Source organism: Ictidomys tridecemlineatus, chromosome 4 (genome assembly GCF_052094955.1).
Source record: "Ictidomys tridecemlineatus isolate mIctTri1 chromosome 4, mIctTri1.hap1, whole genome shotgun sequence".
Lineage (NCBI taxonomy): Eukaryota > Metazoa > Chordata > Mammalia > Rodentia > Sciuridae > Ictidomys > Ictidomys tridecemlineatus.
Window position 1 is genome coordinate 29,716,435 of NC_135480.1, and position 144,179 is coordinate 29,860,613.

General features: G+C 36.5%; 2 protein-coding genes across 6 annotated transcripts; one reads left to right on the forward strand and one right to left on the reverse strand.

Annotated features, from left to right (window-relative positions):
* Nucleotides 1-17,202: 17,202 nt before the first annotated feature.
* Nucleotides 17,203-85,501, reverse strand: Pdhx (pyruvate dehydrogenase complex component X). The gene is made up of 11 exons (XM_078046241.1): nucleotides 85,271-85,501; nucleotides 65,288-65,368; nucleotides 55,527-55,627; nucleotides 50,609-50,808; nucleotides 48,526-48,624; nucleotides 43,272-43,446; nucleotides 41,311-41,458; nucleotides 34,849-34,907; nucleotides 31,233-31,391; nucleotides 26,075-26,139; nucleotides 17,203-23,722 (listed from the first exon to the last, which is right to left on the reverse strand). Exons 1-11 carry the CDS (start codon nucleotides 85,428-85,430, stop codon nucleotides 23,464-23,466), a joined length of 1,506 nt encoding a protein of 501 aa, XP_077902367.1. The 5' UTR covers nucleotides 85,431-85,501; the 3' UTR covers nucleotides 17,203-23,463.
* Nucleotides 85,502-85,664: 163 nt separating this feature from the next.
* Nucleotides 85,665-108,483, forward strand: Apip (APAF1 interacting protein). Of its 5 annotated transcripts, none has more exons than XM_078046246.1 (7): nucleotides 85,665-85,854; nucleotides 97,784-97,884; nucleotides 102,186-102,234; nucleotides 104,131-104,248; nucleotides 104,558-104,693; nucleotides 107,431-107,598; nucleotides 108,163-108,483. In XM_078046246.1, exons 1-7 carry the CDS (start codon nucleotides 85,798-85,800, stop codon nucleotides 108,260-108,262), a joined length of 729 nt encoding a protein of 242 aa, XP_077902372.1. In that variant the 5' UTR covers nucleotides 85,665-85,797; the 3' UTR covers nucleotides 108,263-108,483. The 5 variants fall into 5 exon arrangements, with proteins under 5 accessions (XP_077902372.1, XP_077902369.1, XP_077902370.1 ...); XM_078046243.1 differs by lacking the exon at nucleotides 85,665-85,854 and adding an exon at nucleotides 100,849-100,934; XM_078046244.1 differs by lacking the exon at nucleotides 85,665-85,854 and having other exon boundaries at nucleotides 97,796-97,884; nucleotides 104,128-104,248.
* Nucleotides 108,484-144,179: the final 35,696 nt, after the last annotated feature.

Below are 144,179 nucleotides of genomic sequence, written 5' to 3' on the forward strand. Positions count from 1 at the left end.
GGCCACACATGGATGCTGAGATGTTCAAGTGTCTGATACAGCTGCAGTGGTCCTGATACTCCGAGAAATTTTCCCATCTTTTGAAATCTTTCATAAAACACATTGGCTCAGCACACCTGAAACTTCATGTGTTTAAATGAACACTCCCTGTGCTTCACACCTGAGTGCTGCACATCTATTCCACCTGTGTATCATGTTAGTATATGTATGCTCTGGTTTATAGTAAATTCTCATGTTATGGAATTGATATTTACTGAATATAGACCGTAAATAAAGAGTGATAAATAGCTAAGAGTTCTAAAAAACAGTGAAAGCAGTAGTCAATAGCCAATTGGCTTTATTACTAAAAGCACTTTGTAAACAGTTAAATGATGCCAGTGTATGTATGTACCACAGCTACTTGGTTCCCAAAATAGAAAATCAGTTTAGATATTTTCTGAAATTGGATTACTGTAATGCAATTCTTAGACCCAAGGAAAGCCTCAGGATTTCATCCTATCCAAAGTAAAACCCATTGACTTTATTTTGAATGCTGCCACACATTCAATTAAAATGTTTAACAATAATGATAAACTTATTTGCGTTTGCATTCATAATGTAAATAAATATTTTGGTGAAGCACACATCAAGTAAAAACAATGCTCTTTCTGAGAGAAAGAGCCTGTGGAGTATACTCAGAATTGGTTAGGTACACACAAAAGCCATCACATACAAAAACGCTACTATCGTCTCCAGTAAAAATAGAAGCAATAGTTGTCAAATTTTGAGAGAGGAGAGAGAGAGAGAGAGAGAGAGAGAGAGAGAGAGAGAGAGAGAGAGAGAGAGAACACCCCCCTAAACTACCAAACGTTTTTGACAAGGCTAATGCTGAATTTTGTAAAATCTTGGCATGATGATGAGGTTTATCTCTTTGTTGACCATAATCAATCCAATATTAAAACATTTTAAAGTTTCAAATTGTTTTCAATAAACCTAAGTGTCTTACAATGAATTGAATGTTTACTTACTCATTTAGTGACAAGTATTCTATAATTGATGGATTTTCATTTAAAATCAGTTGGAAATCTTTAAGGTAGTTTTCAATACATGGCAATCTCTAATGGGCAGCTTCTGAAGCTTTTGGAAAAATGCCACCAGTTGAAAAAAATTAAACAAACAAACAAACAAAAGCTTACAAATAAGCAAATGTTGAAATATATCAAGGGGAAGGTGAACCTAAACAAATAAAGGAATGATAACTCAAACAGTAAACAGTATAGGAGATTTGATCTGGAAACTTGGTAATTGAGTTTGGAGTATCTCAACATCTAGGAAAGCTGTTTGGATGGGAATTCTATTTGTAATTATTCTTTGCTGGAATGACATATAATTCAGAAGACCTATAATTTTTCAGCAACTAAATTTTGCAAAAGTTAAACAGAATAACAGAAAATATTTCTGGTAAATTTTATTTTTTAAAAAACACTTGTCCAAAAGATTTACTCTGAATGGAAGCTGAAAATAGTATTCATGAATTAGTTATTTAATTTAAAAATAGAACTGAAAATATCCTTCATCTAACATAAATTGCTTTGGATTTTACCATTATCACAGTATCTGTAAAACAGGATATTTTCTCAGTATTTTTTTGAGATTTTAATTATTTTAAACTATATATTTTTTGTCCAAAGAAAAGTCAACCCATGTCAAGAATTTCACATTCATTAATCATAAATTATAACTTTTTAAAGGTCTTGGGAATTTTATAAAAAGGACACAAAATAATTAAAATACACTGGAAAATAATATTCTTCAGAAATATTAGTGGCATAGTATTAGAGTTTAAAATGGCTGAGAATGAACAGGCAGAGCACAGAGAATTTTGAGGCAGTGAAACTGCTTTCTTTGAGTAGATACAAGTCATGGCGGATATGTGTCATTGTTCATTCGCCCACACCCATAGAATGTACAACGCCAAGAGAACCCTCGTGTACATTCTGGACTTGGGTGAAATGACACTCAATGCACATCGATCAATTGCAACAAACCCACCACTCTGAGATGGGATGTTGATAACAGAGAAGCCTGTGCAGAGATCAGAGGAGGGACCATGTGGGAAAATCTCTGTCCCTGACACTCTATCTTGCTGTGAACCTAAAAATGCACTAAAAAAAAAAAAAAAAAAAAAAATTAAAGCACAAAAACAAAGTTGCTAAAGGAACAATGACCTAATAAATTTATTTGCAGAAATGCAAGTCAGAAAATATTTATGATCAGTCAAGACATCACATTAGTAAAATATTATCATTTAAAAATAATTTTTTAAGTTGTAGTTGGACACAATACCTTTATTTTATTTATTTATTTTTATGTGGTGCTGAGGATAAATCTGGTGCCTCACCATGTGCTAGGTGAGCGCTCTACCGTTGAGCCCCAGCCCCAGCCGCTCATTTCTTATATTATCTAAAATTCTGACACCAAATTAACTTTCTAAGCTTGCTTTGCTACTTTTGTATCACAATTTCACATATTATGTTTTACAAGCAATAAAATACTTTTAAATGAAGAAATGCCTAAGAAACTAAAGAACAAGAGAAGTTGTTCTGATTGCTATTTTTAATAGTCATACAATCAGTATATAAACATTATAATTTTTTGCACCAATATACAAGGATATGTGTTGAGTTTATTAGAAATAATTTTTAGAAATATTTTAAAAGAATAATAGCTCTTAGTACTCCACCAATATAAAAAAACCTTTTTCGGTCAACAGATATTTCAGAAACATATAACAAATTATTTTATCACTCTTTTCTCCTCTCAGAAGTATGCTGTTAACCTATTTTTTAAGAATAGTCAAAAGAATCCTGTGTGTTCTGAAAACAGTGGAAAAAAAGGGGTCACACAATGTTTTGAGCATGAAAATTTGTGTGTGTGTTTTGGGGATCAAGCCCAGGGCCTCAGCATGCTAAGCACATGCTCTGCCACTAAGCTACACCCTTGACCCCAGTCACGCAATTTCCAAAGGGAGACGCTTGAACAGAGGCATCTCATTTAGAGTCCCCAGCATGTGAAAAAGTCAACTCTACTGACCCAGTTCCTTTGACTGTAAAAGGAAAGTTTGCAAAAGTGGATCCCATGCAGTAGTCTATGGAAATCACCTGGGAGCTTTTAACACTGAACCCAAATTTCTGAGTGAAACCCAGAGTCCTTATTTTGAAAGGCTCTCCAGAAGATTGATGGGGAACCCACGAGCCTACTGAACCAGGTGACTGCTAAACTCTCTTGGCGACTCTCTGACTCCACAAGCTCAGCTCTCTGGGGTGCTTTAGAGCTGGGGTCCAGCTCTCCTGCAGCACCTTCTCTGTGTGAGACTGCAGGCTGTGCTCCCCTGCGTGGTGAGAGGAGATGGTTTTTGTGGACTTACCTGTAGCCCTCTCTCTTTTCCTAATGAAGCTGCCACTCACCCAAGTCTTCCTTGGGGAGGAAAATGTGCCCAGATTTCTCGGCTGTAGAAGATGGAGAACTGTCTGGGACCTCCTGCCCACCATGGTGACCCCTCTCACAGGAAGTCCTGAGTTTCTCATTTGCAAAGTGAGGATCAAGCGTGAGACATTTCCATCACTAGGGACGGTCTGTTTGTAGCATGCAGATGTGTGTTCATTTTTCCCTCTTTCCCCAACCCTTAAACAGTTCTTGTACTTTTTCCTCCTGTTAAGCGAGGCTTTATGGGCTTGATCTAGAGAAGTATGAAAACACAGAAAAGGATAAAAGAAAATTAACTAGAAATTATCTAAAGTATCAACTTGAAGAAAAAATTAACAATCGAACACTTTGATATAACTCTTGTTTTTTTTTCTTAAAACAGAAGTGGAATTATATTGCATATACAGCTTTAATATCTTAAAAATTAATATTGTGAACCTCACCAAGGGGTGTTTCTTAAACTGTTCTATCTAGAACTACTTTTATTGGAGACTAAGATCTCAAAGTTGATTTTTTTTTTTTTTTTTTTTGGTCCTGGTGATTAAACCCAGGGGTGCTTGACCACTAAGCTACAACCCCAGTCATTTTAATTTTTATTTAGTTAGTTATTTAGTTTTGGTACCGGGGATTGAACTCAGGGGCACTCGACCACTGAACCATGTCCTCAGCTCTATTTTGTATTTTATTTAGAGTCAGGGTCTCACTGAGTGGCTTAGTGCCTCACCATTGCTGAGGCTGGCTTTGAACTAGTGATCCTCCTGCCTCAGCCTCCCGAGTTGCTGGGATCACAGATGTGCACCACCATGTCCAGCTTGTTTTTGTTTGTTTTGTTTTATTTTTACAGCAGAGGGAGAATTGAGATGTCTTATTAAAATATGCTGACTCCCATCATATGCCTTATTTATGTAAGCAGCTTCCCTAAAGTCAAGACTCCCCTCTAACAGGACACAGATATTTATGCCCCACAGCACACACATGGTTGAGATAAACATCTCTTTCTTCCTTCTGTGAGGCACACATGTCAAACTCTGGCTGAGATGTGTCAGCTGTCTTGAGGGGAAAGATGAGCACATGAAGTTTCACTGATACCTTTTCATGAACCCAGAGTCAAAACAAAGAGCAACCTTCCATGTCACATTGAACTTGGGAAGAAAGAGTAAATAAAATATACCCTGCTTTGAACAAAAGTTGGTTGGTTCCAGAAGACTCTTCTTGTAGCTAAAGATTGGCTTCAGGGTTCACTCAAAAACTGAATATCAGGTTTCCTAGGTTTGAGCATCTCCACTGCAACAACTCCAGCTCGGGAACACCAATATCATGTTGAAAAACAGCACACCTACAACCGGCATTGCACAAAAAAACAATTTTTTTTTTTTTGAGTGCACTGCTGGCTAATTGAGCTCAGTCATTAAATTGCAAGTGAGACACTGGGGAGAATATTTCCGAGGGCCACATAGCAACAGAACACAGAGAACTGGGTGATTTAATTATTTCTCACATTTCTCTTTCCTTTGTAGTTAACTAACAAACATTGCTTTCTTCACCTTATCTCTTTGTTGAGGTCATATCAGCAATTATCTTCCCTCCAGTTTATGTAAAACTACCTGAATTATTCATCACAGGAAAACTTTATCACCTTTCTTCCATATCCTATCACCCAAGAATAATCAGCAATGAATTATTTCAAACACACAGAAAGAGAAGTCAACAAAACCACCCAGAATTCTCAAAGGTTAACCTTCTACCATATGTGCTTAGTATATTTTTTAATAAAACTCTTGAGTCATGGCTGTGTATTCTTGTGTGCAGGTGTTTTCTATATTTCTCGGAGGTGTTTGCATATCTGTCAGCTGTCTGGTCTTTATTGTTCCAATATGGCCCCTCCGCAGGAGGGCATGAGACCAAGGGCTGATGTGGCTGTAGCATGGCTTTGAAGCCACAGATCTGAGTTCTAATCCCTGCCTACCTCGTGGGCAAATGTGGGCAAGTGTCTGAGCCTAGCTTCTCACTTACAAAGCGGGGATAACAATACCTACCTTATTGAGAGGCTGTGAACAAGCAGAGTAGACCTATCTCACACCTGGAGAGTGGTTTCTGTCAGAGCTCGGGTCTGTCTTACATGCGGAACAGCCCTCATAAAGCCTGGGTCCATCTCCCTGCAGAACTGTATGTGCTGGGAGCCAGTCACTCACCATCCAGAAAATGAATGACTCCTTATCTGTGGATTTACCAGCACATGCCGTTTTTCATCTGTGAGGCCAGATTGAGTGCAGTGAAATGGCAGTCTGCTTTTTTTTTTTTTTTTTAACATCTGGAGGTGACCTTTCTTCATGTCTCAGATTCCAAAAACACGATAGAATTTTACAGTTTTATAGCACTTTATGTAAAGTCAAATGAACCCATGAGATAAGAGAGCAGCGGGTCTTCACCATGAAGCAAGCCCCTTGATGAATGTGGACATTATTCCACTGCCTTCATTTCTGTGAGCATCTTCTCTTCCTATCCTTATGTCCTGTATTGTCATGAAAGCAAATTGCTTTTAAAAGATCACATTACCTCAGAGGTTCTCAACAGAGTCTGGGCTTCAAAACTCACCTGGGGTGTTGAACACACACACACACACACACACACACACACACACACACACACACAAGGTCCCATCCAGGACATTCTGAGACTCTTTGGGAGTGATGGAATGCACAGGATGAAGGTGGGAGGGGTTGATGGAGAGGAGGTTATGGATCCAGGGTTGAGAAGTGCTGGGTGAACCACTTGGAATGGTGTCTACCCAAAAGACAGTTGAAGATTTTAGAATTAATCAGGAAGTCACTGGAAAAAAAAAAATTCTTTTTTGCAGGCATGATGCTGCTATTCCAAGTTGTCTGCTGCAAATGATGTCTTCCATAGGAATGGAGCATAGGATGATCGGCTTAAGCACTTAGTAAATCAAAACACATGTCCATAACTGGAACCAGAGCGTGAGGACCATCTGACCGGATTCCACTGCAATGAGTCGTGTGACACCATGCTGAAGTAACTGTAAATAATCACCCAAAGAAAGCTACATGAAGGATAGCCAAGAAACAAAAAACCATCGGATTGAACTCAGTTTTATGAAGAATCGTATAATGTGCACACTCTATAGTTTTGTGAACAAACAGCACCAAATGTTAGGCACTGGACTCAGAGGACCTCAATACGAAGCCCACGCTTCCCTTGACCAGAGCTTCCGATTCTTTCCTTCCCTTCTTCATCCCCAGTCGCTATTTCCTCTTCAGGTGAGGGGCAGGGAGGAGCGTTTTGACTGATCTTCAAGCCACAATGCATCTAAAGCTGGAGACCTTTCAAAAATCTTGCTCCTCTTTATTTACTAGTTTCCATGGCAAGAGGAAAACAAAAGGCAACTGTGCTTAAAAGTAACAGCCATAAAAGGAGCCACAGAACTCAAAGCTGGGTCAAGTTACACCGCCCTGGGTGGACAATGCTGTGGACCTTTCCCCCATCCATGGGGTCGGGGGGACTCTTAGCTCTGCCTCTGCCAAGAGCCAAACTGAGACCAAGAATCTACTCTTAGAAGGTGCTAAATTTTGCATTTTCTTTTAGACTTCTGCTGCCATTAATTAGTTAGTTTCTCTTTCAGTTGGCCTCCAGGTATCAGACAGTGAAATCTCTGGGGTTTTCTGAGCCACATAATTCAAAGTAATCAGGAACCAGTGCAGGTCAGAATGCTGGCTGATGCCTTCTTTACCAAACAGGAAACTGGAATATGGGTCCCTGAGAGATTAAGCCGGTTCTATCCCCGAAGACAGAGTCAGCAGACACAATGCCCTAGACCCTCTCTGGTGTCTGTGGCGGGCAACTTTGGTGCTGGGTCCCCTCCCTCTGAGACATCAGGGACACCACCTTGAACTTGTAACATAGTCACATACTCCCCCAGGGCAGCCTTGGTCCTTACTCTGCTCACCTGTGACTTACATTCCAGAGTATCTTGGCCCCTGGATATAGCATTTCACTTTCCTTTTTCTGTAGATGCCCCAAGTACCAAGTGGTCAGTCTCCACAACTGCCAACCCCAAGACAGGATTTCCAGGATTAACCTCTGTTGGCTCTCCTCAGAAGACAGTGAAGAAATGGAGATAGAAAGAAATTTGAAAGCAGTCGTTTCTAATAATTTTTTTTTTTCCTAAGAGGGGAATTTCCCTCAGTGGATTTACTTTGAGCAAAAATGGTATCTGTGTTGGACTTCCCTCTGCTGGTATTTTTTCATTTAACTTTTTATAGTAGGTAGGTTTCCCCTCTACCTAAAAACCAAGGGGGAAACCCCAGTTCTTTGGTTTGCTCACATCCCACCATGATTCTTTAGGCTTTCCATTTTCATATCAAGCCTCATCTTCAGCTACCACATCTGGTTTGGAAGACAGTGGGGACAGGTCGATTAGGAGGTGCCCTGACCTCAAGGCAGGAGAACTCCCAGGTGCCTCGTCCCTACAGCCATAGGCTGTTTGACATGGTGGAAGGAAACACCACTTCTTTCCCAATCTGTCTGGGCTCAGTGAAATATAAAGAACAAATTGATTAGTTCACAAAATCTGGTAACTCTCTGTCCCCGAGAACCCAAGAGATAAGCAGTATGAGGTTATTTTCAGCCTTTAGGGGCATGAAGAGAAGTTCTTGATGTAACAAAAATAAAGGAATGAGGTCCCTGGTCCTTTGACCATCTAAAGTCAAGAGTTGCCACAAGAAAAGCTCAAACCTTTGGGATGGTTTTGTCCTAAGGATGGTGTTTAGTTCTTTTCTTCTTGTCAGGGCAGTTCATACTGTGTCTTGTCCCAGCCTTTGCACTGAGGTTAAATGACACTTCAATGAACTTTGACTGTCGTTTAAGGAGGCACCACAACTGGGGAAGGAGGGAAAAAGAGCAAGCAATACACACCTGTAATCCCAGAGACTTGGGAGGCTGAGGCAGGAGGATGGCAAGTTCGAGGCCAGCCTCGGGAATTCTGCAAGGACCTGTCTCAAGACAAAAAAAGATAAAAGGGCTAAAGGATATAACTCAGTGATAAAGTACCCCTGGGTTCAATCTCTAGTACCAAAAAAAAAAAAAAAAAAAAGCCATGATGCTTATTTTGACTAATAAGGACAGTCATGATTGGGGGGAAGGGATGGTAGGAATTTTGTACAGATAATTTTGTGAGACACATATTTTACACAGTATTTTACAGGTATCACTTTTATTGCCTGGGTGTCGAAACCAACCAACTTCTTTACTCTGCTGCTGTCACATTGAATGTATATGAGCCTTTTATTTTACCTTTTTATTTTTACATTTGTTTTAAGCTCCAGCTGATAAATCCATGCCCTGCTCCAAATCTCTCTCCCATTCTTCCTAGGCAGCCTCCTCAAATCACTATCCACCTATCACCTACCACCAAAGTCAAGTTCTATGGCCCTTGAAATATGGGAGCTCTCATTGATTTGCTCTCTAAAATTTTGCCCTCTGAGATTCTTCCCTTCTGAATTCATGCACTTAGAATTTGGTAAGATATAAACTACAACGTCTTCTATTTTATGTCCAGCCAGAAAGCCAAGCAAACCAGACTAGTTAATCTAGAAAAAGGCCAATGTAGTCTGATCATCTCATCGCCCAGAGAACCATGAACCTCTCAGAAAAGTTGCCACAGATGAGAGGGAGCCCATGTGCTAGTCTTGCTGGCTTCCTAATAGCCATAAGACTTTGAGAAAAGACTCTTTGCTCTGGACTTGAGTTTTCTTCTCTCCTGCATAAAAAATGAGAAGCTGGCTGGTTCATCAGCGCTGTCTCTTCCAGCTACGTGCTCTACGCTGCGAAGTTAAAGATCTGAGAACTTGTACTTGCCAAAGGGGCTTAAAAATATTAGTACCTAACACTTTAAGCACTTTATACGTATTAACTCATTTAATCCTCTTAATAGCCCTATGAGGTAAAAATTATAATTGTGACCCCTATATTTTTAAATGACAAAAAATAAGGCACGGAGAGGGAGAGAGACCTGTGTCTTACAGTATTGTGGAACTGAGGTGTGTGCTTTTAATCACCATGTGTATGGGAGGATAAGCAGATCGGAGGATTAAGCTCCCTTGACATTTGCATGCTTAGAAGGTAGAAAGGGAGTGTGAGAATCAGTTCATCTGTCAATCAACAGCATTTCAGAGAAGCAAAACCAGGGCTAGTGTGTGCCCTCTCTGCTTCTTGCTGGATTCTCTTGCATTATTTAGTTCTCAACATTACTATAGAAAGACACATGCACTTCATGGAAATGATATAAATTAGGATGCTTCTGGCAGTAAAGCCTAGACTCACAAAGACAAAACGATCAGCTTGGGATCTCTTTGCCACCTACTGACCCACCTGCCAATGTATTGAAATGGGAAATACTAAAATGCTATTGGATGAGAGACTAGAGGCCAGGCAGACAGAGTGACTCTTGAGACAAACTTGGAGACATAAGCTGTATTCAGGGGTCTTTCAAATAGCCACTGAGGTTCACTGCCTTATTCTGATCTCCAACATGAGACTCCTGGGAAGCAAGTGCCTTTCACTGAGCCTGACCGTAGCAGAGCAGGAGCTTTTCAGAAGGAAAGACAGCATGCTTAGGCATTTCAAAACAGGTGCACTAAGAACCCTCAAATCAAACAAGACTACTGGGAAAGTTACTCCTCAGTCTACTACTGCAGGAAGGCAGAATTAGAACTCGTAGTTCTGTTCTAAGTTCATTGATTCCAAGTTCTCTTCCTGATTCTTACATTCCATAAAAGAGCTTTACAAAATTATTCAATATCACTCAGTTCTTTTCCCTTCAGTTTTTTTCTCCCATCAGTAATCCTTTGGGAGCAGGGTGGAGTTGCTGGGTACAATGTCATATAATTGGTCCTCATATGACCCGCATACCTACAAGTGAACACCACCTTTTGGGGGAGAAGTCAACAAAACAGTACCTTTTGATAGGACTCTAGGTTGCTAGTGGTCCCTGATACATACTACCTGAAACTTGGAAAAAAAAATTCTATATATTGGTACTCTTCACCAAATGCTTCATGGCATATATGCTATTATTGTGCTGAATGAAATACATTTTTCCCCTTGAGCTGAAAGCACCCCCTATTAAGCTACAGATCTGTTGCTACTGTGCCATTGATTTACCCACTGTACTATGTAACCAAGGAGAGCTATGAATCATCTTTCCTAACCCTTCAGCTTGAAAAAACAAGATCATTTTTGATACAATCTCTTCTTTATCTAGATTTCTATGTGCTAAATCATGATGCATTCTGAGGGCATTATTTCTTACTGAAGACAGCCTGCCCTCAGTGTTTGTTTAATGATAATTTTTCTTTTGAGCTCTTCCTGTCTGCTTGCTCCCTTTCAATGCTTTGTATTCATAGCGATCCCTGAGTCACATGTGGTTAGATTTCTAGCCTTCAGAAATCACCGGCAGGAACATATTTTTCCGCCTTTCTTCTCTTCCATGGGTCACTAAACACTCTTAAAATTGATTTCTTTATGAGTGGAGCTCAGAGATAATCTTCCCATCTTCTTCTTATTCATTAATTTTCACGTCCAAGTAATGCCACAGATTTCATTCATACATATTTACTGTATGCTGGGGATCCGAGATGAAGAATCATGATGTGTTCTCAGAAGCTTACAGTATGGTGAATGAGATAAGAAAGGTCATGATTAAACAAAGTTGGAAGCGCTCTAAGGAAAAGTAAACAGGGCATTTGCAAATACGCAGAGCAGCGATTGACAGAATCTGGCAGATCCCAGAAAAACCCATTCAAGAGCCAAGAGGAGGTTATGCTTTGAGGTAGCAGTCATGGAGGGGATGCACCCAAAAAATGGATGGTTGATGTGGATGTAGCAAAGGGGCATCATTAAAGGGGAGGCTGGGAAGGGTGATGGTAAGAGCATGAAGGGCTTTGTCCCTTGAGCAAAGAAATTTGAACTTAATCTTAAAGTAGAAAGGTGTTACCAAAGGGGAGAGACACCAGAATTGTAATATAGCACAATATAGCAGGACAAAAATCCCTGCTAAATTCATAAAAGTTGGTATGATTTTGTGTGTTCACTTCATCTGACATTGCTTCTTGGTCCCAGTGACAGCATTCTAGTACAGTAGCACAGGGAGACCAGTCCAGGCTTAGTGCCAAATCCCAGAGCCAGTCTACCTTTCCTGAAGCTGCAGTGATGACCTTCTTTAAGTTCTTATAGAGCTTCTGGTCTGCAGGAGGTCAGAGAGGAGTGATCAACCTGGAACAGGATCTGTGCACGGGGTCATGACATGAGGGACCCAGAGAAAGAGAACAGTGCAAACGACCCTTAGGGAAGGAAACGTGTGAGGAGGCGACACACAAGTCACGACCAGTAGAGGAAGCAAGGGGGAGGGGTCGGAGAGGAACAAGGGATCAGAAATGCCAGCTGTTCCCTTTGTTCCATGGAAACATTGTTGCACAGAATATTACTGCCATTTCCAAGTTGGAGAAACTAAGGAACAAACAAATTTAATTGAATAAGGGAGAAAGAGAGGAGGTGGCACATTAATGAAATAAACAACTCCTTTGTTTCCAATCTCTTTTCCATGCCCAAGAGCAGCCAGTCTTATAAAGTCAGACATTTCTCCTTTGAAATCAGGCATTCTCTCAAGCAAGGTTTCAAATGGAAATGTCCTAAACCTCAAGTAATGCCCTAATCATCTCCTATTGTCACTTCGAACTGTAGCATGGCTCATGTGAACCTAAGTACTTAGCTCTCATTCTAGGACTTGGAACCTGCTCAAGCAAACAATTGCATTCCTAGTGATCCCTGAAAAATTCTTCTTATTTGTTCCTCTGGTCCTTGACCTGTTCATTTTTCATTAGAAATTTGGGGTCAAGTTAATAAATAAATATACTAGAATTTCCTGACTGCATGGTACCTTTGGTTTATCTGATTTCATGGCACATTTGCTTCCTGGTTTCTCAACAACCTGTAATCTTTTCCCTCACAAAAAAACGTGTATGATGGACTTTTCAGGCAAGTTTAAAACTTTCACTTAAGCTAAGGTGCTTGAGTGACTTTTTATTGGTGACTTCACTGGCTAGGATATATTACAGGGATTACCAAACCAGTTTCAAAATGACTGGCTCAGTCTTGTGTTGCCCAAGTGACTTTCAGCCCAGCCCCAAAAAAAAGTCTTCATGTTGTTAACTGTCCTGAACACACCCTCATGCTAGTGTATAACTCCTCAGTCCTTCCCTTTGGGTCACATTTCCTATTTTATAGTCGAAGTAAGTTGTGGATGCTGTACAATTAATATAGATTTAATGTAATATGTACAATTCTGCAAACACGCACTAATGAGGATTTTGTAAGTAACATTTAAAATTATCTGAGGAGGATTTTCAAAGAAACTTTCTATGAATCTGTTTATAATGCAAAAGCCCTTTGAAAAAAATAACATCTCTCCCTAAACCATGTGTAATAATATCATGTATCAATTTCACACAACTGTGGAGGTCACCATTGTTTTTTGTTCATTGAGCAAGCTCCACACCAACACAGGAGTCAACCATGCTTCGCCCTTAAGCTTTCCTAAATAATATTTTAAAATGTGGGCCACTGAGACAGAAACTTCCCCCATGAGTCAGTAAATAAGCCCAGCAAAAGATCTCATGGTTCCAACTAACTAGACCACAGCCTTTTATATTCAGTTCTGCTTTCTCAGTAGTCTCTGTGTCTAATTTCTAGTTAGGAACTGAGAAATTGGGTTAATTTCTACTTCCGTAAGACTAGCTAAGACATCTCATGTTAACAATGGTAGAAAAGCAGCAGAATCCCAGGACCTGGGTACTCTTTCCCACTTTCTCTCCTCCACCCCCAGACTCCATGAGGTCCTAAGGGAGTAGAGAACAAGACCAGGCAAAGAGACACTGTTAATGGGATCTTACCTCAAACCCTGATGAAGTGGGCCCTGGTGAGCTGGCCTGGGCCAAAGCACTCCATTTGCTAGAGGAATTGTTCCTAAATCCGGTTGCACATCCCAACCTCCTGGGAGATTTGTGTTTCTTTTTGCATTAGAGTTACAAGTTTTACCCAGATTTATCTGCAGGGGTGGGCCCTGGATTCTGTTTTAAAAACATGGGGTATTGGCATATGTCATGGTGCCCACCAGCTGTCTCCCAGTCTTAGGGAACCTCCAATCTAAGTTAAAAAGTTGTGATTTGCTGCAGCTGAATAGTACCAGCTTGTGGAGCCAATGGTTAAATTTTCAGGAATTTTGCAAGTGAGTTGCTAAACACAGCCATTACTAAATGCTGAATTTTATAAGCTTGCAAATAAAAATTCTATCCAAAACAAATACCCAAAGCTCATCACTTCCTAATCATCTACTATTATCCATGTTCTTGAGATTTTTGTCTTTCGAATCTTAATGGTGGAAATGATATGCAATGATGCACTAATCTGCATCTTTTCCCAATTGCTCATTCAGTGACACCACATGGATGCTTCAAATCAGAACGCTTTATAGCATGGAAACGAACCACCATAACAAATCAGGGCTTGATATTGTGATTGTCTCTAGACTTACAAAACTGATGGAGAAAATATAATAAAGTGTAAATAATAAGGATTAAATTTAAAATGTCATGTGTAAAAAAATTAAAAAAACAAGAAGTCATGTCTATTGCTGGTACATTGTAAGCAGAACAAAATTTGAGGAAATATTCTCCTAGTATTTGAAAATTATCTGATTCAGTAAGACAGTACTCTCTTCATTGACAAACAAGTAAAATTACATTTAAGTCCTTTTTGTTTCTGGTAGAAGAAAACATAACTTTCATGTTGGGCGTTACACTTATCAACTGCAACTCTGACTGAGCTACAGATACAAGAGTCTGTAAAAATTAGAGAGAGCATTCTGTGAGAATTACATTCATAAATTTAAAATAAGGAATATTGCATATTCTAGTATTTATCAATTATGTATCTTATTGTGAGTAAAGTTTATAGTAGACTTACATTTGGTTATACATACACATTTCTTCCTTGGAGAGCTGGTTGTTAAAACATTTCCAGCATACCACTGACTAAACCAAGAACAGAAACAGTGTGCTTCCTCCTTGGCTTCTATTCACCAGGTCTACACTCTTCAGTTTACCATTCTCATCAAGAAAAGTACAAAGGAGGGGTTGGGGGTTGTGGCTCAATGTGAGAGCACTCACTTTGCACGTGTGAGGCACTGGGTTCGATCCTCAGTACCATATAAAAATAAATAAAGGAATTGTGTCCAACTAAAAAAAAAAAAAAAGTACAAAGGATTATACAGTTACATCAAAAGGAAAAGAAATTGTCCTTAAGATCCAAAGCAGAGAATTTAATGGTCCTAATCAAGTCCTTGGTAAGACAGCTGCCTGGCCATACCTGCCAAGTGGAGAAAGAGTAAATCCTAACAGAGGGCACTCTTGGATCCAGAGCCTGCTAAGCACCTTCCCCTTGAGGAGTCCACATCAGATGCTGGCTTCTATGGGACAGGAGTTTGAATTTCCGGGCCAAATTTGGCACATAACAAAGAACATTTCTACCTTCCAGCAAATGAAGTACAGGTGAATACCACAGCTCCTTTCGCATTTATTTCAAAATCATCACCACTTGTGATTTGAAAATGTCTTCATACAGGTGAAGTAAAACACAATTAGCAAAGTACAGGAATTTCTAAAATCATGTTACCCAATAGTTTGGTAACTTTAAGCAAATTACAATAACCAACATTAAGTATTAAATGAGTTTTCTTCAGTGTGGGGGTGGGGGTGGGAGCAATGAAACCTTTTTTTTTTTTTTTTAATGGCAAGTCCTGTATTTAATCAAATTAGGTCACTGACTGTCCATGTTATTCTTAAATCCTTGTCCATGTGACTATTCAATTTTTTACATTCAGTAAAAAATATAGTTGGTGTTCCACATTTTTCATGACTATTTTTTTTTTCATTTTGTCTTATTCCACCCATCTTATCTTCTCCTTCATGATTTTTTTCCTTTAAGGTGTGGGGGGAGGGAAGCAAAAGTCCACCAAGCATCTCTTGTCATTATCTGACATGAGGCAGAAACCTTTGCTGAAAGGTCACCCTCCAATAAAAGGGAGTGAAATATTTCATTTATGTAAAAAAATCACAACTGTTCCAAGAGACTCTCTATGTAAATTACTATTCACAGTTGCAAAAAGTCAACATGCAGAAAGACTTCTCTAGCCTCCACACACGAGATGAGTCAATGTTCACTATTGACCCCAAATAAAAGGGAAACTGGCCTTAGAACATTTTACAAAATGCATGTTATGGGGTAGACTTCAACATTAACAGTGCCTTTACTTAACTGTATGTTCCTGAAAGCTAGGCACAGAACTGCTCCAAGGAGACTCCCTCAGTCCCTCTAAAAAAAAAAAAAAAAAAAAGGAGTGTTTGGTGAAGGTCTAACTGCTCCCGATGGCGTCCACTGAGGAGAGAGGAGAAATCCAATCAGCCGGGCACCCACAAAGTAGAAGCCTCGTGTCAACACTTAACCAACTAATACCTGTGGTATGATAATACATCCTGGGTGGAGTGCTATACTGGGTATGAAAGCATATCCAAGAAATTTAAAATCAACTTGAGAACCTACTAAACTCTGGTATCTACATAGAAGAAACAAGTATTTTTTGTGGTTAAAGACAGTTATTACGTTTCGTTTTAAAAATTTGCCAGACATTTCTTTTTCTGTAACTTATTATCCCAGAGGAAAATTTAAAAAACTCTTTGGTCATTACCCACTGGCTCTCTAAGTAAAATGCAGAGGTGGTGTTTTCCCATTTGACCCTTAATTATTAATCCACGTCAGCTTATCCCTTTCAGAAGGCTAAAGAAATACATCACTTATCAATATGAAAATCCAGAAGAAACTAAAATGTCAGATTTCTGTGTTTTCAGCCACAGATTTACTTCTATGATACGTATAATAACTATAGAAGATGCTACTGGGAAGCTTATCAAGATATTTCCACTATACCAAAACAGCAGTGTGTCCCCAGCTAATGAGTCCTGTTAATGTGCTAAACTCTATAATTTTCTGTTTGATCTTGGACAAGGTTGCGACAAGGGCTGTTGACTTAATAACACATGCAGAGTATTTGCAACAATGCTTGGAACACAGTAAGCCAGCTATTAGAACTGGATTATTCTATTTTCATGGGTAGCATACGAAGTTTGAAGGTTTGTAGACACTAATGAGAACTAAGTAATTGGGTAAGTGAAAAAATTATATAGAAGTCCTGTAATTTCCAAATAAAATGACATTTTGGGCACTTTTGTTTTTGATGAATCCAAACTTACTTTACCAGTTTTTCCATTTTTAAGACTTTTTTTTTTAAACAAAGTTATTCCTCTTGATATTTTCCAATGTTGCAATGGTTCATTCTAGAGAAGAAAAAAATATGCAAAACCCCTATACCCTATTGAATATTGCACTTCCATTTTGCCCAATTCATAAGCTCCTATAGCAAAGAACATTTTCTGAGTAGTAAAATGCAAAGCTCTTTTTGTCCAAGCAACTCCCTATATGAGCACATTTCCTTCTAATTAAAAATTTCTTATTGTAGTGATATGTACATGTACTGAGTCAAGGTCTTGGAAATAAACTGGGAGCCCCAAAATTCGGTTACTGAAATCAGAACAACAACAATAACAAAAATAGGATGGGAGTTGGTTTTAATAGCAATTTAAAAACATAGTTAAAAATGTTACCTTCTCTACATCTTGGGAGCAAATTTTTACCCCTTACACATCAGATAGAGCACTAATCTCTAGGGGATATAAAGAACTCAAAAAGCTAAACACTAGAAAAACAAATAACCCAATCAGTAAATGGGCCAAGGACATGAATAGACACTTCTCAAAAGAGGATATACAATCAATCAACAAATATATGAAAAAATGTTCATCATATCTAGCAATTAGAGAAATGCAAATCAAAACTACTCCAAGATACCATCTCACTCCAGTCAGAATGGCAGCTATTATGAAGACAAACAATAATGAGTGTTGGTGAGGATGTAGGGAAAAAGGTACAGTCATACATTGCTGGTGGGACTGCAAACTGGTGCAGCCAATATGGAAAGCAGTATAGAAAGATTCCTTGGAAAACTGGAAATGGAACCACCATTTAACCCAGCTATCCCTCTCCCAGCATACTACAGGGACACAGCCACATCAATGTTTATAGCAGCACAATTCACAATAGCTAAACTGTAGAACCAACCTAGTTGATGTTCAGTAAATGGACAAAGAAATTGTGGTATATATACACAATGGAATATTATTCAGCAATAAAAGAGAATAAAATCATGGCATTTGCAGGTAAATGGATGCAGTTGGAGAAGATAATGCTAAGTGAAGTTAGCCAATCCCCCCAAAAAACAAATGGCAAATGTTTTCTGATATAAGGTGACTGACTCATAGTGGGATAAGGAGAGGGAGTATAGGAAGAATAGAGGAAGTCTAGATAGAGCATAGAGGGGGAGGAGAAGGGAGGCCAGGGGGTTAGCAATGATGGTGGAATGTAATGGACATCATTATCCAAAGTCCATGTATGAAGACACAAATTGGTGTGAACATACTTTATATACAGAGATATAAAAAATTGTGTTCTGTATGTGTAATAAGAATTGTGATGCATTCCGCTATCATGTATTTAAAAAATAAAAGGAATTAAAAAATGTCACCTCCTCTGTGAAGTCTATTGTTGAAATGTATTCAGGTACATAAATATCCTTTATCTAATTTAGGCCGAGTGCAGTTAAGGGCTCTTAGCTATGTACAATAGGTGTTCACAACTGTTGAATGAATGTCTTTCAATATTTTATTTAAAAATAAATGTCTCTTCCAGCAAATGAGGTAATTTATTTGAAATGGAGTGACAATATTTTCTGAATACCTGAAACTGGACAGATTTCTACCCACAAAAGAGGTCTACCATGGTTTGCTATACAAAATGTCTTAACATTTCTTCTTATTCTAAATAATGAAATGTACACTTTACTTCTCATGTTCTGACAATCTCTTGTGCCAGTTATTAACTTAATTTCTTGAAGATTAAAAAATACCCTTTGAGGCCAGTTCTACTACAATAAAGACCATTTTAAAAAAACATTTCTCCTTTACAGCAAGCACACTATTCAGATTCCTCAGTGGAAGACACTGATAGTTCTGCTCATGCATAGCTGGTCAGCAGCTGTAGAACACCTAGTGATGATCTGGCCCTACTTTGAGTCCAGAATGGCAGCCTCAGTTGGCGTGATGATCACCTTCTCATGTCCCTAACATAGACACCATGTGTTCCAGACTCCCACCCTCAGTGGCATCCAAATTCCAGTACACTAGCTGAGGGTCCCTTGTGTCCTGGAGACTGGCTCCCTGTTTGCTTGGTGATCATGGACAAATCTGGCCTAGGCAACCCAATGAACTTCTCTGCCATCACCCATTGGTCCTGATTGAGAGGATGCTGACAGTTAATAGAAGCCTGGAATCTCTGAAATAAAAGATAAGTTAACTTTTAGCTTTAACTTGGACCAGATTCAAAACTATTTACAAAAGGTAAAATGTTCTATATATTTATTCTTACAGGCATTATAACACTCATTTTTTTTTTAGCTTCTATTTTTCTAAGCCTTCCATTAAAAGTATAAGGGGCTGGGGTTGTGGCTCAGTGATAGAGCACTTGCCTAGTATGTGTGAGGCACTGGGTTCGATTCCAGGCACTGCGTGTAAAATAAAATAAAGGACCACCGACAATTTAAAAAAAAATTAGAAAAAAAGAGTATGAGTCAAAGCACTTATCTTTAGCATTTCAGATTAATAGTAGTTGTTTATAATGAAAACAAAACCCCTTAGTACTTCTTATACACTTTCATTAGAAAGAGAAAGAAAATATGAAGGTGTGGTCATGTAATAAACATACTAGTGTTATCACTGAAGAACAAGACCTTCAGTAGAACCATCTCACCTGCAGTATCACAGTTCCGAAAGCTACATTTTGCAGCATGACAATTTGACCTTTTGTACCACAGAACTGAACTCAAACCCCTGTTGTGGAACCTGTGAGCTTTGGCCCTTTTGTGTAACCTCCAAGTATGTGTGTGTAATCTCTGACATTCTATGAAGGAGGTGTATCATTGCAAAACAGAATATACCTCCCACATAGAATGGAGGCAATTAAACAGGATAAGCTACCAGTACAATGACTCTTCCTAGTATCTTCATTTTATAGGTCAAAATACAGAAATAAGGTTTTTGCCAAGAGCACAGCAATTTATAGATAAAGCTGAAATTAAAATCCTCTTGATTTATGAGTATACAAACTTGGGAAGAAAAGAAAATCTTTAGATTTAAGTAAGTAGTTCTATTAGGAATGATGATAATTTATTACTATCCTGTAACTCCTGATACATAGCATTCCTTAGCAGGCTTATGATGAGGCAATGATATCAAGTATAACGTTAAAATTTACATAATCAAAGAAACAAAAAAAGCCGCTACTGAAAGAGGCTAATAGTTATATTTCAAAATGTATCTGTACACTATCTTATAATTTCAATTAAATGGTGCCTTCAATATTGTAATAGTAGAGAAATCATACTTTCCCTCTAGCCCTGTTTCCATCTTCCAACACCATTAGACACTAGAAAAAAAATTTAAAAACCCAACTATTTAAAATGACTTCATTGAAAAAACGATTGCTTTTTCTAATGACAAAAAGTTTAAATGTCAACTGAAATATCATCTGCTATACATAACTTATCAGCTTACTCTTTTTGATATTGGCAAATGTGAGCCAAGGGGAGCTGTGCTTTGGACAGGAAAGGACACCACTGCTGCTGTACTGTCTGATCAAATACACCCAGCCCATGTGTTCACAGCACACCACAGCATCCCTCTTTAAAGACACTGACCTATAGCAGATCTTAATCAGTGATTGCTTTCACTAGAGCAAAAACTTCTAGAAGATTCCTGCTGACCGGTGTCCTCTTCCCATTTTTACAAAAATTGCATATTAAGGCTGGATGAATCTTGAAAAAATTTTAACTCTGAATTGTTACTTCCTTCTTCAAAAATCCAAAGCTTCCCATTAAAAACATCATGTTTACATTAATGGCTAATTCTTACCCAGAGCACACTTGATTCTTTCATTTTGCTTTACCTGAGATAAAGCCCATCAGGATGCAATGTGCAATGAGGACACATTTTCCTTGGGAACTAAGATTTAAGTGCCATTTTAATTCTTCTTGCATATTCTCACTATAATATACATTAACTCACAGCACCACCTATCTGTCAATGAAATAGTAGAAAACAAGGTTTACTTCCCACATAATGGCCACATGGCTGGTCTATACAATTTATTGTGAAATTAAGTCCAAAGCTTAAAAAAGAAGATAATCTAAAAATAGAAGTTCCATTTGACATTTTATAAAATACCTTTCTAATGGTACATATAAATGTCTTGGTCATGTTTTAAGTAAAAGTCTGATCAGCAAGATTCATATGATTTTAATCTAGCACAAAACAATGAATAAAAAATATTAACTAGAAGTTGCAATTAGGGAGAAGCAGACTTATAAATCCCAATAATCACGGGTATTTTCATGCCTAAGTGTTAGCTGGAATGTGTGTGGCTTTTCCTTAGAAATATCTTAGTCATTTCCTGTTTAAATAGGAAACAAGGAAGACAGTTACAGCATTTCATTTTTCTATCTTTTCTGTGTTTTGTTTTTGTTTTTGCAGTGCCAGGAATTGAACCCAGGGCCTCATGGGTACTAAGCTAATGTTCTACCCCTGGGCTACATTCCCAGCCCTATCCTTGCTGTGTGATACCTATATTAGAACTAAATCAGTATAACGTGGAAGGGATTGCTGCTTCACGCACAGTCCAAATCAAGTACACATATTCCTTTCTCAAACCAGCATTATTCTTTGATGTTACACTGTAATCAAATTCTTTTTACTGGTTACATGAACAGACCAGCTGTGTTATCCACAAAGAATTAAAATGTCTTCACCTGACACCACATGTGTGTGCAGTTCACAATAGTTCTACAAGACAGGTTGAGGTGGGCATAACCACCCATCTCAACTACAGGGAAATGGTACACTCTGTTTATGGACATTAGTCCATGGAAAACAGAACTCCAAGTCAAAGATTATTTATGGCTGTTTCATGCTCTAATGCTCAAAACAACCGGGAAAAAAAATAATCCCTCCAAATAATTTCCGCAAAACTAACTCTGGAGCTGGGTGCAGTGGCACATGCCTGTAATTCCATTGACTCAGGAGGCTGACACAAGATGATTGCAAGGTCAAGGCCAGCCTCAGCAACTTGGCAAGACCTTGTCTCAATAAACGATCAGAAACACAAAAAGAGCTGGGGATGTGGCTCAGTGGTAAAGCACCCATAGCTCATATCCCCAGTACCAACAAAATGCCACACCAAACCAACGATGACAAAAAAACTGACCTTGAAAATAATGTAATTTATAAAAGTTATTTTGAAAATTGCATTTGGTTACAAATTTCAGAAAGTTAATATGACAAAAGTTTCAAAGACTATTTTTAAGAATGGCTATTAAAATTGAGTAACTAAATTAAGGATTCTCTTAGCAATTAATACACTGAGGCATTAATTATTTTAGAAGACTCTTCTGTTAGGTCTTAATAGTTCATCATGTCATACCTAATGTAACTTGTACCATACAGTCTTTCTTCTGGTGATTTATGCCAGCAGATACTAGTGGGAGCCTTTCTGTGACTGGTGAATTAAATTACCATTCATTACCATCCAATTTAAATACAGTTATCTCACCAGCATAGCAGAGCTGCTAAACCAGAGAAGCTCTTCTAACATGATAATGCATCTGTTCTTCTTGAGTATTCTCTTCTACTCTTTCCAAAGTTTTACATTCCTTATCAGCTACTTTTCTAATATTATACTATTTCAATTCCCCATTTCCTCCTGTAGAGTTCCTTTTAAAATGTTCCTGAGAACTTACTAGTCTACTTCAAGGTTTTACTTCTATGTCCTAATATTCAAAGTAAAATAGAAATTTTTATACTTTCTCACATTTTATTGCACAATACAAACTTGATTAAAATGTACTAAGAAACAACATTTATGTTTAAGTCAATATTAACTTAAAGTGTATGGTAGGAGACAACAATTCATTTAAATATATTTCAACTCAGCATGAAGGCAAGCATTTACTTATGAAAGTTTAAATGAAGAAAGGTCCTTCACTGAATCAACCAACTTTTTTAGTTTCTTTCTCCATTTTTGTGCCTTTTATCTTCTTAAAAGTTCAGTGTTACAGAAGTGAAAAATAAGACTGATAGAAACATATATGGCTAAAACACTTATGGCTTTATATACATCAAGAATTTAATAATGTTGCCACAACCCCTGATACAGTGTGATCCTTATTTATTTACTACTATGCAGAATAAACTTCTGTACATATTAAATTGTTCAAGTATATCTACATCAGTGTTTGTAAAAAAGAGGTCCCACTGCTAACTCAGCAGAAATCTCTTTGAAGATTACTTCCAACTCCAACACAACTAAGGCAGAATGTTATTTTCGAATGTACAACATATTGTACATTCTAAAATATCCCAACATGTTCAAATGAGCCAAACGTAAACTATGATTTTTTTAATCTAGTTTAATACCCCTTCTGTACAGCACCAGAGGTTAAAAATGGATCTGGCTAAGTAATGTTCTTTTTCCTTTATTAGGAACATTTTATCTCTACTTATTTCTACAACAATAAACCCAAATTGAAAATAAAGACAACTTGGATCAAATGTTTTCCCCTTAAATAAATAACATTTACTTTCTTTCATACTTAAATATTTAATTATTTTCTTGGTAACAACTATTCAATTAGCCTCTTGATTTAGAGGATTAGGCAAGCCGGATAGGATTCTCTAGGTTTGCTTTAAAACTTTCTAGAAACTTGGTAGCCAGTTCGTCATCGACCACTCGACTGTCACTTGACATTGTGACTGTTATGAGTTGGTGCTGCTGCAGTTTGGCATTCCCCTCTTCATCTTCAGTGAGCTTGAGGACAGGTCGGAATCTCCCAACAGCCAAAATGCAAGCCTGTGGAGGGTTGATCACTGCAGTGAATTCATCGATGCCGAACATCCCCAGGTTGGAAATACTAGAGAGGGAAAAGGCAATAGAAGGTGGTACGTATGCAGCCAAAATGTTTTCCTTGAAGCACCTTTTTTTATTTTACTAAAAAACAGTACCTGTGCTACTGAACCTTCTATCGAGTTATTCAAAGACTAAAGGATATGTATCAGCACGCATGTGAACATTATATCTATTATCAAACATTTAGCATTGAACTGGAGGTCCTAGGCAGTGAAATATGGCAAGAAAAAGAAAAGGTATAAATAATAGGAAAAAAAAGGAATCGCTATAACTTGATTATGTACATGGAAAATTGAAGGTTCTAAAGATAAAGTATTAATAAGTGAATTTAAGTCACTAGATAAAAACATCATAATTATATATGTTACAATGATTAGATAATGAAATTGAAAAAATTGCCATTTATAATGGTATTAAATATCAAATATCAAGAAATAAATTTAATGAAATAACATGAGATCTCTACAAAGAAAATTGTAAAACATAACTGAAAGGACTCAGAAAACTCAACAAGACTCAATACTTGGAAGATGATAATTTTCCTCCAGTCAGTTAAGAGTTAATGGAATCAAAATACAACCAAGGTGGGGAGTATGTACACATGTGCTGTATGTATATATAAAATATATCAAATTGATTTTAAAATTTATTTGGAATATGAAAAGCTAGAAAAGATAATCTTTAGAGTAAAAAAAATTGAAAAATTTTCCTGAACATATATCAAAGCTATTATAGTTTAGTTATAACAGAACAAGAGACAGAAAACACAATAATTAAGCATACCAATACATACATGGTCATGTTCTCAATGCTATGGAGGAGAAATTAAATTTCAATATATGTTGGGTTCAATTAATATCCATATGAGGGAGGTAAAGAAAACCCTGACTTCTACTTCATTATCATGTAAAAATCCAATTTCAGATGACTATGATCTACATGTGAAAAGTAAAAATAGAGTGCTTCACAATGACCACATAGAAGAATTAACTTCATGACTATTGGTCAGGCAAAAAGTTCCCAACAAAATAAATAGTGCCAAACAAACAAACAAACAAACAAACAAAAAACTGATCAGTAGAAATCATTAAAATTCAGAACTTCTGTTCATTAAAAAAAAAAAAAAAAAAAAAATCACCAAGGAAGACAAAAGGCAAGCCACATAGGAAAAGGTATCTGAATTAGTACCTATCCTACAAAGGCCTGTGTATCTGGAAATAACAATAACTCCTACAAATAACTTTCAAATCTGGATGCAAGACTTCAACAGCACTTTATCTGATGAGATACCCAAATGGCTGATGCAAAAGTACTCAACCTTATTAACTGGCATTTCTCTGACAATAAAGAGCACCACTACACCCTAGAAGAATCATTAAAATTTAAAAGCTAACATTAAAATGTTGGCAAGAATGTAGAGCACTGGGAATTCTGAAATACTGCTGAAGGAAGTATAAATTTGTATAACCATTTTGGAAAATTATTTGGCAATATCTTAAATTAAAGCTTTTAATTCAAGAATTCTACCTTTGGGTCCATAGTGTCTATAAAGCAAAAATGTCATATAGTTACCATAATACACTAGTAAGAACACCCATTGTATCATTATTTTCAATAGTACCAATCTGGAAATATAATACCTATCAAGAGTAAAATGGACACTAGCACTTTTATACAACAGAATGCTATATTCTACAATAATGAATAAATGGCTGCTTCACATAACAATCTGGTGAATCTCTCAGACATTAGTGATGAGTGAAAAAAAAAATAACATTAGGCAATAAAGAATACATAGCATTTACATAAAACCCAAAACCAGCACAGTGGTTACCTTTGAGGGGAGGTGATAAAAGGAGGCTTCTAGGATATTAGTGATGTTTTCTATCTTTCTTTGGGTGATTACACAAGTTTCTTTACTTTATAAAATATTCAAGGTATGCTCAGTGCATTTTAAGTGTCTCATAGACACTTAAAAATACAGCTGATAATAACTAACACAGAGATCATAAATAGAAAATAGCTGAGGTTTATAAATGTATTTATAAATTCATTTAAAGTAAAAGCTCATTCTTTAAAATAAGATTTTAAGAACCTGAATATCATTTCGCGCTGGTCACTGTCCATTCAAAAGAATGTTTAGTTCAATGCTAATAGGTTCTTATAGCTAATAGGTTCTTATAACATGACTAGTCTAAAAAATATTTTTACATATTTTGTTACCTAAATAAATTATGTAATATTTTGCTTAGATTAAAAAAATGTTTCAGATAAATAAATAAAACAGGTTGACATGGACTTCATAAATTATATCTATTACTTTGATGCTACTAATAATTAAGAATTTAAATCTTACCTAAAAGATCCTCCTTGGTATTCTTCAGGTAACAATTTTCCATCTCTTGCTTTCTTTGATAATGCCTGAGGAAAACAAAAATGAAGCATGACAACAAAAGAATGTTATATATTTAATCATGTCACTTGTAATATTTGTACAGGCTATACTCTTACCTTTACTCTCACAACTTTACAACTTGTTAGATATATATACTTTTCTTTAATACAATTTTAAGAATAAACAAGTTACAGATAACCCAAGGAGCTAAAGTTCAGCAAGTCCTTAATTTTTTTCAAATAACCCTGTATATCAATAATATGCATAATGTTTCAGTATCTTCTACATACACAAAAATTTTCCTTGTAAGACAAAAATTCTAAACAATGCATCTGCCAAAATTTATTTAATCATTTTCCTAGTGTTATAATTTGGTTCACTGATTTCTTCTGAACTATTCCAGATAAATTTTCAGAAATGGAATTATAGTACACCTCAGAGAACGGCTTTTTTTTAAAGTTCTGGAAACCATAGGTGAAACATTTCCTGAATGAACCAGTCACAAGGAATATAAAAATTACTAGTTTCACATCACACTTTTTATACTGATTTCTAAAAACTGAGGGAAATGCCAGATGACATAGGCATTTAGAACACTAGTTAAAGTTTCCTCTCACTTGTACTTGAAATTTACTGTAGTTCTGTCAACCTTTATTTCTCAATGCTTCAAAAGCAAAGGACAGAGGTTGAGTCATTATACACAAAAACTAATCATTAATTTATGAGGGGAAGGGTAGAAAAAAAAAGTAAAGTCAGTCATTTGGGTAGATGAAATAAATTTGGGGCTTACTTAATACTTTGTATTACTTAGCCAACATGTAATACTATTACAATTACAGTTGAGAACTATTTAATTTTAAACCATAAACAACTTAAGTCCAAAAGTGATCAACACATTATTGTGACTTACTGCCAACTGAAACAATTAGAAATTTGGATAGGGTTACTTATAATTCTACATGAATTTAAAGTGAAAATGAAGATAAGCTTTGACTTGTATAATGCTTGGAACATTAGAACAATTTACAAACATATTATCTTTGGCCTTTAAGCAATACAATTATGCACATGATTTGAACAAACATGTATCACATGAACTTTGTAAGACTTTTTTTTTTTTTTAAAGGCAGATGATCTCAACAGATCCCAGTGAATTACCAGGAAGGAATAAATATTCATTTATTTATTTATTTTTACATGAGCTCTATCATTATTATTTTTTGCATTACAATTCTTAATACACCTTTATACCACAATTTATCATATCTCTGTATACAAGTCTCTGTAGATCATCTATCAGCAGGATATATCTGTCAATGAACTTTTATGAGACCAAAATATGTATAAAGTCTGCTGATTCTGAAAATTTGTAATTCTAACTGGGATCTCCTGGAAATGTGAACTTTAAAACTAAGTGCATGTTACTTGAAGAATCCAGCTGAAAGGAAAAGAGGCTAGCAAATATTTCTACAATAGTTCATAACCTTTGCTAATTTATTCAAAAAAATTCACTGGGTCCTTATGAGGTAAACTTTGTCTCTGCCTTTTAAACTTTTACAATTAATGAAGAATTAAACTTAGCATGGGATCTAGGGCTTTCTACTACGTTACTTTATTCATGGAATTACACAGTTGAACTTGGTTGGCACCTGCAGTTACTACTGATGGTCAAAAAGTGCACAGGTAGCACAAGTGTCTTTAATGAGGGATCCACAGATCTACAAACTCTTCAAAAATTATCAACAAAAGTTTTTATTGAAAAAAAATTTTAAATAAGTTCATTGAGAAACACCAAAGCACAGGAGAGTGCAAATATTACTGAAAGAAAAAAATGCAGCTATACTTGGATACCCAGGCAGATGCTGTTTTCTGCAGAGCAGGACAGATTCCATTATGATCTTGCTTTATTTGCATTGAGCCCAAATCTTTATTGGATATGAAGGACACACACACACACACACTCACTCACTCTCTCTCTCTCTCTCTCTTTTTAGGTTTCTAATATAAACTCTAGTTCATATATTAAAACAGACACATGCATATAGTCTCTCTCTCTCTCTCTTTCTAATATAAACTCTAACTCATATATTGAAAGAGATGCATTCACATGCATATAGACACAAACATATGCTCAAGGTTTCTAATTGTTGCATAAATGCTTTTTAATGACTGCTATTTCACAGCAGCTAAATGAACATTATCCTTGTGAAAAAGACATAAAACACATAGTTTTAAAGCCATAGTTACAACAATACCACCCCAAATTTATTTATTTTTTAAAAAATCATGTTTATAACTTCTAAACCATTTCAGCAAGAAGCTAATTTTGGAAAAAATCAGGTCTCTCGCTCTGTACACTAAAGAACTGCTATGCTAATATACCAAGCATGGTGCCTGCTTCTCAAGAAAAGCCTCAGGGTGTCTCCAAGCCACCTTATTCCTGAATGGAACCAGGGGTGATTATACAGATAAAGTTTGTTATGCTTTGCACAATGTGATCCATGGGCTTGGCATGAGACATGACCAGCAAAAGTGCTCCATACAAGGATGTATGGGGTAGACCAATCAAATCCAATTATTTGGCAACTAGGAGCAAGAGAAAGAAAAAGTGGTGCCAAACAAGGAGAATTGGGAAAGTAAATAAATAAAAAAGAAAGTAAACAGTAAGAAGGAAGAGAGAGGTAGTATGGAGTAGAGGTGATTAAGGACGAGATCTAGGATCAAACTGGCTAGGTTTAAATAAATCCTCACTGCTACCATTACATCACCCTGGGCTAACGGGATTAAATGAAATACTGAACCCAGTGCCTGGCACATCAGAGGATCAAGAGAGGAATGTTGATCACAGACAGCAGGGTGGGAAAGAAGCAGGTAGAATGGAAAGCACAGAGGAGTACTCAAAGCTTAGCAAGCCTTAGAGGTGCCAAGTACTAGGAAATGTTCAAGGACTACCAGGGACCATTAGATTCCAAAGGTTCTGACTGCCTTCCCACTGCAGTCAGGCCCCGCTGGAGGCTGCTCAGAGTGCCTCACTATCTCTAAAACTTAGGCTCTTTCAGGACTCAAGGAAAGAGAATGCCGTTTTACATATTACAGTTGCTAAACTGCTACACTGCCCAGAAACAAAGAAACCATACACATGGTTCATTTTTAAAATCTAATGAAGGGCTGGGGATGTGGCTCAAGTGGTAGCACTCTCGCCTGGCATGAGAGGGTAGCTGGTTTCGATCCTCAGCACCACATAAAAATAAAATAAAGATGTTGTGTCAACTGAAAACTAAAAAATAAATATTAAAAAATTCTCTCTCTCTCTCTGTTAAAAAAATAAATAAAATCTAATGAATATGAACGTAAATCTCTAGGTCTATTGTTAAGGTCGGTAACTAACATTTAGATAGTACCTTATACTTCACGTGTAATCATCACTTAATCTCATTTGAACTTCACAACAACACTGAAATGCATGTATTCTCAGTGCTGCTGAGAAACTTTGATGAATAAAAGGCATGTATACAGCCCCTGTATCTGCTAATTCACTTTCCACAGCTTCAGTTAGTTACCCATGGTTAACCTCAGTCTGCAATTACTAAATGGAAAATTTGAGACATAAACAGTAAGTTTTCAACTGTCTGCTGTTCTGAATAGCAGGATAAAATCCTGAACCAACCATCCTGTCCAGGGCATGAATCATCCCTTTGTCTAGTACATGTACACTACATATATGTACCTCCCCACCAGTCACTCAGCTTATCTTGGTACTAGATCAACTGTCCCAGTATCATAGTGCTTATATTCAAATAATTCTTATTTTACTGAAAAATGGAAGCCCTAGGGGCAAGAATAGTGATGCTGGCCATTTTATTATAATATATTATTGTAACTATTCTACTTCATTATTAGTTGTTAATCTCTTACCATGCTTAATTTATAAATTAAACTTTATCATGGGTATGTAGGTATAGGAAAAAAAAACCCAGCATATTTTTTAGGGTTGTTTCATGCATCTACTGGAATACATTCCCATGTGGGATAAAGGGAGATCACTGTACAATATCTCAGTAAATCAATCTGTTACTTTGACTTTTGACTTGGACAAATTAATATGACCCTTCAATTAAGAAAAAGTTGCATTTTCACCCATGCACACATACTCTACAAATCTTTAAAAGAGTAAAAAAGCACCTTAAAATATCAACTACATTGAGTTTACCTTTAATTACATCTAAGTCTAAAATTCAAGTAAGCTCAACATTTAGGGGTATGCATTTAAAACCAAAATAAACTTCCATCCACTTATTTATTTTGGTCAAAGAGTCTTACACATTTATACTGTCAGCTCACCAAATAAGTCTTATCTTCTTTTTATTCATCTTATAACTTGTTCTACCACTAAACATATAATAGGTCCTTACTAGATGGAAAAAGAAAATAAATCAGCTACTCAAATGAACCTGAAGATTTCAATATATACACTTTAAGACCTATGATACTTCAGCCAAGAAATACCCTTGCAAATTACTGAGGCTGTAAAGGCTGACCTACTGCCTGTATTCCTGCTTATTCAACAAGATTTTTAGTGAAATCAGATTCCTCCATATTGAAGCTAAAAAAGAAAACTGCTTTTCAAGATATAGGAAAAACAAAGTACCTTGCTTCTGGAATGCTAAGTACTTTTACTGGTCTCAATTTTAAAGAGGAAATGAATAAAATAAACTTTACGAATGGAATATTGTTAATACTGAGGTCTGGCTATGATTATTTCATAGAAATGTAGTTTCAGCTTTATTTCAACTTTAAATAACCTAATACTATCTTAAGCAGCATCTTTAGAATTGAATTCTGGATTCTGTGAAATAAAGCTTGTATCTGGAACTTTTTAATAAAGTAGCCTTCTTATTTATCTATATTTCACTTCTGAGTTTTTGATTATTAAATTTTCTTAAATTGGGTCATATCTGAATAAACACTTAAAACATTTATAATACACAGATGAGAATCATTTGAAATATCCCCTCCCCCACAAATTACGGTGTAACCAGAATGTTAAGACTTTATTGGAAAGGAATTAAGTGAAAGGATCTGCTAACAATTTGAAAGCATAGTATTTGTTATGACATACCTTTACAGAGTCAGCAATTTCCTGTATACCTTTAGCAGCAGCATCTTTTATGATTGGTGTAATCAAACCTTTATCTGTTGCCACAGCCACTGAAATGTCAATAGAGGGCAGTTGCTTTGGGCCCTCTCCATCCCAGCTTACATTTACTCCTGGCACTTGCTGGAAGCAGAAAAAAACATGTTATTAAAACTTTAGACTGAGGTGGTTACAGAAAAATAATTAACATTTTATCTATTTTCCAAAGTGAATATAGTTGGATAGAAGAAAATACATAACATGGTTCCAATCTCTATGTTGTTTATTATTTATGTTTAAGAAAAATAATTTTTTTAAACACATATTTTTTGAAGCAAGCTTGAGGAAATCCTGATGGTGTATGTTCTGATCTTTTTACATCATGGCTAAAAAAGGGTTTCCTTTATTAAAACTAATTGCCAGAAGGCAGTTAATGATCATTATGCTTCCTGCCTCATGATATGCAATATGACCTTGAGGGGGAGAAGGGAGCAGAAAGGGTTAGTGATATTCAACTACATTCCTTTGGCATAAAGGAAGCCTGACTTTTTAGCACAGCTCTGGAGTATATATTAGCAAACCCTCAATACATGACTACCCAATTTAAAGAGGTTTCCCAAGCTTCATAAGATACATACTACGTATGAGCATGTACACATTTAACATACAAACAACTATATTGAAAGATGGAGGGAAAAACAGATGGGATGACTATATGCATGGAAACAGTGCATTGTGTCAAATATCACAAGATGAGAGAGAAATGAAAATAGACATAAAAAGCTAATTTCTCATCCCCCAAATTCTTTTTTTTAATGTATTTTTAGTTGTCAACAGATATTTATTTTAGTTATTTATATGTGGTGCTGAGAATCAAACCCAGGGCCCCATACATGTCAGTAAGTGCTGTGCCAGTGAGCCACAACCCCAGCCCTCATCCCCAAAACTCTTTTGCTTTCTACAGAATAAGATCCAAGCTGTTCACTATGCCATTTAAGAACGGCGGTGCACAATTTTGATTCCACAGTACTGATGTCATTTTACTTGTAATGACTTCCCTAAGATGAATTCTCTCTTGGTCCAACCTCTCACTGCCATGCTGGGCTTGTGCACTTTTCAGGATGGCCTTCACATCATTTCTTCATTGCTCTTTACATTTCTCCATCTTTTAAGGCTCAGGCCATTCATTCAATCAACAATGAGATAATGTCAAAATAAAAAATGAGGTTCAAACCCCTGTAAGATTTTTAAATTCTGACAACACTAAAGTAAAACTAAAACCCAAGCCAAACCAAAAACCCCTCACAAATGAAGACTATCTGGCAAATAAATTCAATTAGGAAATTATGTAATAAAAAACCATGGGACACGGTCTAAGTTGCATCCAAAGCAAAATTTATTATAATCTTAAGCCTTGTTAATAAAAATAGAATTAAAATGAATTACACATTCAGTTTTCTAACCAAATATTTCTAACCAAATGAGTCTAAGAAAATAAAGGAAAAATTGCAAAATAAAATAAACTGAAAACACAAAACATGCAATTATAGAAACAATACAGAGTTTCAAATAGCTTCGGACAATGAGGACATTTAAATAATTATAAGAAATAAATTTAAATGATGCTAAGCTAATAAGTTTGAGAATATAGATGCAAAAGTTGATTTTTCTGGGAACATACAAGTTTTCATAATTGGTTTAAGATAAAATTAAAAGTTAAAGAGATCAATAACTATAGGGGAAAAACATAGAAAAACAGCCAGGATGCCCTCCTCAAAACAGAACTAGGTTCAAAATTTCACTGGTGAGTTCTATAAAACTTTAAGAAATAAAAATCCTTATTGAAATGAGCACAGAGAAAACAAATAAAAGAAAGACCTGACAAAGCTAGTATAACATTTAAATCATAATTACTTATAGTTTCTGATATACAAAAGAAACTTAGCAAACAGCTAATGACCACTAGAGAGTCATTTTTAGGGAGTATAAAAATGATTTGTGATTAGAAAAGTCATTACTATAGTTCAAAATATTTGGTTAAGAGAAAAGCCATATGACATCAAAAAAAATGTTGAAAAGGCTTGCCTTCAAAGTTCTCCATTATTGTATTTTTTGAGAAATAAAAATGAATCCATTTTAAGTGCAATTCAAATATGTTATTAAACAAGTAGCAACTTAGAAAACAGCCTCATTACAGAGAGAAGGCAGGATGGAAAATGGCATTGAGTGGGAAGGCAGGAAGCTGGGCTCTAGATTACATCTCCAGCCAGCCACCTCCACTCCACCTGTCTTCTTGCTAGCCAAACTGCAACACCTATTAGGCTCCTCAAACTTAACACACCCAAAAGCAAACTAGAGACTCCCTACCTCAAACTTGCTTCTCTCCCCGTTTTCCCAGTCTTAGTAATGGAGTAAGTCTACCCATCCCACTGCTTGAAAAGAACTCCTTATTTTTTCTCCTAGGTCCCATATCAAATCCATTATTAAGGGCCCTTGGCTCTACTTCTGAAATGTAACCAAAACCTCCCTTCACTGCAGCTCCACTGCTACCCCAAGTCGGAGCCACGGTCATCTTCTGCAGCCTCCTCACTGGCTACAGTCACACATGACCAGAGCAGCCTCCCACCTCTAAAAGTAAGTCTGATCACATTAGTCCTTTGCTTAAAACTTCCAAAAGCATCTTTCTCATTCATAATAAAAGCACTAGTCTTCACCACGGCTGAGAAGGCCTCAAAGAGGCCTTTGGTTTCCCTTTGAATCCTTCTTTTTTGCTTCTTTAAAAATCTCTCCACTCTGTCCACTCTTGACACACTACACCCTCAGGGCTGTGACTCTGGATAACACAACACAGTCCTCGGAGCCTCTGGTTTGCTGCTCCCTTGTCTGGAGTGCTCCTCCACCACATACCTAGTTTGCTCACTCCCCCTCTTTTGTTGATTCCTGCCTCTGTTATCTGTAGCCTTGCCAGAGAGGCTTTCCTTAACTCTTAAAAAACAGCACCTAGTATTTTGGCTCTTTATCCTGCTTTCTTTTTCTCCTTAACATTTTCACCACCTGACATGTTTACTGGACCCCTTCTAGAATATCATACCCATGAGAGCAGAAACTACATAGGCTTTTGTTCATTACTCTCTAATGCTTAAATGCTTAAAATATATTTAGCATAAGACAGTGGTTCAATTAGTATTTGTTTTTTTAACCCAGGACCCTTTAACCACTGAGCCATATTTATTTTAAGATAAGGTATCACTAAGTTTTTTAGGGCCTTGCTAAGTTGCTGAGCCTGGCCTTGAACTTGTGATCCTCCTGCCTCAGCCTCCCAAGTAGCTGGGATTATAGGTGTGCACCACCATACCCGGTTCTTCAATTAGTGTTTGTTGATTAAATGATCTTTAAACTGCTAATATTAGTTTGTGAGCCCCTTTAATTTTCAATTTCTTCATCTGTAAAACAAAGGAGTGAGATTAAATAATAGGATATTTCTAGCAATAAAATCATAAAATTTTTGTTACTTAAAAATGAGTTTTATTCTTTTTTTATAAAAATCTCATGACATGAGACTATTTTAGAAGCCAAAATTATTTTGGGGTTTGTCACTTACTTTAAGAGTAACAGCTGCTGCCTTGATGATAAAGTCATTTACTGACACTTTAATGTCATCTGAAAGAAAAATAAACATTAAAATTAGTATTCACATTAAAACTTTTACCACTGACCTTTACAATGTCAAACTTGTAAATTATGAACTGCTCTGACAAACAATGATAAAAATATCATAGAATGTAAATTTCCCCTAATGAGAAAAACTTATGTTTATACGATTCCTAGATAAAGAATAAATGTAAAAGCTCACTTCTAGGGACTGAGGGTGTATCTTAAAGATAGATCAATATAAGCCTAGTATGCTCAAAACTTTTGATTCAATTCCCAGCACCCCCCTCCCCCCGGCCACATACACATATAATATCATTTCTGGATCTTTATTACAATTTTTTAAAAGTACTTGGATATTATGCACGAGAAGTTTAAGGATATATAACGACTATAATTAGAAAGAAAGGAACCAACTTCCATATCTCTAAAAAGACAAACGTTATCTCTGTGTTGTTTGTAACCAGGAAGTTTACAAGATGATTCTTTTTTTTCCCTCTTTCTCTTCAAATGTCCTTATTCTGTGCATGCTTTGTAATATATTAACTATAGTAGAAGAGCAGTATATGTAAATGCTTTAGGCAAACAATTATATGTATTTATAGGGTATGTTCAAAAATTACTTCTTACTAATGGGGGTAAAAAGAATTTAGGATGGCCACAATATTAAACAAGAGCTTCTTTTAAACTCAAGACGACAGGATATGGCAAATGCCAAAGATGAAGCAATGTTGGCATAGGTCCTAGTGCAATGAATAAAATGAGGTTCTCTGTCTAGATTTATGGAGAATCCATTTGAATTTATTTCCTCCCAGTATACATAATGATTTTAAGATAAAGCTGGGGTCCCCTCCCTTTCCACAGAACTGATCAGAGCTAAAGTATTTGCTTTATATCTCTGCCTTTGCAATGGTATGAAGGTGTTGGAAAACATAAACCACACCCAATTCTTTCTTGCAAGAGATTCTAGAAAAAGATCTAGTCAATGGTATGTAGTAAGACACACATATCCTCTTACTATAGTATCATGGAATTTTATATGAACAATCGTTCTTTTCAGGTATGCTGGAGATTTTATAAAGAGATTAACTGCCAGGAACTGAAATACTGACAAATTGTCATAGTAAATGTTGGCTCCATGAGAGTATAGCTCTTCTAATTCGGATACCCAGAAACATACGAACATTCTGGTTTGTTTGTTTAAAACCCCTCTAGGAGTAGAAATATAAATAAATTTTCAGTGTTCAGAGACTTTTAATAGTAACACCACACAAAAGATTTGGCCTGAAAAACTCAAAATACATGCACATGTTTTACGAGTTCATTCCACTTCCTTGCACAGCTCCCCCAGTCTCTTTCTCACTTCACCTTCTCTCTGTAAGCATAGAGTGAAACTCTACAGCCACCTAGCTGCTGACTCCTAAATCTACTGGCTAAGCCCACAGTTCTCACCTGGAGTTCTGTCCTCACCGTATTCCAACACTTGTAAGCATTCTTGAGTTGATCAATTTCTTCACTTTGAAACACTTTCACTTACTACTTCCTGTGTCACCATTCTCTCGTGGGTTTCTTCACTGTCTACTCACTCAGTCCCCTCCTTTTAATGTTGGCATCACCCAAACAGAAACTTTTGGTTTCATGGTTTTGATACCATTTATATGATGCTGAATCCTCCAAATACTATTTCTATCCTAAGCTATTTGCATCTTCAGACTTGTACATCTAACGTCTCATGTGCTATTTCTACCTACATGGCTAACAGGCATCTCAATTCTAACATGTACAAAGGAGATTCTCCTCAAGTTCTTCTGTTTTTAACTTGTCGTTATTATAGAAATTTTGTACACTAATGACATTTACTGAATAGGAAACAGTTTGTAATGATGTACTAATAATGAAAAACAAATGTTTTCGTTGGCATATTGTTGTTAAAAAAGTAAAACATGGAACAAACTTTACAGATATTATATAACCTTATATAAGAAAGAGGAATTCAGATAATGTGGGTTCTCTGAAGACTCATGAGAAAATCCTTAATTTATCAAACTATGTAAAGATACTAAGTTAATCCGTAACTCCATTGAAATACTACTGCTTCTTGTCTCAGAAAGAAAACAGGAAAATTATTTATGACTAAGAAAGTATGATTGGAGATATGAGGGCTGCTTCCATAGTTAATTTTTTTGTTTTGTTTTAATTGGTTACACATGACAGTACAATGATCTTGACATATCATACATTTGAATCAGATAGGATATAATTTCTCATTTTTCCAAGTGTACAGATTGCAGAATTACATTGGTCATGCAGTCACGTATATACCCACAGCAATAATAATGTCTATTTTATAATTTTTTTTTTTCAAAAGGTATCCCTTTCTCCCGAATGGCCTTCCATTTGGTTCCTGTACCTTTAAACAGCAGTCAGTCTGTCTTCATATGAAATGCTGAAAGTCTGAATACAAACTGACTTATCACTCCTGCTTTTAGTCACAGTGTAGAAAGCTGCAAGAAAGTCATTCCCACCCTAACAGGGTGGAGAAAAAAGCAGGATAAATTACAAAACCCTAACTTTTCTGAACCGTTTAGGGAGCTGAGGGTACAAAGCCAAGAGATGAACTGAATGCCTAAGGCAGATAATCTGCTCTGAGGAGACCAACACAGGAAACGATTACCCACTGTCAGGGCACCGGAGTGTATAGGACAGAGTGTGTCACCAAGTGCATGAACAGACGGGGAAGATCAGCAGAGATGGAAACTATGAAAAACATCCAAGTGGAAATCCAGGGAGAAAAACACATGCTATCAACATAAATAATATTTTTTTGGTCAACTTTTATAGACTAAACATAGCAGAGAAAAGAATCTAAATTTCAAGTTACATAAATAAAAATTATCCAAACCAAAGCATAAGGAAGAAAAAAATGGTGCACCAAAAGAACAGAGCATCTAACATGTTCAGATAATCCAGTCTAACACTATAACTTGAATCTCAAAGAGAAAACACACGAAGTAGATACAGTTAATAATTCTGGAAATTTTCCAAAATTATGGTTAAAGACAATAAATAAGAAGCCAAGAAAAATCCAAACAGGATAAATATAATGAAGTGGGGGAGAAATCCTAGGTAATTAATAGTCAAATTGCTAATAGAGAAAATCTTGAAGAAAACAAGAAGGGGTAAAAGCATACACAGGGGAACAAAGATTAATAATAGCAGCAGACATTTTGCAAGCCAGAGGACAGTGGATGTTATCTTTAAAAGTTTGGAAACAAAAGACCCTTAACTCAAAAGTTTACACCTAGCAGAATTATGTTTCAAAAATGAAGGTGACATATCCTCCAGGATATTCTTCTTTAATCTAAAAAATTACAAAATAACAAGCACTGGTATGGATGGGAAGAAATTAGAACCCTCACACACACTGTTGACAGGAATGCAAAATGGTGAACCATACCTGGGCAACCAGGTTCTTCAGCAATTCCACCACTGGGGACATTTCCAAAAGATTTAAAAGCAGGAATTCAGAGATATATGTGCATTCCTGGCAGCACCATTCACAATAACAAAAGGTAGAAACAATCCATGTATTTACCAACAGATGAGTGGATGAACAAAATATACTGTGTATATAAAATGGCTTTTAAGGAAAGAAATTTGGATCTGTGCCAGTTCAAAATGAACCTTGAAAACATTACATTAAGTAAAATGATAAGCCAGTAAAACACCAAGTACTTTATGATTCCACTTCATGTGAGGTGCTTACAGTAATCAAATTCAGAAAGCAGGACCAGGCACAGTCACGCCTATAATCTCAGCAGCTCCTGAGGCTGAGGCAGGAGGATTGTGAGTTCAAAAGCCAGCCTCAGCAAAAGCGAGGTGCTAAGCGACCTCTGTCTCTAAATAAAATACAAAATAGGGCTGGGGATATGACTCAGAGGTTAAGCATTACTGGGTCCAATCCTCGGTACCAAAAAAAAAAAAAAAAAAAAAAAGAATCAGAAAGTACAATGGTGGTTGTCAGGGGTTAAGAGAAGAGAGGAATGGGGAGTTAGTGTTTAATATGAATGTAACTAATACCACTGAAATAACATTTAAACATGAAACAATCTAAAGAAAATTCTTTATAGAGAGGAAGAATAATAGCAGATAGCACTTTAGAGTTATACAAAGAAATGAAGACTGTCAGAAATGGAAAAACTATGCATATACAAAGAGACCCCCCCATTTTAAAACTCTTTTTTAAAGAGAGTTGATTTGCTATGGAAAAAAATCAATAACCATGTATCGTATGCTGGCACCACACAAAGAAACAAAGGATGACAATAACAGCACAAAATATAGGACAGAAAAAATGTAAGCAAATGGTTGTAAGGCTCTTATACATAAAATATTGTGATAAAAGTTGAAGGCAGACTGGGATAAGTTAAACAATTAGATTATAAATTCTAAGGGAGCCATTTCAAAGAGAGAAAATGGGGGGGGGGATAAAATAGAAATAAAATACAATCATAAAAAAAAGGGACTCCAAAAGGAGATAAGATGTGACAAAAGGAAGAGATAGGACAACTAAAAGCCAAAGAACAAAATGGTAGATTTAAATCCAATGATTACATTAAATGTGAATGGTCTAAACACCTTAATTATAATAGAGACTGCAAAATTGCATAAAAAAAGCAAGAACCAACTATATACTATCACATGAAACCTACTTAAATATAAGGACACAGATTAAAAGAATATTCTATAAAAATACAAATCAAAGTATTTTTGAATAGCTAGTAAAAGTAGAAATCAATGAAATTAAAATCACAGAAACAACTGAGAAAGTTAATAAAATCAAAGAAAATTGATAAACCTCTAGTCTGACAAAGAAGGCAAGAGAAGACTCAAATTACTAACACTGAAAACAAGTTATCACTTCAGATTACAGAGATACTATAATAAGATGTTATCATGAACAACTTTATGCCAATAAATTTGCTAACTCATATAAATGATAAAAATACAATCCCTAAAACATATATAATATAAAACGTTGAATACAAATAATCTCTGTGCCTGGTTTTAAAAATTGAGTTTGTACTTAAAAGCTCTATTCTGAAAAAGATCCCAGGCCTAGACAGCTTCACAGCTTCTGCCCAACAATTAAAAAATACAAATCCTACCAAAACTCTTCCAGAAAATGAAGGAGGAAACATTTCCCAACCTATCTAATAAATCTGATAACCCAGAGAAATAATCTCAAAGAAAGACAACTGCAAGCCAGTATTTCTCATAGGCAAGATTCTCAAGAAAATGTTAGAAAATGAAATCAAACAAAATACGAGTAAGTTAATGACTGAATGGTTTTATATGTGGACTATCAATTCATTCCACGTGTTCAGTCAAAAATAACAACAGGGAAAAGAAAGATTACATCAAAAGATGCACAGAAAATATCTAACAACATTCTCTGAAAACGAGGAATGGGAATTTCCTTAATCTGATAAAAGAGCATCTACCAAACTTACTTTTAATGTTAAAGACTAAATGCTTTCCCCCATATCAAGAATTTCTGCTTTTACTACTTATATTCATTATTGCACCAAAAACCTCAACCAGTGCAATAAGAAAACAAAACAAAAGGAAAAAGTTTGGAAAGAGGACTAAAACCATCACGCTAAAAATCCATGTCTCTAAGCAACTTCATTATTAGTTGATTTTTGGGAGGAGCATTACAAATTTAATAACCTAAAAAAGCATTTTGAAGAAATATAAAATTAAAATTTGTGAAAAAAGAATGACAGATATATTTACAACCAAAAATATTCTTTAAATCAGTTTTTAATTTTAAGCTTGCTAAAAATGTTCTGCTCAGATGTCATTATTAAAAAGTATTCAAAATAAAAACAACCATCTAGCAAGTCATGCATGTGTCCTTACAAAAACATTCACCTATGTGTAAGTGAAAGCATATTAAAAAATTAAGTCAATTTTTACAAACAAAACAAAACAAAAAACCCAACAACATACCCAACCAACCAAACCATAATACTATTTATAGGGCTAGAGTACGGCACAGAGCTGGACTCAACAACTGCATGCCAAATGAATGCACCTTATTGAAGTATCAAAACAGATTCTGTAATAAGCAACACAGAACAGATATCCTTATTCTGCACAAAAGTAACACATCCGTGATTTATTCATAATAAATAATATGTAATATGTAATAAGCTATGGAAATAATTTATTTCACATAAGGAAACATAATCATTTTTTTTCTAGCACTAAAATATACCTAGAGTGCAATTAGATTATGAAACTGAATTTAAAAGTCACATAAATGTGAATTTTAAAAATAAGGGATTCCATGATGGTTAGGTTAGCACATGTATTTATTGCATGAAGTAAATTCAACTTAACTAACCTTTGACCAGATCTTGTCTAACTTTTAAAACTGCTCCAAGGTCACAATCAGCAGTAGCATATGCATGAGGTACAGTACTTTTAGATTCAGTTAACCTCTTGGCAATAACTCTTCGTATATTGCTAGCAGGAATTTCAGTGAATGTACCCTGAAAATCACAAAAACAAAAACCAAATAAACAAAACTACAGCAATTTGTCCATTAAACCATAAGTAGAATAGAAAAATATAAAATGACTTTCCATCTGAAATCCAGTCTGTGACCCAATTAATGATACTAATTAAAGATTACTATAGGACTGGGAATGTAGCTCAGTTGGTCGAGTGCTTGCACTGCATCCACAAGGCCATGGGTTCAATCCCCAGTACCACACATATACACACACATACACACACAAAGATAAATATAGGAAAAGTACTATTAATAACTCTTTGTATAAAGGAAAGGGGAATGTAATAAATCTGAGAAGTTTTGGGCTTTAGTATACAACTTTAGGAAAAAGTTGTAAAATTTAAGTCTCAGTTGTAAATAGGATATCTTATGTTACTATGTTTAAGATAATTCAAAAACACATATATCAAATGATTAATTCCCCCACAGGTGCATGTGATGAGTAAATCTATACATATATATCAGATATTATACATGCATACTCTATACACACACACACACACACACACACACACATAGAAACATGTATGTGGATTGTAAGCAGCTTTTGTTACAAATTTCATTTAATAAAACTCAAAGCAGCCAATAAAACAACAATTCAACTACAGGAAATTCTTATAAAAAATGGCATAGAAAAGAAAAAGATAATCCATTATAATGGATAGTCTCTCAAATTATTTGTTTTGATTTGCAATTTGAAACAAAACCATGAGTATCTTATTCCTAGGAATTAAAAATATAGAGTATGAATAAGATAATAAAATCTTTCTATAACTTTACTATAACTTTTCCATTCTATTCTTGAACCTCTCACAAATGCATGATGGACTTCAAATTACATCTAATCCCTTTCTTTTCCCTTCACTCCATTCCAGGACAGAACTACAGTCACCTTAGGATAATATAATGCAACCAAAAATACAGCTGATTTCTTTTTTTTATATATCATCTCATAAAATTAAACATCTATGTTAGCAAAGCATTTGACCAAGTAGAATAAAAGCTCTCTACATTATTTAAGTATCTCAAAGGCTTATCTTTAATGTGAATAATCTGCTTTTTTAAAAAAAAACTGGATTTAACTATGAACAAAGTTTTGCATATGCAGTCAGTCATGAATCATCAATGTATATTAAAAAATCTGTCTCATTAACTTGTACTGTTTTCATCTCTTTTCAAAAATTATAATGAAATTTATTTCTCCATAAGTAAGAACAGTACAGGTATTTATTCCTTTTTATTTTTTTAAGTGCCTATTCAATTTTTAATGTAATTGTCCTGCATTTCTTTGATGGCAAGAAAAGGAATACAGAAAGGAAAAATCTGAAAACAAAACATAGCTGTTCAACTGCATGTATCTGAGAAGGCAAGTATGATTAGTTATATGATTCAGTCTGCACAGTTTTTCATAGTGAGTTTATCAATTCTCTAGCCAAGAATTAAAACATATCCATAAAAGGAGCCAGTGTCAGCTACAAATTATTATTACATCCAAGAAAAAAAAAAGAAAGACTTAGAGTATCATGAATGTAGAGCATACTTATGGTACTAAGGTTATGAAACTTATAAATTTAAGTTGAATCATAGTTCTAAAGTTCTACATAGAAGTTGGCACAAATTCAGTTTGTACTAGGAAATCTGCAAGAAAAGCACTGGGAGCATTTTTTTTTCTTCATAACTTTAAACTATTACAAAAATGGATGGATAAAAATACTCATAAAACATAGCAATTGTCCTAGTTTTCCTTCCCACTTATCTACAAAATGAAAACCTTACTCAAAGTACATTACCACAGCATTGGGTTGTCCAGGAATTGATACTGCTGGGATCATTGGCCGGGGATAAGATGGTCCAGGTGTGGCTTTTGGGGCCAAAGGTGCTATGGGAGTGGTTGGAGGAGCTGGGGCTGGTCTGGATTCAGTAATCTTGCCCTTTTGTTTCAACTGGACCAGGTTGAGAGCATCTCTGGAGATAAAAAGAAATCAGATAACTGTGATTAGCAACAAGATATATAAGACAGTTTTTATAAAATAGAAGAAATATGTGAAAGAAAGTTACAGAAATATAAAGACTAAAATATAATGCAAATCAATTATTTGAGCTAGAAAAGTAAATTCATTTCCTACATATTCTACAGCTTATTATTTGTCCAATGGCTGCATGTATATTTTCAAAGACTAAAATATAATGCAAATCAATTATTTGAGCTAGAAAAGTAAATTCATTTCCTACATATTCTACAGCTTATTATTTGTCCAATGGCTGCATGTATATTTTCAAAAACTAAATAATAATTAGAATTTTATCAAAGTAGCACCTTTAGATATTAATTTTTAAAAATCGAATTAGTCTTTCATTGGAAAGGAATCATTTGGTAGATGACCAATTCACTAATTAAAACATGTCCTCATTCTTTATACTTGTGAAATAATTTTTACATAGTATTCAGAAAGTGTCAAGTTTAATATATGTATGGCTATAAATCATTATTTATTCTAGTGTAAATAATATCGTTTATGGCCAGGAAATCATATCATTTCAAATTTGTTCAATAAGCACAATCTTGTGTAATAAATGTAACCACAGTATCATTTACAATAAAAAATAACTAGTTACAGATTATCACTCTGTAATACAAATTTGTTTTTAAAAGGATACTGAATATGCCAAGACCTCAATTCAGTGTGTTAAGTTATAGCATGTAAAAAGTAATGTACAAAACCAATACCTTGTTTGAAAAATTTAATACCCGAATTAAGAAATACTTTTTCAATTTAAGTAAAACTGTTTTCCTTAATATAAAAACAACTTCAGTATGACATGAATCTAAAGATTTGAGGGACACCCCTAACACACACCGGAATATTTGGCAGGAAAGAGGATCGTTCCATGCTTTACATTAGATCCAGAAAGGGGTTCATAAACTTATCTTTAAGTGCAGCTAACATCCTTATTTAAGAAAATTAAAGAACTAACACTTTAAATGAGAGGTCATATTGACAAAGAAATCTAAATTGGTACATCGTCTTGGATTCCTAAAAATGGGGGTAAAAGTGGAAATATGAGTCTATCATGTGTGGGGTAAGTGCTTATGTTATTAATCTTATACCAGTCTTGTGGAAAGGTGTTATTAACCCTCATTTACAGATGAGTAGACTCAAAAAGGTTAAACCCCATGTCTATGTCAGTATTTCTTGGGTACTTAGTGAATTCTAGATGTTAGGGCACGCAATGCTAAGCAAGATACTTCCATCAAGGAGCTTTATTCTATAGGGGTAGTCATACAATAATCACATAAATTATAATGACAGTGATGAATCTAAAATAAAGAAAACAAAGCTGAGCAATAAGTTAGAGAGTGATGGACAAGAAGAGGGGTTATTTTAAAACAGAATGATCAGGGAAGATCTGAACAGATAATATTTGTGCTGAATTATGCAAAGGACAAAGACTCAAGAGGGGAAAATTACATTTCTAGTCAGAAGGAAGAACAAATATAAAGGCAGAAAAAATGTGCTTCTTCTACTAACAGAGGAGGGCTGGCACAGGAAGGAGTGTTGTGAACAAAGAGGATTAAAAGATAAAAGTCAGAGAGGGAGACAGCTAAGAGCTGCCAGGGCTGAGGTCGAACTAAGGCATGGCAAACTCTAAAGCCCACACATCTCCTACCATTTTTTCAATATCTATGCACATATAGCACAAGTTAAACATAAACTAGGACAGAGTTTTCTTATAAGAATAGAGAAGCAGAGAATTAAGTGTATCTAAGTTCAACAGCAATCCTGGGATTGAATAAAGAAATAGAATCTATCTAATCTAAAGCTATAAGTAGGACCTCCAGGCACTTGCTTTCTTAAAGACAGTCACATGTAGAAGCAAAGTAAAGTTTATATGCTTTTATACAACATATATTTAGAGCAATATGTTTGCTTAAATGTTAAATTAAAACTGACACCTATGATCTTCTCCAAAATGCTATGGGCGACAGGCACTTCCTCAGCAGTTGTAACTAACCGTTGTATCCTACTTACACTTGTAGTCGACAAGGTATGGAAGAAAGACATCCTCACCATTTTTAGAAGGTGTGCTAAGATATTTTGAGGCAGCTTATGCCAAAGCCTGCAAGTTTTCAATCATTTAAGATGACCTTTCTGTAGATGAAACCAGGCCAAATTTTTTTTCTAAAGCTCACCTTAGGATTAAACTTAAAACACAGGTACTTTTAGTAGCATATAAAACCAAAATCCTCAATAATGCATGAAGAATCCATTTATCTCCTGAAACTTTTTATAAATTTTGTATTTGGACAACCTAAAGGTTGACTTTCATTTTTAAAAAAATATATACGTATATGTATTTTTTTTTAGTTGTTGATGGAACTTTATTTTCTATACAGTGTTAAGAATCCAACTTAGTGCCTCACACATGCTAGGCAAGCACTCTACCTCTGAGCTACGACACCACTCCAGTTGACCTCCTTATGGTTAAGGAACAACTTGGGAAGAAAACTGAATTAAAAAACTGGCAAAAATATTAAAAGGACATTTCTTCAATATTGCTTTCTTAGGCTATTCAGAAGATAAAAGCATTTATGCTCTTCTTAGGAAATATGATGATAATGTTACGATTTTCAATGTAGGTTTAAAAAAATTTTAGGATATCTATACAAATTATATATATTAAGTATAGCTAGAAGGAGAAAAAAGAAAAGAAGAAAACTTTATTTCTTTACTCCACTACTGTCACACTGCTGAGCTGCTTCCCATAAAGTCAGCTAACCACCAAGTTCAAGGACCTTTTCTTAGATTCAACCCTTATTTTCATCTATATCCCAGAGGTCTCCTAATACAGGAATTTAGCCTTTTAAATAGTTTAGCTCCTGATGATCTAAAACTATTACTGCTTTATTATCTACCAAACCTACCTCTCTAATCCCAACCTATCTTCTTTGATATATCTTTATCTCACTGCTCCTGACCGGATAGCTTCTAAGTGCTGACAATAAGCTTCAAATAATACTTCACCAAGACAAAAGCTTTCCCAAACCCCTTAACTTCCATTTCCAGAGCCAACATTTTCATCATCCACACCAGAATACCAAATCCACTTGTGGATTTGTTGCTGTGCTGGCCTGTGTGCCACATTCAGTCTTTCACAAAGGCTTCTGTACTCTACCCTCATGTTTTCTGCATCAGAGTTTCTTTTAAGTCCTCTACCCACATGCAAGCACAATATTCATCATCTCTTACCTGGATTATCTTTGAGCCAGCGAATCTCAACTTTCTCTTTACCTCATGTCTTTGCCCAAACTCAACTCACACAAACCTGCAGAACCAATCCTTTTAAAGCCATAATTATTTTGCATTTCACTAAATCTTTCAATGAGTAATGAATTAAACATAATCTCTTCATCTAATCCCTTAAAATTATAGGCAAAGCAAGTCTATTTTGTTATGAAAATAGTTGTTTTATTCCATTTTTATGGGCAGATCTACTAAGCATAGATAGTAGATCTAAAGTTAAGATATCAACAGTATTTACTGAATGAAGGTTGATGTGGGGAGAAAACCAGGCTTAAATGCTATCAGGATTCTTAATTTTAGTTTTTTATGGCTAACTGAAACCTTCAAGTCCTTTAACTAAAAATCCCACAATCTAGGATGTTGCCATTCAGTAGGTTCTCAGGAAAGCTGATTTCCAACTCAGTGTGTGTAATGGACCCATATACACATTTGGATAACAAATCAGTAAGACCATAATATAGATAAATGAGAACACCTAAGAAATAAAGCCCTTCTATTTTCAATAAAAGAAACACTCAAAAGTAATCCAATATTCTAATGAATAGTAAACTAGTGAAAATAAGTCAAGTCACCTTGTTCAGCATTTATTTTATAACCTTTACTCTATTTCTACTTACAAAAATTTTGCCCAGAATTATTTATTAATATTAAACATGGAATGAGCATATTGCTTTAAAACACTAACTCAATTTGAAATGTTTAATGTGACTGCCTAGACAAATGTAGCACATATCCACTATGGTGGTTTTACATTATTAGTTTCATAAACCTATTTGTTCATTCTTTGTCTTCTCAGAATGAGTCCCAACAGAAAAGGGGCCATTTATTTAAATAACTCTTGAAAGATTTGCAAATTGAAACAAATGGAAAGACACACCAGTTTCTTGAGTAGAAAGATTCATCATCATAAAGATGCCAGCTCTTAATAAATTAATTTAGTACAATTACATAAAAATACCATAGCACCCCCACCTCATATGGAGCTAAAAGAGTTGTTTAAAATTCATGGGGGTGGGGTACTGGGATTGTGGCTCACTGGTAAAGTGCTTGCCCAGTATGTGTGAGGCACTGGGTTCGATTCTCAGCACTGCATATAAATAAATGAATACAACAAAGACCATCAACAACTAAAAATACATATAAAAAAATTCACTTGGGAGAATAAAACAAGAACATACCAATAAAACCAGTTTATTGAAAAAGAAGACCAATGGAAAAAATATGATCTATCAGCTTTTAAGGCATAACTATAAAATTCTTTTAATTGTAAGTATGGTGCTAAAAATGTATGGTACCAACTTATGGAAAAACATCAATGGACTAGAAATGGAAATACAAAAAGAAAAATGCTTTGTAACAAATTAATAAAACTGAAATACATTAAGAATCAAATTGTTTAAAAAAATGTATTTCCACATTTTAGAAATTAATTGTGATTGGGTGACAGTTTAACACAAACTTGAAACAATATAGTTTTACTGTTCTACACTTAATTTTCTGCATTTATTACTATTTCTAAGAATCTTAGTTGCTAAATTAGAACTGTTTTTCAGTTATGTTACAATTATTCAGAAAACTATCCTTGTTCAGACCACGATTTAGTGACAAAAGCAATTAAAAGCACAAAAGAACAATGTACCTCCTTTTTAATGTTAACTCATTAAAAAGGCTTTTAAATTCTTTGGGGGGGGGGAGGAAAGATAAATAATGGACTTGATTATTATAAAAAGCACACACATACTCTTTAGTGAATATCCCCCGAGGGCCAGTAGCTGTACCCTGGCTAGCATTCAGTGCATGTTTCTCCAGAATGTTTCGAGCAGCTGGACTTAAACGAAATCTAAGAAGAAAACATGAAGATTAATTGAACTAATTAAGACTTATATTGTTTCAAATACATCTAAATGTCAACAGCTTTGCTGATAATTAGAAAAGCAAAATCTTATACTAAAACTAAAATGACTCCCATAGATGGACATAGTCAGATAAATCTTTATCTAGAATCTAGTTTATTTTAATATCAAACATTCTTATAAAAATTTAGTTTCTATTTCAAACTATTTATTTAATAAGAGTAAATAATCTAGTGAAAAGAGCTTCAATTCTGACTACGTTTCACATGGCTCCTCCTTTTTTTTTTTTTTTTTTTTACTATAATAAACAATACATAAAATTTACCACCTTAAGCATTAGGTGTAAAGTTGAGTGGCATTAAGTACAATCCCACTGTTGGGGAACCATTATCAATCCCCAGAACTTTCTCAGCTGCCCAAATCAAAATTCTGTATATATTGAACAGTAACTGTTTATTTCTACCTCCCCTCAAAACCCGACAACCACTGCTCTATTTCTCTCTACCAATCTGACTACTCTGAGCACTTCTTCATTTAAGTGTAGTCACATAATATCTGTCTTTTAGTGATGGCTTAGTTTTTTCATCATAATGTCTTCAGAGTTCATCTATGTTGTATTATGTGTCAGAATGTCCTTCTTTTTCAGACTGAATAACATTTCAAGGTATGTACACAGCATTTTAGACACGAGTCATTGCCACCATTTTTCTACTGTGAATAATGATGCATAAACCTGGATATTCAAACACTGAGTGTTTGCTTTAAATTCTTTAGAGCATATACCCAGAAGTAGAACTGCTGAGTGATAAGGTAATTCTCTTTTTTTGAGGAAATGCCACATTACTCTCTATAGCAGCTGTGCCATTTTACATGCTCATCCGCATTGCATACAGTTTCAATTTTTTGCACATCTTCACCAACACTTGTTATATTCTGAGGTGGTTTTTTTGTTTGTTCTTGTTTTTTTGGATATCAGCCATACTGATCAATGTGCTGTCGCATCCTGGTGGTTTCGTTTTGCACTTCTCTAATGATTAGTGTAGTGAGCAACTTTTCTGTGCCTATTAGCCATTTGTTTATCTTTTGGGGGGCAATGTCTATTTAAATTTCTGTGCCATTTTCAATTTTGGTTGTTTCATTATTACTGAACTATATCCTTAATATAATTTTTAAAGTCCTTAGTATTACCTGAAAATGCTTCTATTTTCACATATACTCCAGAAGAATAAGAGAGGGGAAAACAAACTCATTGATTTCATGAGCTAGTAAGCCCATAGTCATATGACTAGCAAGCATCTACTTTTTTATTAAGGACTTTAAGCAAAGTAGCAAATGTAAATAACTACATAATCTCATGAAGAAAATGAGTAAAACAGGCTGGGTCTGAAAGTTTAAAACTGACAAATGGAGAACATTTTAATGTATTTGCTACTGTAAATACATCTGCTTGATATGGGCCTACTGTCATCAAATTTTTAGATTTTTTCCAAGAGAAAGTGAAGTTTTAGATTATTGAATAAGATTAATCAGTAACCAATTAAAAAAAATTTTTTAATCACTGCATGACCTAATAACACACAAGTTTATAGGCCAGTTGGTGTTTAAGAGAATATATAGTGGGACTTCAGATTCACGAGTCTCTAATGAAGTTTGGTATATTGAGTGCCACTCTGGAATTCTAAAACCTAATTCAAATTCAATGTGAAAACATACTGTTTTGTTCTCCATTGGGCAAGCAGAGTCTTCAGTGCACCTGGAACGTAACAGGTATTCAGTAACAATTGCTGAATGAACAATGATGGTAAAATAATCATTCTTAGACCTCAGTGTCCTCAGAGAAATAAGGGAAATTTAGCAACTTTCTATGTAATGTACAAAGATGCTTTAAATAAGATAATGATTAAAACCATAAGAGTGGCCATAACAATTTTTTTTTTAAATTAACATTATCATTCAAATAAACATACTCACTGCGGTGTCCCTGCTGTGTGTTCCTTCTTAACAGGGAGAGAAATCTGTGGTTCTGATGAGGGGTGAGGCACTGATGGTTTTGAAACTGGTGGTGGAGGACCAACATCTTTGGGAATTTCAACTTGTTTCCAATCTTGTCCTTCTTCAACCATCAAACCAATTAGTGAACCCAGTCGTATGTTTTTAGTTCCCTCTTCAACCTGTATTTTAAAAACAAACAAACAAAAAAAGTAGAGATAGAAAGGCTCATCAATGTCAAGTAGTTTATGTCTTGATGGGTAATCAAGGAAAGATCTCTTAATTTGAACTAAGAGTCTCAACCTCCTACCTTCCTTCCCTTCTGCCTTCCACTCATGCCCTCCTTCACCAGCCTTCCTCTCCCATTTATTAATAATACTTCCTGAGATGAAGGAAAAATCTAGAATCTCTCATTTTCATGGCAGCCTTCAAATATGTGAGTTACCATTGTTTATTGTTTTTGATGTCAAGTAATACAAATCTAAAACAGGAGACTATGGTTACATATCTCAATTATTTTCTTTCTCAGACAATTTCTATACATTATCTTTCTCAGACAATTTTTACACATTTCAAGAGCTCATATGGGCTTAATCCCCCCATTAGTCCTAACTACTAAAATTAATTTAAAATAAAATCTTTTCAGTAAACTTAGTCTCTGTGGGAAGGCCAGGGAAGAATGTTCCATTGTACAGATAGTAATGGAACTACTGAACTATTGTACTGATAGTATTGAACTGGCTAACTATTCTGGTTAATGTTAAGAATATTTAACTTTAGTATTTAATTCTTCCCCTGAATATCTACTTATAGAATCTGAAAAATAAAATAAAATAATGAGTTTTTTAAAGTTTATCAATAACATTAAGGTGTCCTACTTAACCAGTTTTTTTAGATAATATTTACCAACTAAAAACCTAAGATCAAAGATGATTTTTTAAATTAAGAAAAATAGATTTTAAGCATATCAGCAGCATTAACTTATAAATGAAAGGCTGATTCTAATTTACTTATTAAATGAAGTCCCTAGAAAACCTGTAGATAACAATATTTGTAGGCTTAGTATTGGAAGAAAATGTCATTCCTTTAAAATTTTCTATTATTTCCTTTCAATTACTCTAAATAATGCTCATCACAGATGTATCGAATGAATAGCAGAATTACAGGCTGTAGAACATTCATTAATACAATAATTATAAGGAAAAGCATAATACCTAGCATGGGTTTGACATTTCTGATGCATATTAGTATGTGCATTATTCTTAAAACAATAAAACATAAATTCTGAGAACTAGGAAGCCTTCTAAATTTACTAATTGCCAATGGGGAAGAAAAGGAACAATACTTTAATGAAGCACATGTATATATACATGTATACATTTATATATAGATAAATGGACATATGAAACTAATTAAGAATAAACAATGAATTATAAGCTGTGGGAAAAGACTAAACAATCCAAGAAAAATTTAGTTGCAAAAGTTTTACTTAAAACTTAAAAAAAAAAGTTTTACTTCTGCAAACTATTCATTTTTCATTTCTATGTCAAAAGATGAGTTAAGATTATTATTAGGTTAACATTTTCTCCATCTAAAAGTATTTAATTAGCTGTTTATGAAATGCCTACTAAAAATCACAAAGTAAATGAGTAATTCTTTAAAAACTCATAGAAATAAGAAGCATTAAATGATATGAAGTCCACTTGATAATTCCTTTCAAGAGTGAATCAGCCGTAAGATCAGTATCCAAGTTCAAAGAATATGATTCAAATGTAAACCATTCCCTTGTAGGGGAAAGTTTTGTTTTAAAAATATCAACAGATTTCTGAAATGTGAGTCAGATACTGTACTAAATTTGAAACTGAAATCTCCTTTTCTGATTAATTTACTGTAAATCATATATATGATTCCACATATATCCTACCAACATGACATTAACATTTTCAAAGAGGCAGTAACAAGTTTTTATTATCATTTCACTTTTTACTGTATCTAAATATCAAACAATATTTAAAGTACTCACATTTTTCCCCATGCATAAATATTTAAAACTGGTGTTGACTTAGTACATAGGAGTAAATCATACTCTGCAAAACTGTGTTTAGAAACCAAACAGGCCTTTGGTACTGTTCTGTCCAAATCAGCACTTCTTAATATGAAATGAAAAAATTTTACACTTTGCCCTATAAACTTATAGCTTATTAATAGTGAAATTCTGAATTAAGTCTGTCATTCAAAGTACTAGCCTTCCTTCCCAGTTTTGTACAGACTTCCTGGGTTTCAATGTTGAAACTCCATTAATTATTAGTTATATGGTCTTAGGTTTGTCTATTTCACCATGCCGATTTCTTTAAAATAAAAACCAGTAACAGCAGGTATGTGTGGTTGTTATGAGGAATAAATGAGTTACATGTGAGGCACTTAGAAGAACATGTCACTTACCATAAATATTAAAGATATTATTTTTAAAACAAGAAATACTATCAACAGGATCAAGATTGGACTATAGAGTGCACCTTGATAAGGGCTGGAAATTCCTGCCTAATGGCCCAGCGTGTGGCTGGTAGCACTAGAGGGCAAATAGCAACATATAAAAGGTGGTAAGGCCTGAGATAAATTCTTAATAACACTGATAGGCTAAATTTCATCCCTCTACCTGTACCAGAGATGTTCCCAAGCAGTGACATTAAACATCTGCAACTATACCAAATAGAGCTCACCTATGTTTATCAGTGTACCCAAAAGTATAGAACGCTGAAATCAAGGCACAAAGTAAAATTAAAGTGTGCTAAGTATTATTTTACACTTAAAATATAATTCAGATGCAAAACTATAAGAGTATTTAGAAAGCCAAACTGTGAAGATAAAATACAAAACCTCTTAAATTTCTAAGAGTAAAATGTACTATGATTTCTAAGCCTTTCAAATATGTGTGCTCAAAATTTGACATTAGAGTTGCAGTACTTATTTTCAGTGTTCAGTTTAGTTTTATTATCATCCCTTGCCTTTTAATAAGCTCAATTATCCAACTCTTTGATTCCGAAAGCAGAAGTCTCTTAAATGTATTACTCCTGTAAAAATCATGTTATTTTGTTTGGAAAAATGAGAATTATTCCACAGCGAAAAAGATGGGTACAACTCTTGCTGATGGTGATGGTGGTGAGGGTTGACGCAGGAGAGAAGACAAAACCAAAAGGCACTAATGAGTCCACCTTAATTTGTTCCCTCTGTGAAACTGTATAACATTGTGACATGAATATATTCCCACTGCCATCGTCCAAAAAGCATGTAGAATAATAATAAAAATACAAAGCCCTAAAACACACAATCTTTTCTTTGGCAGGAATACCCTCCCAAACCTTTCAGAGCATTAGGGACCATATGACTAGGCACTCCTGACCCACTGACATGGTTAGCCATTTGAAATGCATTACTAAGCAGTTAAGTGGAAAATGCTATAAATTCTGAAAGACTTTTTCAGCCAAGCAATTCAGAACTAGGGCCAAGAGCACAGCCTGTCAAAAGCACACCCAATAAAATGCAAACTGGGTTTATTACATATGGCAATGTAAGCAATCTTTCTCTTCCTCAAAATACTACATAAATTAGTCAAATTATTTTTGGTAAGTATATTTTTTATTTTCTCAGTTATAAAGGTAAACATTTTAATCTTCAATTCAGATTTCCTCTGAGGAAGTTAACTATATTTTAAACAATGTGCTTCAATCATAGACAGATGTTTGATATATTAAGTTGTCGGGAATAAAATAAGTGGCTAGAAAATATAGACATAAAAGGCAGTGGCACACGCCTGTAATCCCAGAGGCTTGGGAGGCTGAGGTAGGAGAATCTGTAGTTCAGAGCCAGCCTCAGCAACAGCAAGGCACTAAGCAACTCATTAAGTTGCTAATAAAAAACAAAATAGGGCTGGGGATATGGCTTAGTGGTCGAGTGCCCCCAAGTTCAATCCCTAGTACCATCTCCAAAGGACTTTCTAGTAAGAAACACTAATTTAAAAGTTATAAGATCTATATCTAATTAGAGTATAACATTCTAAGGTATGGTCTTTGGACCAAATAGACAATGGAGGGTGATATATCCATCCTAAATGCAGAGATGAGCTGGTGGCTCAGAACTAAAAACATATCGACAAGGGACTACCATTAGAGGTATGTCTTACCAGTACAAATCAAACTATAGAGGCATAAATAAATATTTATTGGTTAGTCACAAACAACTGATACAAATGCTTAGACTCACATAGAATGACATGGGAGTTATTTGTATATTCTCTCACTTAAATTTCCCTAATACCCCATGGTCTGTTATAATCTTCTCTACTTTATTATGAAGCAAAGGATAAAGAATTTGCTTCTCATTATGCAGTTATAACTGCAGAAGAAGACTTTAGCTACATGATTCAGGTGGCACTGTGACTCCCAGAAACCACAGTCTTAGCTGCTATTCTATACTATCTGGCAAATGTTCTGGAAATGAAGAAACAACACATGGATTGGCTACATCAGTAGAAAAGTATTTTACCATATGCGAATTTACGCATTTTATTTTACTTTACTCGTGAGTTTTAAAATTCCATCTAAAAATAACATATGCATTACAGAAAATTTAGAAAATACAAAAAACACAATTCGAATTAAAAATGTACTATGTAAAAGATAATACAACAATATAAATAAAGAGGTAACTTTCTTTCAAAAACTTTACATTTAAGAAATCTTCATCCTACCAATGTAATTAATGCCACATCATGTACAACCAGAAGAATGGGAAGTTATACTCCATATGTGAATAATATATCAAAATACATTCTACTGTCATGTATTAAAAATAAAAAAAAGAAATCTTCATCCTATAGAAGATAATCCAAATGAAAACTTACCACTATTTTGGCCAAGATGCCGTCATCACTTGCATCTAAGGTAACCACAGCTTTGTCAGTCTCAATTTCACATAATGCATCTCCAGCACTCACAGCTTCACCTACAAAACAAGACTGGGTTTGTTTTGTTTTTTTAAAATATGAATATCTGTAGATGTGTGTAAAACATAATTAACAAAATACTCTATAGTTACTTCTGGGTTGTGAAATTATAAACAGTTCTCATCTCATGTGTGTGTGTTTTTTTTTTTTTTTGTGTGTGTGTGTGTGTGTGTGTGTGTGTACACTTTGTTGTATTTTCTGAAAGCTTTATAAGGGGTATAATTATATTTGTTGTAATAAAAAGCTATTGCTAAGATTACTGAACAAATATCAAAAGTAAAATCACACTGAGACAATAGCAAAAAATGAATATTCTCTCCAGAACAAATCAGTTTCAGACCCTGTATCTCTTTTTCTTTTAACAGTGCCAAGGACCACACCCAGGGCCTCATCATGCTATCCCTGAGTTAAACTCCCACCCCTATCTCCTGCTAATTTGACTAATACTCTATAGAGAGAAGTTTCGTAATTAATAGTACTTTTTGGTTTACATCTTAGGGCAAGTTCAAAAATCCTATCTGTACCACACAGCATAAATGAATAAAGCATACACAGCATAAAAAAGAGAAAATCAATATGGCTGATGTCAAATTAAGGACCAGTTCTGTGCAATAGAAAAGATATGAAAACTTAAAAACCTGAGCAGGAACTGACATTACAGACATGCTGGTTTCTGGATCAAAAAGTAGGTTTGTGATGGGGAGGAAAGAAGAGACAGATTTCCTTTAGGAAGTACAGGGAACTAAAAGTGGCCTTGTGGAGCCAGGGGACTCAAATCAGCTTTACCACCTGAAGCTAGGGCTAAGTCAGGCTGACGAAATGAGCCATCAAAACCTGACTAAGACTAAGGCTTTATTCAGAAACTGGGGGTGTAGGAGATAGAGGACAAAAACACTGCCCCAATATCAGAAACCAAGTCAAACAACCTTCTGGCTCCAGGACTGCATCTGTCAATATTCCCAGTATCCATAGCAAAATCCAGGGGCTAAGGGGAAGATAAGGGATGGGCAAGAGGGAAGACATTGAGAAAAACAGAAAAACCTTCCATTCAAAAGTAAACCATAAAACAAGGTCCTGAAACATTAAGAAATCTGATGCTAAGAAAGCAAGTCACAAAATCAATAACTGGAACAGAAACAGATTTGAGAAGCAATTCTTTAGTGCAATCTGCCAAAGATTTTAAAATAAGTATCTGGAGGATGTTAAAAATATAAGTGAAGATAAAACAGCCATCACAAGGACAATAATTTTTTTAAAAAATGTATAGAAATGAAACAAAACAGCATCAAGTAGAAAGGAAAAAAGCTAATTAAAAATATTGGAAATAAAAAAATTAAGTCATCAAAAAAAAAAAAAAAGGTATATATTCTAGAGTGGACATAGCAAAAGAATGATTTTGAAAGCTAGCACAAAGAAACTATCCAGAACTTAATACATGCAGATAAAAAAATTTAAAAAAAAATAGAAAGGAAAAGAAAAGAGTAGCTAAATGACATAGATTGAGGCTGCAATGTTTGTCTTATGAACTTCCTGGGGAAGACTTGGGGGGCTAGTGGAGAAGCAATACCTGAAGAAATAATTGCCAAAATTTTTTCCAGAACTAGAGATGTATACCTTCATAATATTAAGAGTTTGAAATACCCGTTATTGACTGAGAGGGGGCACAAGAGAGCCTTGTGGCATGTAAGGAATGTCCTAAATCTTGTAGGTAGAGGTACATATAAATATTGAGATATATTCTATGCAAGTTAAAACGGTGACAAAATTTTAACAGGAAAAAGAGTATTAGAGCATGTAAACATAATTCACATTAGATACACTGTAGAGAAACTGCACACAATCAACAATAAAAAACGTAATTTTAAAAGCTATCAGAGGAAAAAAAAACATATTACCTCAATGGAATGACAGACTGAGAGCACACTTCTCAGCAGCTGCAATAGAGTTCAGAAGACAATGAAGCAATATCTTCAAAAAGCTGAGGAAAAATAACTGTCTAGAATTTTACATGCAGCCAAACCATCAATTAAGAATGACAAAAAGTATTTTTTAGACATATAAAAGCTAGAAAATTTACCATTATTGGCAATCACTTCAAAGAGCTCATACAAGATTGTCATCAAGAAGAAAAGTAGACACAGAAAGGACCCATGAGACACAAGAAAAAAGTTACCACAAAAGCTGCTATAATGCTAACCATTTATCACTTAAAAGGTCATGTTTGAAGGTCAAAAAGTAAAAACTCAAAAACTAAAAATCAATAAGATGAATAAGGGAATGTTTAGGTGATGTGAACCATACTTAACTTTGATTCAATTAGGAAAAAATACTGAATAACTACATTTTTTGACAAAATTTAAGAATTTAAAAATAGAAATATAATCTATATCAATTAAAAAAATCAGAGGCAAAACAGAAAATAAAAACGATCACTTAACAGAAAGTATGCCCATAAAAAGAAAAGGCAGAGAATAAAAACAGAAATGCACAAAAAACAGCAAAAATAAATTCAAATGTATAAATAACCACAATAATTGTAAACGGATTAAAACTACATATAAAAGTAGTGGTTATGAAAATACAGAAATAAAATCTTGGTAAAAATAGCTTAGAAGAGACAGACCTAAACCCTAAATAGAAAAAAAAAAAGGATAGAAAATATAAGGCATACAAATACACCCCCATCTCTTCACATATACACCCAAATAGCTGAAATAGCAATATTAACAGGTGAATACAATGAAAAAATGTGAAAGAAAATCTAAAATACTAGTAAGTTAATAAGTGTGCTCTGAAAGTTTCCTTAGAATGAATCTCATCTGAGCCTGAGAGGATGAGGAGATAAATAAAGGGTAATGATTCAGGCAGAAGGTAGCATACCCAGAGGCCTGGGAGCAAAGAGAACACGCCCCTTTGGGGGAACTAGCAAACATTACATGAGAGAAGCAATGAAAGATTAGGCTGGTGAGATATGCAGGAACAGACCAAAAAGGACCATTGTATGTCATACAGAGAATGTCCCAGTGTCATATATTTTATCTTACGTACTTCTTTACACAGATGTTTTAGTTAAAATAGATCATACTCCAAAAGGAAAAATAAAAAAGCACTATTCTGTTTCTGTAGTAACCATGGGAGAGATCACTGAATTATGCAACCTACCATAAAACCACTTCTTAGATGGCTGGAAAATAAATTCTGGCCTTAAGAAACCAAGTAAAATGAAACTATATCATTGTGCTCATCCATGTTCAAATTTCAACCACTCTTTAAGAACTATCTATTCTTCTGCTTCAGCCATGTAACTTTCTCTTGGTACATCAACTGACAAGTTTTTGTTTCTATTCCTGAATTCCAGTAACAGTTATAACTAATTTGAAAAGAACCACAAATTGCAATATAAAATGTTATATTGCTACTACTAATTACTTTTTAAAAATTGTATTTTTCTCTACTTACTAGAAAATACTGTGAACTTTTCCACAATAGAAACAGGGCACATTAGAGATGTTTTATAACACTCCCATTCCTCAGATCTCAGGCCAGTGCCTCATATGAGATGCACTTCAGATTAAATGCTTTACAAAAAAACTGTAATAACTTAACATATCCTTATTTCCTTATGAGGTACACATCAAACTGTCCTTTACATGTCTTTTCATTCTCCCATTTGATTTGTAGAATGTTTCTAATTTTAAAGACATGTAACCCCGTTTCTTATGTTCTTTAAACAATACCCACATCTTGCCACATAACAGCACATATGTCAGCTAAATAAGAATGCTGAGAAACAGACAAAAACTACTGTAGTATAAAGAGCTTTGTCCATAAACTACAGCAACATTTAAAACATTATACTTTCATATAAAGAAGCATTACCCCTAACTTATTATGAAACTAAATTCTATCTATTGATAATCAAATCCAACATAAATGCCGAAAGAAAGTTTTGAGACTAAATGCCACAAAGATGCAAGTCTGCTAAGTTTCAGCTTTGATCAACAAGTTAGCACTATATTAAGAAAGACTGCTTGGCAGAGTAGTTAAAAGGAACCTCTCCCAAGTCAGACATATCAGATATGAGTTTCATTTGAAGGCTGAACACTTAGTAGTGATCTAGTCACTTCATCTTAATCTCTTTGACTCTCAGGAAGAGATTAAAAAAAAAAAATCACAGACTTGGAAGTGTTAGGTTAACACTTCACTTACACCTTTACATAACACTTCACATCTTCAGATAGAACTAAAAATATTAGGTACAACTAGTAACAACGATTAAAACTCAAGATCCATTATTCGCTCCTCTTCCACAGTCTATTATTTCAAACAGATCATTCAACAAATATTAATGTATAAGACATTGTAGTAAGCACTGAGTACAAAAACAACAAGATATGGTTCTATTTGTAAAGAGTTTATAGTCTAGTGGAAAAGACTGAGCAGCCAGGACAGAGACTCATGGACGATCTGAGGGACAGAAGGCTTCTCAGTTGTCACGTTGATGGCTGACTGGCTGCAGAAGATGGCAGCCCTGGAGTGTTCCTGAGCCATCTTCTCGAGGTCGGTGTCAGTGGTGTAGGTGGAGCGGGCCCGGAGCGAGAGTGCGGGCCCCAGGAGGGGCCAGACCAGAGGCCCGCCCGGGGGCCGCTCCCCAGCACCGATGCCAGCATCATATCCTGTTCCTTCGTCCAGATGAGCAGCTGTCAGAGCTGAGGATGGAAGTATACAGAGGCTTCCCTGTGTCTTAGTAAATTCTAGGCATGAAATAGTGTCTTAGTCAAACACAGTTTATATTATTAACCAAACACATCCTGTGGTTTTTATAAAATACTTTTGTCCTGCCAAAAATTTAAGACTAAGTCTTCATTTCCAAGATGTATGATGGTATAGGGCTACTTGTTGTCTGAAAAACCAAGTAAATCAGATCTACATAAACATGAAAGAGAAAAACCTCTTCTTATTGCTATGTTGAGAGACATTAATGTATTTGCTCAGCAAACATCTACAAGTTGCCCCTATATGAATGACACTGTATAACACACCATGGTTAAAAATAATAAAATAGAAATGCTACAAGAAGTTCCTAATCAGACCAAGAGTACCAGCTGACAATGCCAATCCCACCCGATTAGTACACAACAGAACGGTAATAGAGAAGAGGGACCCCTAATCACAGTCTGTCAATGCTTATCACTTCATCATAATTAAAAGGATGATATTTGCATGGTCTCAGGACCTGAGGCAGTCTGGCTGCTAGGCCAGTCAAATCCTGCCCGGGGTGCTGACAGCATGAGTGGTAGTTTGAGAAGGAGACCATCACATCAGGTTAAACTCCCATACATCCCTCTGGTGTCTTCTTTACCTGTTTAGTGGTTACTGTATTGAACAGTTTGGCAAAGTACTTTATCGCCACAGAGAGTTCCATTGATTAATACTGTAATCTACGATTCATTCACCAATTTTACAATTTTGATCTAACATAACTGTTAGCAATAACTGTAAAAAAGCATAATGATAAAAGCAATTCAGCAACAAAAGTAACGAACTTGCTAATACTTGTTACAACATGGATGATCTCAACCATGCTAAATGAAAACTCTACATTATGATTACTATTTACATGAAATGTCTAGAAAAGGCAAAATTTTAGAGACAGAAACCAGATCAAAACTGTCTAAAGCCAGGGATGGGAGACGAAAGCAACTGCAATCAAGTAGCACAGAACATTTCGGGATGACAGAAGTGTTCTAAAAATGGACTATGGTAAGTTGCACAATCTATGCCTTTACTAAAAATAATTGGGTTGTGCACATAAAATTGGTGAATGTGTAAATTATATTTCAAAAAAGCTGTTAAAATAGTAGTATACCAAAAAAACACTGAGGCTATTTGTGAAATGTACTTTTCCAAAATTTTCCAGTTTAGCACCACAAACATATTCCCAGAAATAACAGAAACCAAAGCCTCTTCTATAGTAGAATCCAGAATCTTTGTGTAATTCTCCAATGGTACCTAGTGGTACAGGATAAAGCCCCCATCAGAACAGTTTTACTCTCAAACACTAAATTTGAGACAGTCCGACTTATACAAAAGCTGTGTGGAAGAGTCAAAATTCCCAGTTATACAACAAAAGAAAGGCTCACTAAGAATGACAGCCTCTGGATTGAAGAATCACACCTAGAGCAGCAGAGGACATCACTTGCTAAGCACCTATGTCTGCTCCAGACACCATGTGCTAAGCACGTCACACAATTGTTCCAGTGTGGTTTTGTTTATAGTGCTTCTTGGCAGAGCGAAAATCTAAAAATATTAATCTCAAGGAAAAAAATATTTTTCATATGTGTAAATATTCTCTCATGAAAGGGGAACAAATATTTCTTTTTGTTGTTTTAACAGATTTGACTTTTCAACTGATGAAAAAATAAAACTATGGCCACTTTAATAAACAGAAATTACCTGAAGTATATTTTCTGTACCACAACCCCACCCTCCTAAACACCTGTAATAAAGATGTAGAATTACAGTTCAACTTACCTTTCAAGATATTTTGAAATTGTGTGTTATTTAGCACTTTCAAAATATCTTCTCTACTGTTTTATTTTATTAGCAGTACAGAAGACTGAACCCAGGGCCTTGTGCACACAAGATAAGTGCTCTACTATTAAGCTACATACCTAGGCCTTTTATTTTTATTTTTTGAGCCTAGGTCTTGCTAAATTCCTCAGGCTGGACTCCAACTTGTGATCCTTCTGCCTCAGCCTCTCAAGTAGCTGTGTGATATTAGTGTGTACCACCACACTCAGCTTCTACTAATTTTATGATGCATACTTTTAATTCAATCCTCAGACTAAATAAGCATCCTATTACTATTAAACTAGTGTCCTAAGATTCATTAGCTCAAAAAGATGAAAATAATTTACATGCTATTATTGCACATAACTCAGAATATAAAAATAAATTATGATTGAATTTGAAGCTATGATATACCTCTTTGTATTTAGTTTTAGTTGGACACAAAATCTTTATTTTATTTTTCTGAGGTGCTGAGGATTGAACCCAGCGCCTCGCACATGCTAGGCAAGCACTCTACCACTAAGCCACAACCCCCAGCCTTTATGATATCCCTTTGATTTCATCTAGCTTAACTCACTCCAGGTAGTTCTCACGGCAACAGAGAAACTCCAAAGGGCAAATCGTGATTCTTTTATTGCATCCTTACCTCCCTAGCTTAAAACATGCAATAATAAAAGTAGATGTGAATGTGAATTAGAGTCTCAGATTTTCAAGAAACCTTGAAAGTTTATATAACCGAACTGCTATCCACAGGCTATTGGATCATTATCTAGGCCTTTGCTAAAAATTAATTAGATTGATAACTAGATACAACAGCACTCTTTTTCATTAAAAATTTTCAATATTCTTAATGTTTTAAATTCCATTAACCATACATTAATAAAGATCTCAATATAAACAAAAAGCATAGCTAATGAGAAGTATATAAAAAAGGGAATATGTTTTCAATATAAATTTATAATCTAATAGTCCCTTTTTGAATGAGTCAAGTGTCACCATCAATGTACCAAGCACCAAGCGTAGTTAGACTTATCCCAATGAGTACATAAACATTAATGAAAAGAAGTAAGTTATACTCAAAAGAAGAATTAAACGGCAAAGTTTAAAAAAGTAAGTTTAAAAAAGAAGCTAGTGGATCACCAAGAAACTAGGATTCAGATTGCTCTTAATTATTCACTGTATTGGTAAACAAGATTTTCCCTTCAACTGGCAGAACACAGAATTTTAAGAGCAACCTTCAGGGAAATATGCTCCAGAGACTTAAAATACATCCTGGCCTACCCTACATGAAAACAGCACAGTGTTATCAAAAGTAAAAAGACCAAAATGATGAGACACCACACCTCCTGGCCTGAAATCATACAGTCCATATTTCAATTGTTACGTATAATTTATTACCAGTGAGCTAGAAGTTGGAGAGAAACGTGGCCCAGTTTAAAAAACAGAAACAAATTCCTATCCACTTGCCTATCTGTTCTCATAGTGTGAAGAAATTCAGTCTTCTTCTAGGCAAGCCTTTACCACTCTACCACTGAGCCACATCCTCAGCCCTAATCTTTTTTTTTTTTTGAAGACCCATATCAAATACTATCTCATCTCAAAGCCTTCCTGGATCCTGTCACATTCCCTGATTTTGGCTTCTCTCCCTTCTGCTCATATATTTACTAATCAACTGTTTACAGTTCTGCCAGGTCTGTTCCAATTACTGCATTAACCATAACAGGGACGCATTAACACATTTGGACATATTCTCTGCTATGGAGGAGAATTTAGTAATGCTTCCAATCACACAGGTAAATCCTAACCAGGAACAGTCAGCTGGACAGCCTCACTGTGCTACATCTCCTAGTATGGATACCTGCCTAATCCATAGGACAAAGCTTCTGCTCTGAGGCCCATTCTGTTATCTATCTTCTTGTTTTTCCTAGCACCCCAGAATCCCTCAAAGAATGGCAGCCTTGCCCCAAACTCCCAAGCTTATTTGGCTGGTATTGTCAAATAAGTATTTGCTGGCCTTCTTCCCAAGCCCCATACATGTCATCATTAGCAAAAGTTATACCACGAGTGGCTAGACTTCCTGGAATCACAACAGAACTCTGCCACACTCTCAATTCTTACCTGTGACTTAAACTCTCCAGATGCTCTTTTATAATTACTTTCTGGATGACACGAGACGAGAATTTGCCTTAGCAAAATCTGTACCCACTGAATCACAAATGGAAATCCAGGAAGTCCTTGCCAGGGCTAGCCACTTGCTTGGTTTTTGTTTTTTTATACCAGAGAATGAACTCAGGGGTGCTTAACTATTGAGCCATATCCCCACCCCTTTTTATATTTTTTTATTTTGAGATAGAGTCTCACCAAGTTGCTCAGGACCTTGCTAAGTTGCTGAGGCTGGCTTTGAACTTGTGATCCTCCTACTGCCTCAGCTTCCTAAGTCACTGGGATTGTAGGAGTGAGCCACTGCACCGAGTACGCATTTATTTTTAGTTGGTTCTTTCTAGATATATATGACAGTACAGTGTATTTTGATAAATTACACATACATAGAGTATAACTTAGTCTGAATAGGATCCTATTCTTGCCATTCTTTTAAAACACCAACCCCACCATTTTAATTATATAGGCTTAATAGTATGTTTCAATAACTAGAAGTCTACTGCCCATCTCTACTGCTCTTCTTTTGAGGCTTTTCCTTATTAGTCTTACTTATTTTCCCTCTTACAATCAACTTCCCTAGCTCCAGGAAAATAGGCATCACACAGTCATGATAGAGTTATAAACTAAAGGTTTTGATAAAAGCATGAGGTTGAAACTAAAATCTAAGAAAAAGGACTGAAAATTAAAAAAACCTTTAAAATATTTTAAAATTCAGTGCGTGTGGAAACACACAGGATGAACCCAAAAAACTTTGCTACATTACATGGGAAATTTTTATTTAAACAAACCTATATTAGTAGCAAAGAAACAAAAGTTACTTCATATAGATTATGTACTGTGTAATACAACTGATTAGAAAAAAGCCAAAATAACCAGGAAGAGTGATCAAAAAAGAACAGTAGACACCAATTATGTTCTTAACTCACCTTCCTTTTTCAGCCATTTGACAATGTTTCCCTCTTCCATTGTAGGTGACAGAGATGGCATTAGAACCTTAATAGGATCAACTGAAAGTGGAAAAAAAACAAAGATTAGCCTCTCCCAAAAAAGTACACACAAGGAATTAATATCAATTCAAATAAATTACTATCAAATTCTATGGAGAAAGAGGGTACTCCAAAGACAATTCCCAGATGACAAATAAAGTGTCTAGTAAATACTATGGAAACATAACATTCTCAACTGTGCATATTTTTATAAAACTTTTTAAAAAAATACTTGACCACTTTCATAATTAGGTGCTTATAAGTTAAAAAAGAAAAATTGATTTAAGTTTCATCTCCTTTCCCTTTTATCTCTGCAAAAAAATATTTCAGGTAAAATGATCACAAGAAAAGATAAGAAAAAATAACATCAAAACAGGATTTTGGGGGCTGGGGCTGGGGCTAGGGCTCAGTGGTAGTGCACTTGCCTGGCATGTGTACGGCACTGGGTTCGGTTCTCAGCACCACATATAAATAAATAAAATAAAGGTCTTTCAACAACTAAAAAAAAAAAAACCAGGACTCTGATGACCTAGAGCAGAATAATCAAGATCAGACTTTAAGAAATTGGTTGTTGTAATGTACCTCTAAACCTACACTACACAATATTCAAAGGTATAATATTATACTTTTCAATATTCAATGATTCAATATTCAAACAGTATATTATATTACTTAATATTCAACTGTAGGTGACAGAGATAGCATTTCAATTTTTTTAAGATTGAAAGGAAAAGTTTATCTAGTCAAGGCTGATCAGGCAAGAAACTAAGCAGTTGAACTGATCTCAGATTTTGTTCCCTATCACAATTCAACGGAGGATTCAAAAAGGCTGACCTTAAACCTGAGACACCTCTCACTGAAGCAAATTATTTTTTCCTTAGACACCCAAAAAGGAGACAGTATATATCTGCTTCCCAATAATCACTCACCGTCCAGGACTATACTCAAAGAGCACACAGCTTTTGATTAAAATTTATATAAAGGTTATACTAATAAACTACTGTAACAACAAATTACATTCCCTGAAGTCTTTCACAGAACCATTCTCTTCTCAGATATTCAACACTCAAGACTCAAAAAAAAGTAAAATACTGCAGCACAGCTAACATATTTCAAATGTGGAAGAGGAGAGAATGGAGTTTACTCCCCATTAATGTATTAGGATTAACAGTAAGGAAATTTAGCACTCATGTTAAATGAGGTTAAATAAAATGAGGTTTCCTTTGGGAAATGGAACTAATTTTACAGTGACTTTTGGAGAATTCCGATGGCTTCATGTTAAAGGTACTTCCAAGAATATTAAGAAGAAAGGTTCTGTCCGTTCTCTACTTCTTCACTCCTCTGTACAGGACTGGGAAAAAGCATGTCTACCTGCCTCAGCTTTTGTCCTCATTTTCTTTTAAGACCTTCCTGTCTATAGGGAACCTACATTTTCCTCTGAGCTCTTCCATGGCCCTGCATGGCCCTGCATCAATGAACCTGCCTTTGAAAGACAGATCCAGGGCTGGGGATGTGGCTCAAGTGGTAGCATGCTCGCCTGGCATGTGTGTGCACGCCCAGGTTCGATCCTCAGCACCACATACAAAGAAAGATGTTGTGTCCGCTGAAAACTAAAAAATAAATATTAAAAAAAAATTCTCTCTCTCTCTCTCTCTCAAAAAAAGAAAGAAGAAGAAGAAGAAAAAAGAAAGATCCATAGGCTCACCTCTCCCTGTTCCCATCATCAGGGTTCATTGGGTGTGAGAGGACAATCCATATGTTTGCTCTGTATACACAAACTCTCTCCCTCAAACAAAAAGCCAAACTTTAAATATGGGGTTATACTGGAAAGTCCAACTGTGGAAGGCCTCAGCTCTGCATCACATTCTCTAATCCAGCCTATCAGCGACTCTACCCACCCACTGGATCCTCATACATCTGACTCCTTTCCTCTCTTACATTTGGTATCAAATTCTAAGACAGCTAGAATTATCACTTTTAATGGCCCAAAATGATAAAGCCCAAACTAAATTCAAAGTGAGCATGACCATTTCACCAATATGAAGACCACAGTTCAGATTAAGGGAGCTGAATCTGTCCGCCTAGCTCTCTAGGCTGTCCTTTATTAGACTCTGTTACTTTGTTTCTCATGTTCCTTACAAATACTGATCATCAGTTGATTGCTGATTATTTATAGGGCTGGTGATGTAGCTCAGCTGTAATGCATTCTTAGGTTTAATCCCCAGCACACATACAGTTATTTTGGAAAGGACTGCAGAATATTGACCATCAAACTCCTGTCACTTATAACTCTCAATAATTATTGTTGCAAGTTGCATTTAATTCCCAAGCTACCTCTAATTGAAAGACAAATTACTGAGTATAGCTTTCTAAATTTTTGCACTTTTTCTAGTAAAATAAGTCCATAAACAAGCACATTCAGACATTACACAGGTAGAAAACAATGCAAACTACTATGCCCAACCTTAATGCATGGAATCTATAAAACAGTGGAATGCTAAATTATTGAATGAACTACAATCAGGGAAGTACACTTGGGAAAAACACACAGATCAAATCCAAATCACAACAATCCTACACTTGAAAATGAAAGAATTTTAAAGTGCTAAAGCTTAATACATTAAACAAATTTGGAAATAATAAACTGAACTTTCTAATCTCCTAGATAATTTTGTCTGCTGCCTTAAGTCTCCTCCCTTTTTCTTTTTTTTTTTTTTAACATGGCTTGATGAAAAAAACATTTGCCTAAAAAATGTAGAGCCAACTCAACCTTCAGCATTTGTTTTTTAAGCTGGTAATGACAAATGTGCTTTTTGTTTAAAAATAAATAAATAAATAAAAAGCCAGATCGGTGGCTTTAATCATGCCTGTAATCCCAGTGCCCGAGGAGGAGGATCATGAGTTCAAAGCCAGCCTCAGCAATGGCAAGGTTCTTTTAGCCATTTAGTGAGACCCTGTCTCTAAATAAAATACAAAACAAGACTGGGAATGTGGCTCAGTGATCCAGGGCCCCTGAGTTCAATCCCCGGTACTCAAAAAAAGGGCAAAACCCCTTAACTTCTAAACAGTATCATGGTAAGAAGCACAACTTAAAAAAAAGAATCCCAATGTGCTGACTATCAACAATTATGGCATTATGAGACTGACTACTTCATATATGAATGAATCCATCAAATAAAGTTCCACTTCAAGGCACAAAATAAATGGACCTCAATAATTCTACATTCATTTTCCAATTTATGACAAATACTAAATCAATTCTCTCAAAACAAAGTCTCTCTTCAATATTTTTATACTTTGGTTCAGTTGCCATGATAAAATTCAAATTTATTTTATGATTCTATCTCCTATGATAATTTCTCACCTAGAGACTTTCATATTTGCATTATTCCTGACATAAAGGACTATTTTATGAAATGTCTGCATTAAGTATTTTTTTCCAAAGCACAACATCAAGCATCTCAAACACTTTCATGTTTTAAAATTTAAAAAAAAAACACATTTTTCAGTCACCCTTCATGGATGAACTGAAATTGCTTCTCTGAATAATGATAATAAAATATAAAAATTCTGTAATAGATCACTATCCTTATTCTGCAATGAAGGTGACATAAATGGAAGAAAGATTTTGACATCTCCATTATTCAGTACCATCTCTTGATTGATTATACTGGCTTATTATGGAATAAAAAGTGTAATATATTCTCTGACTACTCTAACCGATCAATCCTATGACTTTAATGGTAGAAAAAACATTTCAAAATAAAAGCATTAATTTATTAGTAGGAGTCCACATTTCATTCTAGTTCCTTCTTTGGACTGAAATATTACATATATTTTCCAAATGTATTTTTCTGATGGGAAAGTAATTATATAATATCAGCTTTCAGTGTCAAGGTTGCACATAATTAATATCTACCCTTTAGGTTGCTGTCAACTGTCTTAACATAGTGGAGGCTTGTCTAGACTCCCTTGGAATAGAAATACCCTACACATACATTATTTAATTTTCATTAGAAATTAATGACAGCCCCCTCTTCATTTCAGTAAGCAGTACATTCTACCATTATTCTGTTAAATTGCAGAAGCCTTGAAATGTGCACCCATTATATTTCCTACTAATACTAACTGACAAAACTACAGGTAAGAAAAAAGGAAATGTGATCTTTCTAAACTGGTTATACAGGTTTTTTTTTTTTAATTAGAACTTAAAAATGCTTGAAAATTAGAATCTAATCCATTTGTAGTAATTTATTATTCTGTTCTTTTCTACAAAACTATCAAATGATGCCTAATTTTCTTATAAAGTCTGCCATTCTGTAACACTTATATAACATTAAAAATTCATAAGATGACTCTGGTAATGTATATTTCCAGCAATTTAAATTCACATATACTGATTTTAAAAGCAAATATCTCACAAATCATTATAACTATCTTTATCTCTTAATGTTTTTTGCCTCAACAGAATGACACAATAAATTAAACAGCTTAGTTTACTGCTGCTTTCCCTGCCATATCAACCACATGATCAATCTTTCAATCACTGAATTTTATAGAAGCTTCTCTAAGCAATTTTTGTTTCTTTGAATTTCTTCTTCCAATTTTTCTACAGCATATTTCTAACATTGATTTCAAATATTGTACACTGACCTAATTCTAACTTATTAGTAGTTCTTTTGTACTAAAAATAAAACTCATATTCCAACAAAATCAATTATACTAAATATCTTAAGCCAATGATATACAAGAATTGTAAAAGGCATCTGAATTAAAAAAGAATATATGCAAACTCTTAAAATATAAACGCAGAACAAATTGCTTTGTGGTTAATGGGAAGCAGATCTAAGCTCCATTACTTTGACTAAAGTAATTAAGGAAACTCAGCAGTTTACATATGGTACATTTTAGAGTCATGCTCTGGTCCATTTATGGGGCTATAACCTAAGCACACAAAAACTGTGAAATAGATAAGACCAAATGAAGAAGTAAATTACCCAGTAGTTTCTTAGTGTGGTTCCCTGTCCCTAACATTAATTTGCTTCTTCTTTAATAGGCAGAGAGATCACTCATTTAATTACTTTTCATTCCAATGCAAGAACTTACTGAATAAATTGAACCTTTAAAATTGCTGTTTAAATAAAACAATTCTGCCACCTGCAGGCTGAATGAAATAAAGCAGAATGAAGAGCAGGCAATTTAAAAATCAGCACCAGGGAACAGAATATTAAAAGTGGATCTTTGAATAAAGATAGCTGTGGCATTTTTTAAAATGAGTGCTTATCACTTAAGTTTTATAATTTTCTGTGTTCAAAGTTATTATCAAAGTGCTTATCACTTAAGTTTTATAAGTTTTCTGTGTTCAAAGTTATTTTGATGTGGGTAGTGGTCTAAAAATAGAAAAACACCTATGGCACACAACAGAAATTAATGTACAACAGTTTGTGTGAAAATAGCATTTAGAGGTCTTGACTAGCATGCTAACAAACAGATAAAGGTAACCTACCAACAGTATATAAGGTATAATCCAATTTCTATTTGGCCAGCTTGCACATACACAAAGATTAAAAGGACATACTCCAAAATGACAGCAGTAGTTACCTCTAGCTAATGGTATTATTACAGTTATTTATATTTGTTTCTTCTATACAAAGTTTATCCAATTTCACTCCCTCCCCCAAACTTAACTAAATATAAAAGTGTGTTTTTAGTTTTTGTTATTTTTAAACAGAAACCATCAAGGACATGAAGTGGGAACAATGGCACAGAACTTTGAAAATAAAAAAGTAAACAGCTAAGTAGTAACTAACTAAAGGAATCCTAGAAAGCTGAATCCTATGCCAGAGAGGATTGGGTGAACACTGAGAAGCAATTAGTGCCTGGGCACCTTGGTCCAATACTTACGTAACAACTCCACCCTCATTCAATACAAGAATGGAGGTTGTTCTCTCTGGAAGACTAACAAGAAGACCTTCGTACAGAGGTTTTTTAACCTATATAGCCGCAGACAAATAAAAACTACAAAATTAACTGAAAAATGAGCTGATATGACTAACATAACAGAAAATTCTCTGTAGATAGTATTAGGTGGTATAAGATAGTTACACAGAAAACCAAACAATTTTAAAAGGTGATAATTACCACAGATAAAGACAAACCAAAAGCAACAAGCAAAATATGGGACAATATCGGACAATCTCAGGAGTGCGCAATATTTGTTTAATATTGATAATAAATATAAATTTAGCCAAGAATTACAAAATAACTACATGGAGAAGGGAAAACAGGATAGCACTGACCAAACATCACCCACAGATAATGTCGAAACACAGACATGGGCAAATGCCAAAAGAAATTGAGGCAGAGACTAACCATATGGTTATAAACCTTTTAGAATTAGTTCACTACTTAAATTCTATGCATGTATTACTGTGCTAATAAAATATTTAATAAACATTTAACCTTCTCAACCTAAACTTGAAACTGCCTTTTTATTCTCTCCTGTACCCAGCCTTATCCTTATGGCTGATGTTCACTCACTCTTAATTTCTATTCTAACTGTATTTCAAATTTGAAAAGCAAACTATCACTAGAATGACTAGCAAATATTCCACTTTAGATTCAGTTATACTCTCCACAACCAGAGCTCAAAGCCAAAGCATTCGACAAATGTCTACAACACATCTATTATCTTAGCCTAGACCTAGACATAATCTGTTTCAAAAGGATTATAATTTAGATGGGAAGATAAATATATAAGTACTTGACAGTATAAATAAAAGTGCCATGAGACCATAGAAGAATTAAGAGCTGAGATTCTAGCTTATCAAGAAACAAACAAAACCTGGACTAGTTCTACTTATTAATTATTAGGATGGGTACAGTAACAAAACAAAACAAAACAAAAACAGAGAAAGAATGTTGGTGAGGACATGAAGAAATTAGAACCCTATGCACTGTTGGTATAAACGTAAAATGGTGTACTCACTGTGGAAAATAATAGAGCAATTTCTCAAAAAAATTATACAAAGGATTATTATGTGATGCCGAAATTGTACTTCTAGGTATATACCCGCCCAAATTGAAATCACGGACTGGAACAGATACCTGTATACCCTTGTTCATGACAGTGTTATTCACAAAAGCCAAAAGATTGAAACAACTCTGATGTACACCAGGATAAAAATGTTGGCAATATGACTGACCCATAAAAATTAAAGTGAAATGCCTGCCATTATAAAATGTCAGATGTGAAAGTTCAAATATTGTATGACCCCACATACAATATTTCTACAAGGTATGTAGAATAAGCAAACTCAGAGACAGAATAGCTGCTGCCACGTACTGAAGAAGGGAACTGGAGATTATGGTTTAATGGGCAGAGTTTTAGTATGAAATGATGAAAGAGTTCTGTGATGGCTGCACACTGATATAAACACCAGGGAAATGGTATACTTAAAAATGGTTAAAATGATGTAATAATTTATATTTTTTACCATGATATAAAATTAACTTTTAAAAAATCTGTGCTAGGCAAACAGAACAAGGGAAGAAGAAGAGCAGACACATTCCAGGTATTAGAAGCATTTCTACGCAGAGAAATAGGTGGCAATTGTTACTTAGCTTTGCTGAGGAATACAATATAATAAAAATGAAGGGTGGGCCATGTAAGGAAGACAAGAATGTTGGGACTACTTTACAGTCATCTACAGTACCTTTTAGTACATATGACCTTAAGGTATTCTATAAACCCAATTATTTTTGGTATTATTTAAATAGATATGAGAAGCCAGGAAAAATTTTTTTGAGCAAGTAAACAACAAAAACTGGACTTATTTGCAATTCCATATATATGGTTAATATTCCCAAATTATAAACTACAAAAAATACATATATACAAAAATATGTATATATAAGTATATATATGTATATATAAGTGTGTATATATATATATACACATACATATATATACACACACACACATTCATAAAACTAAAACCCATTAAATCCTGCACATCGTTCTGAGATGGTCACAATTATAAATCCTACAGAGGAACTAAATTAACAAACTTTCAGATTTTAAGTAAAAAATAAAGATACCCACAGATGTGCTGCCTGTTTTCACTCATGCAGGTCATTTGACATGAGACTAAAAAGGCATGTAGGGTCCACATATTAAGGTCTAACACATTTTGCCCCATCATCTCATAAATGGAACACCTATAAAATCTTAAACTGAGCAACAAAATATGCCATTTATGGTAACTCCAAAACAACTATTCTGCTTTCAAATGTCTTTTATGAGACTAGGTGAATAATTAGTGTTTGAAAATATTTTTAAAATGTATTCTGAAAAAGTTGGAGTAGTGTTCTTTGAAGATGAAGAGAAGGGCCAAGATTCAAGCAATGCAGTTGGCCTCTGGAAGCTAGAAATGGCAAGGAAATAGATTCTCTCCCACAGTGCCTCTAAAAGGAATATTTCCCTGCCAGGGTCTTAATTTTAGGTCTTCTGGCCTCCACTACCATCAAGATATTAAACCTATGTTGTTTTCAATCACTCAATTTGTAGTGCTTTATTACAGCTTCAACAGGAAAGTAATATACATGTCTTATGAAAAATTATATTGCATTTTATCAGTTACCTATGATTAAAGCTGTAAGATAACTCAAAAAGCAATGTGTGATATAGACTGTGTCCTCCTCAAATTCCTATGTTGAGGCCTTATTGCCCAGTGTGACTGTATTTAAAGATGAGTTTTCTAAGGAATTGATTTTAAATGAGATCACATGAGGCCTGATGCAATAGGATTAACGTCCTTGTTGAAGTAGACAGTAGGCCACTCATTTTATGCTCATGTGCACATAGTGTTTCTCCTCTTCTCCCCTTCGCATACAAGCACTGAGGAAAGGTCACATGAGGACACAGAAGATGACCATCTCTAAGCCAGGAGGATAGCCTTCACTGGAAATGAAATCAGCCAGAACTTTGGTCTTGGACTTAAAGCCTCCAGAAGTGTGAATAAATAAATTTAGTTTAAACCAAAAAAAAGATTATTATGAAAATGGCAAACTTTGCTGTGAAAGTTATTTCTACTATATGTTCAACTGAACAAAATAGTACATGTATGACTGACACGTAATATAAAAATGCATAAACAATTTTCTACAACTAGGAAGTCATTTTAAGAGAATGCACTGTAATTCAAATTACCTGTGGCGGAAAAGAGCTGTCCTCACACAGGACAATGGAATAGTGTATGCTGCACAATCATTGTACACTGCACTGCTGCCTGACAAACTCTTAATATGTTGCTAGTTGTCACTATTTGTGGACAAGTTGTGACTTTTTTTTTCATACTTTTCCTAAATATTGCACTTATTGTTGTGACATTTTTTATAAGAGGTAAATCAACAAGATTTGGTTATAAATTCTATGCACTGTGTGAAATGTCAAGATTTTGCAATAACTGATACATATTGTAGAAAAGAGGTGCTCAAGAAGGATTTTTTTTTTTTGGGGGGGGAGTAAGGTATTTCTACTAATGGATGAAGTGGCAGAGAATAAACAAACTCTGTTTATTCAACAATCTCTTCACTGGTAATGACTTGTTGATACACTTGAAATTTTGGATTCCAAGGTACAAGCACCAAGAGGGAAAAGAAACTAAACTGGTATCTTATGAAACTCACAAGATCTGATGTAAAAACAAGAGAATCATTTGATGATTAAATAAACAGAATATATATATATACACACACACACATTTATGTCTAAACCAAAAGCATTAGGTAGCTATAATAATGTCAGTGGTTGTGTGGATGAACAATTGGTTGGTTTCCTAATACTACATTTGTTAGAAAATAATATTAAATAAAAAATGATATTGGCTTTTGTTCATCTGAATAATTGATGTTTACCATATACATAGGAATTACTCACAAAATTTGTGAAGACAAGATCATTTGTTGGATTTCAAAACAGACACCTGCTCAGCATAGCTAAAATGACGCAAGGAAAAACTGAGGAAGAAAGCATATTAGTACATATACAGTCCAAACTATCAGATTTGATGTGAAAAGCCATATTATTTTCAAATGGCAAAAACGGTGATGTCTAAACAAGTCCCATCATGTGAAATCAACAACATATTGTCAAAAATGTAATATAACAATGTTTGAAGTGGTTTGATCCTTTCCACCAAAAATAACGATTGAATGGATGGATCATGCAAGTCACTTTTTTGTATATGGTGTAATGTATGAAAGGACACCCTATTTGCTCAGTCAGTGTCCCATTTACAGGATGGCTTATATATACGTAAAAAGATACTACATTGTCTGAGGGTTCTATTTATAGGATAACCTGTATTTTCATTCTTAACAATAATAAAGGATATATAAGTTCTAGATTATAATTTACAACTTATTTTAAAGTACCTGTAACAATTTTGTTGATCTATTCTCAGAATTGAAAACTTGGGACTAATGAGTTAAAGCCAGAAAGTAGCATCCTCTGATATACATTTCTGGAAGATTATTTCATAACACAGGAGAGGAGTAGAAAGGCTAATGATGAGACCTGATTTTTCATTTATTCATTTATTTATTTAGCAAATATTTCTAATTAGCCAGAAGCTAATTAGGTAATCTTTTTTTTTAATATTTATTATTTAGTTCTCGGTGGACACAACATCTTTGTTTGTATGTGGTGCCGAGGATCGAACCAGGGCCGCATGCATGCCAGGCGAGCACGCTACCACTTGAGCCACATCCCCAGCCCTAATTAGGTATTCTTCTAGTGTTAAATACATCAAAGTGAATAGAAACAGACAAAAATCCCTATTTTCATGAAGCTTCATTCTGAAGTAGAGGGAGAAGAAATAAAACTTCTGAATAGTGAAATTAACTAAAAAATTAAATAATGGTATAGAGACAACACGACAGGGGAGAAACTATTTTGTTAGTTGATCATAGAAGTTCTCTTCAAAAGGGTGTGTTAGCTTCTCATCACTAGGACCAAAATACCTAAAAAGATTAACTTAGAGGAGAAGTTATTTTGGGCTCACAGTTTTTAGAGGTTCAGCCCATTATGGCAGAAGGGTATATAGGAGAGGAAAGTTGCTCAGTTCACGGCAGCCAGGAAGCAGAGAGTGAGCAAGCAAGCAAGGAGTCCAAGGCCATGTGCCCAGTGACCTACTTCCTCCAGTTATCACCTCATAGTCCATTCCAATTATTAAATCAAATGAATTCATCTACTTATAGCTCTGATAATTCAATCTCTTCACTTGTGAACATTACCACATTGCCTAATACACAAAATCTTTAGGGTAAGTTTTTAGATCCAAACCTTAAGGGTAAGCTGAGCTGGATGGAGGAAGCCATGCATATATCTAATGAAAAATCCTCTGAACGTGGATAATAGCAAGCACAAAGAATGAGGAGAAAGTGCTTGCCATGTCCAAAACATCCCAAGCAAGTCAGTTAGTCAGTTGCTGGAGTGGGAGTGAGGAGGAGCAAGGGAAAAGGTAAGATTTGGGGGGGGAGGGCATTCACTTCCCTGGCCTTGTAAATCATGGTAAGGAATTCCAATTTTCTTCTGAGGAAAATGAAAAGCTCTTGGAAGGTATTCAGCAGAAAACTGACAAGATCTGACTTCCAATTTAATAGCAGCACTGTGAAAGCTGGGCAGCTTGTGGGGAAGACCTCCCGGGGAAGAATCTGTGTGCCCTGCAGTGAAGTATGCAGCCAGCCCCAGGTGACCCCACAGGAGGGAAAGAGTCCGGGAACAAAGTACTGACCAAATTCCTGTCTCCCTTCATTCTCCTTCCTGTGCTGCCCACTGACAGAACCCAAGTGAAAGCCATGTGAAAGAAAGCCAGGTGATATAGGCCACAAGGTAGTGTGGGGAAGGGCAAATGAAGACATCCATCCCTACCTGAATCATCCCCATCAGCCATGACACTTTGCTTCCACCTCAGTTTGAGTACCTAAACTGTCAGGCACTGTATTGTGTGTGTTTGTGGTAGACTATCCTGGGGCAAAAATGGTAGTGAGGACACATACTGGACCACTGCTTGGAATCTAGATTGGTGATGGTGATTGCATGGATCAATGGCTGATAGGAGCAGAATAGTTGGGAGTGTTCAGATTACATTTAAAAGGTAAAACCAACGGAATTAATGATAGACCGGATGTGGAATATGAAAGTAAGGAGTAAAAAATGACTCTCGTTAGGAGCACAAGTGAAAAGAACAAAATGCAAAATTAGATGTCATGGCTCCAAATGAAAAATATTTCTTCCTATAAAAATTGCCCAAGAAGTCTTGTAAACTACAAACTTACTTCTTATTCAACTATATAAGTGAAAAACAAAACAAAACAAAAATCATTAAAAGTCAGTCTAAAAGATTCTGAGGTAGAGTACCAAACTGGCACACATCAGTCTCTAGCACCACAAAAAAAAACAAAATAAAATAAAATAATAAAATATATCGTGCAACTCACTAGCCTACAGGCACAATCCAGAGAAATGACTTGATTTTTCCAAATGCAGAAATTATACTTCATTTCTTCCCTTCTCTTAGCATGAGAACTACCTCCACACACTCACACACCCACACACCCATACTACAGTGCTTGACAGTTTAAGTGCTCAAACTGAGGTAGAAACAAAGTATCACCACTGATGGGAATGAGTCAGCTGGGGGTGGGTGGCTTCCATTTGCCCTTCTCCTCACTATATCTCCTGGCTTCCTAGCATTCTGCTTTTAACTTGTGTTGCCAATGGGCATGGCAGGCAGAAGGAAGGGAGAGAGGAGTCTGGTCAGAGCACTTCTTCCCTGGCTCCCTTTCTCCTGTGGGGTCACTGGAGATGGCTGCAACCTCCATTGCAGGGCACATAGCTTGCCTCCCCTTGGAGGGCCTCCTAGCAGGCTCACTCCTTTCCAGTTCTTGGTGACTGCCCCCTTCCCATGTCCCTTGAAGTCTCCTGGTAGTGGTGATAGTACCTTCTTCCAAATAGCCCCATAGTATAAGCACTGTCTTTACACCCTGCATTCACAAAACTGGTCACTTATTAAATTCTCCACAAATTAACATTTTGAGACTTTTTCCTGCCTAGACTCCCTGGATTTCATGGAAAGAATTGGGAGGGTGGCAGCTAAATGAGAAAGATGTCAAACCATAAGGAGGGTCAGTCCATTTAAAGGAACAGTACAAGTGTAAGAAAGGACAAAGAAGCACAGATGTTTTGGGAAAGGTGAATGGTCTGATAAAGCCTAAATGCACAAGTAAAATTAACCCACATCCAGATCTGAAGAAAGAGTTCCATATTGCTGGTTTTGTTGTAGTCACATGTATACATGTATCCACTACTTATGTTGAAACCTCTATATTAAAACACAACTTCCTTGTTCTCAAATACATTAAATATTCTTGTAAAGTAGCACAACTAATGCCAGAATGTTTATGGATATAGGCTGGAAATGAGGTAGTATATTATGGCTAATTTATATGGGGGATATGAGTCCCTTGAAATCACATAAAAATTTGCATGTAAGCATTTTTCTGAGGAAGTGGTATAAGTTTTTTAAATCGATTTTCAAGTAGATTTGTGCCTCTCTAAAAACCAGTGCTAACAAATTGTCCTGAATGATACATCTGTCAATCCCAATTCTTCCCTAGAAATATTTCATATAATAAAGAAAGGTCTTTATATAGTTAAAGAAATGTACTAAGTAGATCACTACTTACAGTAAATATACTGCCTATGAAAAAAGAGAAAAAAAATGACCATACACATATTTTGTTAGAGACTGTTGAGATTATATATATACATATATATGTATACATACATAATGTGTGTGTGTGTGTGTGTGTGTGTGTGTGTGTGTATATAGTACATTTTCATGTTGTATTCACTGGCACATTTAAAAGGGGACTGACTGGAATTATTGCCAGTATACTGCTAGTATCTATTTCCTCTGAGTGAAGAGGTTTCAGTTTACAGAACAGGTCTTCTTGGTTCTAAACCATATTAAAATTACACATGAATTCCTGTTTATTTTGTAATTCTAGAACAAAGGCAAAAAGAAAGTATCACTCCACTTAATCTAGGAAAGATCTATGCAAATGTGATAATTGGGGGCATTGACACATTATAAAAAGTAAAGAAAGCTCATGATAACAATAAAAAGGCACATTAAGAGTATACCATCTTAGAAACTAAGACAGCAAGAAGTTACATATTTTTTTTTCTTAAATAGTCCTGCTACCTTATACAGCCTAGAATTTTAGTACTTTAAATTGTGTTAAAACAAGAGTAAAATGACAACCATTACTGAAATACTATTTCACAATGTGGTTATTATTAAAAATACATCTCACTTCATAAAACAAAAAAGCAGAAATGTTCACTTGTAAAATATATATATAGTCAATAAAACTCCAGCACACTGACGCTGTTCTGCTGGTATCTATAACAAGTCACTTGATACTAGGGCTGACTGTGTTTTAGGTAACAGGCTTTGGTGTCCAGCAGATGTGGTTGAAGCTGAATTCTACCCAGAGCACAGCATTAGCTGTAAACAGAACATGAGTTAATTCATGTAAAGTGCTTAGAGGGGTGCATGGTACAAAATAAGTTCTCAAAACACACTATTTATTATTCTAAAACCCACTCCCTCCAACTTCTTTCTTGCTGCCAGAGGCCCACTTTTACTCAGCTATCTGTTTTTCTTGTGACCAAGTGCTCAAGGTTAGTGACTCCATCACCCAACTCCTACATTAACCAAAGCCAATCCATTTGTCCCATCAGTAAAGTCAAGTTAGCAACTGGCTTAGGAAAGAGAACATGATCTAATTCTAGTCTATACAATAAGGGAATTCTGTTGCCTTACCACATAAAGATACTTCCTAGTTTTGCAAAAGAGGGATCCAAGAAGAAAGACTCTATTTACTTCTACTAGGCATCATCAAGCACAAAATTCCAAAGTAACCATCCATTTACATTCTATTTTTAGTCGAATTATTAAAACCTCTTTGAATCTCTACATACCACTACAATTTGATTAAGCCTCTTAGTGTTCTTATGATTACAAGTAATGTAAATAAATGAAGCCTGACAAATAGTGAGTATCCTGTACGTGACAGCTACTACTAATGCCCCACTTTCACAAACAATGAAATGTTCTAAAGCAAACACGTAAAAAGTATACTTAAGAATCCAGATCTTGGTTTCCCATGTTGCTACTTCTACTCATTTAACCTCCTTTACTCTTTGCCTATTTTCCTTGGAAGCCCATATATCGCAACCACTGAGTGGCCTATAACTACTTTGTTTGGATGATTTTACTTGGTAGTAACTCAGTCTAAAATAAACAACTACTACATGGTGGTCTTATTTTCATCAGACTGTAATAGCAGAGATGCCAGTCACTGATTCACAACTCATTCATTCTTCTTAAGATAGTGTCCAAACTTCAGCCTTTGAAAGAAAGCTCTTGAGTGTTCCATGCCACAACAAACCTATACTAGGTTGATCAGCCTCTTTAAAAAAAAAAAAAAAAAAAAAAATGGAATCAGATCACAAAACTGAAAGAGCATGGAAAAAAAAAGGACTGACTCAGCATTAAGGCAAGGCAAGATGACATCATAAAGAAAGAAAACTGAATAAGTAGACTGGCAAGACTGTGGAGAAAAGCAAAGTACCCAAGAAAAACAAACAGATATAGATGGAACTGTAATGGTTACCGTGTGGCCTGCATCATTTCATATTTGTGGTGTTGTATCCCTTCAATAAATCCCACTTTCACTTCAGCTGTTCTGTTTTTGTTTCCACAGTTAAATGAGAATTTGAGAAAGACTATCAATCTCATCAGTATTAGTCCTAAAAGAGCATCCATATTCTGGCAGAAATATCACACTAGCAATTTTGTTATCAAAGAAAAGATGTTGTCTCCTTGTTATAGAAGCTGTTGTCAAAAACAGGTGCCTAGAGTAAACAGGTAGGTGAGAGAAGGAGGCTGGCACCTTTAGGTTTTATTCTTCTTCTTTAAACATGTTTATTTTCATATTAACTGGATAAAATTTTTCCTTCTTCAAAAACACATACATTTGCTCTCTCCCATTTTTTTTGGATTACCTTTTATTTTCTGCGTTCCACAAAGATGAGAGTATGTCTTAGTCCATTTCTCTTACTATATCACAATACCTGAGACTTAGTAATTTATAAAGAACAGAGATTTATTTAGCTCAAGGTTTGGAGACTGGGAGTCCAAAAGCATAGTGCCAGTATCTGGTAAGTGCCTTCATGTTCATTTATAACACAACAGCATCACATGGCTAGGCAGAATAAATATGCTGCATAAGCTTGGATTTATCTTTCTCTTCTTATAAAGCCACTAAAGCCATCATGGGTACCCCGTCCTCACAACATCATCTAAACCTCATTACCTCCCAAAGGCTCCACCCCTATTATATCATTAAATATGAATTTGGGGATTAAGTTTCCAAAACAAATCTGGAAGGGCACATTCAAATCATAGCAGGATACATGAAAAGAAAGACTAGAGGTGATGGTACATACCAAGGGACATTCAGCCTTGCTGACTGAAAGATTATAGAGAAGAGTGGTAATGGTAAAGTAGGAAGACATTTTCTACAAAAAACAAAAACAAACAAACAAAATCATTACTGAGTCTCCGGCAACTATCACCATTATATGGTCTAACCTGAAATTTACATGAGAAGGCAACAATCTAGATTTTTATGTAAAGTCTCCTAGTTGTAAAATGTTAATAAATTAATTTTCTTCTACAATAAAGTGGGTCAGTTCACTGGCTGTTGAATTACAATTCTATTGTAGACTTTAGCATCATTTAAAACTTCCTATATTTCTAGCTTCCCTAAATTATGTTTAACATCTATAATATGCAAAGCCTTTGACTATGTATTAGGCAAATCACTATCAAAGTTGAACCTCATGTATTTTTCTAGTCACATGATTTAAAATTGAATGTTGTTCCTCAGCAACAACTTAAAACAAGTCTTAATTAACATTAAATGCCAAATCACACTACCTACTCTAACAGGACAGCAACACAAACTCTTCATAGTTCACTACCTAGAGTAGGTTGAAAAACTACTTGCATAAGCTGTCAGTTCCTTAAATATCACACTGTGCCCTTCTTCCACAATATACAACTTCCTTATCATCCTGAACTTAACCCTCAGAACTCACTGCACACTACTGAAATCATGTATTTATTGTTTATCTCTCCAAGCAGACTATAAATACCTTAAGAATAAGGTCTAAATCCTTGGGACTGTATATCTGGAGCTAAATATAAAAAAAATGGACCATGTGGTAGAACATTGAAAGTATTGTTTAGTAGACCACCTTTTATCCAAGGAGGCTACCATGTACCAGGCACCTAACAGATGCTCATTCCTTTACTCAAATAATATTAGTGAAGTGGTGAATAACATAGATTCATCCTTCTCAATAAACATTTCAGTTAAAAGAAAGAAATAAATGAGGGATTTGCTAGACATAAATAAATGTATATATGTCCTCTAGTTCACTAACATTAAAGATGTACAGCTTAATGCAATTAATTTAGTATTTTTATCTAACCAAATAAGGATAATACCAAATTTACTAGGTTGTTATGAAAAGTGAGTAAAAGGCAGTCATAATTCATAAAAATGCTGCCAAAAAAGCATCTTTTAGGGAAACCAAAACTCTAAAAATACTTCCAAATGACAAACTTTTAAATCTTAGACGTGCGAAAGAGGAAACAATTCAATAATTTCTGCTTAATTTATACAGTTTACAGTTATCCAAATAGTTGTTTAGCTTTATAAACCTTAGGGTTTTGTTTTGTTTTGAATCAGACTCTAAAAAAACCTGTCTGTATATAAAGAAAAACACCATTGCAAATTCATGTTTGCTATGCAAGTATTCATCACGGCAAAACAAAAACTTGTAAATGCTAATATATTAGGAAATATATTTTGGCTCAGTGTTTGGGAAAAAAAAAGTGTGCAAATTTTCCAAATAACAGAACAATCTAACAACACAACTTCAAATGTAGAATAAAACTCCCCTCCTCAGAATTAAGGTTGCTAACCAACTGACTTGAAAATGAAGAGATTATGGTGGCTTATCCAGGTAGGCCCTGGAAGAAGGAAAGCAGGAGGGAGTGGCAAGAGAGATGTAATGTGAAAAATAATGGACCAGCCATTGGTGACTTTGAAGATGGAGGAGAGCCATGAGTCAAAGAATCTGAGAGGCCTTAAGAAGCTGAAAAAATTAAGGAAACAATTCTCTCCCAGAGCCTCCAGAAAAGAATAAAGACTCTGCCTGATGTTAGCTTACTGAGATCCATTTTGCATTCTGACCTCCCAAGCTATCAGATAATGATTTGTCTGTGGCAGCAGCAACAACAGGAAATTAATTCAGTTTGCCTTGGAATGTAGTACTCTTTCCCTTACAGATGATGTTAGACAACTCTGTTCATGGTGCACCTCTGTTGGGTGGAGGTAGGGGTAGGAGAGTGGTGAGTAGGTAAAACAGTGAAGATACATCAGATAAACACTGCCTAAGTGAAATTGTGAAAGCAGAAGGAATTAAATTGGTTCTAAGGAAAACGTCTAAAACTGCATGCACATTCACGTAAGTTCTTTTCTTTGTAGTCTGGAGCATTCAAAGATTTTAAAAAGGATTTTTTATAAGCAAGAGGTAAGCACCTTTCTAGATTATTTCCAACACGTGGCTTTTAACATTCCATGATTTTCTAAGGCAGTAAGTCTCAATCTGTAGACCATCTAAAACCCAAACAAAGCATTAAAATTCACTTAAGGTTGTTAGTAAAATGCAGAGTCCCAAACTCCACCTGAAACAGAATCTCTGAGAGCTGTAGGAAAGCTCAATTCTTTTAACAAACTGAGAGATGGGGACAGAATAATATACACAATAAAAGAATCACTGCTCTAAGGAATGTTGTACAAAACATTAGAGATTGAAATAAATTGTTTCCATCACCCAATCTTTAAGAACCTCAGTCATTTTGCTGATTATTGTAAGTCATTATTTTTTCTGAACCTCAGGCAGCCGAGGTAGACAATTCCACCTAATTTTTTTAGATGAAAATTCATTCTGTGGAGTGCCAAGAATGATGACTAGTAGGTTATACTATCAAACTAAAAAACGTTAAGTTTTATCTTCCAATACTTCACTCCAAACCCCTATTCCAGACTCCTGGTTTAAGAAAGAATAATGCCTGGCATGCATTTTACATACTGTCCTGCTAAATACTGGAAGAATCATGTTTTTGTGCCAATATCATTACTAGTCAATTTTCTATAATCCACTTAGTTTCCCGTCCTAAATTTTCATTTTTCAAGCGAATGTTTTACTTGAAACATTCTCCTAATCATCCGAAGTTAAATCTTATAAATTACGTATCATCAGGTGGGGCTATAAGACAGGCAGCCAAGACCTCAAATCTCCTAAAAGGGACAGGCCCTGAGAATGAATAAGAACAGCTCACAGAGGCCTTAAAATCTAAGCAACCTTACGCAGTTTTTCTCGGTGAGAGATTCTTGACAACAGTAAAGGAATCTGAGATGTGAATAGGAAGGGGTCCTAGAGAAGGACGTTTAAAGCAAACCTCCCTCGGTGCCTCACAAACAGACCACATTCCGAAGCAAGGTCATAGAGAAGCCATACCAGCCCGGGTGCGGGAGTCCAGCTCTCTCAGCTCCCAAGACATCCCTTTGCCGCACGCATTAGACCCAGCCAGCAGACCCCTCTCAGAAGGGGATAAGGCACCTTCATACCCAGACCGAGGCCTTGAAGCAGGAATGCATTCAGGCCCATTGCTCAGCTCCAGAGAAAATGAGCGAGCCTCGGCCACTCACCCCGCAGCCAGTGAGTGCTGTGAAACCATCTCCAGCTAGCTCCACGGCCGACAGACCACCCGGCAGCGGCCCTGGCCACCCCCATGCTTCGCCGGCCGCCGAGGCCAAGGAGGTAACGAAGAAGCGGAGGGTCACAGCCCAGCTTCCAGGAAGCCGCCATCTTCCCGGCTTTTCCCCCGGCTGCCCGCAGCACAGCCTGATCGCCAGCCTCAGGGCCCTCCCAGGCCCCGCCTTCTCCCGCTGGTCACGCCCCCTAGACGCCCGCCTAGCGAGTCTATCTCGCTGGCTGGCCCTCTTAGCCCCGCCTCCATCCTCGTTGGCCACGCCTCCCGGCCGGGCAGCAACACTAAAGCCTCTCCCAACCAGCGAGGCCCTCCCAGATCCCGCCTCCCTACTTGTACGCTCCGCCCCCGAGATGCCCCTGTCGCCGCCTGATTGCACTGTGGCCTGGCCGCGGTAGGCCGGGCGGAGCGCTGGGTGCAGAACCGTGTGGAGGCTGGAAATCGTGGGTGCCCCTCGTCCGGACCATGTCTGGCTGCTACGGTCCGAAGGGAGACTGCTGCTCACGGCAAAGCGTCGCGCAGGTAGGGGCGGGGCCGCCGGCGCCGCTCTTTCTAGGCGGCAGGGCGCTGGCGCGGGGTCGCGAGCCGCAGGGTCGTGGGCGGGGCTTCCGCGGGTGCGAGCGCGGCCCCGCGTCCTGGCTGCGCGCTTCACTGCGGGAGCTGGGCCCCAGACTGAAAAAGGAAGAGTGAGTGAGGAGTGCATTTAGGTCGCTGTCGCATGCCTGTCGGGATGACAGACCGAAGGAGTCTTGAGGCCCTGGAGTGGAACTGGAGCGAGAGCAGAGCTCCTCGAGCTTCTTTTCTGCGCCTGGCGACCAGCTCCACGCTGCTGAACTGCAGCTGGGCCTCCGAAGCCTGCACCCTTTAATAGAGTTGCTCCTTGCCTGACTGTTTAGATGAATAACGGGGTGATTCTGACTAACGATTCTTCCTTGAGCAGAATTCAGGCTGCAGGTTTATCATTCACTTATACACAACCAACAATCTTACTGGAAGCCTTAATGAACGCCTCTGAGTGTCCAGAGAGTGGTGAATATGACAGATGGCCCGGAGTCCAGAGGAGAACTAGGTCAATTAACAAATTCAGCACAATGCCTAAGAGGCAGGAAAAGCCCCCTAAGCTTAGTTCTCTGATCAAAGGGCTGAAGGTCTCACTGGGAAGATTTTATTGCTAAGCATTTGTAAACCGTTATGTTGTTTTGAGTAAGTGACTTCTCCCAAATTAGCAAACACGACAGGTTAGAATGCTGGATAGACATGATTGTATGAGGAAGATGATGATCTTGGATACAGGACAGATCACTGGATATCATTTTGAGACAGATGGGTTTGGAGAATAAGGAAAGTGAAAGCAGTCCATTAGAAGAAACATTGCTAAGACATTTTGGCACATGTGTACATGCCCCCAGTAATTAGATCTTTGGCAGTCTCTAAGAGAGCAGCATGCCTAAGCTTCAAAGAGCCTAAAACAAGAAAACTAAGAATAAACTAAGATTCTCAAACCAAAAATGGCCACAGGACAACCTGTAGAACAGGCATCTTTTATTTGCTTCACTCTGTGGTCATGAAAAATGTGAGCTACTTTTTCAGAGTCCAGAACAATCTTGGCCTCTATTGAAATTTAAGAGCATTTGGTATGACTGGACCCTTATTTCTTCATGGGGTCTGGATTGAACTGACAAATAGCTACTAATTTAACCCAAGGCATGTGCTTCCACTCCTCAAACTAGATTTGCATGTACATTTAAATACATTAACCCCACTAAACATTTTTGTTTGCCTTGTGTTACAAAAATAAATGAGAACAGCAATAAGAAAAGTTTTGAGGCATAAAATTTCAATGCAGTTTTAGAGGGTGCAACTAAAAGAGTTTATCCTTAAGGAAGAGGAGTGTTCAATTGTGGTTGTTTCAGCAAATATTGAATGAGGACCTACTGTGTGCCAGACACTGTGAATTTAACATAATGCAAGTTACATCTAATTCCTTCCCCCATAGAGAGTGCCTTGTAGCAGGAGAAACAGTAAAGAGACAGTATGACAATATAAGAGCACCATTATGGGAAAGTTCAGGGTGCAGTAGGGTTTGAAAATGCCTCTGGAGGAAATAAAGGTATCAAATGAAGCCTAAAGGATCAGGAAGACCACAGTAAGAAATGAAGCTGGGTTTTCTGATTTCAGGCTTACCCTGGAGATACTTCAGGTTACATCACAATAAAGTCACACAAAAGCTGTAGTTTCCTAGTGCATATAAAAGTTATGTTTACACTATAGTCTATTAAGTGTACAATAGCATTATGTCTAGAAAATAAACATAATTTTAAAATATTTATGGCTAAAAAATGGTTATGATGATCTGAACTATTGGAAATAATGATACTACTGATAGGTTTACAAAGCTCAGGGTTGCCACAAGCCCTCAATTCATAAAAAATGCAGTATCCAAAGTACAATGACATAAAGCACAGTAAAGGTAAGCCTGTAGAAAGAGTAGCAAGCAGAGTCTTAGAAAAAAGGGCATTGTCTGTTCTCATATCAAAAGAATCTTGGTGTTATGGGAACAAAGTAGGGGACAGGGACTTGGGAAAATGATGAAGCTAAAAAGATGAATGCTAGGACCCAAACTAGAGGGCTCTTTAAGCCATCTTAGGAATACAGATTTTTATTTTAAGGGCAATGAGATAATAAGAAAAATGACTGAAGAAAGTGTATGGGGTGACAGGCTTGGTTGTAGCTCAGTGGTTGAGCGCTTGTCTTGCATGGGTAAGGCACTGGGTTTGATCCTCAGCACCACATAAAAAAATAAATAAATAAAACAAAGATATTTTTAAAAAAGAAAGAAAATGTATGGGGTGCTGACTAGATTGGAATCTGGAGGCTTAGATACAAACCAGGAAGCTGTAGCAGGAACCCAGGCAAGAAATGGCAGTGCCCTCAGTGAGGGATTTAGGTGGTAAAGTCTAGAGGACGTGATGTTGATTCGATGGGGATGGTGAAAAAAGGAGCCAGGAATGACTTAGGTTTTTGATGGAGTAATTGGGACCTAGTGGACTCTCAGAAAGAGCACTGGAGGAAGAAACAGTTGATGATAAGCCTGACATAGACATAACAAATTTGAGGTCCCTGGTTGGAGTGAGATATTAAAAGCTGCATATTTGTGGCTCTCGAGTCAAGAAAGAGAGCTGGATTGGAGATGAAGTTTTGGAAAACTTGGTCACCAAAGCCTTCCCTCTTGTATTTATTGTTCTTTATTTGATGGACACCCTCTCCCTAAACCCTATTACATTAATTGCCTTCCTCTGTGGGCTTTTCAATAATATTATTTTATCATGCTTGCCTGTAACTTTTAAGTGATTTGTTTCATGGACTTTCTTCTAGTATTGCAAAGATTTCTCAGGCACTGATGTATTATTTTCAGGATAGATTCAGCTTATACCAGTAATGTCTAGGCTGATTTTACAGTCCAAAAATTCAATCCCAAATGACCTCTGATACTTGGACTAAATTTTTCTAGTATCAAAAAGTCAAGGGGGTTGGGCTGGGGTTGTAACTCAGTGGTAGAGTATTCGTTTGCCTGAGTTAGATCCTCACCACATAAAAATAAATTTTAAAAAATCCTGTGTCCATCTACGACTAAAAAATAAAAATTAAAAAAAAAGTCAAGGGGTATTTCTCTAAGAGAGAAAGTGTTTACTTAGAAACTGTGTATTGACAAAGTCCAGATTCTAAAAGTACTAACATGAATAAGTCACTATTCTTCTTGGAAAACTAAGGCAGTTATAAATGCATACCAGTAACTAATATACTATATAACAGAATTGGGCAGTGGAAGGAAGAGGAGAAGACTAAATTCTTAAGGAATTTTTGCAAATGCAGAAAGAGGAAAGATAATTGGAAACAGCAATTCAAGGAGGACTTTATGGAGAATTTTGGATGTGCTCATGGTTCTAGAGGGACACCAAAAAGAAGTTCCTTAGGGTGACCATATGCCCTATTTTAAGAGTTTACAATACATAACTCTGACTTTTTTTTGCTGGGGGAAAAAAATCTGTTTTTTTTTTTGTTTGTTTGTTTGTTTGTTTGTTTTTTAGGGAAACCAGAAACTGGGATTTTGTATAGAAATCAATAATTTTCAAAATTTTAAAATGTCAACTCAGATTCTAAGTATTGTACAGACCAAATTAATTACTTCCTGGAAGTCTGATGCAATCCGCAAGTTATCAATTTGTGACTTCTATAATATATTCTTGAATGTAAGATATATGATCTTAATTCATTCAGTATTTATTAAGCCAAGCACTGCGGTAGGAATAACTTAGAAAGAGCATGTTGCCTACCCTTTAGTGAGCTGCGCAGAGTTGGCGAGAAAAAACAGGTAGGCACTGTTTTTACTCTTTTTGGAGGGGGAGTTACCAGGGATTGAACTCAGGGGCACTTGACCACTGAGCCACGTCCCCAGCCCTATTTTGTATTTTATTTAGAGACAGAGTCTCACTGAGTTGCTTAGCAGCCTCACTTTTGCTGACACTGGCTTTGAACTCACGATCCTCCTGTCTCAGCCTCCCCAGCTGCTGGGATTGCAGTCGTGCGTCACCCTGGTTTGTTTTTACTTTTTTTGTTGTTGTTTGTTTATGTGTCATAGTGTTTCCTAGCAAATATTTATTCTTTGATATTTCTACAAAACAAGGCTATCCAACTCCCTGCCCTTTGTTTTCCTGGAACTCAACAGTTCCGTGGAAGCAAGCCAGTCTCATGATCATAAACTCCCTGCCCAACCACTACCCCTTCACCTCACAGATTTTGTGGGTGAAGGAATTTTTCGTTCTGTGGTCCCTTCTGTGTGCCCTCTATCAGAGGATCCTTCACACACTATCATAAATAGGTACCTTTATGGAAGCCCCCCCCCCCCGCCCCACCAGGTCTGCTGAGAATGTTCCCAGGGAAGGGAAGGAATCACTCACTGTACGAGTTGATGTCTCTACAAATATCACGGGGTCTTACCACAGCTAGCCCACCTTCTTTGTTCCTTCACTAGCCCCTGAACGTTCCTGAGGAATATTCCTCAACTGTGCTGTGTGGGCTCACTTCAGACTCCTGGTTTCAACCTCATACTCCAGCAATGCTCCTGTGTCCTACAGTAGTGCTCACTCCCAAGTACCCTCTCCCTAGAGGACTGTTTTATGCCTTTATTCTCTTGTTATGCCTCTCAGACCATCCCCACACTCTCAGCTGATGACTCCATTAATACTTAAGAAAACAGAAGTCACTAGATGTGAACTTCCTCACCTCCCCACCATAAAACCTACAGATATGCCTGAAAATGAACCCAGCTTCCTTTCATTTCATAAAATGGAAGCAGCCCAGTTCTTCCACCAGTCTCAGGTCTCCAGGCCTTTCACCTTCTGAAGTTATTTCTCTCCCTCTCCCTGTCTTACCATCAATCATTTCCTCCCTGGGAGGACTGTGCTCATCGGCAGGGCTTTCAGATCCCTACATGATCCGGTCCCTGCGGTCATTTTCCACCACTCTCAGCACTTCATCACCCTGCCCTAGCCAGCTGGTCTTCCTCATGCCAAGGGTTTTCTCACTCCGGACCTTCACACCTGTCATCATTTCCTCTGCCTGGAGTCACCTGCCTCTCCCCAGCACAAAACTACCTGTGCACACACACGAGTTCTTCACACACCAGTTTAAGATTAAATGCCACTTGTTTAAGCCTTAACAACCTGATTAAAGTTGATCCTTGCTATTTTTCTCCAAGTCCCTATTTGTTTCTTACCACTTATTACAACTTATTTATCCTTTCATTTTACTCTTTTAAAACTCTACCCTGGGGTGTAAATTCTTTTAGGGCAAGACTTTGTCTTGTTTGTGGATGAATTCCCAGGGCCTAGAGAAGTGCTGTGCACATAGTAAGCCCTTAGTAAATGTTGATGGCTGACATCCCAGAGAACGGTATTCTCCCTCCCCACCCAGCTGCTCGGCCAGCCAGAATGTGGAAGTGTTCTTTCCTTCAGTTTTCTCACCCAGAATTCTTTCTTTCTGTTTAACTTTCCAAATCCACTTCTGCTCTCACTACCTCACCAATTCATTTTCAAATCTCAGCAGTCTCTTAATGCTCTGGTCTTTATCTTAACCACCCTTCAGCCTCTTCTGTTCACTGACACGATAGAACATTTCACAGACAAAAATCTGATCATCTTAAATTTAAACTCCTCAGTGGTTTTCAGTTTTCTATAAAATAAATCCCAAATTTCTGTGCACACTATGAAAGATCCTTTATATGCTGCTTCCCTCCCACCTCCACCCCACCAAACCACCAATTTGTAACCACTTCCAGCCACTGGGAGTTCTCTCCAATTTAAGTGTCCTTTCTCTTCAAATGACCAGTGTGCTTCAAGACTGACTTTAGTCACAGTTCGTTTGTGAAACGTTTCCCAGTTCCTGTTCCCTTCTGTCAGTACCTTCTGATCCCATAGTGCCCTAGACTATCTTGCTGAGGAGCTCAACCTAGAAAAGAAATTGTTTTCAGAAAACAATTTCTTTACTAGGTTGAGCTCCTCAGTGGTAAGGATTTTTATCTTATATTTGTTTCTTCAGGGCTTGTCACAGAACCTAGTACTCAGTAAGGGTGCATTGAATGTGAGTATGTGATAAACACACAAGAAAAGTGCGGAGAACAAATGTCAAGGCACAGCATTGGAGAAAGAGTGACCACTTCCCACTGGGAGATGAGTAAAGGCATCATAAGTGAGCAGGGAGCCTGGTGTAAAGGCTCTTAAGGAGGAGTTTGACGGATTCATAGTAATTAGAGATTCAGCCTGAGCAGTAAGAGCCCAAAGAAAATTTAAAAATACGTTGGCTGGTAAGAAATCATGTCTTAGTTATCTATTGCTGCATAGCAGATGACCTCGTAGCTTAGTAACTGAAATCACAAACAGTGATTGTGGCCCATAATTTGCGAGGATTAGGAACCCAAGAGCAGCTGTGCTCACATTCTGGCTCAGCATCTCATGAAGTGGCAATTGGGCTGTCGGGTGGGTTGACAGTCAACTCAGGGCTTGATTACAGCCATAGGAACTGCTTCTAAGATCACTCAAGCGAGTTTGGCAGGCCTTAGTTTCTCATTGTCCATTGGCCTTGAACCTCAGTTCCTTGCCAAATGGCCATCTTCCTGGGCTTTCTGATTACTCTTATGCTTCGGCAGCTGGCTTTCCCACAAAGCCAATGATCTGCAGAGAGAGAGATCAATCAAGATAGAAGCTACACTCTTCCATGACCTAATCTCAGAACTGACATACTGTTGCCTCTGCCATAGTTTCTTGGTCACACAGATGAACTTGGGTAAAATGGAATGGGGTCATCAGGAGGTAGAGAACACGAGGAGCCATTCTGTAGTTTGACTACTGCAACTAGGGTGACTAGAACTGAGATAGTTGTATAAATACAGAAAGATCCTAGCAGACCATGGAGCATTTGAGCATTAGATGATTTGAAGAATGGAGTTTGTGATCAATATAGTATTAGTTTATGATTCATATTAGAGGATAAGCTGGAATAGAAGAAGGAATTGTAGCAAGGAGACCAAATAAAAGATTACCTCCATACTCCCAAATGTCAGTCCCTAAGAGAGTTTTTACTACAACTATATATAGCAAAGTAATGAAAAGGAAGTCAGCAAAACATGAATTTCACTAAATTTAATTGAATGCAATTTAAAAAACCATTTTTTATTCTGAGGTTGTCCTCCTTTTATGTTAAAAATGTGCTTCTTTTTTGAAGAAGGTGATAGTGGATAGTTAAATGTAATTCATGTCATAACCTGACAATCTTAGGTCATTTCCTAAAATCAAAAGGAAAAAAAATAGAAAAGTAAAACTGCTGTTGAAATTCACAAGTCTGGAAATCACTGATACAGATTATTAATATGAGGAAACTGATACCAGAAAATGTCACTGACTTGCCTTAGGGCACACAGCTAGTGGCGTCAAAGCTGAAACCAGATTCTTTGTCTTTAATTTCTATTCAACACTTAATTGTTATGCAGAGGAAAGAGAAGAATTTTTAGTGTGGCAAGAGGAAGAAGAGAGGGCTTCTGAGTGAAGGTGATATTGGAAAGCAAGGCAACATGCACAGAGAGGAGAATAGAATAAATGTGCAGAAAGACACAAAGACCAAGCACAGAGAGAAAATCTTGACAATACTGCACAAATGTATCAGTCTCTTCCTGAAGACAGTGTCAGAAAAAATTGTGAAAACTTTGAAATGAGTAAAAAAAAATTACTAGGTGTTTTAGGATTATCTTTTAGCTATTTTATAAATATGTAAATTACAGAATACTGACAGTAATGCACATGACTTGTTTATGGCACTAAACTGTGTTCAATAGACATTCGATTTATAGTTACCCTATGGATATTGTCCAATTGTGCCTTCTTTGTAAATTCAGGATTCTTGATTACTTTTTTTTGGATAGATATATTTGGGATAAACCTGGGGGTGCTTTACCACTAAACTTCATCCCCAGTAGTTTTTTTTTTTTTGGTATATTTTGTTTTATTTTATTTTATTTTTTTAATTTTGAGAGAGAGTTTCCCAAAGAAGGACCTGATCCTCCTGCCTTAGCCTCCTGAGCCACTGGGGTTATAGGTGTGTGCCACGGCCCAGTTAAGATTCCTGATTACGCCTATACAAGTATACTGAATTCTCCTTCGAATGGTTCTAACATCTTACGGATTTCCTTATTAATTAATGAGCTAAGTATTATTTTTTATGTTATCATAATCATCATCATTTTTGGTATTGAAGATTGAACCCAAGGCCTTGCACATGCTAGACATGCACTGTGCCACTGAACTATACCTCCATCCTGACAAATCTAAAATAATTTGTCTGAGTCTCCCAGGAAAATTATCTTTGAATAACAAGTGCCTGGGTTTAATTTTTTTCTTATACCATGAATTGAACCTAGGGGCACTCAACCACTGAACCACATCCTCAGCCCTTTCATATATATATATATATTACAGATGGGATCTCACTAAATTGCTTAGGGTCTCACTAAGTTGCTGAAGCTGACTTTGAACTTGAAATTCTCCTGCCTCAGCCTCCTGAGCTGCTGGGATTAGAGGTGCGTGCCACTGCACCAAACTGGAGCCTGGAGTTTCTTAAATTGAAAGAAAATAATAAGTTGTTAAAAATTTTTTAAAAAGGACAAATCATTGGGAATTAGAGCCATTATTGGCTATGAATAGGTATCTCAGTAACAAGTCTGATTTCCTTAAGATAACTAGATTAATAATTTGAAAAACTAAAATACTGAATCAAAAAACATTCTAGGCTTTAATATTTTTCATATATACTAAATACTGTTAAATATGTTTCTGTCTCACAATAGACCTCTATTTTTTTTTCTTATTTTTATTGTTTTTTTTAAATGACAGCAGAATTCATTACAATTTTTATTACACATAGAGAGCACAGTTTTTCATATCTCTGGTTGTATATAAAGTATGTTCACACCAATTTGTGTCTTCATACATGTACTTTGGATAATGATGTCCATCACATTCCACCATCATTGCTAACCCCCTGCCCCATCCCTTTCCCTCCCACCCCTCTACTCTATCTAGAGTTCGTCTATTCCTCCCATGCTCCCCCTCCCTACCCCACTATGAGTCAGTCACCTTATATCAGAGAAACATTTGGCATTTGTTTTCTTTTGGGGATTGGCTAACTTCACTTAGCATTATATTCTCCAGCTCCATCCATTTATCTGCAAATGCCATGATTTTATTTTCTTTTATTGCTGAGTAATATTCCATTGTGTATATATGCCACATTTTTTTTTATCATTCATCTACTGAAGGGCATTTAGTTGGTTCCACAGCTTAGCTATTGTTAATTGTATGCTATATACATTGATGTGGCTGTGTCTCTGTAGTATGCTGTTTTAAAGTCCTTTGGGTATAGACCGAGGAGAGGGACAGCTGGGTCAAATGGTGGTTCCAGACCCAATTTTCCAAGGAATCTCCATACTGCTTTCCATATTTTTGGCTGCACCAATTTGCAGTCCCACCAGCAATATATGAGTGTGCCTTTTTTCCCACATCCTCACCAACACTTATTGTTGTATTCTTAATAGCTGCCATTCTGATTGGAGTGAGATGATATCTTAGAGTAGTTTTGATTTGCATTTCTTTAATTGCTAGAGATGATGAACATTTTAAATAGTTGATTATAATGAATATTTAGATACATATTTTAAATTTAATAATTGAATTGAAATCCAGATCTAACAACAGGAAAATAATACTATTGACATTCAAAAGAGAACTAGATACTAACTAAACCTTTCTTTCTTGTTAATTCTTTTTAAAATATATATTCTGATTTTTAGTGTCTTATCTGGACAGTTTTCTAGGACTGCATTTTTCACCAAATGTATCTCTGTCAGTGACTATTAAATGATCATGTTGCTTTAATTGAAATTTTACATGTCTGATGACTGGATGAAAATGCACTAACAGCAGCTGCCTGATTCTTATTCCTGTAAGCATGAAGCTTACTAATTGCTGTAATACCTAAGTATTGGAAAAAGCAAAGAGAAGGGGGAGACCCATAATAACAGACCATTTTCAATAATGTTTGCAATTTGTTCTGCCAATTTGCTTTTAAGGATTGGAAAACTGCAGGAGTCTTCCTGTTAACTCTACTTTAATATGTAATTAAAATATCATTTATGTTCCTAAAAAAGGAAATAGTGAATTATACAGGGCATGGTTAATTTTGGCTAGATTTCTTAAGAACAGACAAGAAATATCTTTTATTTTAAGTAATAATAAAATTAATTTTAATTCAAGAATTTTTAACTCTTTAAAACAGGATATAAATCACACACTGTGCCGGGTGCTTCATATGCGTTGCATCTCTCACAGCATGCTCATTCTGTGGATGAGTAAACTGAACCACAAAGTCATGTAAGCAGTGAGTGATGTAGTGTGGATTTGACTCCATGCCTGCTAACTCATGAGCCCCTTGCATCAAAACTTTTTAAAAGTTTCTAGTTTCCCATATTCCTGATATTGTATTTTGAAAACTACTCCATCAATATCATTCATAGTACTTTCCTAAAATGAAATGTGTATATAAAACATTAGCAGGAAATTGGGGAAAACACCATAATTGCAGGTATCCAGTTAAGTAGCTGAGACTTTAGTCCATTATGTAATGGTTTTTCTTTTGACTCAGGGGTGTTTTTCTCCTTTACACAGGACCAAGATCAGTAAAGGCAAGCTTGCTTGCCTGTGCTCTTCTGCATAGTACGTCTGTTTCTTGTTTGCCCTTTCCTGAAGGGTACAGCCTTTTAGGTTTTCAAGCTTATATGGGGGATTTTAAGCAAGCCTTAGGTTGTACGTCATATTTCTAATGGTTTATATAGCCATCCGAATTGAAGCTCAGTGTCATCAGACTTTTTCAAATACCTTCAGGAAAAATTCTGGCTTTAGGCTCCCAGGTTTCCAACCCACATAGTCTCACTCTCATTTCTCTATGGCCCCTCTGAATCCTTACTTTCTTGACAGTGTAGCAACTTATTTTGAAATATTTGTAAAAATAATTTGCTTAGCATTTTAGCTTGATTTCAAGGTAAGGGTTGTATATCATACTTCATACTGCCAAAAATTAAATTCATTGTATTTCTATTTATTTTTGTTTTTAATAAATTGTTAAAATTTAAAAAAGAAGAAATCATTGGTATGTTTTTTTCTAAAGAAGTGATTATTGGACTTATAGGTAAGGTTTGATATTTATTTCAGCATTTATGCATATACTCATATAAACACATATTTTCATAAAAATGGGTTTAGCAGGTTTTGTAATTGTTTCTGAGTGTTTTTAATACTCTTTGCTTGATTTAATTTTCCATAATGAATATATATTACTTTATAATAATAATAAGAGAAACATTAAAATTATTTTGGAAAAAAGAGGATAATTTTTAAGTAAAAACAAAACTGAACAGTCTGTGTTGAACATGTAGCTATCATGATATCTCATATATATCCTGCCTTAATTGAACAAGATTTTTTTGTAATAATGTGTTTATAAATAAATTTTCCTGGCAGACAGAAGCATGTTCCTTTCAGCACCAGATTTTATTTCTTTCAGCCATTTCATTGGACCTTGTAATACATACTGGGCATCCTACCTTGTTCCTAAAGCCTGTTAGTGATGAACTATACGGCCCCATACTGAAAACTCCCAGATTGCCAAATAATATAGTAAATCTACTTCATGAACAAAATATGTTTGTAATAGTTTTCTTCCTCACTGTCCCGTCTCTGTAGTAGATTTTCTTAAGTTTCCTTAAATGAGCTTCATATTAGAAATACCAGCTGGAATAGTTATTTGATAAAATAATGCCTACTTTAAAAATTATTATTTTCTTTTTAAGGACAAAGAACATCCAAGATACCTGATTCCAGAACTTTGCAAACAGTTTTACCATTTGGGTTGGGTCACTGGGACTGGAGGAGGAATTAGCTTGAAGCATGGGTAAGTTTCTGGCTGGCTCATCTCCGGGAATTTTCCATATGAGTAGAACACAGGGAGCCTAATGTGGTATGTCCAAAGAACAGCTAATGATAAGTTCTATGTGATAGTGAAAGTATTTCATTTCTAAATTATCAAATGGCTATTTGCATAACTAAATGGAGCCGGTGTGCAGAAATAGTTATAATAAATACCTAAGGATTTATGAACTGCAGTTTCTAATCAATTTTTTGTCCTCAATCCTTGGAGTACCAAAATTAGATTATGTTTTGCAAGTATGTTCATATGTCTGGAATTATAAAAAATACTTTCTAGGTAGACAAGATTTGTTTCAAATGTTCAGATACTTATTTTTAAATCACTTAAATACAGATTATTAACTATTAAAATTCTAAAGGTTATGCTTTATTGAGTCAAAAGAAAGACCATATGCTAGTCTATGTATCATTATTAATGGAACATAGCACTTGCTGGTCTTTATTCCTCAAGATGTATTGGACTTATCAAATATTGGGCAAAATAAGAGGTATTAGACTTACCAAAACAGAAAGAATAAATAGTTCATTAGACTGTTCATTAGATTTATTCAGTGTCTTTCCTTCAGGAAGATGAAGAATAAATACCTTACTAACAATGAAAATAAAGATTGTGGCACCTAACTTCTTTCACAGGTTTCTAAAATAGGATTAATATTTTCCTCTGAAATATTACTATCTGGAGACTAAATGCTAAGCTGAGTAATTTATTATCCTAATTCACTTTCTTTAACAAAATTGGATTGTTAAAACATTGCTATGCTATTGAGTAAAGATAGAAAGAAAGAAAGAAAGAAAGAAAGAAAGAAAGAAAGAAAGAAAGAAAGAAAGAGAGAGAGAGAAAGAAAGAAATGCCCCCGCCAAGGAGGCTGCATGGCATAATAAGAAACAAGATATAAAATAAATCAGAACATTTTGGACAAAAAGAATTTTATAGCATACCACAAGATGATGATGCCATTATAATTTCATCCTCTTCAAATTACCAAGTATAAAATATTAATATTAGTAATATCAATAATATTATTATTAATAATAATATTCAGAATGCACTCTTTTAGAGTCCAGTAAAACCATGTTCCACATGGTAGCTCTGTATATCCATCTGTGCTGCCCTGTCACTATCATCCCAGTTGCTAATGTGTCAATTCAGCATTGTGCAAGATTTCAGATTATTTTGCCAAACTTTTAAGTTGTTCTGTTACAGCAGGCTCAATGCTAACAGCAATTTTTTCATCTCACTTATCCATTTAGAAGCTGAGTCACAGTAATTTGGTTTTCCCATCATACTATGTATAATAAATCATATTCTAAATGTTGCCTTTAATTAACTACTGTTTGCATGTGTGAAAAGTTTTTGTACACACAAAACAAAGCTGTCTCTCAAAATGAACTGAAATAACCATTTCTAATTGCCTCTTAAAAAATAGTAGAGCTAAAAATGAGGAGAATACAGAACTCAAGAGGGATTTATTTATTTTTTAAAATATTTATTTTTTTAGTTGTAATTGGTCACAATACCTTTATTTTTGCTTATTTATTTTTATGTGGTGCTGAGGATCTAGCCCAGAGCCTCGCGAGTGCTCTACTGCTAAGCCACAACCCCAAGGCTAAGAGGGATTTATTTTAACCACGTCATAAAGACTTTTCTTTCTAGCAGAATTTTACTAATCCATGTAACTGTGGCTGTATGTGGCCACCATAAAACACTTATTGGCACATCTTTTAAAATTAAATGGCTTTCATAGCACTACAATCATTTTATAGGAAAGTTGCATCGTGTGTAAAATACTTTTTCTATAGATTCTTACTGGGTGAGGAGCTCCTCCTAGAGGTCACAGATAGAAAGAGCCACATCTTACGGCACTGTTTGGAACTGTAATACATTTGAGCCTTACAGACTGAAATAGGCATTTTGTGGTAAAAAGTTGAATTTTGCTTCTGATATTTAAAACGACTTCATGAGCTCACATCACTTATTTTGTCAAGAATATCATTCTCAAGTTGTCAGTGATAGTTGATTTTCTTTTTCTGGCTCTTAGGGCAAATAAATTTGGAATGTGTTTTTAGAATAATACTGGCAATAAGCTCTTTGGGAATACAGAATTGTTGACTGATTATAAGGTTTGGCTAATGTCATTCCAGCTTACACCAATGGTGTGTGATATGAAAAGATGTATGTAAGAGGTAGCCTAGGACAGACACAAGAGTTAAATGAGAAGAAAAAAATGGAGGACTAAGAAAACAACAGTAATGTGGGTGATCACAGGATACTCTTCCACTGTTGTGTTCAGATTGAGTCCTCACCATTCAAATTTAACATTTCCTATTTTCACAGTATAGTATTGATCGGTGTAAGACATACCAATCCTGTTGCTCATTAGTAGGATTACAATTTAGAAATCCATATCAGAGATGAAATCATTGAGTCATAGTAATATCTTAATGATTTTTTGTGAACAGAGAATAAATAAAAATAGAAGTAAGTGAACATGATCTATTATGAATTCTTGGAGTTTGTTTCTCTGTTTATCATACAGTGAAAAATCAGGGAGTAGAGAGAAGTAAATTCCAAAACTTAATAACTTAAAATTCAAGATGCTTTTCATGTGTGGCTTATAGTACCAAGTAAACCCTCACTGACTGTTTGGCATGTTTCTCTCCTAAAATAAAAGTTCTGTCACCTTTGTATTTATCCAAATATCTCTTTCTTTGTTAATGTGTTAGATGTTAATATGTTTTTGTCTAAAACCTGTTTAGCTAATTGCCCAAAGTTGATCAAAGTCTAAATTGATTTCAATTTAACAAAGGCAGTAATAAAGACAGACTTGGCTTGACAAATCACTTAAATAAACAGAATAAACGCCCCGGGTTTTCCTGTGTCATTGATGGATTTTGTTTACTAGCAGGCCATGTTGTACTTTATTTTGAGTCTGTTCCCAGGACTGCATAAAATTCTTCCTGCACCAAAGATCTATGAATCCACTTACCTGTGGACTCATCTCCTTACCTGTGCAAGTGAGTAGATGGCATACTACCCATGATTCTAGATTTCTTTTGTGTTACACAAAGACAAAGGTTTTAAATAACTGTTATTTGTAAAAGGCCCCTTTTAACAGTAATTCTGGAAGAGTGCCCTCTGTGTCATCCTGAGCAGCAGAGCTCTAGAACATTAGCTGCTTCATGAAAGCTAATGCATATGTGCAGCTTACTGTGCATTGGACTTCACTCAGATTATCAGGCATTGATTTTCTAGACTTAAATTTACCAATGGAGCCCTAATTTCACCTTACATTTTCGTTAGTTTCAAATCAATAGGTCAGCATAGACCCTCATCCTCACTATGAAGCATTTAATATTCATTGAGTGTCCATATGTCTGTTCCTTAGTAGCAGAAGCATCAGGTGCTGGCATTTCCTTGGTTTGCATTTATGTGGCAGCTCATTAACACTCTCCAGCAGCAATTGAAACTGGCAAGTGAGCTAAAGAACTATTGTATAATGTGGAAGGAATGTAAAGAAGATTTTGAAATTAATTTGCAAATCAAATTTGAGAGTTTCTTGTGGACATTCTCAAAGTCTAAATTGATTTCCATGCATGTGTGCAGCTTACTTCTACACTATCTTCCTTAGCACCACATCCTGTAGTAGAGATCTCTGCATGTAGCCATTCTTATATTTTTAACCTTTTGCATTTGTTTTAGCTTCATTACCAATTATTTTCCAAGATGCATGTGCTTTTCGAATAGAATACACTTCTATCCAAGACACTGTTATGCTGTAATTTAATAACCTGCCCAGCAGAGGTCTCTGAACTTCATGGTTTGTAATAAGTATTTCAAGCAATAATGTTAAACTTGCTGCTTTGCATGCAGAAATCTCCTGTTGAGTGTATTTTCCTCTGATTGTATTTTAGAATGACTGTATTTCACATATGATAGTATGAACTCTACTGACACCTTAAGATGTTGAAAACTTACATGTTTAGATTATTTCTTCCAACTAGATAAAAGCCTGGTCAACATTGATTTTACATCATAAAAAGAAATAAATGTATATGACAAAAAGCAAGTACTAGTCTTGTGATAAGCTACCAGCATTATCAAGGCATTAAAGTAATTTGGATATTCTTTCTATGCATCCTAAATCTTTAATTAAGCCAAGAAACTATAAAACTTAATTTATAAATAACATTAATGATTGTACTGCAAAGATATTTTCTGTGCATAAAATTCAATAAATACCCAATTTCTATATTTTGTGTTACCAGCAATGAAATCTACATTGCTCCTTCAGGAGTGCAAAAGGAACGAATTCAGGTATGGTAAATGGATCCTTCTTTAACCCAAATGACTTATCTTTCATTCTTGACTATTGTTTTATGAAACGATTATGTTAGTTTTGAAGGGTAGTTATACTGTGATAATTTAAATAACAATCAACAAACATTTGATGAGTAACAAATATTTATTGAATAATTTAATTTTTTTCAGGTGGTAAGTATCTTCCATGCAACCAATATATGAATCTTACTAAGTAGGTAGAGGGAGAAAGGGAATAGTGCTACTGTAAATCATAATAAAAGTAGTTATAATTTTGTAGCCTTATCATGCTATCTTTATCAAGTTAGTCGGGGTAATCAGATTAATGGTCTAAGATGGCCCAAATGGATTCATATTTCATATTAGCAAAACTATTTCAATTTAAAGTTATGAAACTTTATTTTGAATTTTTGAGTTTTATTTTATATTAATACTGGAATAAAATCCAAAATCTAGTTAAGACAAACATGTAATACTTCAAAGGCAAAGGAAAAAAAAAAGCTGCTTTATTAACAAAACATTTTTATTGTGGTTTATAAGCCCTGAGAAATAAAAGTTACAGATCAGAAATACACATGCATTACTAAGAAAAGTCTGCAGATCTATATGCTTCCTTGAAGTACAAGCCAAGTGTGGTGGCACAACCCATAATCTCAGCTGCTGAGGAGGCTGAAACAGGAGGATCCCAAGGCCAGCCTGGTCAACATAGCAAGATCTTGTCTCAAAATATTTTAAAAAGGGAGCTGGAGTTGTAGCTCATGGTAGAGTGCTTGCCTAGCACACTGGAGGCCCTGGATTTGGTTTCCAATATTAAAAAACAAACAAAAAAACCCATACACTTTTAGAAAATAATATTCCTTATTGAAATCAACCTTTCTGAATGCCAATTAAATTTCTCAGGAGATAGGGAATTTTTATTATAAAATTGTCCTCTGTGTGGGGAAAAAGCTACACTCATATATTGCTGGTGGGACTGCAAATTGGTGCAACCACTCTGGAAAGCAGAAAACTTGAAATTGAACAACTATTTGACCCAGTTATCCCACTCTTCAGTATATACCCAAAGGACTTAAAATCAGCATAATAGTGACATAGCCACATCAATGTTTATAGCAGCCCAATTCACGATAGCTAAGCTATGGAACTAACGTAGGTGCTATTCAACAGATGAATGGATAAAGAAAATGTGGTATATATACATGATGGAATATTACTCAAGAATGACTTTATGACATTTGCTGGTAAATGGATGGAACTAGAGATTATCATGCTAAGTGAAATAAGCCAATCCCCAAAATCAAAGATCATATATTCTCTCTCATATTTAAATGCTGACTCACAATAGGCAGGGGTGGGTTCACCAGATTGGACAGGATGAAGTAGGGAGAGGGAATGGGAAGAGAAAATACAGTAGAAGGATTCAGACATAACTTTTCTATGTTCATGTAGGAATACAAGACCAGTATAACTCCACACCATGTACAACCACAAAAATGGGAAGATCTATATATATAATATGTCTAAATACATTTTACTGCCATGTATAACTAAAAAGAATAAATAAAAAATTTAAAATAAAAAGAAATAAAATTATCCTCTAAAATTTTCTTCTTATTTTATGAAATGTGAAAAAAAAAATGGTAACACCTGTCTGGGAATGTTGTTTTCTTTATTTAGTTTTCCCAAAATGTAGTTGTGAAATTACAGGGCCAAGTTAAGCTAAATGAATGAAATTATATCAGCATCATTACGTATATCAACTTTCTTCTTCACATTCTATTTTTAAACTCTCAAGAATATTTTTTTTAGTAGAGAACTTTTTTACATCTCAGTGGCATTTCTAATTGATACTTTGTAAGCCATCTTTTTTTCTTTCTCTCCTTCTCTAAGTAGCCAGAAGATATGTTTGTCTGTGATATAAATGAGCGGGATATAAGTGGACCTCCAGCATCTAAGAAGCTAAAAAAAAGCCAGTGCACTCCCCTTTTCATGAATGCATACACAATGAGAGGTATGCCGGAAATGCCTTTGACACCAGGAATATTTGCAGAGCGGGCTCCCCTAAGTAATAGTAGTTATTATTTTAGTTAACATTTCTTGCATATCTGTCATGTACAAGAATATTAATTCATTTGGTTCTCACATCAGGCTTTGAAGAATGTCCATTATTACCCCACTTACCCTCCTACCTATTTCATTTTAGAAAAAATAAGTTCATAGTTGTGTGTGTGTGTGTGTGTGTGTGTGTGTATGTGTATGTGTGTGTGTGAAGCTATAATTTATCTTCACCAAGCATGTGACTTTATTCTTCCTCCTTCAGGAGCAGGCGCAGTGATTCATACCCACTCTAAAGCTGCTGTCATGGCTACTCTCCTCTTTCCAGGACGAGAATTTAAAATTACACATCAAGAGATGATCAAAGGAATAAGGAAATGTACTTCAGGAGGCTATTTTAGGTATTATTGCTGTCGTGTTTTTTTTTTCTTAAATAATTTGAAAGTATTTTTCCTTCTTTGATAAATAGGATACTGATCTTTTATGTGTATAATGAAATGCTGTGGGATCTATGCTAAATAATACCCCACTTAATCTTGCCCTTCCAGATCTATTCGCAATGACACAAATCCTCCTCCACTCTTCCTCAGCCAGGTAATGGTAAAGCACTAGCAACATGAATAATGAAATGTTCATTAAAGTGAAATGAAAAAAACAAAATCTTGGCTGTGATTTCTATGGAGGTAGAAAAATTCTGTCCCTACATTGAAGTACCCAAACAGCAAGATCTACCCACCTTCACTTTGTGTGCAGGAGGCCTAAATCGCCACTAGAGTCTAGAATTCATGTTGATCCAGTTTAGTATTTCTAGAATATTGTCATTTTTTAAAAAACGTTTTCTAATCATTTTAATTAAGAAGGTCTCTATATTTTAGAATTCTTCAGTGTGGAAGCTGGCCTGGACTGTAAGTATAGAACAGTGACCTTCCAGATAGGTTTAAGTAAATCTCCAGCCCACAAAAATGTCGTCATTATTCATAAATCTAGAATATTATGGCTTGAAGAAGCATGTTCTTGGTTCCCAGGCACCAGCCACACCTTGCCTTTAAATTTAGTGGCATTCTTCCTGGGATGTCACCCTTCTTAATTCCCTAAGAGCCTGATAGCTATCTGTTTGGAGGAAGCAGTGCCAGTTTTACTGAAGTGTTCTTCTAGCAGTATCTTCTGTTACCGTGTTTAGTAGAAGGTACACCATTAAAGTGGTGAACTGAGAACTTAATTTGATTTCGGTTAATATTTATTGTGTGCCTAAAGCATTCCTCAGCACCCTGAAAAACCTATTTACAAAAGTTAAATATTTAAATTATGAAAAGTGGACATACTGGAGAAAGGATAGCCTGTGTTGCCTTTTCTGTCTCTGGGGCTTAAAGGAGAAGCCATATGGGTGCTATCAGTTTCATATGCATTTGATTACTTTGTTGAACAAATAAAAGTTAAGACAGAACAATATAGGGAACTGTGAGTTAGGATCAAAGCATAATAGAGAGCCTTTCGAATTTTGTGGAGAAAAGGATGATATCAATGAAAAGATGCTATTTATTATGTATAACATACATTTATATATATTTACAGAGTGTCAAAATTTAAAGAATAAAATGTGTGTGTGTGTGTGTGTGTGTGTGTGTGTGTGTGTGTGTGTGTGTGTGTATGTGTGTGTATGTGTTGCTAGGGGATTGAACCCAGGGCCTTGCACTGAGTTATACCTCCAGCCTAAAACTCTTTTAAGATATAATTTTATTTTGAGTTTGTTGGGAAATGAGGTAGTGATATTTTATCTGAGTTTAGGGAGAATCCTAAGCTGGGAGGAGGAGGAAAGAAAGAAGTTTTGACATTCTTTAGTGTTATTTTTATTGGAAGTCACCCTTAAAAAAAAAAAAAAAAAAAAAAAAAAGAAAAGAAACAGATTTAAAATACTTAGTTTTTACCAGAGGTAGTTAACATGTGTCAATATAATTGTCCTCCCTGTTGGAAGCAACATGGCTGGTAAAGTGAAAAGAACACGTGGTCAAAGGACTACCCAGCTGTCTCCTGTTTAACCTGTCTGTGAAATGGGGGACTAGCTTGAATTAGCTTTCAAGTCTTATTTTGCTGTGAAATTATTTTGCACCTGGAAATATTTCTGATCAGTGTCTACTAGAAGAAAATATAAGTTTGTGGTTCTCCTAGCCAGTGTTAGGAAGGATTTCGAACTAGCTACTCATTCCTTCCATGTTTGAGGATGTTTTATAATTACTTCTGTCTTTACTAATGTTAAACAACATTGGGCAACTCCAAATTATTAATGATAATTGTTCATCACACAATTAATCACATGACAGGTACTTAATCTATACCCACCCTAAAGCAGTAATTTCTGGTACCACTTTAGGTAGAACTTTTTGTTGTTGTTAAGTTACACACTACAGAGATGGGAAAAGGCAGATATTATATTAACAACATAACAGAAATTCATGTGAAAAGGAAAACTAGTCTGAGCTTTGTTTGTTTCTAAGTGACCTCAAAAATAGACTTAATTGAATTAGTAACTATGGTGTTTTTTTTTTTTTTGGTTGAACATTGATCTCATCACATGTATTTACTGAGAATAAAGTAGAAATAAAAGAAGTTACAGAGTTGAGAATATTCTGGAAGCATCATCATACCTTTAGTAGTTATCTCTAGAAAGTTCTTGCTATGTTACCGCCACACACCATACCTATATTTATCGATTTATCTGTCCAAGACATTTTGCAATTCTACAGAGATAAAACACAATGATCTTAGATTATTGGAAAATTCCTACTTAATTCACTTTTAATCCTATCAACACTTTTGATTCTAAGATTTCCCATCTCTTATTAAAAATATTATGATTGTCTCTGCTTCAAGGAAATACTTGTGTGATCTTGATGATTTCTTTGTTAGATTTTGGGATAGTATACAAATTTCTGCCACATATACTTAGGATTGTCTGCCAAATTCCCAGGGTGTCTTTTGATACAGATATTTATGCAAGATACACAGAGTAACATGCAACATCTTGTTCATAATTTGGAGTGGTTTTCCAAATAAAAAGAGAATATTTAACTGGTAATTTGTCAAAATTACTATGTATGTTTGTTTTAACAGAAAAAAAAATGGCTCATTTTGTCTTCATAGATATGATGATATGTTAGTGGTACCTATTATTGAGAACACACCTGAAGAAAAAGACCTCAAAGAACGAATGGCCCGTGCAATGAATGAGTACCCCGACTCCTGTGCAGTCCTGGTCAGGCGCCATGGAGTGTACGTGTGGGGAGACACATGGGAGAAGGCTAAAACCATGTAAGTGTAAAAACATTTGGGATAAGTCACCACACCCTGAATGTGAAAATGAACAAAAAATGTCTCAACGATTTAAAATGAAGGATGATTGTCATGTTTCATTGGTCAAATAGGCTTAAATTTAAAGGGTTTATCATTATATCCAGATATTTGATTTTTACTATGTATTGATTCATTGAGAATTCTTCATTGGATGAGCCGTTATTTGGGAAGGCTCTGTGGACAGAAGAGGAAGGAGACGCAGATCCTAAATATATTTTATTTCAAAAAATAGCACACAGTATAAATTTGTGTAAGTAGTATGTTTAAAAATCTCTTTTATTTCCTGAGAACTATATGACATGGTTGCCTGATTCAATATGATTCCTTTACATGTTTTTAAATTGTTTTTAAATAGTTTTTTAAATGTTCTTATTTTGCCCTCAAACTGATAGGGAAAATTTGCAGGTACTAGGAAGAAAGCAGAGTTAACTGGATAGAAAGGAGAGATGTGGTTATTTAAGTTTGGAGAACTCCATTTCAAGTAAACACCTTCATTTTTTCTTTTTTCTTTTTCTTTTACAGGTGTGAATGTTATGACTATTTATTTGATATTGCTGTATCAATGAAGAAAGTAGGACTTGATCCCACCCAGCTCCCAGTTGGAGAAAATGGAATTGTATAAGCCAAACAAAAGTTTAATTATACAGAGATTAAACTAAACTTAATTATTATTTAAGTGAAACAATTATTTTTAAATGAATTGAAATTTTCCAAAAACACCATTGATTTATCACTAAATGCTACAGATGATCATATTTAATCTCTTCTGACATTGAATAATATTTGCTCATATTCTTGTAATTTAAATGACAGGACAGTGGAATAAAAATTTTTTACTCAGTGTTTTTTATGTTTAAAATTTGTGATAGCAAAATATTTGTCTATAAATTAATGCCTTTTTATATGCATTCAGAGAATTCCTTTTAATATTTAAAGCTGCTGGTGATAACAGAATTCATGGTAAATTTTCATTTAATTATGAAATGAGCATTTTCTTGATTTAATGTTGGTATATAAAATTTATGTGAAACATTAAGACCTAATATATCCCCCATATTTTATGTCAAGACAGTTTTATAGATCTCACCCATAAACTTGAGCATTTCACTATACAGGCTCAGCAGCCATAATCAGAAAGTCCAAAATCCAAAACTTTTTGAGCACAGACATTTTCCAGAGGTGAGAAGTTCTGTAGCTGATCTCCTGTGACTGGTCATGGTCTAAACACAAGTGCACTAAAAATACTAAAAACACTGTATAAAATTGCCTTCAGGACAAACTGTATATGAAACATAAATCAATTGTGTGTTTAAACTTGGGTCCCATCCCCAAGATATCTCATTGTGTATATGCAAATATTCTAAAGTCCAAAATACTTCTGGTCCCAAGCATTTCAATTAAGAATACTCAGCCTGTAATAGAATATAGGACACCCTCTTATATTAAGAACAATTATGAAATTCAAGTCAGATGACATTAAGTCCAGTTTTTTACCAAACAAACCCGGACAAAACCACAAATGCAATTAATCAGAAAATGCTCCTTTTTTTTTTTTTTAAAATGGTGCCAGAAGGAATATCACCTTAATTATAAAGGTCTTATTTGGTTAATACTTTTTACATTTAAGGGAGAAAATCAATAATGCACCATCTCTGAAATGTTAATGTTGTATTCCCACTGCTCCCCATGATCATCTCCCACCCGTCAAAGATGGTTTACCCAGATCTTCCCAGCCAGCCTTCTCTAACCTCACAGATGCCCAGTCCTTGCTTTTACCGTTTTTCATTACCCTTTACTCTTTTCATGTCCTTGCTTCCTTCCTTGTGAGGCAACCAGTATTCACACCACGTCACTGAGGACACTCCAAGCCCCTGGTATCCTGCTTCCTCAATCATATTCACCTGGAGAAGACCTCAGTCTTTGTTAAGCCACTTATTTAGCACCTGTACCCACGTAGCAAGGACTGGTGAGGGAAATTATATAACCATGATAACTGATTTCACATTAGATTCAAGACCATAGATCACAGAGCGGGGCATTGGATACCATAAATAAATCTACAATTCCCTACTGAATTCATTTGCCCAGTCTGTTGATTATTTGTCTTTACCTTTCCTTTTCTTTAGTCCAATCTCCCAACATTCTCTCACACCAACTCTCAGGTGACAACTTCACCTTGAATTTGAAGAGGTGAAATAGGTTCATTCCGAGGGAACTAACTCATTGCCCCACTTCACAGTTCTGCCACCCTTCCTGCCTGCAGCCACCATTGCCAATTTCCTTCCACAGGTTTGGTTCTAAGATTCATTCTTCCACTTATGCCTTGGACCCTTTGTCTTTAGATTTTTTTTCAAGGGATTTGCTTCAGTCAAGATCTCTACATTTATCTCTATCTCTACATGATTCTCTTTTGTATTGTCAGGTATTTTCCCCCAACTGTGTCTTTTTTCAGTTTACATAAAAACTTGCTCTTAATGTCTTCCACTTTAAAATACTTCCAAGTTTTGCCTTCTACCCCAGCAATTTTATTTTACAACAAAGTTTTTAAAAATAATTGTTCCCTCCTACCAATTTTTTTTGCCCCTACTTGGTCCTTGATTTTCTCCAAATAGGCCTTTAATCTCCACTGAAACAGCTCTTACGAAGAGCAACCAAATCTCCCACATTCTCATGTTTCCCCTAAAGACAGTTTCCCTTGAGGATGAAGTGGCTGTTTCCACTTCTTCCTTTACCACTGGGCCTGGGGCTAAGATGGATGAATTCTTTGAGTGCTAAATGTCTCCTTTCCCTTGTTCCACTGTACTCAGCAAAACTCTCATTCATAGTTCCAGCTGTTTTCTGACTCCACACTTGGACATATGCATCTTGATGTATTGGGCGGGGGGACCTATGTTAATGTCAAGTGGATCTTAAATGCTGCCAGGGAATTTTACCTTACTGCCCTTGTCCAGTCTCATTCTCCCATTTTTTCAGGCAACTGTTTCTCGATTTTCAAACTTGAAATACCTCCCTACATACTCAATCTGGGCTGATGACCTCGACTGCTGTTTCACTTTCAAAAAAAAGTCATCAGTCATCAACTTCTACAGGCTTCCCACCTCTGCATGTGCCATGCAGCACAGGTGAGCTGTCCTCGCTGCCCACTGAGGCCGGACTCCCCTTCTCCTGTTCAAAGACATCATTGAAGCAATTTCTTCCTCCTCACATTATCATCAGTTCTGTTCTCCCGATCTTGTTTTTCCTTTAGCGTATTAAGTATGTTGTCCTCCAAAGTCTCAAACCCACTTTCTAGATATGGCCTCATTTCTCTGCTTTTGTCTACAGAGTTTCTTGAAAGAGTCACTATAACATTGTGTCCGATTCTTCTATCCTACTCTTGAATTCACTCCCATCAGACGTTTTGCCTGAACCACTCTACTGTGACTGTCGTCACGGCCTCTGACAATGATTACATTGCCTGATCCAGTGACAAGTTCTGTCCTCGACTTAACCTATCGGCATTTGGCCTTACCAAATCACGACACTGGTTTTCCACACAGTGCTAGTGCTACAAAGTCAAGGGTGTCTCATGCTTTAGCCATTGTGTAACTTTTCTCCATCCTCACTTGATGATCTCATCTAGTTTCACGGACCTAAACACAATATGTGCTCTGACAACTCTTAGTGTATGTATCTTTAGCCAATAGTTTTCCCAATCTCCAAACTCAGCTTTTTTTTTTTTTTTAATGTCATCAGAGGAATGTTCAGTAGACATCTTAATACATATAAAACCAGTTCCCATTTCCTGAAGCCTTTCCTTGGCTCAGTTAATGGTAACCATCTTTACAATCACTCATGGTTAATAATCTTGGTGTAATGCTTAATGGTTTTTTTTTCACACACTATAGCCAGCTAATCAGCATATTCTTTCAGTTTTACATTCAAAATACATTTGATCGATAAAGTTTTTAGTGCATTCACTGTAACTACTTGGGCCAAAACCCTCCATTTTTCACTTAAATTATGCCAGTTGTCTCCTAATCAATTTCTATGCTTCAGCCCTTGTCCCACCACCCCTGCACCCAACAGTCCGCCATCAACACCAATCTACATGATCATGTTACCATGGAGGTCAGCCAGTGTCACTTCTCCACTCAAAACCCTAGCTTCCTGTCTCTAAGCAAAGGCTCAACCATCTTCCCCACTCTCCTATTGCTTCATTCAGTTACCTTTCTCATTAACTCTCCCCTGAGCACTCTGAAAGCCTGAATCTTCACACTTTCCAGGCATTTTTTGTACATTTCCTTCCATTTTTTTAAATGCTCTTCATCCAAACACCCATGTAGCTCCTTCCCTACTCATTCATATCTTCAAATGCACTCGACTGCCATATTTGAAATCACAACTCCTGCCCACACAAAACTCTCCTTCCCTGATTTAGTTTTCCATAGCCAACTAACATACTATTATTTGCGTCTTTCAATAGAATGCTAATCCCATGAAGGTAGGACTCTTGTGTTTGTTCAGTGTGTATCCATCCCTACTCCCTCAGGTAGTGTTTGGATAGAGGTAAGCCAGTGTCACTTTGTTGGAACTCAACAATATTTGTTGAATGAAAGACCACATTTTTGTCAAGAACAGGATATATTCTGCTCAATTTTTCAGCTGTATTACTAGTGATTACTCTTTTCTGCAAATGTTTCTCTCCATGTTTCCATGACTCCAAACTCCAATTTTCTACTTACATTACTGGTCACTTCTGTGAGTCTTTCCTTGACTGTTTCTCTTTTATCAGACCTTGAAATGTGGAGGTCCTCAGGATTTGTCTTTGACCATGTTCACTTTACTTTTTTTTTCCTAGTGAATCTCATTTCGTGCTTTTAAATACCACCTCTCTGTTGGTGATTCATGGTGTTTTATCTCTGACCTATATGCCTTCTCCACGTTCCAGTTATTCCCAGCTCTTACTCCGCATTTTTCTTTGGATATCTAATATCTACCATCTTAAACTTACTGTGGTCAAAACAGCACAATTGATTTTTCTTTAAGCCATTACTTCACCCCACCTCCAAACACTTTCTAGATGATTATGCCAAAAATTTCTTTGAGGCAGACTTCATCTTGTTCAGTACAACCAACAAAAATGCCTGCCACCATTGTAACAACTCCATAAAAATGTTTATTTTCTGGATACTTAGTGGAAGTTCCTCTACTAGGGAAAAATAATTTGGATTATTCTTGTTTTGACTTCATTTTCCTTACTTTTAAAGCTAAGAATGAGATAAAAATACGTGAAAAGACAAACCATAATATTTAGGCCATGGTAGGTGTTCAATAAATCTTAGTTAACTTCCTTTCTATAAATTCCATTCAATCTTCATGATCATTCTTAAGATTAGATTAAGAGGAACTTCACATAATTATCTTGTGGGATCATGAGAGTCTTTTGATGTAGGTATTATTATCATTTTTTAAGATGAGGAAATTGAAGCTCAGAGCAGGATAATTATGTAGAATTTAAATAAGGGAAAGCATCTGAACTTTTTAATACAATACCTGTCTTATGGTAGGTATATAATCCAAATATAAGCTTCCTTTCCTAAGAACTCCTTGCCCGGTTATCCTCCGGCTCGCTGTTATTCACAAAAATCATTTAAGCCACGTTGCAACAGCACATCTCCACTGTATATTTCTTCATCACAGGGAATGCAGAAAAGATTCGCAAATCTGGTCTAGAGATAGGAGGACAGTGAGTGGAACTCCATATTCCTGAGTTGGTATTCTTTTTTTTTTTTTTTTAAGAATATGATCCCTCTTGCATGGTTGCAAGGAACTAAGTTCCAAAGGTGAATCCAAACACAACCTGGGAGAGCTAATTCCAAGTGGTTGGCACATAGGTGTTCAGTGACTGTGGGAGAGAGCAACGGGCATTCTTTGCATGTCCTTGTGACTCTTGTTCTCTCCATTACTCCTACTCCTTAAAATGAGAGAGAAAGGTTGGTTATAAATGAAGGGATTAAACTGGTAAACGATCTAGAGCAAACAGATTTTTTTTTTATTAAGTGCAGGACATGCTATTCATGCTCACATTAAACAAGGGATCAACACATTTAATCAAGAGATTGTCATTAGTTTCTCAAATGATTTTAGAGCACTTTGGTCCCACCCAATTCTTTTTGTGAGAGATCCTTTAAAGTAATACAGTTCCCCTCAGAGAATGTTCCAAACAATCAGAAAGGCAAGTCATAGTCCAAAGGAGTGTTTTCATCTTACATTCCAGTTTGTTCAAATACTTTTGAAAAAGAAAACTTTGCCAGGTCTCATCAGCAGCTCTAGGCAAGGTGGACCAATGTGGGGACTTACAATAGGCAATTAGAATTCTCCCACTAAGACTCACTAAAACAAGACTACAAGAGAGTTTGGGGCCCATTCTGCTGATCTGTAAACTGTGAAGCTTCAAGTCTTGAAGACAATCACTGAAATAAGTATTCTCTTATGATTCTAAGTAATAAGTCATATTCATTTCTTTGTCACAGTTCTAACTGTATGATTTTGATGGCTTGAATGTATATTTTCTGAAAATTAGACCTGAGTTAAGAAAAAAATTTCCTCTATTTAATACTTCCTTGTTCTATAAATTTTTAGTTACTGGCCTTTTTGAAGCCAGAAAATAAGCAATTCAATTTTCATTACAGTTGCTGTCGTCATCTCTATCATTGTCCTTGAAGCTTTCTGATTTAGAGGAAGTTCAGGCTGTGGGGATAAGATGAATTTACATGTGTTGTCATTAGAACAGGTCAACTGAAATTGTAATGATCACACAGCCTCTTCTTATTAGGACCCAGGCACTGTGCTAAAGATCTAATACATACAGTACATTCATTTCTTATAATAACCTTGGAAGGCATTATTACTCTATTTTCCACATAAAGAGAATGAAATTCATAAGTTAAGTGACCCAAGCAAAGAATGTACCAAAGTCACCTAGTAAGCCCTTTCTAACTTCCCACACTTCCTCTGAGTTATCAATATAATACTAATTGCTCTTATGAGTGTATAGAAAGTTAACAACACATTTCAAAAGGCAATTACTATTCTCCTAGCAAAGTTTTTTTTAAAAACAGAACTACAAAAGAAGAGTTTTTGATTTCCATATCACTGGTTTGTAATCTATAAGCATTGAACCATCAAGTTTTGAATGATGATTACTGAAATAAGTATTCTTTTGTAATTAGAAGTTGTAAACACAACTATGCTCTTAAATTGTATATACCTTCTGATACAGGTATTGAGGACTTAGAGTTCTAACAGAATATTTATATATGTTCACAAAGAAGCATCTTTGCCTTTGAGCCTAATATTTTCAAAAATTTCTTTTTGGAGTATTTATTGAAGATAGGTTTTCATTTATCGTTCAATATATGATTAATATTTATCCTTTTAAATATAAATATAGTGTTATCTTTCTTCTATTATTTTCCTTATATTTTCAGTAAGTACCTTTTGCTCACCCTACTTAATATTTATTGTTGCAATAAAGACATATTTTTACAAATGAAACCAGAGAATTATTTCTTTTCATAGCTGCATCTTAGGTTGGAAAGCTAAGTAAAGTGAAAAATCTCCAATAGTCAAAATTACTATAAAATTTTCTTTAATTTTTTTTTGTAAAGTAAAGTACTATACATATGATACGTGAATTTAATCTAGGTTCTCTTATTCATTCAGTAGTGTTTATCCATGGTCCTCCACTAATCGCACTTTATTTCCTTTCTGGAAGATGTTGATCAAACCATCACAATCATTTACTACTTAGACAATGTGTTTTTAAATCATTCACAAATTTTCCCAGTGATTTAACAAATGTTCATGGTTGATTTCAGGTTTAATTGCATCCGTTGTAAGCACAGAAAAAGAGAAATTGTCCTATAATTTAAAACTTAAAAATAATTTATTATCACTATAATGAGAAACACACTAACTAGTATTTGTTCCTTCCTCAAGCATGGTTGAACTTTCCTATTAATAAGCATTTTTATTCATGCTCTAAAAGTAAAAAAGATCATATGTTTGTGTGTACTCTTACGCATATTTAGGTTTGCATTATTTCACAAGAACTGAGTGAAAAAAATACCCTAGATAAGGAATTGCCACGTGTGAAGTCTTCTGTTGTGTTGGTATCAAATATAAGGCTCTCAGTCTAAGCCCTGATGGCCATCTATAAGTCTATGGGTTTGATACAATTGGACACCTCAAGAAAGGTACAACAAGCAAGAGGATGGGCATCGACCTCAGGGCACTGAATGTTCCTGCCCATGACAGGAAACGATTTTGCTATAAGCCTTGTCAGTCAACATCACCTCTCCAAAGAATCAAATTAGTAAGTAGATGTCAGTAAATGTTGAATAATGATTCCTGATCCTCCAAAAACATTACAGCAAATGGAAATGAGAAAATGAAATCTCCTCCTCTCTTCCTCCTCCCAATGCCACTGTGAGAGAATTGAGCCTAAGAAGAATAAATGTCACGTTAACTTTATTGCACAAAATAACAAATTGTCATTATATGTAATGACATAATTGGCCATTGTAGTTAATGGAGAAGGACTAGAAAAGTCTCAAATCCCTATTTGGGACAGAATTGGGAGGGAGAATTATAAAAACAAATCAGTAATATATTTCCTCTTGAAGGAATTTGGAGTAACGGGGTTATAAAATCTTGATCCAACAAAGCTTGTCTAATATCTCTGTATTCAGTGTCTTTAATTTTTATTGGTCTTCCCATTAACTTTATGCATTATACATTACTGTGTTTAATAATGATTGCACATAATATTATAGTTTAGCAAATACTTTCCCTCTTGCCATCATCTTCCCAACAATACAGTGATTTTCAGTGTTGTCACCATCGACTAAAGAATATAAGTTTCTGGCCAACTGGGGCCATGTCCTATCTATTTCCAAAGCCCTGTGTCCACTCATGGTAGACAATCAAAAAAAATATTTTCTTTTTGGATAAATGTCAAAGAAAGACACAGGTTCAGAAAGGTTAATTTACTGGAGACCTGTAAGCCATTGAGCTGGGAATTTGTTCTAGGCTTTTAGCTCTAAATTTTTTTTTAATTTGTTCTTTTTAGATACAACGACAGTAGATTTTGCATTTTGATGTGTTATACATACATAGAGTATAACTTATTCTAACTAGAATCCCATTCTTGTGGTTGTACATGATGTGGAGTTTCATTGGTTGTATATTCTCTATATGAACATGGAAAGTTATGTCTAATTCATTCTACTGTCTTTCTTATTCCTATCCCCATTCCCTTCCCTTCATTCCTCACTGTCTAATCCACTGAAATTCTATTCTCCCTGTGACCCCCTCCCCCAGTTGTGCGTTAGCATCCACATGTCAGACAGAACATTTGACCTTTGGATTTGGGGGATTGGCTTATTTCACTTAGAATAATAGTCTCCAGTTTTCATCCATTTACAGAAGAAGTCATAAAGTAATTCTTTTTATGGCTGAGTAATATTCCATTATGTAAATATATACCACATTTTCTTAATTCATTCATCTGTTGAAGGCCACCTAGGTTGTTTCCACAGTTTAGCTATTGTGAATAGAGATGCTATAAACATTGATGTGGCTGTATCACTATAGTATGCTGATTTTAAGTCCTTTGGAGTGATATGACTGGGTAAAATGGTGCTTCCATTCTAAGTTTTCTGAGGAGTCTCCGTACTGCTTCCCAGAGTGGTTGCACCAATTTGCAGTCCCACTAGCAATGTACAAGTGTACCTTTTTTTCCACATCCTCACCAGCATTTATTGTAACTTGTATTCTTAATAATTGCCATTGTGACTGGAGTGAGATGGAATCTCAGTGCAGTTTTAATTCGCATTTCTCTAATTGCTAGAGTTGTTGAACATTTTTTCATATACATGTTGACCATTTCTTCTTCTGTGAAGTGCCTGCTCAGTTCTTTTGCTCATTTATTGATTGGGTTATTTGGTTTTTTGATGTTAAGTCTTTTGAGCTCTTTATGTATCCTGGAGATTAATGCTCTATCTGAGGCGTAGGTGACCAAGATTTTTCTCCCATTCTGTAGGGTCTCTCTTCACACTCTGGATTGTTTCCTGTGCTGTGAAGAACTTTTTAGTTTGATACCATCCCATTTATTGATTCTTGAACTCTAAATTCTATGTCATTTGCTCAACGTGGTTAAACAGATATCTCTTAGCAAATGCATATATCTATGCATTTGATTCATGCTTTTCAAAATTGTTTAAGATAATATACATAGGGATATTTTCAGGTTGATTTGTCTGTTTTTATTCCTCATGTAAATTTCAGGAATATTCTCTTTGACATATTAGTAAAACTGCACAATTATTTTAATAATATTTGTAAAGATGATTGACCTCACAATGTTAGAATATCAGGATATTATCAAAGATAACAACTATTTCCCTCTACAGTTTTTAAGAATGAATCTAAATAAACTGATAAATCTGCACATTTCTGTTCTTTCCACTTTGTTGGAGTAGCTGTCAGGGGAAATGAGGATCTTGATAATCTCTGTCACATGTAGCTTGGAAATGTATTGATTCTGTTTTAAATTCAAGCCTGTAAGAGCTTTGCCCCCTAGGAATGCTTTCCAAAGGGACTTTCAAAGTCATTTACAGGATGTGAGCTTCAATTCTGCCCTTTAAACTTTGCTGTTTTCTAGCAATTATTGCAGTTAATTTAATTGCGTGGCATCTTGAACTAGTGATCTTGTCACACAATAAAATGAATTAACTCATTTCCATCAACATCCATCAATGTCATAACAGCAATCATGTGAGCTTTTACAGCAATCCTCTGAAAGGGACTTCTTTTCCTCACAATCCTTTATGATTTTTCTATTTTGCCTCTTTTCATTCAGAGAGCTAAGCTGAACTCTTGATTGTTGATTTCCTTTTCCAACCAAGAGTGACATGGTTTTTAAAAAACCTTGTGGTGTTGCGAAAGCTGGCAATTTAAAGGAAATTACTTTTGCCTGGGGTAGTTGGTAAGAATTGCCATTTACCATCTACAATGATCCTGACTCATCAAACGAACAAATGACTGTGATTTTAAGCAAAAGCCTTAACTACTTCTAGCTGTTAATCTTTAATCATTCAATGCCATTCACAGGTTCTTCAGGTATGTTTCCTACTTAAGACACAAATCGCCACTTATCATTCCAATATGAAATAAAACTGTACTGTGAAACACATTCATAATGTATCTATTATCACTCATAATCTTTGTTAATGCTTTTACACCCTGGGACTCAAATTCCTACTAGCATTCTTTTCTTCTGTCCATTTATTTATTCCCCACCTCCATACTTTTTATTTGTTTGTTACACTGAGAACTGAACCCAGGGGCTTGTGTGTGTCAGGCAAGTCTCTTGACATTGATCTGCATCTTCAGGCAGCTCCCTGTTGATTTTTAATAATGGAAATTTATTTACTGGATTTTGGGTTTGTTTGTTTGTTTGCCTTTTTCTTATTACTCTTCATTTTATTCTTTAAATATGTATCTTTTATTTTATTTTTATTACCATCTTGATTTACTCCTTCTCTCCTGTATATGTGTTAATATTTTTGATACATTTACATTGACTTTAAGCAGAATCATTTTCCTTTTTTCCTTTTTTTTTGGTTTGCATTTTCTAAGAATTTTTTAAACTTCTAATTTCAGCAAATCCTGTTTAATAGTCAGACTACTTCAGTACTCAGGCACTGGTATATATATGCACTGGTAAGCTATGGCTGGTGTCTACCCAGTCTCCCACGGCCTCCACCCCTTATTTCATGAAGTTCTGGAATGATGTCAATCTTGGTGTCCTGCCTGCCCTCTGGCATGAACGTGACCCAGGTATAAGCAGGTGATGCAGGTCTGACCAAATATGGCACATCATTTTCCAGTCCACAGAGATCATTCCAAATATTAGGCTCCTGACTCAAGGAGAGATATCAGGGCCCATATTCCCTGCCACACAGGGAAAACCTGTTAGTGATTGAAGAGAATGAAACCAAGACACAAAGAGAAGCATTAAAAAAAAAAAAAAAAAGAGCCAAGGTATAGACACAGAGCTGTAGCCACTCAGTGTCAGTCCTGAGATTCAGCAGGTCCTTTGGATTTGCCTTCAGTCTTTAAGTGAGAAGGAATAAGTTTCTTTTTTAAAAAACTTATTTTGAGATGGTTTCTTTCATAACAAAGTCTTAACTAATATAATACCAAATACTAAATCAAACCAAATGTTAGGCAATATTAGGAGATAAAAGGCTAACTCACATTGATGTGAAGGAAAATGGTCTTTTATGCAAAGTACAGACAGAATTGATAAATCAAGGAATGAAGTTGGTAACTGGCATAATATGGAAGTTATGCAGGGTCATCTATGACTTTTATTAGCACATTATTTAAAGCAATGAGAACAATATTTCTTATAATTGACAAGAAGCTTTAGGAATATATGAAAACTTTATAGAAAAAAGCTGAAAATCTGCAGAAGTTCATTTTTATGGAAAAAAGGAAAGCTGATATTTTTTGTTTTTTTGGTGTGTGGCAGGTACTGGGGATTAAATCCAGGGGCCCTTAATCAGGGGCTAGGTAAGCTGATATTTGAAGAATTAGGAAGCTTCAACATTCTCACATTACCTGCAGCAGGCATGGACGAAGACAGTAGAAAGAGGCTTTCACTCACATAAGTGATTGGTTAATGAGGAAGGCTACTGACTTGAGCAGATTTCCAAATCTGACCCTTTTAGAAGCAGATGCCCTCTAATATCTTAAAGAAGGAAGCACCACCCAGGGAATTACAAGGAAGGAAGTGATCCACAGTGGTGCATACTGGAAGAGAGCTAACCGCGCTGGCATTTTTATTAGTAACATTTGTATTACTGTTACATGGTTCCATATAAACATTTAGTTCCTGCCTCTACCTTGTCTATCCAAGTTGGCTTATTATTTAGATGGATGTTTATCTATTATTTTATATGAATTTTCCAGGAATATATACCTATGTAGTATTAGAGCATTTGTATCCCATTTGTATACACTCCTAAAAAAGGCTTGAAGACTACATAAAAATTTACATAATGAGATAATCTGGGGTGAAAGGGAAGAAATAGAAACAGAGATATGTTGTAGGGTAAGGTTAAGGCAAAAACAAAATGAATGGTTTAGAATCCTAAGTTAGTTTATATGCTATTCAGATTTTGTATAAAATAAGGTGACAATTCATAACAAATCAGATTATTAGCATTCTTGCTCTTATGCTACTAAGCTGGCTATGTTTATTATACTGTTGAAAAAAAATGAGAGGATGACTGAGTAGGATGATTTGAATAATTTTACCCACTTTGTTAACAAGACGCATAGTAGACATGTAGGTGCATTAGAAAAGAGATTTTGTCCATTTTTCACTTTTGGATCTCTAGGATCCTGGCACATGATAGATGCTCAATAAATACTTATTAATCAAATTATTGAGAAAATGGTTTATATGCTTAAGTTCTAATTTATTTCTTAAGTTATTTCCATATTACTTATTTGTTAAATAGATTTTCAATTTAGATTCATGTCTGCAATTCATACATATGTTTAACATGGTTTTTCAAAATTCAAAACATACAAAGGAGTATATCATTAGAGAATCCTTTCCCTACCCTATTCTGGCCACCCACTTCCTCTATTTAGAGGCAGCCATTGTTACAAGTTTCTTGGGCTTCCCTGTATGGATGGTCCATGTGAATATAAGAATATGACCACCTACATCCATACTGAGCTCAGCAATACACCACTCAGATAACTTTTCAAAGGTGGACTTTTTTTGTACCATGTCATAAGAGTATTGTCAGCAAGCAGTCTGTTAGTTCATTTTAGCCCCACTCAGAGGTCTTCTTAGCTGCACAGTTGCTCTTCGAAGGCCACAAACTTCCCAGGACAGTGCACAACCAGTGACAGAAGGAGCAGGGACATAAAGTCCCAGCCATGTCGGTCTTATGTCAGTTTGATGCTAGAAATGTCCAGTAGGCCAATTCAATTACAGAATTCTTCATGGGTCAGCTGAGGCCATCAAGTCTGTTTGACTTCTCTTTGGTTAAATCCTGCTTCTGCACTGGCCCTTCCAGAGATAGCACTCCCAACAGTCCCCGTTCCCAGAATGCTGGATTTTTCAGTGGTAAAACTAAGGCTGTTCCAGGAAAACTGACAAATAGGTTATCCTGTCCATAGGTGTTGATCCAAGGACACCAGCTAATAAACATCCCGAACACCGAACTCAGTCTCATCAACAGCTTGCGGGGAAACTTGGCCTGTGACAATAGCAAGAGTAGCCTGGAAAAGTAGGTGATTTGGTGGAGTTCAGAGATGAATCTCTTACCACCAAGTTGGCATTGAGCACCCCATCTTATGGTAAGTGGAACAGGTAGACCCTGGCACAAGGTGATGGCCCAACTGTTGACACTTTCACTAATGATAAAGTTGGATCATTCACAAAGGAATGAAAATTGCTAACACATGCAGCCTGGTAGGAATTTGAAAATTATGGAGGAGAGTCACTTTAAGGACAGGGATTGGATACACTGTGATTGTTGCTCTATTAAAGATAACAAAAGGCTGAGAGTGATTCATGGGCAATTAAAAGCTAAGTGTGAAAGCCAGAAGGCTTCCTTGGAAGCCAAGAGACTCTTAATTCCTGCAGTGGGAAGGCAAAGAAATCTGAAGAACATGCTCAGGTTTTGATCATCAGAATATCTGGGAGTCAAAGACGTTAACCTCCCAACTGAGGCAGGTCTGCTTTGACGAGGTTATGGCCCTGTTGGGAAAAGATAGAACCCTGACCCTTTGGATGGATAAATTAGCATTGATGACCTTGAAAATCTTTGAGTCCCAGATTCCCTGAACTTTCTGAGCCAGTGGAAGTGAATTTCACTTCCCTTAAGGGTTGGCACTCCTCTTGTGTTTCTTCCAATCCTTCCCCTTTCCTCCTGACCACTAGGTACATAACTGAGGTTAAATTAAAGAATAACCCACCCAGGATTGCACAAGGCCAAATAAGTGAGGAAAAGGACCCCAAAAGAGCTGAAACCTGCAGCTATCATGTACTGGCAAAAGCCAGGGGAGTGCCATAGGAGTGAATTCCAAGGATGCTTGGTCAAAAAGCCTGAGATATAAGACTGGTTATGGGAGAGTTTATTTATTTTCCTGAGGTACATTACACTCTGACTAGGTTCCCAACAGATAGGGCCAGTGTAAGCATTAGCTACTAAATAATAAACAAATTCAATCAGATACCACCTCACCCCAGGAAGAGTGGCTGTTATTGAAAAACAATATAATAAATGCTGGTGAAGATATGAGTGGGGAAAAGAACTCTAATATACACTGCTGATGGGAATGTAAGAGAATATAGCCACCATGGGTACAGAATGGAGGTGCCTCAGAAATTAAAATAGAACTGCCATATGATCCAGCTATCCCAGTTTCAGATATGTATCCAAAGGAAACGAAATCATCACACTAAAGAGATACCTGAATGCCCATGTTTATTGCAGCATTATTCATAATACTTGAGTCATGGAATCAAGTGGAATGAAGAAAATGTTGTATACATAAACAATGGAAGATTATTCAACCACAAAGGAGAATGACATCTTGTCATTTGCGGCAAAGCAACTAAAGGACATTATGTTAAGTGAAATAAGCCAGACACAGAAAGAGAGGCATCACATGTTCTCTCTCAAATGTAGAAGCTGAAAAGAGCCATTATGAATGTGGCATAGTAATTAACAGATGAGGGGTTGTGTGAATATAGGGAGTTTGGATTTGATCAGTGCATGCCATATGCATATCAGAAAGAGCACACTGAACCCCATTAATATATGCTATGAATACTTGTTCATTGAAAATAAAAATTCATATTCTTGGAGAGCTGACAAATTAATATCACACTTGAGGATTTAAAGGAGGCAGGGGAAGAGAGCCATATTGTATTTCTACTTAATTTATCATCTTGGGCCCATGCAGATATTAGGTAGATAAATCTCCTGGATGGTGAGAGTGGACTACCTCAAACCCAACACATCTGCCATACCAGGTATGGCATCTCTGCTACAGCAGATTAACCTGGCCTCAGGTGCATGGTATGGAACCATCAATCTCTCTCAGTAAAGAAGATCAGATACAGTTCACCTACATGTGAGATAGGCAACAATTACAGTTCTCCTAAGGACTGTATTAGTTCTTATTCTTGTAATACAGTCTGAAATTGTTTGGACTTTCTGTATACTTCACAGAACATTGTATTGATCCACTATCTTTATGACATCAGGCTAAATGGGCTCAATAATCAAAAAGGGACTAACATCTGCCCTAGTGGGTAGTAGGTAACTTATGAAGATTCATGGTCTTAACACATCAGCAAAAAATTCAAAGGTCCAGTGGTCCGGGGCATACTGGGGTATCCAATCCAAAGTAAAAAATAATCATTACATCTTGTACTTCCCACTAGGAAGAAGGAAGCACAACACCTTGAAGTGTTGGCCTCTTTGGGTTCTGAAGTTAGTACACTTCACACATGGTACTATTCCTCCAGTCCCATATACTGGGTGTCTTGAAAGGCTGCCCTTTAAGTGCGATTCAGAGCGAGAAGAGCTCCACAGCAACTCCCTGGCATTTGAGCTAGATGACCCAGAAGACCCTGTGACATTTGAGAATCCATAGTGGGAAAAGATGTCATGTGTGGTTTTTGGTAAATCCCAGTAAGGAGTCATTATGCAGATCCCAAGGCCCCTGGATCAAGGCCATGCTATCTACAGTGGAGAATTATTTGTCTTTGGAAACCCCTAGCGTGCTCCTGGTCCCTGACAGAGAAGGAATCTTCTCATGAGAACCAAGGGAGTGATAGTTAACTTTATGTGCCAACTTGGCTAGGCTCTCGTGCCCAGATGTTTGGTTGAATACCACAATAGATGTTGCTCCAAAGCTACTTTTCAGATGCAATCTACATTTCAGTCAGTAGACTTTGAATAAAGCAGATTATCTTCGGTGAAATGAATGTGCATCATCTGATTCAATGGGAAGGCCTTAAGGGGTAAATAAAGGAAAAGACTGACATCCCTTGAGAAGGAAGAAATTCAACTTCAGACTGACTTTGGACCCAAGTTTTACCTGAGCTTTACCTGTCTCCAGTCTGCCTCCTGTTCTGCCAATTGTGGACATGCCAGCCGCCACAGTCACATGAACCAATTCTTTAAAATAAATCTCTTTCACTCTTCTTCCCAATATATGTAAAGATGCACATACATATATATGTGTATATACTGAAATACCAATGCTCCTCAACTTACAATGAAATTATGTCTTGTAAACCCATCAAAACCCAACCAAGTTCATAAATTGAAAATACTCTCAATCTACTGAACATCACCTTAAACACACCCAACCCACCTTAAACACGCTTGGAGCACTTATAGTAATCTGCAGATCAGCAAAATCATTTACCACAAAGCCAAGTATTGAAGTATTATAGTCAAGTATTGAAAACCTCATGTAATTTATTGACTATAGAGTACAGTATTGGTTGTTTACCCTCAGGATCATGCGCCTGACTGGGAGCTACGGCTGCCTGCTGCTGCTCAGAATCACAAGAGACTGTCTTGCCACATATCACTAGTCTGGGAAAACATCAAAATTGGAACTATGGTTTCTGTTAAATATGTGTCATTTTTACACTATGACGGGTGGACCAACACCCCAACAGAGCAAGTTCCTGCTCAGGAGGTGTGAGCCGCCTAGGAAAATAAAAAGTCTGAAATAATCAGTAAAAAAAATAAGATAAAGCCAAAGATAGATTTTAAAAGTGGAGCACCTGATGGGTCTTCCAGCCCTGATAGGAACTGGAACTGAACAAACTGAAAAAGGCCCGGATTCTTTATTTAACCGGGAATGCATCAAAGGAAGGGATAAGGTTTCAGTGAGAGGAGTCTTGTTTCCTTGCTTGCTTCTCAGTGTCAGGGGTCTTGCAGTAGACAGGTTGATTGGTGTTTAGCAAGCCACACCCATCTCCGGGAGGCCCTCTGGTTCTAGCACGTTATTCCTCTCAGGAGCTGAGCTTGAACTTGAGTGGTGAGCTAGGACAGGGTGCTGGGCGTGAACCAGGCTTTCTCAAACCGGTGGATTCCAACTGGGAGTTCCCAAAACTGGGCTTCCCTGCCTAATGGCTCAGACGTCACTCGGTTCACACACAGTTCATGGATGGCTTCCAGAATCACACCATCGTAAAGTCAAAATTTCCTAAGTCAAACCATCGTAAGTCAGGGACCATCTCTATGTATGCATAGATTAAAAATCCTAGTGGATCTTTTTTTTTTTCTGAAAACCCTAATATACCAAGTGACCATGCATTCCAGATATCCAATCACCATAAGCTGGGTTTTGCCAGACCCAACAAGTCAAGTTCAGACAGGCCCAGCCACAGTACCTCATAAACAGAAGCAATACACCTGGAGCCAGGTATGAGCTAGGCCAGAGGTCCTGAGCATGTTGCAACAGCAGATATCCCAGGTTTCCATGCCATTCATTATGTTAACCCAGCTCCTTTCATTTAGCTTCTGTGACCACATTGGAGAGTTCCTTACAACCAGCTGACAAAGGAGGAAAGAACCTTTGCTTAGTGTGTGGACTGGTCAGCTCAGTATGTGGGTGCAAGTTAAAAATAGCCAGAAGCTTCACTGCACACCCCCTTAAGGGTGGCTTTGAAAGATCATGGTGAGGGAAAACTTCTTCCAGTGGGGAGAGTTTCAGGTGATGAATCAGGCCACCCACTTTGTATGAACAAAAGAAATTGCCCGAGGTTAAAATAGAAATCACAATTTTTAGCAGCAGAAAATGGTCTGGTTGGCTGATCTGAAGTCTGGAAGGAGGAAGATTGGAAAATTGGGATCAAATCAGTCTGGGATAGAAGCATGAGAACAGGTACCATGGCGGGCATGAAGTGTTGATGATCTTTGAATGGTGTCAGTGCCCACCAGAAGGCACATGCTGCAGAACAGGTATGAAACGACAGGTGGACAGCTGACTCAGCCAGCAGATGTCATCCAGCCTCTAAGTCTCTGATAATCCCTCCCATAAAAAGTCATTTGATTAATTATTTTGGACTGAACAAATCTTCAGTGGACCACACCCCTAGTAACTAAAGACAACCTTGGCCTTCACAGCCAAGTTTTATGGGCATATTTGAGGACTCACAGTAGGAGTAGGCAAGCAAAAAAAAAAAAAAAAAAAAAAAAAAAAAGATCTGGAAGGCCTGATAGGATCGTGACTCTTCATGGCTATGAGCTCATTATTCTTCCATGTCTAGACTTGACCTGGAATTAAGTCTCCTTGTGCTCTCAACATTAGGACGCATTTACCAAATGAATATGGTGATATTATCAACTTCAAGTGAGCTACCAGGTGTTGCAGATCTACCTGTCCTCTTTCCTTGTCTACTTAGTAAAGACCACACAGTTGCTACACAAGGACCCAAACCTATGGCATTGGAAGAATCAAGCTGTTCTTCTCTATTATGGAAGATCTGTATCCCACCTTGGTAAATGGTTACCTCCTCTGGGAAAATGATGACAAAAGCAATAATATTGCAGCCCCAGTAAATTTTGAAACCTTCAATAGATACATCAAATTCTTACTACCGTTTTACAGCAATGGTAGGACTCTAATATATCTAGTAGATAAGAGTCTTTACTTTGAGCAAAAAGAATATATAAGAATACTTGGCAGATCAGTGATTCACTCATCCATTCAGCCATTTATTTTTCCAATGATATTTATTGAACACTTACCATATGTCGTCATTTTTCAAGATACTAGGGTTTTGCCAGTGAATTGAGAGTGATCTGGTCTCTGTTGTCCTAGAATTTAGAGTCTGGTGAGATGGTGGAAGTGTTAACTGAAGCCAAGGGTGCGAAGAAACATTAAGCTTTGGGGCACCTTTTGAAATATAAGAGAGAAAAGAGGAAGTAGCAGAGGAAATAGAGAAAGAAGAAGTATGGATATATGTGGAGAACCAGATGAACAGAACATTTAGTTTAAGATGTGAGAGTTTTAAAAGGCAGAGAAAAGGTAAAATATCATTGATTGCTAAAAAGTCAAGAATAAGATGGAGAAAACAAAGCATAGTACTGTGTTAAGTACTATGAACACGGGCTCTAGCTTCAGAAAAACCTAATTTTGAGTCCTACTCCACCATCGATTAGTGAGTTGAACTTGGACAAGTCTCTTTTAGTATGAGTTAAGGGTTGTATAAATGAGATAATGTATGCCAAGTGTCAAGTATGCTGGTTAATACATGATTTATGTGTTTTGGGTTTTTTTTTGTTTCGAATTTGGCAAAAAGGAGAATTGGAAAGACAATTTGCCTGAAGTTCTTAAACTTTAAAATATAGTATGCTCTTCCTTACAGCACTTTCTAGTGTCTTCCACTATGTGTCCCTCTGATAAAATGTGGGACAAAGGGCTTTTGTGACGATAATTTAGGGCCACCATTTGGCATTCCAATGCCTTGACCTCTTAGCTTGGAGGATGTGGTCAGTCAGAAATCAGGAAGTTTAAGCCAAGAATACATCTTGGCTTTCACAACTCAGAACTGTAGTATATGAAAAAATCAAGCAGCAGAATCACTCCAAGTTAGAAATATTTTTCTCTTGCCTGTATTTGGACTTTGGAAATAAGGACAAGAGCAGAAAACCAGTAGGGAGAGCAACAGAGACAACCTTAGTAAGTACCAACAACCCAGATCCAAGTGGGGAGATGGCCCAGCTCCGGGAAGACAAGGAAAAAAATAAAAGCCAGAAGTCAGATGTTAAGGAGACAGTGCCCTAGAGCACGTACATAGACCACTCTTTGAAGAAGTTCGGTAGTGATGACAGAGACATGGGGAATTCTGGCTGGACCACTACCAATTGCAACCCCAGCTTAGACCAATTATTTAAGCTAAGTCCTGTTTGATGAGGTAATTTCACAAGCAAGCTGTCTGTCTCAGCTATTTCCCAGGGCCTGGCTGTCTCTTGTCCCTTAAGCAGAGAGGATCTTAAATCCCTGCTGAAATGTCAGTGAGGCAGACTCTACTTTCTAGCACGCCCCAAGATAATGATCTTGATTAGAAGGTTGCAAGGTAGTTCAGGAGTCAGGTCACCCCGTCCTTATTTCAGTGGTGGAAAGATCACTCTTCCTGTGTGTACTTTATGGAAGTAAAGCAATCTGTGGAAGTGCTATTCCCTGCAAGGAATTCGAGTCCTGCCCGGGAATGTAGGTAGGGCAGAATCTAGGTTAGTCAGCGTGGATTTGGCCTTTGTAAGACATTGGCGGTCTATGGATTAATTTTAGGGTCAGATCATTTTATCTGAAGGAACCAGCTGGCAGTGACAGTGGGTGAGGTTCTGATTTGTCTCAAAAATCTTAAGATATTTGTTCCAGAGCTCCTTCTGTTATGCCCAGTTGGTCCTATCTTTGACGCAAAGTATATAAACTCCTCTGGCCCTGATGAATTGAGGGAGACTGGACCTTGTAGAATTCTGCCCCTCTCTCTTTCAGCTCCTGCCTCTGTAGGCTGAAGTGGCTAGCGAGCATTAGCATGGCTGGATTTACTACAGGGCCTTCCTGTGGCTCAGAAAGCATGGTGATGGCTTTTAAAACCCCCTAAAGCTTAGGATACAAGTGTTAATTTTCTCTGCATGATGGTTTCATGGTCATACAAGGGAAGCTCTTGCCAAGGCTGTCTCCTAAGTACCTTGGTACCCGGCATAGGTCATTTGTTGACATGGGACAGGTGAGCTTCTTAAATCTCCTAAAATGGGAATATTTCCTACAAATTTCCATGGTTTAATTTAAATTTAAATAAAATATTCTGACATTAAGTTCAATGGATGGGGTAACTCAGAATAAATGAGAACATCTACTGCAATTTTTTTCAATCATTTTTTAAAAATTTTAGGTTGTACATGGAAACAATACCTTTATTTTTATTCATTTTTACGTGGGGCTGAGGATTGAACCCAGGGCCTCACACGTGTTAGGTGAAGGCTTCAGCACTGAGACACAACCCCAGCCCTTCACTCATTTCTTAACACATATTTGGTGAACGCCTACTATATGGCAGACACTGTGCTGAATTCTCAAGGTGTGCATGAGCCAAACCAGCCAGGTTCCTGTCCCCAGGGGATTAGGAGAGGTCTAATAATCTTACAAGCAAGTGCAAAGGTGTAAGTGCTACAAGGGATGCTATGGGGTGCTACGAAAATGTATGATAAAGAAACTGGACCTGGTTTTGGTGGCGGAACTGGTGGTTAGGAAGGAATATTTTGAAATTTAATTGCCAAGGACGCAGAGGCGTTCACAACCCGTCATCTTGGTAGCTCCAGGACACTTAGCTATGGTGAACCCCCTGTATTCTTATCAGTGTGGCACAATTCCTTCTGGATGGAAAAGAAAGAGTAGAAAGTATTATTATGAGTTTAGGGGATAGGGTTTGGATAAAGAAACAGTCCCATAAATTATGGAACATAATTTCTTAATTTACTAAATTCAAGGCTGAGTACTATAATTGAAAACTTGCAAATAAAAATATAGCAGGTAGAACCATAAGAAACTTTATTATATTCAGCTTTTTTTTTTTTTGGACTCATAAAAGCACCAATTTCACCTAGTTCAGGTTGCCTAAATAAGAGGCTTCTGATCAAGAACTGTAAAGTGCTGATACTGAAGAATGAGTTGACCTTGAACCATAGATCAAGCAGCAGCACCACCAAAACAGGGGTTTGGGGTTGTTGTTTGGTTGTTTGGTTGGTTGGGTAGGTGGGTGGGTGGATGGGTGATTGTCTTGTAATACAAGTGTCAACAAAACGCTGTGGAAGCCAAAGGAGTGGCAGAAAGAGCAGACTGGGTGCCAGGACACCTTGATTCTATCCCCAGCAAGGTCACTAACATTTTCTCTGCATGAGTGGCTTTCTGTCTCTAAGGCAATAGTTCCTCACCTGTGGAAAGGATTGGACTTGACCCATGTTATTTAAGTGTCTATCCCTTCAAGACTCTTTTCTTGCTCCTTGATACTATAAGACGGCTGGACTTAGAGGAACACACTTCTGTAATCCCCAGATCAGAATACAACCATTTCTCATTTCCAGTGCCTCACAGTGTGGACAGGTGCAGCCAAACAGCAATGCGGCTCATATCTGTCTGTCAATCACGTGTGCTAGGCTCCCTGTGGACTAAGATAGAACCAGGATTTCCCTTTCTTGATCAGATGATTTGTGACTTAAGGACTCAGATTTGGATCTGAGCTAGAATTAATCATTCACTACCTGGGTAGCTTATTTCCACTCTATTTGCTACTGTAGAATGGGGATGACAATCATCACTTCTCAGGATTGTCATGTGTCTGGCATATATAATAAATATAGGCAGAATGAATAAATACCGGAGTCCTATTTCACATTCACCACTGACCAGCCCAGTGCCCTGGTCACTCTACTCCCCCCATGTTTCACTTCCAGTCTGTAAAGAGGGCATGATAATAATACATATTATGTATCAGACATGCAAACATTCAGTGGGAAACTATTAATGAGGCTATTACCCAAATCATCAGAAAAATAATCATCTAACAATCAGCCTCAGTAAATGTAAATTAATCACTAAGCATTTTACATTTTCCCCTTCTTGAAAATAGAGATGATATTACTCAGGGCTTAGAAGCCAAGTTCAAAGGAATTGGAAAGGAAATGCTTTCCCAGGTCCAGCTTGGTTTGTGATACTAATCACCTTCATGCTACTGACCATGTGCCAGCACCCAAAGCTTTGCCCTCCTAGCAGAAGGGCAAGTGGCAGCCACAGGGATTTTAGGCCAGCAAAGAGTGGCTATCTGTGTGTGAAGTCGTGATTCAGGGCTTTGACTCTCGAACAGTGCTGACAAAAACACACTCTTTTCCCTGACAGTACAGAGTCATATTACTGCACAGGCAAGTGTCTCACACCTGGGAAAGATGAAATTACACTGAGCTTAATCCTCCAAAACCAGCTCAACAAGAAGTCACTTAAACATTTAGGACAGGAGTTGTCTTCTGGTAAAGAAAATATTGCAAGACAACTGGGCAGTTCTCACTAATTTGAAGGGCCTGAGCTTGTCAGTTGAAATGATCTTCGATCCTTGATTCCCTTTATTAGTTACACCTTGAGCCATCCAAGCACAGTGTCTTCTACAGGAACACTTAGGTTCTTCACACTCATCCTTATTAATTGAGGAAATGATCTTTTGTGAGGTGACATAAGCAATATTAAGCCCAAGCAGAGCTATTCCAGATATTTAAAAAAAAAAAAGATGTAGAAATGCATCCCTTTGCTCTAATTCAGGTCAGTGAGGATTGCTTCTACACTGCGACGTGTCAGCAAACACATACTGAGTTGTCACCCAAATTGAGGCCAGATAAGAGTTTCACAACCTTCGTCTCTGGTTTTCACTAACCAGAAAGCCAGCATTTGGAAAAGTGTGTAAACAGAATCCTCCCAGGAGCTCTGCTGCATGCCTTTCCCTACATGCACATTGTCTCACCTGCCCATCCTGCAGGGAAGCCGGTGACTTGGCTGCCCTCCAGAAGGTGGGCAGAAGCAGCGGCCTCCCCAGCCATCTGCAACTGTGGCTCCTGAGTGCTGTGGCCAAGCTTCTCACTCTGCTCCCTCCTGCAGGAAGCTAACTCAGTTTGGAGTTCTATAGCAAGTTAAATCCATGAAGCATGTATTAGATTGACCCTCCTACCAAATGAAGGACGATGCAATAAGGGTCAGTCAACATTTTCAAACGGCAATTAAAATCCGGAGAATATATGGTGAGATAAAAAAAATCAAAACGGGCAATACATGGCCAAATCCTCAGAAGATCCATAAATCATACAACAAATAGATGGTCACTATCCCTTTCTCCTCAGCAAGTTTCCTTCCCTAGAGACAATCAGTTGTATCAGGTTCTTAGGATTCTTCCAGAAGTCTTTAATGCATTTTTTAACCTCTATGTATCTATTTCTTTAAACACACATACATTCGTGTGTGTGTGTGTGTGTGTGTGTGTGTGTGTGAGAGAGAGAGAGAGAGAGAGAGAGAGAGAGAGAGAGATATTATAAATCAAAGCTGGTATTATGTAGACTTGTATGTTTCATCATCTGTAGGTGATTCTGCCACTCAGATACACATAAAAACAGACTTATTCTTTTTAAAGTCAGCAAAGATGCACTATAATGGACTTAACCAGTTCCCTACTGGGCGTCTAGTTTTTTTTTCCCCAATCTTTTGCATACATGTTCTTGTATATGCAACATCACACTGCATGAATCTACCTGCAGAACAAATTCCCAGGAGTGGAATTGTTAGGTTGAAAATCATACATATAAATAATTTTGACAGATAATTGCCCTCATAGAGATCGTGCCTGTTCACCCTCATGCAAGCAGTGTTTGAGAATGGCTGTTTCTCTAAACACTGGTTAGGTCAATGTGTCATCAAACTTTTTGAACTTTGCCAAACCAACAGTGACAATGATCTCTCACTCTTGTTTTCATTTGCATATCCCTTATAAGTACTCAGAACACCTTCACAAATGTTTGATTCCTTTCTATAAACTGTTCACTGCCTCTTTGATTTGTTGGACTTTGGTTCCCTTCTATGCTTGCTTGTTTGTTTTTGTACAGTTTAATTTATGGAGATTTGCTTTCATGGTCTTGAAGGTAGAGCCAGTTCTCATTTAACTAACCAAAGTCAAAACTGACACAAAGGAAAACTCCTCATAATGATCAGTAAGGTTCTATTTTCCTTGGTTCCCTTTCAAGTCCCATATCTGTAATCCTCTATGCAAACTGAATTCCAGTCATCTAAACTGTTCGAATCTCTCAGAACAAATCATGGTATCTGTTTTATCCTTACAGATTATGGCCTCGGCTGTTCTTTCTGCTTGGAACGCCTTTTGGGATCCTGTACTCTACCCATGCCTGTTGGCCATATTCCTGTTTCATAAAAAAAAAAAACCTCAAATATCACCTCCTTTGTGACGATCTGACTATTTCATTCTACCTGTGCCTAATCAGCCATGTGGCATTTTCTACAAATCCTACTGTTACCAACTCTGAACTATTCCAGTTCAGACTTTGGAAGCAGAAGCTGGGCTCTGGAACCAGGCTGTCTGGGCTCAACTCCCAGTTCTGCTGGTTATCTGTTATGTGACTGACCTTGCACTTCAAGGACCTGCTCTATAAAATGTGGTAATAATAATAATAATAATAATAATAATGCCTAATAATACTATTTTGAGAATTAAATGGGTTAATATTTGTAAAAGTATTAAAACACCATCTGTGTTCAATAGTACTGGACACACAGAACATATTTATTAAATAAATAAAAACATATTGAGTCCAGTGCAAGTCTCAGCCTCAGTCTTGACCTTCTCCTGCTCATCTTGTTTAATGGAGGCTGAATGTCTTGAAGGAGAGGGTAAATATTGTTTTACTCAACTTTGTATCCCAAGCACCCGACACACGGTAGTTTTGTTGCATAAATAAATGCATGAATAAAGGCTTCCCTATCGAGGACTTCACTTTAGTTAAAGTATCACATAAATACATAAAATGGATTTGGGCTTCCAAAATAAAAACATAGGGATGAAATGTGTCTGTAAAAAGCAAATACAAAATCTTTATTTGCTGAGGAAAGAGTCACAGACTAGTAGAGTAGAATAAAGAAGACAATAAAGAGAAGTTGTTTTATAGATGTGAAGTGGAGAAAGGGCAGAAATTGTAGAGGAAATTAGAGGGTATCCCAGAGAGAACTGGGATAATAATCCCACTCGGGGTGGCTGGAGGATCCCTAAGTCCAAGCTAGGCAGTTTCCCTCACTTCTTACCAAACATATTCAAATGTATCCACATTCAATATAATTTGGGGACCAAAAAAAAAAAAAAAGAGAGAGAAAGTATTTTCCAAATTGGCTCTTGAAATTCTTTTTGTATTAGTAATTCCTTGGATTCATAATTGGAATGATTTCATATAATTAAATTTTTAAGTATTTAAATTATTTGATAATTGGTTAATGATTTTATTTTAGCAATCATGAGAGATTTTAAGTGAGAAAATCAAATTCACAGATTGTTTTTAACTATGTTTCTGAATATTGAATTTAATAATGCAGTTGATGTGTTATGATTTAGCTACATCATTATACACTTTAAAATTCTGATATCACAGCATTCAACAGAACCAAAACATTTCTTTCTCTTTCTCCCCACCCTGGGTCTCGGGTATTTTAGTCGGCTCTTGAAATGTTCCTGAGCCCTTGCCTGGGCACTCTGCCTATAGTGCCTCATGGAGAAGGCAGCTCTGCTTGTTCAAAGGCCTGAAGGCGAGTGCTATCAAGCTTTCTGCTGAACATGGCAAACCTCTTCTCTTTGTCGAAGCCAAGTATCTGTGTGGAGGATTAGCTGGACGCATACTTCTTAAGGGAACTAGCTGTTCACGTAAGTAAAGGCAGACAGTAAGAACAAACAAACCGATTTAGGCCGAGGAGTGTGGGGGACACGACCATTTCCAATCACTTGCCAGGAACACCTTGCCTTCATTTCATCTCAACACCAGACACACGATTTGAAATCTAAAATGCTATTTTCCATGACAAAGCTATTTCTCACATCTTTTTCATAACGAATGTTCCAGCCTCTTTAGAGCACCTTAGAAACTTCTTAACCCACTTGCCCAGCCTTTCTTATGATAGATATTACACTTCATAATCCTTAGCATTGGATGAAAGATCCCATCTTTAAAGAACAGGAAAAAATAAAATCAGAGTGAGGGTAAAACGATCATTTCACTTGAGCCAGGAAGTGGGAAAGGAATGCTAGAATGGAATACCTAACTGGACATGGACATCACATTTGGAAAGCAGTTATGAATGGCCCAGTGATAAAGCAACCAGTGCAGATGTTTTGCCCACCTCTAGGGGCAACATTTAACCATGTTCCATGGCCACAGTCTTCCCTGGAGTTCTGTAAACTTGTGGGCCTGAAAGCCAAGTTCACCTGTCTCTCATTTCCAGGGAGCAAAGCGGCCCAGGAGAGAAGAAAGCACATTATTAGCAAGTTGCAGGTAAACTACAAACAGTTCCCAAACTGCAGTTGGTGTCATGCCCAACTCTTGCTACACCTGAGATTTGCATAACCCATTGCTGGGGAGATTTGGGGGGAAAACCAGAATTCCAGCCCTGAAGTCAAGCCAAACTTTTGGTGACTAGAGACTGGGAAAGCTGCCTTTTTTCAAATGTAATCTCTCTCATTTCTCTTTCCCAATAGCATTTAAAGGAGAGACGTGTTCTGTTCTGCAGCCCTGGAACTCATTCTTCTTCGTGGTTAAGTTGTTACCCGTGAGGACTTTATAAGGGTTATTGGAAGTTTAGCTTTACAGTAAGTGGAGCGTAATTTACACAATAAAATGCAGTACTTGGCTTAATTACTTGCTTCACCTATTGAGGGCATTTCTCACTTCTCGGGTCAAGGTTTGACTTAGGGCCATAACTATGAGGTTGGCGTTGCTATGAAACACTTTGGAACCCCTTAGAATGAAGACTTCTTGTCTACACCTAAAGAGCAACTCACCCCAAACAATGAATGGTGTTTCACAATCAGAGTGGGTGTAGCTCCCTAACTAATATGTAAATAAAGGAGTGACAAAGGTAGCAGCCCAGAGGGGCCTCTCCAAAAAAGTTTGGCTGCTAGAAATGAAGGACAACTTACTCTAATCCTGGGACACTGTGTGAAAATTTAGGCACATTAAGTTGTTTGACAAGGACAAAAGTCTCCTCTCTCTCTTTGGAGCTCCACCCATACCCAGCAAAATGGGGCACCAGGAGGCAGGACTTCACACCCAGGCAGTTATTATTTCAATTCCTCACCCCCATTTAAAGCCACCAGAGAATTAAAGAACAGAAAAAAAAAATCAATGTTGCACATGAGGGTTGACCTCTGGCTTGCCAGAGACCCAACCAGACAAAGGAAAACAGAGACCCTGCAAAAGGAAAAAGAATATGTGTGGGTATTGGTGGCATCACGACAGCTGTGTCAGTAGCTACCTATGTCAGCTTGGAACTCCAATCCTCGTAAATTCTGCCCCCCTCCCAGGGCTTTCTGGCCGAGCCCAGGTGATGTTTCAGAAGGATTTGCAAATATCCCTGTTATTTCCCACCACGGACTCTGTGTTCATATTCAGTGTTCCAATTCCCTCTATATCCCTCCCCCAAGCCGGACATTTCTGGAATCTGGGCTAAGGCTGTTATCTCTTGGTGCTTCCAGAGCAAAAGGAACTTAACTGATATCGTCTTCCTCCCTGGACACCAAAGCATCCCAGTTCTCACAGCTCCTTTGGCTTTTCTTGTGTCCCTGTATCTTTCTGGGAGGGTCACACAGGAGTTCTGACAGATGGGACTGATTCACTTGGGAGCCGATATCTGAAATAAATATGATTTTTTTTTTGTCTCCACTCATCCCTTTCCCTACCCTTTATTTCCCCAGCCCTCCCTCCACCTATTCTGTTTTAAAATATCAAGTAAAACCCAAATAATTTACTTTTGTAAGCTCCTCGGGGGTTCAGATACCACCTTCTGAGAAACAACTCTGTGGTCATTAAAAGGTTATCTACAGCCTGGTGACTAAGGCTGTAAAGTCAGACCTGGATCTGATTAGAGCTCCACCACCTCTTACCATGTCCTTGAGCAAGTGACTTAACCTCTCTGTGGCCTGGTCTCCTCAATTCCAATGGAGATAACAAAGAACTTAGCTCATAGGGTTGTGGTTAGAATTCCAGGAGATCATTCACTTATGTCTTCTTTTTAAAAAATACTTTATTGAGGACCTAGAATGTTCCATCCATATACTGCTCTAGATGTTATAGATACAACATAGAACAAAAGACACAAGACTTCTGTCCTCTTGGAGCTTAAATTTCAGTTGGGGATAAAGACAACACACAGGGGAATAATAGAATATGATGTTGAGTAGTGACAAATTCTAAAAAGCAGAAAGCCTGATTAGGGTATACAGAGAGACAGGAAGGTCTTTGAGATGGGATCGTTAGAGAGACTTCTTTGAAGAGTTGGCATGTAAGCAAAGATCTGAATATAAAATACTTAGTATAGCTCAGGCATAAAATGTTTAATAACCGGAACATTAATATTACTTTCCAGGTTCTCATCTTCAAAATGTTCAAGGGCTATGAACCTGGAGATGTAGTAAGTGCTTCAATTTATTTTTCAAAGTACATCTCTAAACAACATCTTTAAAATTCATCTCATTTCACAAACACAACAGATTTCAACTTAATTATTGTATCTCTGTAATACGATTCTTAGTCTTTCACTCTGGCCACCTTACTACTTAGTGCCAGAGGAAGGTCCAGAACTGGATGTTTTGACCACTGGTCCATTGAGCCCACAAAGAGTCTGTTAGTACAAGACAGGGGCAGCAAAACACTGCCTTATGGGAGCCATGGTTTATTCACTTTGGTGGAATCTGGGGAAGGAAAGAATGAGGAAGGAAGGAACATTTAGTAGATGATCCTGTGTATCACTCAAGAGCATGATTCTCTTGGTGGTGGGTAGGACAGAATGAATGGTATCACTATAGAACTGCTCAGGAACCACTGCAAACTTGTATTACTATAAGGCCAGCTTTTCCAAAGGGTGTTCCTTGATTCATTTGTTCTACAGGGTTCCATGTTGTTCACAATCCTGGGAAAATACTGCAAACCAAATTTCTTTGCTGCAAATTCATAGGTATATTAACAGATTCGGTTAATGGACTTGAGAATTTCTGCAGCAAAAATATCTGATTAACCTTAATCCATCCACACTTTTTTGACTACAGAACCCTTTTCTACCTTGATGCTTGCTAGCCTGAACTTTTTTTTGAAAAGCTACTGTAAGGGAAGGGCCCTAAATTATCATCCATTCACTACATCTTAGAACCCTAAAATCTCAGAAATAGGCAATGAGTCAATATGGGGTGAGTGACCGAATGAAGTTTCTATCAGGGACAGCCTCAGCTTGTTCTCAAGCTTGTATATAAAAGCAGTGTGCCTCTTTCAAGCGTCACGGTGGCGTTGAATTATATAAATATTTCAGAACTTCTTGGGGGAAGAGTCGTTTTTCGAATCTGGAAGTTTAGAAGTAAAAAGTGATCTTAAAAAAAAACCAAACATTTTTAACTATCAGTTTTGAATCATGTTGTCAAAGCACACCCACCCATCATGGGATTTGTTCAGAGCAATTTTTAAAAACACATCAAAGTTTGACAGATTATGAATGATACTCAAACCAACAGATTAGGTTATCCCTATCATATTATCCGACTTTTACTCTTTGCTTTCCAGTTTCCACTCTTGAATAGGAACAGAGGGTGGAGTTAGAGGCTCCCTCCCGGGTACTGCACATACTGTGCACCTCTCCTGTGGGTCCAAGGGGCACACCCTTGGGAGTGTGTCATGCGTGTAAATCTTATCTGTCATGTCTGTTATCTGATGAGAGAAAGTTAAGAAATGCTGAACCAACACAAACACCATGTTTTACACTTGAGAAGATGGAGACCTAGAAAGAGTAGATAGCATACCTGGATCATTCGACTAGAGGGGAAACTCTGTAGAACGAAGACCCAAGTGTTCCATCTCCTGACTCTGAATAATCTGGTCTCTTCTGAAATACTTGTCTGACGTTCCTTGGCAGCAGAGCCTGAGATGGGAATGCTAGTTTAAGAGAGATCCTGAAGGAACTTCCTAGACCCCACTCTAGCTGGGATTCTTCTGTGTTGCCCCACAAAAGGGTCAATATTCCATATGGGAATACTGGCCTCCTAAATCCAAAGACATCTGTCAAATATTGTGCTCATTTCTTAATTGTATAAAGTATAAAATACAAAAGCTTTTTAGCTAGGATAACCTGGCACACCCCAGGTCACTGGCCTCCTGAGAACGTCACCAAGGTGACAAGTATTTATTTCCTACCCCTTGAAGTGTACGCACCTTGACAAGGCATCGAGAGGATCTGCCCCTTCTCCACTTCTCCTTTGGCTTGATTACCGCATCAACAATGTAGCAAACCTGTGTGATGTTCTGCATAACTTTCAGGGGGTCCAGGTCTCTTTGGACTGTGGAGTGACAGAGAGAGGGAAACAAACCCTGCCCTGAGGCAAAACTGTGAACATCTATTTTTTATCACGTCCGCATGTCAAGTGCTTTGGAACTTTTTTTTTTCAGGTCCTGGGGATAGAACCTAGGGCCTCACACGTAGGAGGTAAGTTCCCCTAACAATGAGCTACACTCCCATTCTTCTTTCTGATGGGAATTTGAAATATTTGCGAGATAATGGCTAAATACCATACATATAACGATGTGGTAATCTTCTCTAGTGACACAGAGCTGCAGTTCTGTTAAAATTTGCAGCAATATACTGTGTTTCTCCTGATCTGGTTTTTTGGGGGCCCAACTGATAAGTTAAATGAGAATGTTATAAGAGCTACCATCCCTACATCTTTTCTGTCTTCAAGGATGGCAACATTTTGCCATTACCCCAGGATACAGAGCGTTTTGATATGCTATCTTGACCAATAAAAGAGCAATTTGGGGGATTTCCTCATGGCCTTTTGTACCACAATTGCTTTCACTCTGGTCACAAAACCAACTAAGTGTTTTTCCAGCTGTTCATAGCATCTGTCCCATTTATACATGTGAGAGTTGGGGAGATGGCCATTTGGGTAGATCCACAGACACAGTTCTGTCAAATGTGGGGGACTTAGTCAGGACTTCATTTATTGCCTGAAGGCACTTTGAGTTCTCATGCATTAGGATCACCTTTAATCTTGTATCCAACATCTCTTGAAACAACTAGGATTCCAGTTACCTTTGCAAATGGTTGTGGTTCCCTTTGGTGAAGGACTGGGAACTGTGATGCTTCAGCATTTTCTCATGCAAGGAACCAACCCCTTTTGCAGTCAACGGGTTCTGGATCTGCAAATGGTCTCAGGTCTGGAAACTGGGCCAGAGATCCTAGTGTTCTATTAAAATGTCTGACTTCAGCCTTCTGTTCCACCATTCTTGATCTCATTTGAATTTGTTTAGCAAATATTCATATTAGCCATAATCTATTTTCCCTCTAGGAACAACATGACCTGTGGGTCACTTTCATAAGATACCCTTGGGCCAGACCTCCCCGGGTGCTATTCCAGTGTTGCTGTCCTTTAGAGTCATTATGTCCACATTGCTTCTCATAATGGAGCGTTACCAGCCCTGCGGAGTGGTTCACACCTGTAATCCCAGCAGCTCAGGAGGCTGAGATAGGATTGTGAGCAAAAAGCGAGGCGCTAAACAACTCAGTTAGACCCTATCTCTAAAAAAAAAAAATACAAAATGGGGCTGGGGATGTGGCTCAGTGGTTGAGTGTCCCTAAGTATAATCCCTAGTACCAAAAAAAAAAAAAAAAAAAAAAAAAATGAAGCGTTACCACTTGGCCTCTGGTATCTGGGACGTCATGTTCTCATTGATACTGGGGAACCAGTTCTGGAATAGCGTCTTCTATTGTCAGCCCCAGCCTCAAGGAAACAGCTGTACAGAGCTTCTTGGTAGCTCTGGTACCATCCTCAGCCTTTCCTAGTGCGTTCCTCTTCATCTTGGTAAATGGAGGAACGTTTGTCAGCTGGTGGGTTTTCCAGTCTTACACAACCAACCACTGAAGCACAGTCAGTTCTCTGTGACTTTTACCCCTTCCTATGCAATAATTCCACAATCTGTTACACATTTAATGAAATCAATCACTTTTTCTAAACCACTAGTCTATCCCAGTAGTATATTAGATGTGTCTCCAAAGGCTCTGAATCCCATTTTTTGGGGGGGGGGGTAACCAGGAATGGAACTCAGCAGCACTCAACCACTGAGCCACATCCCCAGACCAATTTTTGTATTTTATTAGAGACAGGATCTCACTGAGTAGCTTAGCACTTCACTTTTGCTGAGACTGGCTTTGAACTCACCATTCTCCTGTCTCAGTCTCCTGAGCTGCTGGGATTCTAGGAGTGCGCCACCGTGCCCAGCCTCTGAACCCCATTTTGGGACACAATACCGTATCCTCCTAACTCTGTTCAGCGCTCTCATGTCCCATTCACCCAGTTCTTACACTCCCTTTGACATATAATTCCCCTCTTTGCAGGCCTGGTACTTTCTTAGTATCAATTGATATTTGGCCATAATGATACATCTGAAGGCGAGGAGGGAATGTGAGGGGTGATCCTAAGAACAGCAAGCATTATCTTACAAGGCGCCTGTCTCATTTGATGCCAGTATTTCTTCAAGGAAAGAAACAGGGGGTTACTCTTCAACCAAAGAGGAGGGGACCATTTATGCATGCCAGGAGGATTCAGGGAAATCTGAAATCTGGTTCTCAAGGGCATCTTCCCAGATACCTGCATGCCAATCTTAGGGTGCCACTGTTTTCCCTTTCTTTGGCCTAGGGTATTTGCCTAAGCTGAGAATTGTCTGCTGTGGAGTTCTTCTGCTTTCCTTACAATTAGGTTTAGCTCTGTCTGCTTTCTGCCTGCAGGAGATGAGTGTCTCTAAGTGATACCAAGGGGCCTCTCTGCTTTGAATTGCTGATAAATTTGAACCTGTGTTTTTCTCTCCTCAATGAATCAATGACCCTTAGCAGCAGTCTCCCCATCCCAGTGTCTGCAGCTTATTATTTGTTCCTATCTCTCAAATACCAGAGACACTACACTAACCAGTTCAACACAAGTCTGGCTCTCAGTCATTGTGCTACTATAGCAGGGCAGAGACAATGAACACTTTACCTGTGTCCAGGTAGGGTCCTTGTTGCCATCCATCAGTGAGTGATCCACGTCCCGCATCCCATCCTTACACTTCACTTTCTACAACCACTGTGGGCACCAACTGTCTTTGCAAAGCCTAAGCTGGGGATTCTTTTGGAAGTAACTTATTGAAAAATTGCTTTCAGGGGGAGGGAATTGAGGGAAGCAGATCAAGCAGAGCAGGAAAAAAAAAAAAGAAAGAAAACACATAAACTAAGCAAATATATAGTCTCAGCTGAAGACCACCATCTGTCTGGTTCCACAGAATTTCTGGAACACAAATTGGACCAGATTGTTGTGCCCCTTTGAGGCACGTCAGCCTTTGGAACCTCTGTGTCATTCATTGGCTGCTGGCTGCCCTGGGGTATGAGAGGTCAGATACCTACGAGGGAAATCTGGGGAATGAGTGCGAGACCAATGGAGAAGAATCTAGGCAGGGCACCAATGGTGTCCACTACAGATAACTGCTGGAACAAAAACTCTAGTCCCTTCAGTGTAGATTGATATTAGCAGACAGCCAAAAAATTATTTGGATCCAACTTGGCAAAAAAGGTTAGTAAGCAATATAGTATTATATTTTTTAAATACAAGTAACATTTTTAAAGATGATAATAATGCTTCATACAAAGTATTTCCTACATTACTTATTTTGCATGCAAATTATCATAAAGGAGTTCCAAATATTTTTCATCAAATGATATTCTCATTAAGCGTCTCATTGATCACTCTTGTAGAGACAAAACTCACTTTGAGACACAAGCCTCAAAGGTTCTCAAAAGAGTTGGCCCTGAGTCTGCATCATATTCTTGGAAATCATTAAGGAAATTTGGTTTGTGTGAGTTACATCTATCAATTTTCACTGTGTTCAGAATTAAAATTTGAAAATTTAAAAGCAGGAAGGCACAAGCACATGGCTGTTACAGCTATAAGGTCATCACAGGTCAGGTAGCTTCTGGAACCTCCAGTGCACACTCAAAAAAACAAAATGAACAGAGATGAAGGCTTAGTATTATTATGAAAAGAATTCTGGCTTTGTGGACCTTCAAAAGATCTTAGGGACCCCTAGAGGATCTTTGGATCACACTTTGATAATGCTGCATTAAAACACAAAGTATTAGTATAAGTTATTTATATACTTTATTGTCTTCTATATCTTTCAGCCTTTCTAGAATAAGCATTGATGATTTTATAATCGCACAATATAGTGAAAATTAACCAATGTGCTTATTATCTTATGGTCACACCATATATACACACGTTCAGTTGGATCAGAGTTTCTTTTACCTAAACATAGTCCTAGATTTTCTTGAGCTCCAAGAAGAGTGCTCCGCAATGATTTTTTTGAGACCACCAAGAAGATAGGAATAATGTTGTGGCACTTATTTTGGAGATTTTTTATAGACCAGACCTCCAATGAAAAAGAATCCTCCAGAATCATCTGGAAAAAGCCAGATAAGGGTGGGGAGAGTTGCTGATGAGCAATCTTTTTCTGAGGGTACTTACTTATCTTTCACAACATAGAGATGTCGCCCCTCAAAAGCAACTTAACCATGAGTTCAAACATGCCTGCTTCTCTCACTCTAAATTGATCCCA

Bases quoted from the DNA above. Each gene is read 5' to 3' on its own strand.
- Pdhx (XM_078046241.1), bottom strand. From the start codon at position 85,430: ATGGCGGCTTCCTGGAAGCTGGGCTGTGACCCTCCGCTTCTTCGTTAC. The intron at 65,369-85,270 runs GTGAGTGGCCGA...TTCCACTTTCAG, and splicing joins CAGCACTCACTGGCTGCGGG to TTGATCCTATTAAGGTTCTA. The intron at 23,723-26,074 runs GTAAGATTTAAA...TTCCCTCTCTAG, and splicing joins TACCAAGGAGGATCTTTTAG to TATTTCCAACCTGGGGATGT.
- Apip (XM_078046246.1), top strand. From the start codon at position 85,798: ATGTCTGGCTGCTACGGTCCGAAGGGAGACTGCTGCTCACGGCAAAGC. The intron at 85,855-97,783 runs GTAGGGGCGGGG...TTTCTTTTTAAG, and splicing joins CACGGCAAAGCGTCGCGCAG to GACAAAGAACATCCAAGATA. The intron at 102,235-104,130 runs GTATGGTAAATG...TTCTCTAAGTAG, and splicing joins TGCAAAAGGAACGAATTCAG to CCAGAAGATATGTTTGTCTG.